Source organism: Hesperophylax consimilis, chromosome 9 (assembly GCF_061612785.1).
Source record: "Hesperophylax consimilis isolate HC1 chromosome 9, BYU_Hcon_1.0, whole genome shotgun sequence".
Lineage (NCBI taxonomy): Eukaryota > Metazoa > Arthropoda > Insecta > Trichoptera > Limnephilidae > Hesperophylax > Hesperophylax consimilis.
In genome coordinates this window covers 27,239,472-27,383,650 of record NC_142844.1, presented here as the reverse complement: position 1 = coordinate 27,383,650, position 144,179 = coordinate 27,239,472, and the positions used below count along the sequence as shown (strand labels likewise).

The window sequence follows — 144,179 nt, the reverse complement described above, 5'->3', positions numbered from 1 at the left end:
GTGATAATATGCTCTATCAAATAGACAAAATATTAGGCTTATAAGTTATTGTTGGAACGCGTAAATAGCCCCAACAAAGGCGGGCTTTGTACCCAAAAAAGTATAACAACTGACAAATTATTCTCACCTCAAATATTATGCTCAAAAATTGCGTAAACATCTAATAAAAAGTGCACCATCCTGTTGTAGATCCATAAATATTATTATAAACTAACCGAAACAAAAAAAAATTGTACTATGGTGCTTAACCAGTTATATAACTTTGTTCGATTTACATATTAATGATATAGATTGATAATAATTAATGACTGAATAAAGTAAAAATAAAAATACACGAATGTTTAAACACCAACATCTGCGATTGCCCTCCTCTAGAAAAAACAGAACAAATAAAGTATCTGGGAATCGTAATTGACAATAACCTTAGATGGGTACCTCACATCAAACAAATCACAAATAAACTTCTCAAAACTATACACCTTTTCCTAAACATATATAAAATAAAACAATTGAAAACAATATATTTTGCACTTTGCCAATCAATAATAGAATACGGAATTATTGCTTGGGGAGGAGCAACAAACTCGGCTATCAATTACATAGAAACCGCACAGAAAACTATCTTAAAGGTAATACTAAATAAACATAGACTGACTGATACAGACCAAATATTTAACAGCTGTGACGTACTAGATATACGCCAATTATACGTTAAAACACTACTAAACTACATTTTTGACAAAAAAAATTTCACATACACAAAATAACACTATTAGACCAGTTAGACAAGCGTACAAAGAAAACATAAAAACTCCAACAGTAAATTCAAGCTTTGGACAAAGATACTACCAATACCATGCTATAAAAGCTTTCAACAGTGTAAAACTTGAAATTAAAATTGAGGAAAGTAAAAATAAATTCACATACAAAATTACAAAATGGATTAAAGAACAAAAAAGACAATATTACCAAAATGTCATAGCATAAAATAAAAACAAAACCTACACGTAACACACAAAACCAATATAAACACACATCACTCACAAACACACAAGATTATTTTCAATGTATTATTTTTTAATTTTAAATATATTATTATGTATTATGTATTTTTAATTTTCAATGTATTATTTTCTCTTTAAATGTATTATGTCGATTATATTTTCATATTATAAAATGAAGGCCTCAGCACGGGCAAGCCACCCAGTGAGGCCTACATTACTGGAAAACTTAAAATGTAAAAAATATTATACCAAATAAAAAAATAATAATAAAATGTTTAGGCTGAAAATGCGCGTATCAGGGCAAAACCAGTCCAGTTTAATTTCAAGCTAAAACGAAACGATTCGAATAAATTGCGATATATCAAACGAGCAATATAATCCAAACATTTTATTTTTATCATACCTACCTACATGAGAATAAACCATACAATTTTTATTTTAAATGAGCTCAAACCAGTGGAAAATCACGGGATAGTCATCGAAGCGTTATACCATACTAATGTCTCGTAGAAACGTGTTATATTGTCACCACATGATCCGGTAGTTTCTGGTCGTTCGGAGGTGGAATATTTCGCTTCGTGCATCATCTAAATATGATACATCAATGGACACATTCCAATTTTGAAAATTTCAAATAAAATAATTTTCCTAAAAATATTACGTAAAAGCTATGAATTTATCGCTCGTCTAAGTTCTTCAAACAAAACTTACAATTTTAAAAATGAAACTAAAATTCGAAACCAAAGTTCTAGAGTTCATTTAAGCGGAGTTACTGACAGAGTCACATCTGAAATGACCTCCCTACCCGGAGCACCCCTACATAGTAGTTATTAGTGTTAACCCGCGACCTCTGGGTCCAGAAACGTGGAGGTCGTCAACTAATTACTAATTAGTACTTTTAAACTCTTATTAATTAACTGAGATCCAACCTATTTCCCTAACTCCGTTACTTTGCTAAGCGACCCATATATTTTTTCCACTTTAGTGGCCTTTTATTAAATTAAATATTCTTTAGAAATAGAAGTTTTGCCGCTAGAAAAATTTCCGACTCCTTTTTCTCATAATGCTTCCTTAACCCGCGAAAGTTTTCCAGAAAATGCAGATTTTTTATTTCTAAATTGCATTAAGGAAATGCATTCGCTCTATCGATAAACTTCCGATGAACTGCATAGATGGAGAGTTTCAAGTTTTTTTTTCAATTTCTTTTATCTCGCAACAAGAACGTGTTTCGAGCGGAAATTTTTCACAAAATATCAATTCTTTCTTTTTTATTAAATTAAACCCGTGTTCGATTTTGATTAAATGCGTTTATTTTTCTGAGAATCATTGTGTTTCGTATTTTCCCTTCAACAAAGGGATAGTGGCAAATCTTGTAGGTAGAATGGTTTATTTTATTTTTTTATAATGTTGTAATTTTTATACTCGTGCCCTCATGCCCCCATTGTTGCAGTGTTTATTGTTATGTTTGTGTATCTTACGTATATTATATAGGTTAGATTGTGTAATAAGATAATTTCATGAAATATATGAGAAATCGTTGATTTTTAAAAGATCTGTTATTTTTATTATTTAGAAGGTTTCCCTTCTACCGAGTTATAACAACTTTCTCGTTGACTCTTTAAGTTTTTAAGTTTCATAAAAAATATACGCTATTTTTTAAGATAATATCTATACAATTGTTATGCCGAAACGTTAATTATATGAAATTCTCTCGATAGAAAAAAATCGCAAAGTAAGCCCGAAAATTATTAAATACACGTTTTATTCTATTATTTAATATGTTATGTTTATAATATAATAGGCATGAAAAAAATCACAGTGTATCTTTAATGCAAAGAAAAGCATTGGTCGAGAGATCTTTGCTGTATTTCAAACGAGTGGTGTTTTATTAAATATTTTCACCCTTTTCGCTTAATTATTATCGTTTTTCTTATATTAGCGCATTCGTTTTTACATATCTCCCTTTTAAACCATCTTTGAACGCTTACTACGGGGCCTTAAGAGATTGCTGAAAATTGTTTAACGTACGGGTTTTAAATAGTTCTTACCTTCTTGTGTCGCGAAATGTATATAACTTCTATCGTTTAGCCGGAATTCGCAATTGTCATAATATTTTAAACCGAAAAAATTTGGAAAGTGAAGCTAATGATCAAAGACTCTCAATGCAGCCGGAGATTGTATACACAGACCCTCAAGTGTCGCGTAGTGTCATTAGTTCGGGATTTATGGGACTCTTCAACCAAGCTGCGCTTGAAGTATATAAAATAAAAAATAAAAAAATAAAACAGATAAGACATATTTTGTTTAATATTTATGTTTTTGTTTAAGGTGACACGAATATAAAAAGAATATAGAGAATTCATTTTGTTTGTTGGTTGAAGATTTTTAGCTTTATTTGGTGACCAGATCTGAAAAGCCAGGTACTCCCCCACCTTCCTGGTATTTCACTATCCTCTTGATAGTTTATCCATAGGATAACGTATGTTAATTGATAAAAAAATAAATATTCGCAATAGATAGAACACTCAACGAACTTATCCGACAAATAGCCAATATTACACCGAATAGTAAACGCGGACTTTATAAATAAATAAATCGTAAATCTGAAACATACATTATACTCATTAAGTTATTCTAAAAGAAAATATTCGTCTTAGACTTGCAGAAAAGGTCAATAGATGTCGCACATTAAAATTAAAATAAAATGTATTTATCTATGACACTATCTAGATGCATTTAGTTCGGGTTAAATCTTGTGATCACACATAAGAAATTTAATATCTAGGCGTTATTATAGACTCAAAGCCGAACTATTCAAATAATGCAGACATTACAATTAAAAAAATTTCATTGCTGGGCTGAATACGAAACAAATTAAATAAAGAAACATGTCAGATAATATGTAATACAATTATATCACCACATTGTAATTACTGTTCAAGTATTATTTTTCTCTAAAACGAAGAGAAAATGAAAAAAATGCAAATACTGCAAAATAAAGCAATGCGAATAATACTCAATCGCAATAAGAGGATAAGAGACATTTTAAATGAGCTAATGTTTATGACGGTAAAACAAACTATATATTTTAAAGTACTTGAATAGAATAGAAAAATAACTGAATAGAAAAATAAATTACAACCACGAGATACACGGACGCGGGAAGAGGTAATGAAGGAAAATCAGATTGCCAACAAGAAAAAAATCAAGGACCCAGAAATCTCTCATGTACCAGGCCGTTCAATTGTACCTATAACAAAATCCTGAAGAAAGTTACTGAGATTGAGAAGATGGTTAAGTTTAAAGAGGAATTGAGAAAACATATTTTCTTCAAATATTGATTTTTTTGTGACGTATAATATGTGCTTACAATTAAATATTTAAAGATCCATTGTTTTCCAATTACTGTAATTTTTTTATGTTTCTAAAACTATTAGTATATAACTATACTATAACTTAAGATTAATAAATAAATAAAGATAAAAGCCAATAAATAAAAAGTGTGACAAAAAGACAATGTTGGTAGTTCTTATTCGAAGTATAAAACAGTTAAATACGACCGAAGGAGATAGGGGCCATCAGCTCAGTTGGTAGAGCGTTGTCCCGGCAAAGCAAGGTCTTAGGTTCGAGTCCTAGATGTGACCGTGTCTTTTTCTGGTTTTTCTGTTTCAGATTTTCGTTTAAGAATCGCTAATATTGTCTTCAATAATTAAATATACATTATCCTTTGGATAAGCTTACAAGAAGATTGTGAAATAAACTCTAATTGTGTTTTTTGCATGTTTTATAATAAAAAAAGTTGAATCAAGACACAATCTTTATTTTTATTAAAAGTATTAAGGAAAGCAATGTGCATGATTGTCCAGTCTCTCTTCGTGATCACCTGTCATCCTAAGTAATAATACACTGTGTTAATTACAGCCTTTTGAATATTATTTCGATCCCAATATACAGTAAAATCTTAAATATATAAGACCATCATACAAAAGTACAAATATACTACATTTAATAATAATAATATATTATTATTGCAGTTCGGGCTTCCTCAATCAAAGTCAGTTGAGTTCGTTTACATCTCGAGAGCAGGATCAGTACACTTGATCTTTCCACATCCTCAAGTTCTTAGACAAATTAGTTGATCAAGTTGTCTGAGGGAAATGCCCGGCCGTGGGCTATTTCCTGAAGTACAAACAGACTTGCGAGGATTGTTTGACTGGATACTGGCTGACTGGCTGAACCAGCGGGTAAAGAAAAGATGGAGGTCTAGCTGTGTCAATACTTGGAAAATAAATACTATTCCGTAATAAATGCATTGCTTGTAAAGTTATAATAAATATCAATGGATATATAAGGTCGTACCGGATGAAACTACAATTTCTTGAGCTTATTTGGAGTAAAAAATGAAATAGATGGCATTTTAATTTCTGTCACTCCGGCATAGAACTACGTGGTTTTCCAATAAGAGGTGTTATTTTGAATAGCCCGCTATTTTGGTAGATGTTACTTTTGAAGCTGTCATTTTTTGACATTTGACAAGTAGAAACTACGTCATTAATAAAAATGGAACGATACACGCTTCAACAACGCATTGAAATTATTAAAATTCACTTGAGTGAATCAAATGCAAATCATCTTGAGTGATGAGGCCCATTTCCACCTCGGTGGCTTCGTCAACAAGCAAAATTGTCGCATCTGGGGTCGGAAAACCCAAATATAATTTACTTGCGCACGCCGGGATTTGATCCCGCGACCTCTGTCTTTCTTGTTAAGAGACTTACTTACCTTAATTACTACATTTTACTGTCTAGCTGTACGTTTCCGAGTCATTTCATTTTACAATATTCCTATCAAAAATTCCGACAAAATTCATAACTGTGCTGTTTCCTTTGAGGTTGTTTAGTCTAAGAGCCAAACCAATCAAAAGAATAGTCGTCCCGTCCAGACAGCTTTGCGTCTATTCATAAAATGAAGGGCCAGTGGAAGAATTTATAAGAATTTGATTAAAAAAAATAAAAAATAAAAATCAACTTCTAACTCGATTTACTCGATAACGAAAGCTCAAATCAAAAAAATATATAATACAAAATCGACTCCAAATGTGATGTAGATTCACCAATTTCCCGCTTGTACTACGAGTTTCCGGACACCCTGTATATTTACTAATATTTGACAATAATGACAGGAAACTAATAAATGTCTTAACGCGTAAACTACGTGATATGCACTGCCCCACAGCAGCGTGATATGATAAGTGTTTGCTTTCGTTTGTAGATACGATGATAAAGAAGGATGTGGCGCAACATAGAGTAAAACCTCAAAAATAAATCACTTTAATAATGGAATAAAAATCTCAAATAACAAATGTTCTTTGATTATATATATCATCAAAGCAAATGTTAAAATTGAGGTATTCTGTTTTTCGTCAAAACATAACCTCACATGCGCATGAACTATAATTTGTTCCAAAATCGGTCTTACTCGGTGTTGCCAGAATATTGAAAATGTTGAAAACTAACTTTTTTTATTTTAAATTAGTAATTTGTGAAAACACAAATTATTCAAATATAATTTACTTGCGCACGCCGGGATTTGATCCCGCGACCTCTGTCTTTGTTGTTAAGAGACTTACTTACTTTAATTTCTACATTTTATTGTCAAGCCGTACGTGTCCGAGTCATTTCATTTTACAATATTCCCTGTCAAAAATTCCGTCAAAATTCATAACTGTGCTGTTTCCTTTGAGGTTGTTTAGTCTAAGAGCCAAACCAATCAAAAGAATAGTCGTCCCGTCCAGACAGCTTTGCGTCTATTCATAAAATGAAGGGCCAATGGAAGGATCCCACAACGGAACATAAATGATGGCCCTCATTATTTAAATTTATTGGCTTTTAAATAAATGGCATTCCTGTTTGCGGTGATTCGGGAATTTAAATTCGGGTCATGAAACCTGGACAGAATTATAAAATGAGTCAGAAATGCTTCGTGAAGTTTTGTTCCGATGTCTCAATTTTCCTGCATTACCATTAGTAGGGGTTGGGAATGTGTCTGCAAGAGAAATAAAAATGTTTAATCAAAATATCATTATTTTAAATATTTGTTATTAGGAAGAAATATTTGCAAAAACAGTACCTATGCAGTACCCGCAATGTTTCCTATAAAGCAGGAGTGTATTTTTTGAACAGTACACACAAAGTTCCAATTTCCAAAAATGATGAATTATCATTTTGATGAGTTATCCGGTCACCGTGGCCTTCACGGCAGGTACCTACCTACCTACAAAGTACCAGCGTAGTTTCTGCCCAGTACCTACCTTCAAAGTGTATTAAGTTTACTACACGGTTACGCCTAACCAGAGCGAAACATTTAATGAATTTGAATAAAGCCACAGAGGTTTTTTCTTTTATTTGAATTAAACATCACTAAAATAGTACCTAACCACACCACATATCAGTACAAGGCCAAATAAAACTACGCCGAACAAAGGTGGCTAATTTGGAATAGAAAAAACACTAACGACCACCGAGCGGTCCCCACAGATTGCGGCATTGGAATTCTAATGGTTTTAATTAACAAGATTACACATTAAAAAGTTTAAAGAAATTTTCCTTAAAACGTCTTGTTTGGAGTAAAATAAGTAGACTCCTATTTCTGGATGCCTTTACAATATCCGGAAAGCCGAATTCGGAAAGACTAATTTCTGAAAAACGAAAATCCCAAAAGACTAGAATCTAGAAAAATATTTTTTTATTTTTTTATATATACAATAATATTATTTTTGTTGTTTGTTTTTGGGGTGTTATGCCGTGTTGCGCTAACTCCTTCTTTAGCCGACGTTTCGGACATCGTTGCAGTGTCCATCATCAGGGCAGATCCGGTAGATCCGAAGATGTGTATGCAGATGCAGATGACACTGCAACGCTGTCCGAAACGTCGGCTAAAGAAGGAGTTAGCGCAACACGGCATAACACCCCAAAACAAACAACAAAAATGCTTTTGGCCGTGAGAATCTAAAAACTTAAATAATATTATTATTGGGTTTATAAAAACAGTTTATTTTTAAACAAGTTCTGCTGTGTAATTATTATTACGCGTGACAGCTGTTTCGCCCTCTAAAGGCATTATCAAACTGTGAGAGGAAAGGCATTATCAAACGCATTATGAAAGGCATTATCAAACGCGATTATCAAACTGTTTAGAGGGCGAAACAGCTGTCACGCGTAATAATAATTACACAGCAGAACTTGTTTAAAAATAAACTGTTTTTATAAACCCAATAATAATATTATTGTATATATAAAAAAATAAAAAAATAAAATGGAGTTCTACAAATTAAACTTAATAACAATAAATATCTAGAAAAATATTAAATAATTTTGTATTTTATTTACTTATTAACGCCCTGAAGACTTTTTACATTTTTTTGGGAAATCGACAGTTTACATTTAATCAGTTTGTGCAAAAGTATTATATAGCCAAAATAACACCAATTATGGATTTCCTCCTTGTGACTTTACCTCTACTGAGACAGCATAATATGGAATAAGTAAATTATATTTGTAAGAAAGGAATATGACTTTAAAAATTTATACAAAACAAAAGATTACATAAAACGAAAAATTACATTGTTATAGATAAGTTGTTTAGGAGTACAGTAATAAATGTATAGTACATATCATCATAAAATGAGTATTAACCCACACCCACTTTAAACGCAGCCACAACGAATTTAAAAATACAAAGTACTTGATTTTAAGAAAATATTACGGGGTTGAATGTTTTAATTTTAAGAAAGTTCATTTCATAACACTTCCCCGAAAACACAACGAAAAAACTGCCGTGGGAATGAAAGTTTTTTTGACTCTAAATCGCTTAAAACCCCTTTGACAAAAGCTACAAAGGAGTCATCCACATAGAGATTCAGCATTAAAAACCTACGCCCAAAAGTTACATATTTTACATGGTGAAATTTGTGCACAACATTTCAAATTATTATTTATATATATATATTTTTTTGTAATACGGTGCACATAATCGTAAGAGCAACAGCAGCAAGTGAGGGTATCAATCGTTAGAGCAACAGCAGCAAGTGATGGCATCGGCTCTCTCTGCAAAGGGCCGCGAGCAGTAGCGTAAACTCGTTCGTCATGGCGTAGATGTCTCGATCCCGGCGGGAACGATTCAAGGAGAAGCGTTAACATGAAAGCGAAACATAAGAAAATATTAAAAAAAATGCAAATAAGCAGTGGGCAATGAACGAAAAAAATCGAGTTCACATAAGGAGTGAGAAACTAATATTGAATAGTAAATCTATTTGCACAGGGGAGCAGTATATAGGCAGAACTTCCCATTGTATATCGTGACGCACACACATATATGTTTATATTTTATACATAAGGCGAAAAACATACTAAAATCATTAATTAGCACTAAATAATCAATATATGCTGAAAAACACACACGAGAATCAGTATCCACCTTTTAATGGTTTGGATATGCTTCCGTATGGTCATTGCTGAAAATAAATAAAACAAAATGAACAATATACATTGAAAAACACACACGAGAATCAATATCCACCTTTTAATGGTACGGATTTGTTTCGGTGCAATCGGCGTCTACCTTTTGGTGTTTTTTTTTTTTTTTTAATCAGCATATCTACATTTTAATGGTCCAGATAGCTGTTTGAAGAATAGCTGAAAAGAATTAACACAAAACAAACAATATACGCTGAAAAACAAACACGAAAATCAATATCCACCTTTTAATGGTACGGATTTGTTTCGGTGCAATCGGCTTCGACGTTTTAGTTTTTTTTTTTTAATCAGCATATCTACCTTTTAATGGTCCAGATAGCTGTTTGAAGAATAGCTGAAAAGAAATAACACAAAATAAACAATATAAGCTGAAAAACACACACGAAAATCAATATCCACCTTTTAATGGTACGGATTTGTTTCGGTGCAATCGGCTTCAACGTTTTAGTTTTTTTTATTTAAGCAACGGGAAAAATATGCAACGGGGTGTTCGCCATCGGAAAAATTTTGCCTAAGTACTCCCCCAATGCCTACATTTGAAGCGTCTGTGTGTACACAGAAATCGAGATTGAAATCCGGACAGTTTAGCACCGGTGCTGATACTAAGGCGCCTTTGAGAGTTACAAAGGCCCGCTCGGCTTCATCGGACCACTTAAAGTTGCTTATGCCTTTTCTACAACCGGTGGGTTTAGTCAGTGGTTCGGCTATGTCAGAGAAACCTTTTATGAAGCGCCGGTAATATCCAGCCAACCCAATGAATGATTTGATTTGCTTGGAATTTACAGGACGGGGAAAATTCTCTATTGCTTCTACTTTGGCTGGGTCGGTGCGGAGCCCTGCGTTGTCTATGACAAACCCTAAGTAGCAGAAGCGAGACTTACAAAATTCAGATTTTTCGTAATTTATCGTTAATCCGGCCGACTTTAATCGTTCCTGCACCAAGTGGAGAGTGGCTATATGCTTTTCAAAGGTATCGCTCACTATTATAAGGTCGTCCAAGTAGCAAAAAAGTTGCTCGTCTAACTCGGGTCCAAAAAGTTTGTCGGCTAATCTTTGAAGCTCGGCCGGCGCGTTACGCAACCCGAAGGGAAGGCGGGTAAATTCAAACATTCCGCGGTTTGGTATCACGAACGCTGTCTTTTCGCACGAGGCTTTAGCCAACGGTATCTGCCAAAAAGCCTTACTTAAATCTACTGAGGAGATGTACCGCGATTTCTCAATCTAATAATCTCATTTTATACCGATTTCTCAATCGGTATAAAATGCGGTGAATGAATGGCAGAGGATAAGCGTCGGCCTTGGTCACCGAGTTGGCTTGCGGCTGTCGAGGCAAAAGCAGGCCGAGCCGTTATTTTTGGTCACAATCAGAGTAGGGTTCGTCCAGGGGCTACGAATCGGACGCACGACGCCTAGTGCTAAAATTTCGTCTAGTTCTCGCTCCAATTGCTGCTGCCTGATCGGTGAAAGAGGATAGTACCTTTGTTTGATTGGCGGTCCCGTGGTTTCGATGCTATGTTCGACAAGGTGAGTCAGCCCGAGGCCGCATTTTTCAAAGGAGATATCTTGAAATTTATTCGTGATCTTTTGTAAGCTATCGGCCTGCGAGGCAGTAAGATTTTCAACTGGGATAAGGGTTCTGATCTCGTCTATTTTCGGAGGTGATAAAAGAACTCTATTCGCCGTTGGAGTGATGATCTTCGGGGCCACGTTGAAGGATCTCCAAAAATCGGTACCAAGGATAAATTTAGGTGATAATGACGGTATGACTAAAAAATCTATAGTAGCGGTGTATCCACTGCAGGTGACGGGCAGAGATAACACACCTAACACGGTTTGGTGACTTGCATCAGCCGTGATCACCGGAGACCTATACGGTTTCATTGGTACTTCCATACTAATGAATGACGCGTATGAATTTCCTCCTAGGCAACTAACATTTGCCCCCGAGTCTAATAATCCCGTAAAGGGCACATTATTTATAGTAAACTGCGCGTAAGGGCGACCGTCTACGGCTTCAATGCATTCAATTTCCATAAGATGTGCCGTTTCTTCTAAGAATTTTTGGTCATCTAGCCACTCAATACATCCACGGCCAGCGTCACCTTGCCGTGGAAGGGGGTTATTTGAGTGGCTGGAAATTAGTTTTTTGAATTCGGTATTCTGGGCGGTGGTCGGGTTAAATCTATTCCCGCGGGGAGAAAACTTGACTGGGGTGACGGATGGGAGGATATGTTATTACGTTTATTTTCGTAACGGCGGCCACCGCCCGCCCTCATATATTTATATTGTTCGCGAGTATTGCGAAAACCGCTGTCTGAGCTATTTTTCCCGGGGTCTGTCGGTGGAGCTGCAGGGCTCGATGAAGCCACGCTATTGAGGTAACTATTTCCTCCCGATCTCACTTCACGGGGCGGGCGCGATGCTTGTTTCTGGTAGCTCTCGAATATTGTGCACGCGATTTCTAAATCTTCGCTAGAGCTACTGCTATGGATGGTCAACATACTAGCGTATTGGGGGAGGAGGCCACGTTTGAGAGTTTCCACTAGCTCCTCTTCCGACATAAGCGATTCTAACATGTGGTTTTTATGACGCGTTTCAATAAAAAAAATCTCTAGCCGTCTTCCCGTGCGCTTGTTTGGATACGTAAACTTCGAGTTTACGTTCCCATTTAGAATTGGGCAGTTCAAATTTACTGAGAAGCAGCTTTTTAAGATCGGAGCAGGATAAACTCTCTCTCGGTAAGGAGAGAAACCATAGCAGCGCCATTCCCGTTAAAAGTTCGTTGAAACATTTAGAAACTTCCTCGGAATTAACACCCCGGGATATGGTTAACAACTCCACCCGGCTTACGAATTCCCTGACATCGGTCGTTCCGTTAAATTTAAGATTCCATGAAGCGAAATTCATCACCTTTGTTTCCTTCAAAATATACCTAATCTCTACTGGCCGTTCCAGGACTTCCGTATCAGCGCACGGAATAAGATCAACCTTGTCGTCTGCGGGTTTTATACGCCGAACGAAAGCCTTGTTAAACTGGCGGGCTTGTTTTTGCAAAGCTGGCAAATCTTTACTCCCGACAATACCACGTTTTCTCAATGCCCTTTTTAGTTGCGGAACGCTTGAAGAATCAACGTGGACGATAATGCCTTCATTAAAGCGAATGAAGGCGTCCATTTTATTAATTTTATTTAAATTAGCCGACTTGATTTCTTAAAATTACTTGTGTACTATTGAGACAAAACTAAGTAGTGAATAGATTCCAGGTACGCGCTTTCCCTTTATTACTGTCCGCGGTTTTTCCAGTTATCATAAAAGGCTGCCGGCTCAAGACGTATTTCTGGGAAGTAATTAATGCGTGCCAAACACGTGTGGGCTAAACGAAACGGCGCGAACTTTTACAAAATGGTGACTGCCATCCACATGTGGGCTTGAAATACTACCGGGACCCCAAAATGGTGGCGATTGAGAAACACGCGTTGAATTTAAACAACAATTCGCGAACGTTTATAAAATGGCAGTAATTACGGAACACACGTGGCCTTTAAACACACTGACGCTATGAGTAAAAAAAATGGCGAAGAATGCAAAACACGCGTCGAATTTAAACACCAGTTCACGAACGTTTATTAAATGGCGGTAATTACAGAACACACGTGATCTTTAAACACACTGAAGCTATGAGTATAAAATAGCGAAGAATGCAAAACACGCGTTGAATTTAAACACCAGTTTGCGAACGTTTATTAAATGGCGATAATTACGGAACACACGTGGCCTTTAAACAAAGGGGTACCTAGATGTAGAAAAACAATTATTTACACACATATATTCACATCACGACAACAATAAAAAGTTACAACAGGAAAGCGATTCTCTCAAATAAATCTTTCTGGGTTCCAGTGTTAGATAATGCGTTTCCATGGAATCGAACCGCGTAAAGAAATGTAATATATATTCAAGAATACCTGGCTAGCTCAAGCAGGTACCGTGTTTTTAGTTCGTTTGAGTTAAGAGAGATCATACGCCTTCTAGGAGGGGACAAAACAAAGGGATTTCTGGAAATAAAACACTATTATTGTGGTGCTTTTAAATGCTTTCAATAAGACCTATATTACAGCACTTTAATCTACGCGTAGGAAAAGCTTAAATCTCTTTGTGGATGGTTAAAAGAATGAAAAAATGATGTTAAATTAATAAGAAGAAAGCAGAGCCAGAAATTAATAAAATAAAGCATGGAACGATACCGCAGGTAGTTTTGTAGACGTCCAGGGGGCAGGCAGTAGAAAAAATGAATCGAAATATATTAGTAATTAATTGACAAACACTGTTTAGCAAAGCAAGTCTCGAATTCAAAGCGGAGCACGTAACACCCTCTCGCAACCAGAGCTAGAATCCAAGAGACCTCTACCCGCCTGGACTTTTGGGGACCCGCAGCTTCACCCCGCCCCCCCCCGGAAATGGTCACACCCACTTTAAACGCAGCCACAAAGAATTTAAAAATACAAAGTACTTGATTTTAAGAAAATATTAAGGGGTTGAATGTTTTAATTTTAAGGAAGTTCATTTCATAACACTAGGTACAATATAGAAAGTTCTGTTGTACAAAAGAGTTCAATATTTGTATATAATAACAAGAGTACAAAATAAGTACTTAAGGTATCATAAAAGTAATTACAGAGCAATGTAAGTTTTTTTGATATTTATTCCTATGTACTCGTAAATAAAAACGTTTGTTTGTTCAAATCTTAAATCTCCGAAAGTTCTTCGCTGAATTTTTGACACAACGTTGCATTCGAATACGCGTATACCTATATTTTATAGATAAACATTCTTTTTTAAAGAAAAAAAATATCCCCATCTGTTAGACAAACGTGCTTTTTTCTGTTAGACGTGAAAGCAACACGCGCTATTGTTACTCTATCTGCACAGACGGACTGAGCCACAGTAACGCGTGGCGGGGTACAGTTAGTAAAAACACTAAAAATGAACAGTTTGTTGTAAAGCAAGTTTGTATTTAGCAAATAATAATTATAATTATTATAAGTTGTCTTTGACTGTAATCTAGAATAAATTGCTAGTTGTCCCTGTATATTTTGGATTTCGGCATTCGGGAACTTGGTTTTGGAGAAATTAGTCATTCGGGATGTTGGCATTCGGGATCATGACCCTTATCCACGCGTATATCGATGAGTCAAAATAATATTAATTTTGTATTGTACTGGTGAGTTCGCAAAGCTTCTGATTTCGAAAATGACATAAGTTTTCTAAAGTAGGCATATTCGAAATCGTACCTATAGAAGAGGTAAGACATGTATTTTTTTTTTCTTAATTTAGTTTATCTATGGTAGATGTCAGGTCTGGATATTATTGCATAGATTGAAAATTTTGAACTTATTAAAATGACTTATCTGTCACGAGGAACACTGAAAAATAATCCAGCTTCATTTGGAAAAGCTAAAATCTACCTTCCTTTTTGGCTTAAATGAAAACAAGAATCATCTTTAAACGGAATATATTCTCCGTTTGGATAAGTGATGGAAATCGGACATAGTGAACGATATGGACTTTATTTCCCACGTTGATCACGTGATTACGGGCTTAGATAAGTAGGTACCAACCAAAACTCCAGTACCTAACTAACCCACGGAAGACTTTTTTTTATTCAATACTATCTTACGTGTAACCGGAGTTACTGGGGATTATCCTTAAAAGATAGACAAATACCATTGCGAACTTTTCTGTAGAACTTTTCAAGATATACAATTCCGTAGAACATTATATTGATTATCTCATAAGGTTTAACCAGTGTTAGCAATGAAGCTCCAGAAAATATTTGTTTACGACTTGATTACAAAACATCGGCTTTTCTCTACTTTATATAAATAAAATATGCATGTATTATAAATATATAAACCTTCCGGAAGAAATTCTCTAAATGATAATGAAAATTTTATCAAAATTCGGTACATAGTTTTGAAGAACTAAGCGCACAAACAGACGAACGGTTAATAATTAATAACAATAAAGACTAGCACCGTTCACTGCTGTATACCACAATGTTACTGTTAAAAAAATTATATTTCATCGACTTCAATAGGGAATTCTCTTCACACCAAAAAATCACTTATTATTAATTATTCACACGTAGAAACACTTCAGACACAAGAATACATAGTTTTTATAATTTTCAAAAATCATTTATTAAAGTTATAATGACTTTAAAAACAGGCGCGAACGAAATATTTCAATGCAGCTAAAAACGCCCGGTGATTGATCACGCGTTCAAGGGCGAACGATGACGTCACTGTTGACCGGCCTGAGTAGATCCTGCAAACCGATGGCGGCGGCAGCGGCAAAGGTGTGACGTAGCACTTGTGACGTAGCGGTCAAAATGGCGCATGACCGTTTTCAGAGCCGAAATATCACGCAATTTTTAAAACAACTACAAAAAATTGAAAATGCATTTAAAAAAAAAGAAAAAAAAGAGGCACATAATAAAATAATTATCTTCATTGAAATAAATTATTTACAAAATGCACGAGAATTCCCTATCCGACTCGGTTTTATATTACGGTGCAGAGATATTCCATTAAGTATCCCTCGGGCGTCCCCGACTTCTCTTACCATTCAAACTCTCTAAACACACTTAGCACTAATAAGAACAAAATTTGAAATTTTGAGCGATATCGGTGAAGAACTTTTGGAGATTTAAGATTTTGAACGAACTAACATTTACAGTTTTATTTATATATATAGATATAATATGTTCAAAATTCTATGGCAGCCTACAAATAATAAAGATGAAAGATATTTCCTGATAATACAGCACGTTACGTGATTTAGCAAATTCCCTATATATTATGACACTGTTATGAAAATCATTGGATCATCTTGGATCAGAATCCCTTGTTTCCCTCGGGGGATTTGCATATTTTTCCCTTCGGATTAGCTAATCTGCTGCCGGGGAAAATGACGAAAAGCTTTGCATTATTCAGTGAACTAACAATATTTATTTGAAATAGTATTGGGAAAGATTGATCCATTTGCATACGGCGTACTGAGAAAGTGCTACTAATATTTATTTGAAATATTATTGGGAAAGATTGATCCATTTGCATACGGCGTACTGGGAAAGTGCTACTAATATTTATTTGAAATAGTATCGGGAAAGATTGATCCATTTGCATACGGCGTACTGAGAAAGTGCTACTAATATTTATTTGAAATAGTATTGGGAAAGATTGATCCACTTGCATACGGCGTACTGACAAAGTGCTACTAATATTTATTTGAAATATTATTGGGAAAGATTGATCCATTTGCATACGGCGTACTGAGAAAGTGCTACTAATATTTATTTGAAATAGTATTGGGAAAGATTGATCCACTTACATACGGCATACTGAGAAAGTGATACTAATATTTGTTTTGAAATAGTATTGGGAAAGATTGATCCACTTACATACGGCATACTGAGAAAGTGATATTAATATTTGTTTTGAAATAGTATTGGGAAAGATTGATCCACTTGAATACGGCGTACTGAGAAAGTGCTACTAATATTTATTTGAAATAGTATTGGGAAAGATTGATCTACTTGCATACGGCATACTAGGAAAGAGCTACTAATTGACCAGTGGTATGCATTGCTCTAGTAGCCATAGGATAGCCAAAGGTATGCTGTATGTAGTTTTTCAAAATACGATAAAAATAATTTATTGTGCATTTGAATATTTGAAAATCACCATTTTATTATCTTCTTATAATTCTGTACCTGAGAACCATCTTGACTCAATTCCAAAATGACCACCGTTTTGTGAAATACTTGTGTTTTAGAAATCAATGGATTTAAGTGTTTTTGGCTCTAATAATGTTGCTTACTGATATGGAGGTATGGCAGTTGGGCTCTAAGGATAAAGTTTTTTTTTTTGAGTCTTCGTCAGACTTTTAATTTTCCACTCTCATAACTTACTCTAGTTGGGGATGCCATAGTTCCACAGGTAATATATCTGCAGGTTATTAGCTACACATAAAAAAAAATATTATCCTTCTTTCTTTTTTAGTGACTTTCACTTTTTATATATACACATTAAAAAAAACCCTTCCGTTTAATTGTTTATGATCTTTCCAAATGCAAAAGAATATTTTAACGCATAAATTGTGTAATACACAAATTCAAAATGATAAACTTCTAAATGTTCATTTATTCTCAAATCACGATTCTTGCATGAACCCCTTAAACAAAATTATTGTTAAATCTTGTGGTTTGTGGTTTTCTTGTAGGTTTACAGCTTTCAAGGGTGGCCCCCAAACTCAATATGCTCAATGGTCCTTTCACAGCTTCAGACGGCTCTGTTCAGAACCCCGAGCAACGCTAGGTACACGTCAGTTTGTATGTAAATATTTCTAGTGTATTCCGACTACTTCGTTGTTCCTTCCCTATAATCTCTATTAAAAAATAAAGCTGCCCCCCCCCCCTACTTTGTAAGCTGGTGACGCCCCTGTATAGGTACCTGTAAGCTACACCCTTTGTGCTTTATATTTGATTTGTGCAATAAAGATTTTATTGAATTTGTATTCAAGCTTCAAGTGTCAAAGGAAGGATGACAGTGTAATCAAAGCAAGGATCGATTTAAAATGATATTGCTGTAACTAAGGACGGTTTGTTTCGGAGAATTTGAACAATTCATCAAATTTCAATGTTCATTTTCAAGTTCTGTGAAAGATTTTTTCAAGCTCTGCCTTTATTTCAGTTCTGTCAAGCAACTAGCCTATAATGATAATAACAAAACTTGAATAGTACTTTCATAGAACCCGAAAATGAACTTTGAAATTTGATGAATGGTTCAAATTCTCCGAAATAACCCGTCCTAAGTATTTTTTTATGAAAATAAGAAACCAATACTTATCACTTATCATGGATACATTGCGAGGAGCGACAAATAACAGACAATTAAGAGAGTGACAGATTACGCTGTAAGTTCAAAGCGTTTTATCTAACTCCATATTGCTCACCATACAATCCCATACAGACCTATCACACTTAAAAAGATGATGGGTTATAAGTTATAAGTCTGGTCGTGGCACTCTCTCCTACATAGCAGGAGAAGGGGTCAGAACAATTTAGGGAGCGTCGTAATTACGTGGCTATCATCTGTGAAAGCGACAGATCCCATACAAAGAAATGATATTCCGCGGCAGTTCCTTAATTGATCTGACCCCCTCTCCTGCATAATATTATAGCTTAGTGTGTCACCCCAACATGCCACGTCCAAATTATGCGCGCATAATATAGCGTAATGTGTCTGAGGATTTACTCTACCAACCTTGGATAATAATATGTATAGAGAGACCCAACTTATGCAAATTGAAGAAATTTCTCTCTCCAAGAAATGCCCGCAATATTCTGTAAGAGCGAAAGAGATAACAGCAAGTTTTAAATAACCTCCCGAGGAACCAAGGTATGATGGCAGTTTTCAAATTCGAAACTAACTTCATGTAGGGCGTTACCGTCAACTGTGAAATTGTCAACATAATTCACTGCTATATCTCAGGCTCAGGTTTGGAAGCATTTGCAGAGATATTATATTTTTTAAATCATTTACAATACATTTGGTTGATCAACATCGCAAAATAAGACGAATTAAATGCACTGTTTATCCAAATTAATGTTCCCATTTTCTCCAAGCTACCAATTGATAATAAAAAGCATAGCCGGCCTTGAGCCAAACAGCGCCTGGCGCTAATAAAAACCTCAAGGATGCTATATTATAGTGGGTTCAGACGTTTCAATGTTAGTTGATCAACCTGCACTTGAAATTGCTATTGACAAGTGTAAACCTTCTTTCAACAAAGTTGACCAAGTTTTTGGTTAGATATCTTGTCGTTCAATAAAAGTTGATCAACAAAAATTGAAACATCTGAACCCGCTATAAGGCGTTAGGAATTATCAGCGCTATGACTACTTGACTCCATAGCGCCTTGGCAACTGCTCCAATTGCGCCTGCACAGGGACAGCCCTGATGAAAAGAACCCTGGTGGAAAGGGTAATTTTAATGATGTTTATAATATGTGTGTTCAAATAAAAGGAAGATTACAACAGGCGAAACAATATTATGTTTGACGTGCGTAGCATAAAAAAATGGGGTCAGCATAAAACACATTACAAGGGAAAGAATTATTCACGGGTACTGAGATTCTCCTTGTGTAAAATGTGGGTAATTCTTGAGATGCAGCGGACAATACCTAGTCCTGTCACGTCCTCGGAACTGATAAAACCTGGCCTCCACAATTGGCTAAGAGCTTGGCCGTCAGAAATTTACGGGCGTGTGTTTAGCCCATAAATGTTGTTTAACCTTCCTTTTATTTCACTTCTATTGGGTTAGTTTACTTATTTATCGATCGGGAACCTTTCGACGGGATTATGGCACCAATAAGGGAGAATATTAGATTTTATCGGCCGGGGAATGATGAACTCGTAACTCGAATGATCCGGGAATAAAATGCCTCGCCGGAAAGTTTGGTAAGCTCGATCAAACAAAAAGCATTGTATAATAAAGCGTGATGTTTTATTAATACGCGCGTACCGCTTATTCATTTTTGTTACAGGGTTGAATAAGTTAAATAGGTAGTTTTCTTTATATTTCTTACCGACTAAGTATGGGCATGAAGGGGAATTACTTTGAGGGTAAATTACATAAGTTTTTCCTTTCATTTCAAGGGGAGCTTTTTTATGGAAACTAATTTTATATTGACGATGCAAATTAAGTAAGTACCTAGTATGGTACCTACCTAATAGCATCTTAGTTGCTTTTCTGAAAATGGCAGATGTAGCTTTTATTGATATGAAATTGGGGAAACGAGAATAAAATCAAAACATCATTTTTAAAGTTATAAAAAATAACAATCCGATAATTAAATTACCTATATTATATAGGCGCGGTATATACGCAAGTGGCGAGTGGCGGATACGTGGCGCAGACGCATGTCTCCTTCATAGACTTTGTATGGCGTAAATTATAAACAGACGATGCACTATGATTCGCCTCATACACGCTAGAAGGTATATACTCGTAAATCACTTTGTAATTTTAGAACGATGAAGTAGTACCTACATATATAGGGGGAGTACGGATATTATCGGACAACGTATATTATCGTCCAAGTGTTATTTCTCTTCCTGGAGAATAGATAGGGCGATGCAAGTTAGTTCATAATATTGCTGCACTAATTCCTCGTGTCCAGTGTTTGCATGGCTCTCGCCAAGACCGGTTGTGTCGTTTTGTGCCCAGAAAACGAACTTTGACTCCCGGATATTGTGTCCTCAGCTTTATTCGAAGACAAATAAAAGGTACGATATTAATTTAATTACTTTTGTGTATATAAGGCGGTACACTACATTTCAGTGGCAATCAAATGACGATCTATTGTTTTAAAATTTGTGTCCCATACCAGGTAGACGGTTATTTTTTTAACTCCATGTCGTATGGATAATATCGGACATGGCTGTTACGGATGATATCGGACACACGAATTAATTCTTATTTTTTATTTATTTATTTAAATTAATATACCAACACCAAATGAAGTGTTTCACATATATATTATGAAAGTATGTTGTACCATGAAAACTATGTACAAAGGGTTTGCTATTGTTGATTTTGAAAAAATATTTTCAAAAATTCATTCTGTTTTTCTTCCATTTCTCCAGATAATGCCGAGATTCAAAAAAAAAGTTGGAGCAGGGGCTCGGTGTGAATGGAAGGATTCCAATATGAAATCGGCAGTGGAATATGTTCACGAAAAGAAGATGACGATTCGAGAAGCTGCCTTATTTTTTGATGTCCCTAAAAGTACACTTAATGACAGGTTGTTGAAATTGAAGAATGGATTCCCAATTGAGCTGCACGTCGGTGTGGGTGGTTATATACCCACATTTTCAAAAGTTTTTGAAGACTGTTTAGTCGATCATGTAAAAGATTTGGATAACCGCTTGATTCCGTTAACAAAAGATGAGTTCTTAGAACTTGTATTTAAATTGGCTGAATCCCAGAAAATTCCTCATCGGTTCAATATGGAAAAGAAAAAGGCTGGCAATGAATTCTACGATTCATTTCTGAAGAGACATCCAGAATTGTCGTTACGCACCCCAGAATCTACCAGTATTGCGAGGGCCGTTGGATTTAATAAGCCGCTCATAAATACAATGCTGATGAGACGGGAATAAGTTGCGTGCATAAGAACACATTTAAAGTTCTAAGCACGAAGGGTAAAAGGCAAATGACTTCCGCAGAAAGAGGCAAGACGATAACACTTCTTTTCTGCATCAACGCGGCTGGTGACCATTTCATCCCTCCACACTTCATTTTTCCCCGCGTGAAGATTGCTGAACGTTTGAAAATGGGTGCACCGGCAGGAAGCACGTTCCATAAGCAACCCAGTGGATGGATGAATGGGGGTATATTTTTGAGTTGGTTCAAAGCATTCGTGCAAATAGTGAAACCAACAGCACAAGATCCAGTGCTATTGATAATAGACGGTCACGGAAGTCATAGGGAATATGACGTTATAATTTTTGCCCGTGAAAACCATGTTCATATGCTAAACATTCCAAATCACACGTCAAATAGGTTACAACCACTAGACCGCACCTTCATGAAGCCTTTCAAAAACATGTTTGATGTGGCTTGTACTAATATCTGAATATGACATAGCTTCTCTAGTCAACTTTGCATTCGCCAAAACATGTCGAATGGAAATATCGATAAATGGTTTCGCAGCTTCGGGTATTGAACCATTTAATCCTGATATTTTTACAGACATAGACTATCTGCCATCGGAAGGTTTAGATATTTCTGACGTTGATTATGAAACAAATCAGTTACAGAAGAGTTTTTCACAGAATTAAATAAATCAGCTACAGAAGATGTGGTCATGGTGGCGAGGAAGAAGCGCTGGTCAAAGACGCTGGAACCAGGGCGCTTGTAATCCGAGTAGCGCTTGCCAGGGACGGCGATCTTGGCAAATTGATTACTGACTGACTGACTCGCTGCGTCGGGCTTATTTATACTACACGGCCGATGGCAACAGAAGGTAGTTAAATGGCAACTAAATCGAGGCCACTCGCTCCATCTGGACCTTTCGCGAACTTTCGGCGTCGCGGCAATTATGCCTAGGCGGTAGACTCGAACCTCCTGGCGAGTTCTCGTAATGTGAAAGACGGATTTGCGATAGTATTGTCGCCAATAGACAAGTAGGTGCTTGAAGTACGTAGGTTGCTCTGTTTTGACTTCGACTGCGAGTACGTACCTAAGTAGCAAGTAGCAAGTACGTACCTAAGTAGCGTCGAGCTGCTTATTATTAATGAATTAATCTGGATTCTTCTGCTACAAATTCCAGAAAAAGGCGTTACACAAATTCAGAAATTTTGACATCGAGCCCCTATAAAAGGGATCTTGAAAATAAACGCGATGAATCTAAGGCGAAGGAATTAGCCAAAGAGCGAAAAATGGAAGAACGGAAAAAGAAGAGCGATGCCAAAAAACTCAGATTAGACTTAAGTATAAAAGTAGGGCAGGAGAAAAAAACTGGAGATAAAACCAAAATAAAAAGAAGTTCCGTAAAACCGTTGAATTTAAGTGCATTTCCAAAGAATTCCAAAATTGTAAAGAATGAAGCGAAAATACAAGTACCGGGTCTCCCCATCAAAACAATACAAGAAAAGCTATCAGGAAACAGTAAACGCCAAAACGATTTTCAAATCAGTAAATCAAAAAAGAATCCGCCCAAACACAACAAAGAAAATAATGTTAACAGCATCAATTTTAAGAAAGCAGATAAACTAAAACTACATAAGGATTACAACAAAAATGAAGTTTGCATAATCTGTGGAGAAAGCTTCGAAGAGGACTGGATTCAATGCCAAGTTGTCACGGATGGGCCCATGAAAATTGTACAGGTCTTGAATCTTACCAGCATTTTTGCAAATGTGAATTGTGCCAGAAATAATAATTATTTTCAGTATATCATAACGTGTTGTGAAAATTTTTAACACGGTTTTACCACTTTTTTAAAATCCTTTTTTTAATTAAAAAAATAATATTTTTTGTTTACTTTCGTGTCCGATACCACCTTTGATGTCCGATAATAGACAATTCTTTCAAATACTTTGTTACCCTTTTTCTTGTATTTCTCTTAATTGTATTTTTTTTAAATAAAGATATTGTGTTGATATATGTGAAGTCTTTTAAATGTAATGTTTAGAAACCGTTTTATTATAAAATAAAATAAAATACAGTGTTAAACCAGGGAGCTAGTTTGTCCGATAACACCCGTCGAATTCCGATAATAAACGAAAATTTCGTAATTTTAAAATCTATATTTTGGGGAACAATGACGGTTATTGATTTTTAAAATTAGCATATCATGTAGATCTGTCCTTTCCACTAATGATTGATTCATAAATCGTGTATATTGAAGCAATAACAACTAAATACAAATGAAAAACACTATGCGTCCGATAATATCCGTACTCCCCCTATATACCTATATATATGTAACTATAGACCTCTGTTTTAAATAGTATAAAACATAGTCTCGGTAACGGTAATAAGTGTATCGGCATATTTTGAGATCTATCTAAGGCCTTCGATACAATTGATCACACATATCTTATAGACAAGCTCAAAAGATTGGAATCTTAGGACGTGAACTGAATCTTTTCAAAAGTTATATATCAGAGAGATCACAATTATTCAGGATTCAAAATGTAACAAGTCAACCAATACAAATCCATTAACGTATTCCACAAGGAACTTCTTAGGTCCGATTTTATTCCTGATATATATTAATGAACTATGTAACCTAAACTGTATCGGCTCAGTAATTAGTTTCGCAGATGACACAGTGCTTCTCTTCCGTGGAAATTCGTGGGAGACTGTATTCGAAAAAGCTGAAGTAGGGATGAATAGGCTAAAACAATGGCTTGATTCAAATTCACTAACCTTAAATGACACAAAAACAGAATATATTAAATTTAAAATCCATAATAAACAGACAGATAACTCCAATACAAATCTTAACATAAAAATTGCTTAAACGTGAACCAAGAAGATCCTTGCAAATGTCCAAAATTGAATGAAATACAAATGATAAAGTACCTAGGAATAATTTTTGATCAAAATCTAAATTTGAACTCAGAAGTTGAAAATATAAGCAACAAATTAAAAAACTAACCTATTTTTTCAAATAAGAAACAAATAAAAAAACAGCAAGAAACATTTTAGATAAAGAACAACAAATGAAAATTTATTACGCCTTAGGCCAATCTCATCTACAATATGGTCTTATCGGATGGGGAAGTTCATGCGATTCCATTCCAAAACCAATCCTCACAGCACAAAATGCAATTTTGAAAATTATACTTATGAGTCTCCATCAGAACCCCTACAGACTATGTTTTCTGAATGTAATGTCTCTGAAACAATTACATTCAAAAGATGTTTTAATTTATGCATTCAAAAACCAAAACCAGGATAACTTTGCACACACAATCACGAGTCGATTCACAAGATCCTCATTACAACATACATTTCACCAACCTACAACTAAAACGACTTTTGGGCAAAGAAATTTGCAGTGTTTCTCTACGAAACTATTTAATATCCTTCCTGTTGCAATAAAAACCATTAAAAGATGTATTAAGACATATATTATGGACACGGGAAGGAATAATATAGATAATGTTGCAAAATAATAATAAATAAAAAAAAGTGGGTGTGTCAAGCCTACGCAAGACAGAAGTGAAACTTCTTTTGTTAAACCGTATGAACCACAATCAATTACGTATTTCACTCGTATTACACTCACGACGCAGTATACTAACCAAGCAGCTGATGCTTGGCGTGGCGCAGTTCGCTGGTGTCTGAGAGAGAGGAAAGAAGAGAAGAGAGAGAACGTTCGTGAGCGGCTCCCCCACCTCAACAAGCGCATATGGTGAGAGAGGGACAGTGAACGGTGAGCGGTGGTGGGGGTACCCGCATTTTCGTGTCGATCCTGACTCGGTTTTACTCCGTCCATCGAAAATCCATTACGCGCCTAAAGAAGTTTCACTTCAATAAACAAAATATAATAAATTTTAGTGAAACGTCTGATTTTGTTTAGTGCATCAATGTTGATAACGATTGATGTCTTTGCTACATGCAAACACTTCTCCAAATGCTCTGTCTTTCCAAGTGATTTGTGTTATCATTTGAGATTGAATATGCTTCATTTGACTAAAAAGCTGTTCAAACGTATTTCCAAATAGCGAAATCATCGATAGAGCATGTTTGTAAGATGCAGGATAGTTCTCCTTGTCCAAATATGTTTTTAAAACTCTTCCAAACCAAGCCGATTGAATTTCTCCTTTAGGTTTTTCCCATTGCCGTTTGATTAAAGACGTGCCACTTCATTAATTCTTCTTCTGGGAATCTCATGTCCAAATGATCACACAGCAATTGAATAAACTTCAATATTGCCGTTGTGTTGATATCACCTTTTATTGACAGTACTTTTTTAACTTTTTTGCTCCAATACACTTATCTCACCTAAATATTGAGCCCTTAATTTACCTATTTAGCTTGTGCAGCTTCTATTGTTTTTTTTAATATTAATTCTTTGAAAATATTTGCACATTGATGAAAGTTCATTTCATTCATCGAAAATCATTGAAGACCGTGACTGCAACGTGAATTTGAGGATCTCTAAGCATTTTTAAACAATATTTGTTACTCGGGTCATTATATACTTCCACCTGTTCGTCACAATAATTTATTAATTTACTATAATTAATTACGCACAAAAGCACTAACCTCAAAATGGCCATCTTACTTTGTTGAGTGGAAGAAATGCCACGACGTCACTATCCGTTACTTTAGCTAAATCTTCGAAATGTCCTTTTTTAATAGATGACCTACTAAACATCATGTATGTTGTTCTCAAAAGAGTCTATTATTTTTCTCTTATTCCGCTTCACTCTTAATACGCAATATTTCACTTTCAAATAAATGGATTTAGCTTTATTAATTCAAAACATGATTTATTATGTCGGGGGAGACGGAAAAATACGCACTTTTAATTTTAATTTCGTTTATTAAGTCACTTACGCGATATGTCAATTAGTATGCGGCGCCGTTATAGTCGCAGCCGACGGCGACTATGTTCATATCAAGAGTTGGATTATATTCATAATATCGTATTAGAATTAAATCACAAACCAGTCTATACAAACCTAGCGTAGCCCACAAACTACTTGAAAACTGGGATATAACTCTAAAGGTGACGCGAGCAGGCGTTATTAAAGGTTCCCCAACATTTATAGTAACTTTTAGTAATAATATAACTAAATTCAAGTATTAATTCAAAGTAAACATTCCATATTTACCGTGAAGCGGAATTCGTAACTTTTACCAAGAGTCTTAGGACGGGTTGTTTCGGAGAACTTGAACCATTCTTCAAATTTCAAAGTTAATTTTCAAGTTCTGTGAAAGATATTTTTTAGTTCTGTTTTATTTCAGTTCTGTCAAGCAACTAGCCTATAATGTTATAATAACAGAATTTGAATAGGACTTTCACAGAACCCGTAAATGAACGTTGAAATTTGATGAATTGTTCAAATTCTCCGAAACAACCCGTCCTTAATATCTTTCATAATGAAAACTTGTCTCCAGACATCGTCAATCTCAGGTCCTCTCTGCAGGCAACGCAATGCTCTTCCACCAAGTGCCTTATCTCACGTTTCAACATTGCTGCAACTCCATTCTTTTTCCAAGCATAACAGAAGCTCCATCCGATGTAAACATAACCATTTTTTTTTAAGTCTATTATATTTTCACAATAAAATTTCTGTTGTGCTGTAAAAATGGATTTGCTATCAGAAGAGGTCAATTTTATTATTCTGGCAAAAATAGTCTTGTAATTTTCCTCTAAATCACACCAAAATTGTACTTTCGTCTACAATCAATGTAACTCAACAAATTCAAATGCATAATTTTTGCTACGCCAGCTCTCAGGAATCGCTATGTATTTCGATACATGATCATAAATTTCTTCTACAGAAAGCGTACAAGCCTTAATTTGATAGCCAAAATACATTATCAATCAATACTTTTATTTGATTTTACTAGATTTTTTTCACTCGCCAATCTCAATCTTTTTCTTTCGATCTTCGGGGGTTACCATCATCATTTTCAAAATTCCACCTGTACTCAAATTTATTAATTTTGTATCAGTGTTCTGATGTACTTTTTGATTTAAATGTCTCTTTAAATATCGCTTCCACTTCGTTTCGGCATTCTCACGGAGAGAATTTTACTAAAAAAATATATAAATTCAGATTGCACTGTATACAGGGTGTCCGGAAACTCGTAGTACAAGCGGGAAACTGGTGAATCTACATCACATTTGGAGTCGATTTTGTAGTATATTTTTTTGATTTGAGCTTTCGTTATCGAGTAAATCGAGTTTGAAGTTGATTTTTTTTTAATCAAATTCTTATAAATTAATACTGAAGATCAAAGTACCCAACTAATTAAAACTATTTGAAAGTAAAACAAATGAAGAAACTCGGATTTGAAGCATTATTTTGAAATCACCCTTCATTTAACCCGGTGTAATCATAAAATATTTCTGCTCTGCAAGGTTAAAACATCTGTTGTTTAACCCTAAACACCAGAAAAAACTTTAACCCTAAAATAGCCGAAAAATATTTTTTTTTGTGAAAATGCTCAAATGTTTTTTTGGGTTCCCCATGTGGTGTAGATTCTCCAGTTTCCCGCTTGTACTACGAGTTTCCGGACACCGTGTATAGAAAAGTTAAGTAGGTACTATTTTATACACTGGATAATGTTCACACACTTTTAAAGGATGGTGAAAAGATGCGTAGTCAAAACTGTTTTTTTAATTATTTAATTTCAAATATGCATAAATGATTTTTAGCAAATATGTACACTAGGGTGGTTACAAAAAATCAATTTTGGAATTTTGTTGTGCTGACCCCCCTAAATGCTGCCAATTGGCTAAAAAATGAGATTGGTGAAGTTTCAGCTCAATTGGATTAGGTTAACCCGTGCCTCATCAAGGTTGAAGTTTAACTTTCTATAAAAAAAAATTTTTTTTATAAAATACCTAACATTGCAAAATTTAATTACATGTTATGTCCAGATTTTGCTTTATTCATTTTCTCAATTGGTACATAAAAAGGGTGTAGTTAAAACTGTTTTCAAAGTAAATACAGCACAATCCAAATTGAAAATGATGGATTTACGAGAAAAGAAATGCAAAAAGGTATAAAAAACAAAGAAGAAATAATGTTCAAAGTTTTATTATTTAAAATATACAAAAGAAAGCATTACGAAAGAAAGAAGTTATTATTATTATTATGTATTTACATTTACAATTAATTATCAGAATAAGGTGGTAATGGCTTAGATAACGTGGCTTTTGAAGAGTCAGGCAAAAAATTTCGACATTCCGATACAACATGTAACAGAAACTGTCGTTGTTCTTCGTCTTATGTCAAACAGGAATTGAATTCTTGGATTAATTTTACCCCTCTTTCAGTTGTGTCATTGACAACCTTGAAACCGTTCACAATTTTTTTTTGCTTTTAAATAATGTGCATTTTCACACCATATATCAGGATCCGTATTTAAAAATTCTGTATCAATATCAAATCTTTTGAAAAAATTTAGAGTTTGATTTTTCATCGAAGAAAGAAAATGCGACTTGCTCAGAATTGAGGTACCACAGATGATTTATCATTTTAGACAGTGCCTTGTCTGCAAGTTCTTTATCGATTTCTCTATATTTTACAAGAGATTTTAAAAATTGTAGTTCTTGGTTGGGGGCGAAAGTGGGTTTGGGGGCGTTAAACCACGCTTTTACATAAATGTTTATTAAAAATAAACAAATGTCAGTGATAGCTTTTTTTCTACATTTGTTAACGTAAATTGATCCCTGAAAAGATATACTTTGATACAATAAATGGCCTTTGCCATCCATATAGCGTGATGAATGTCACCAGGAACTTTGAAAAAAAGTATCTTTTGGGGGAGTACGTCCTAACACAACTAACGAAAGTTGAATTAATTCATTGTAATCATCCTTTGGCTGTTGGTTTTTTAATTGTTGAATTCCCTATTTTATGTCTAATATTTTTATCTTCAATAGCAGTTTTGTATTTTGTCTTGTCTAGCTTCGACCATCTAGTCTGAAAGTTTTTAAAAATATTTGAGTGGGGTCCAGTAGTTGTGCCCATTTTTAAATCAAAAACTGATTTGAGAATAATTTCTAAAATATGGTGGCGACATGCTAAATAAAGAAAAATTTTCTCTAATAATTGCTCCAATAAAAAGCAGGTTCCGTTGAAGCGACCAGTATTTACCGCAGTGGTATCAAAACAAATTGCACGTTGATAAAAAATGTTTGTTTTATGTTTTATTATATTATTTTATTAAATGTGATGTTTTTTATTTTATTGTTTAATAATGTATAATGTTCAAAAGAAACAAAATTTGATCAAAATTGATTAAATTAAGTTTTTTTTTTGCAAAAAATCGATTTTTCATATTTAATCTCGATGAGGCATGGGTTAAAATTATCCAATTGAGCTAAAATTTTACAAATCTTATTTTCTAGACAAATGGCAAATATTAGGGGGGTCAGGCCGGCATTAGGACGAAAATATTTTTTCACCTTATACCTTGTAACCACCCTAATGTACACACATAAACTGAGTAACGAAAGTTGTTTGCACAATAAGACTAACATAAGTTCTTGAAATCATGTATCGCCCTTGGAAGAACAATATAGAGCATTGTTTCTCAGTTGCACGATAATGAAACCATACATACATATCTTTAGTGTGTATTGTGCATCCGTATAAGCTTCTGGTGGGAATGACCCTGCGAAACGTGACGGATAATCCACTATTTGTCTTTCTTACGCAAACTTATTTTTTGAAGCAAAGAAGGGACAAGTATAAACAATGTTTGTATTAGATTATTTAGAACGTGGTTACAGCATGTTCTCATATTCCATTAGTTTGACCAGTGCTAAAAACAAAAATCTGGTGACACGTTCCTTTCTTTGAGATGTGTGCGGAAGACAGAAACATGTGTGCGGGCAATTTTTAACAGTTGCGCGGCTGCATATCTTAGAGGGTAGCTGCGAGTATACTATATATTATTTTAAATTAATATATTGTGATACAGCACAGTCAACTAATAACATTTACTTGCCCACGGCACGATTAGAATAAATGTACCTCGACCAATAAATGTAGGCAACTCCTTTTTATTTTATTTCTTGCCAAGATAATGTTGGTTTGAACATCTGTGATTACAATAATTCAAAAATAAAACATCAAAATAATAGTATTATTTAATACAATACCCTTATATGTTATACATATCGATTAGCATTAATATTGTGAAATATTGATATCAGTGCTACGCAAAATAAATTTGGGATAGTAAAAACATAATATTGCTCTCTGAAACATTAAAAAAAAAAAAAACACTATTCTGTAAAAAAAGTATTAAGTTTATTCATTGTTTTACAAACAATCCTAAAACCTAAATTAATCAATAATATCTTGCAAACAGTATGAAAGCACTTATATTTTTTGAGCCACTCATAATGTAATAAAATTAGGTTGGGTTGTTTCGGAGAATTTGAACAATTCATAAAATTTCAACGTTCATTTTCAAGTTATGTGAAAGATTTTTTCAAGTTCTGTTTTTATTTCAGTTCTGTCAAGCAACTAGCCTATAATGATATAGTAACAGAACTTGAATAGGACTTTCACAGAAACTGAAAACGAACGTTGAAATTTGACGAATTGTTCAAATTCTCCTAAACAACCCGTCCTTAGTAACACATTTCGTAGACTTCAGAGCGTATTCTTTATCACACGAGAATTAATACATAATACAATAGGAAATGGAAACTCATGTTTCCAAAAATATGCTTCATGAAAGTTTAACTCATAGACATACATTTAAATTAATAGACTTGCCCTGACATAAAATTTAGGTGTCATTTTGACAAGCTGGAGGCAAAGCACGTGACACATATTTTTGGCACAAGAAGTATCTGAGAGTGCTTTGAATAAACTTTGATATCAGTCATAAATTGATAGTTGACCACCGGACATTTTTCAGTAAAATGCTGCTTTTTCTCGGCGTATTAGTGGATTGGCTGTGTTCAGCAGAATGCAACATAGGGGCCGTTCAAGTATTATGTAAGCACCATAGGGGGGCAGGGGGGTCTTTGCTTTGATTATTTTTGATGACATGGGTGGTGGGGGGGTCGAGATAGTGATTACGTCAGCACTGCTCAGCAGTAGTTATTTTTTTTTACACATTGGCAACCCACACATTGTCTATGTTTGAAAACCGAATACATACATATTCGGGGATTCCCACAAACAATTAATACGTCTAGGTACTCGCTTAGAAGCGAATGGGGGAATTACCGTGCGCTACTCACTTTTATAAGTGCTGCTTATGAATCAATAAAAAAACAGAATACATTAACAGAAAAATGCCAATAGGTACCAATTTTTACGTAAGCATGGGAGGGGGGGTAAGAGCTTTGCTTACTTTTGGTGACAAGGGGGAAGAGGGGGTAAATAATTGTTATAAATCTGCTTACGTAATACTTGAACGGCCCCATAACACGATTTGCATTAAACAGAAAGAAGCTAGGAACAACATTTTCTTTTTAACTTCTTTTGAAGGTTATACCCATTAATGTAATATATCATTGAAGAAGAAGATAATACTAATAAATCTAAAGTAAACATGAACCAGAACAAGACACAGAAAAATAAAAGATAACGGTCACAACTAGGAATCAAGCCCAGGATCTCTTGTCCTGCCGGGACAGGTGTCTTAAACTCCTTAACCATTGGGACCTATTTATTAAGCGTCATATTTATCAATCTCATATTCCAAATTCATAATGAACAATATAATAGCTGCGTTTAGATTTATTAGTATTATGACCTTTTTCATACAAAACGTAAATTTGGATTTGGGGCCAAAAAACTTGACCAAACTGAATAATCCTTTTTTCACCAAAGGGTTATAGCTAATATCTAGTACAGATGTGTGCTATTTTATTTATTTGTGCTTCAAATTATAAAATATAAGCCAATAACCTGTTGAAGACCGGAGCATAAAATAGAAAAATTATTTTTAAGCCTTCAGAGAGATTCATTAAAATGAAAAGTGGAATCTGATATTGTTTTTCATACATTTTTCCAAGCGTTCAAATTAAATTCTAAAAGGAAAAATATTAGAATGCTTGCATGTTCTCTAGAGACTGATCGGCATTCCACTGGTTAAAGAATTAAAAATTTTCATGATTTTAGAAGCAACTTCAATGTAAGTTAACCACTCAGAACATTAGAACGTCAAAAGACGTAAAATGATAATAGCGGTCAAGACATTAGAACGTCTTTTCACGTAAACGCGCGAGATTTTACAAAAATCGATTTATTTCCATCACTAGTATACGGATTGCCATGATTTAAAAAACAGAGTATCGATAATGAATAACGCTACGCGTCTGTATTCAATAATATCTATGGAACGTAGAGTTGCATTATCTAAGCCGATTGAATCTGTCATCTTGTTCGTTCATAATTTATTGCGTTTCTAAATAATTTATTAAAAATATTTTAGTTTGAACGGTTAATATTTTGAGGTGACTAATAGTTTCTAATTATATTTCTTCAATATATAAAGTGTTATTTCTTTATGATACTCAGAAAAAAGTACATTTTTCAAAGCTTTGAAATAATTGTAAGCGATTTTTACATTTTTTTGACGTTTTCATAAAATGTATATTTAGAAACGCAAATATTTACGTATTACAACACAATGCGATAGTTGATTTCATAATTTTTCCAAAACATTTTTTAGAATGAGGCTACGTTTCCCAAAACGTGAGTTATGAAGCTTTTAGCAAAACTCGTAAATAACACAAAAATTATCACGTTTTGACAGTTCTCAAAGGAACACATAGTAGATAAAAGTCTTTGTCTGAGAGGTTAAGGGTAATTATTAAAAAAAAATCTGGCCCTACTTTTTCTTTACCTTAATATTTACTGTCAACATTTTGTTGAACTTATAAACATGCATATTTTTTAAATTTTCATGTTTTTACAAATTGCATATTTTGGCCATTTATAGTGCATTATAATCCAAAGTCTGCAAATTAATGTTATTGTTGGAAATAAGGCGAAACACTGTTGTATTGTATCAAATGATAAATTTCACTGACTAGATAAAAATTCCAAATAATCCAATCTTCCCACAGTCCGTTAAGTGACATTTCCCAATAGGGAAGATAACACGATATGTCAAGCGGATACAATATAATACGTCTGCTGCTGCCTTGTACTATGAAAAATAGATCGTAGACAACTTTTAAAAACTTTATACGCATTAGTGAACTTAGTTACAGATTAATAAAGTAAGTATATACATTTTGTGTCGAGGATAAAAATCCTATAAATTACAGTTAGTACATGGGCAGAGGAAACCCAAGACAGAAAACGCAACTCCCACGGGCGTGACAAAAAGCACACAGCAAGGGTGGCAAATGGAGAAGCTTACTTATCTAACCTAATCAGAATTATTATTTGTCATTCAAAGGACAGCCGTCGGTTTGGAGTATAAGGCAACAGGCGAGTACAAGCCTGGCCAACCGGGAACAAGTTTCGGTGTGCCGAATGAGATAATAAATGTAGAATACGAGAATGACACCATCACTGCATACTCTCTCAGCAACAATGCAATATTTTAAAAATCTATTCGTCGAGAGTGAGTTTTAATCTTTTTGGTCTCTTCCTTGAAATACTAGCTGTAACCTGAAAACAAAAAAAAAGCATGAATCGGAGTGATATTTTTGATTGTGAAATTATAAAAACAATAATATTCAATAAATAATAAAATGGCCAAAAATTATTATTAAAATTTTTCTTTTGTCGTAGAATTGAAGGTTAAGGAACAAACTCCATCAAAACACAAGCAATATTTCAACTTAGTGTGATGGTATTACGAGATTTTCAAATATTGTCATGTTATTTGTAACCCGGGAATGTTTCTCGTTCTTTTCAAAGTAAAGACAAAAAGGAAAATACAGTTAACTGAATAGCTAAAATCTTCATTACATGAAAACTCCAGACAGAAAAATTGTGCAAATTTCAAAGCTGATTTTTCGTTTCATAGTAGGTATATGATATAAAAGTATTTTCTTAAAATTAATAGGGAAAAAAACTAAAATGGCAATGCATGCAATAAATATCTGACAAATAATAATAAAAATATTACTTTTTTATCATTTTCGCTATCGTCTTCGATGATTTCAATATTGTCTAAATTTTTGCTCTCCCGGTGTACTTGAGCCACCACCATCATCTTAGAGGAGGAACCATCGGGAGAAAAGGTAGCCCAAGTAACTGCATCACTCTGGCTGGGTCCCTCTTCGGATGACTTGTAATCTACATTCATCTTCTCTGATAAGCTTGAAACTTGCTTAGGCGAAGGTTTGGCTTCCATGCGCTTTCTTTCAACATCAATCAACAAGTCGAACTTGGTCTGGCTTAGTATAGGTGTATCATTAAAAAGACTGGATTTAGCGATAATTTCCTCATTCGTTAATTTACGCATTTTCTTGCGGTTTCTTCTAGAAACCCACGTCTCCGTATCGGAGTCATCATCGTCGACGTAATGAGGGGTGGCTTTAACAGTGCGACCACTTCTGGTGTGAATAACTCCCGGCTTGAACTCTGATGGTAGTCTTTGCTTGGAAATCGGAATTGTAAAGACGCAATTCCATTCTGAAAAGATGGATGCGGTCTTGGCTCTGCGGTATCGGCAAATGCTCAACTGTTCTTTATACGTCGCCATCACGTGAACCCTCTGCTCCATAGTGAGCTGTTCCGGAACAGGGAACAGATTCCAGGGTAGTCTTCGATCTGGAGCGTTAATGTACCTTCTTTCCAACCCTAATATTATTGGTTTGACAGGCTAAAATAAAATGTAGATTAGAGTCAGTCAAAATATCATAAAGTACATAGGTACCTATTAAATAATCATTTAAGAAGATATTATCAACAGCTCTCAATGAAAATATGTATTGGATGGGACTCCCTGAGGGACTGAACCCTGATCCTCTAGACTTACCGGGACTGGCGTCTCTACCAAGTGAGCTTTTGCGACCTTAATAAATTCTGTCATTTTTTCATCTCATATTTCAATTTAAGAATTACAAACATTATCCACAATGAATTCCCTTCTAATTTTCTACTAGCTGTACCCCGCCAAGCGTTGCTGTGGCTCAGTTTGTCTGTGCAGATAGAGACACAATAGCGCATATTGCTTTTAAGTCCAACATACAGCGCACTTTAAAAAAACAAACATGTTTTTACGTGTCACAGGTGAAATCTACATAATATGGGTATATAAAAACACAAGCATATTTGAATGCAACGTTGTGTCAAAATGTCAAAGCAACAGGTGAAGATCTTTCTTCGAAAGAATATTTACTACAGTCAAACTTGGTTATAACGATCACGGAAATAGCGAGGTCATGGTTATAATGAGCAATTATAAAATGATATTTTAATTCATGCTTGTTTTCATACAATCGTTTGCTCTTATAACGAGGTTTAATAATTGATGTAACGTCCAAATATTTTTGTGAACACGATTTCTAAATAGGTAAATACATATTTGCGTTTGAAAAAAAAAAACCGATTCTCGAAACCAATCATAAACAAGACAAAAGGATGCCGCCCGGCGGCTCGGACTTCCCTTAAAATACCATTAGGGACGGATTATCCCAAGCTTTTATGACATTTAGCCTGAGTTGCCGCTCTACGAAACATTTCTATTCGGTAGGTACTATCGCGAACTATGTAAAAAGGGTCATATAAAACCTAAGTCATACGAATATTGGGGCTTCCAATTTGGTTCCCTTTTTACAAATTCTTTCGTTTTGCTACTCGTGTTAAATTTGTATCCGGTTTTCCCAATTTCGTTCGAAAATCAATAAATTTAATGTTATGTAGGCTGATATGAGTAGGTACCTACGTACACAGTGTAAGTTTATTAAAATCATATCTTTAGTGATTAGTCAGTCAGGGAAAATAAGAAACATTAAAGTGAAAACATTAAAACAATCCTCGATAGTGAATTTTTTTAGTACAAATGATTTAGAGTAAAATAAAAACATTTGTTTAATGTTAAGTGTTTGTACAATTTATTACATATAATAATTAGTGTAGTTGTAAGTTTAATCGTTGTATATTAGGGTAAGTACTTGTATTACATACATTTAAAAAAAATTAACGTGTTTGATTTATAATGCATATGTATGTTTTGTGAGAGCTTTATACTATGTAGGTTTATGTATATAAATTCTTATAAACCTATTTTGGATATAACGAGTAATGGCTATAAGGAGCAAATTTAGTCGGTCCCCTCGTGCTCGTTATAACCAAGTTTGACTGTATTTTATTTATATAGATGTCAGAATCCTTTTCATATTATCATTGAGTTTAAAAGCTTCAATAAGTTACCCTAAATAAACTGACTATCTAATAATTATGTGAATGCATAATAATTCAAGTGTTCAATGGTTAATTTGTCTACGCAGGGCCAGTCCTGTGCGGGCGCAATTGGAACAGTCCGCTCCGAACGCTGACTCACCAAGGAAACAAAGCGCTGATAATAATGTAATATATTACAGAGCGCCCTTGAGGTTTTTACTAGCCCCAGTTGCAGTTCGGCTCAGGATCACCTCTTTGTCTAAGAATTAAGATATACAGTCATAGTTACCGGGGGAGGAATCTTTTTCGATTCTCTTTCAAGTTCCTCCTGCTCAGCTGAATCACAAGAGTTACGTATGACAGCCATCAAGTCTGCCATGTCCTTAGCATCCATTCCTGCTTCGTACAGTCCTAATTCTGTAACAAACAAACAGAATAGATTTCAATCTTTTCGAGAACCTTAAAAAATTATATTATTGTGATAATATTATATTGTTGCTGTTCTGACTCAAACTAGAATCGACAAAAACATGGTTTTCTCAGGAGCTGTAAATAACCTTTTTTTTTTCTTATTTTTAATCGATTTTTTTTTTATTTATTCACTAAAGAAGTACTAGAAATGCTGTAAAATAAAAATGGTATCCCAAGTCATCTATTCTATGATCTATTAGAATCTATGAAATAGATCGGTGAGAACAGGCTTTCTATGTGCTAGAAACCCAAAGTTGAATCGACTTTCGTTCTATGAAATAGACCATAGGATAAGGAGGGAACCCAGCACAAGGAAAAAGGCAGTATTTTCGTCTCATCTTTCTGTTTGTTATGTTTTTGTAAATAAGAGATAGAACCAAAGCAGCAATGATATTCAATTAAATTATTTTACCTGTTAATTTCTCCTTCAGTTTGTCGGGGTCCAGACATGCTGTGGCCATTTTGAAAACCTATTATCAGCAGGCCTTTATTTACTAAAATAAAAGAAAATGTAATTATTTTCCTAACCGCTGCACTGTTAGTCACAGATGATTTCACTTTATACTATGTACATGCACAAAATAAGTTATTTTTTGGGTTGATTAAGTAATTTATGCATATTTAGATCGAAACGAGACTGAAACTTGTCGAAAATGGTGGCAAAGGGATCGTAATTAAGAATTACTTTGATTGAATAAAAATGGAATTATAATGCATCTTTTACCATCTATCCCGACGTAAATCTTTGCTTCTTGTAGTAATTAAGTTCAAACAAAGTATAATTTCCACAATTTTTAAAAGTGTGGCGGTTAGGGAAATATTTACCAAAGATAAAATTAAAAATCAAATTTAATTTTCTAATGCAAAAAAAAACAAATATATAATTTTATTATTAAGAGGTTTTAAAGCCTCACAACTATGTAAGCAGGCACAAATGTTTAACAAGATTATCACGTCACTTAATTTAGTAGCCTATTAATCGAGATAACAATAAAAATGCAATATTTGAAACAAAAGTTGATCGGAACATGCACATGTTTGTCATTATTTTTGATTTTTGGACAACATTTTGTGTTAAAATCAGTTATTCCGTGCTTCACTCGTGAAACCATTCATATTTATCAATTATAAACATAATGCATCGAACTGCATCAATTACGACAGAAATGGAGTTTTTACCCGAATATTTTCAACTTTTATCCACCTGTCAAAACGCCGACCGGAGAAGAAAATAAACATCAGTTAAACTATTTTTGTCTATGTTTTTTAAACTCTGTGTTACCACTTTACCAGTGTTGTGAGTTACCAGTAAAATATATTATTTTTTCACGAAAAAAATTGCGCTAAGGTCTGTGAGAAAAGTGAAAAAAAAGTGAAAAGAAATTTATTGAAAAGTGGAAAAATATCGTTTTTGACGAAATTTCAGTATTTTTTGAAAATAAATTATATTTCAATAGAAAAAAATTAAGAATATTTTATTACGTCTTAAAATTTCATATAGTATATGAAGTAAAATAAAAATGATACTATTTTTGGTTTAATTTTTGAATCTTTGGGTGGTATTGATAACAAAATATACAGTATCATTCCTACTGAGAAATACTACAGTGAAGACTGTATTCTAGGAACCTTGATTGAAGACTACCCGAATATAATTTAATTGTCTTTTTTTTCCAAACAATGTTTTTACCTACGAAACAGAAATAAAATATTAAAAATATTAATACCCATTTTTTGTCCTGTTGTTTTCTTTAACTTTTATTTCCACATTATTTTGACTAGCTCTTGGCTTCCAGCTTGGTTTACTGTTATATATTGTTAAGTAGTAATGTTTAATGTTCATTCCTTGTGTTACATTTTACGCGCATTCTTCATTTACAAGTCGGTGACGTCTGTTTTGAAGAGCACTACGCATAGCACTACGCGTTGTGACATTGTTAGATAATATTTAGCTTACACCTATAAATAAGCGCCTCGATTTATAATTCACGTTCAACCTATTTTAAGAAAATCGGATCTTTCTCGTCACATAAATTGTGGTACCTTCACAGTCAGGTTAAAATTAGGATCTACCGGATATTTGACCTAAAATTTGTTCTCACTGGCAATTATTTTATTTACCTACCGAAATGTTTGTTCTCATTTGTACAATTTGTACTTTTTTGACGGCGCGAGGGTCGGTGACCCACCCTTTGTGATAAATAATTTGTCTAGCAACTAGATTTATCACTTTATAATACTCTTGCAAGTTTAAAATCATTTTGGTCAAGTACCGACTGACTTTATATCGGCATTCGGCCGCCCAATCCTTTGCTTTATAACTTTTTGTGAAGGTGTTTTTGTTTATCGAAACATTCAAGGTTTGGCCGAATTACGGACATGGCCGATTTTGAAAGTAGTGTTACGAGTGATCTAATTAAAGAATAGTGTACCATACAGTTCATAAAATGGAGGAAGAGCTGCGTTGTTTGGCTTGTAAACACTTATTTGAGAAGCCTGTGCTATTACCATGTAGCCACGCGCTCTGCCTGACATGTGCCCTAGGGCTTCAGCAGCCAGTAGCGGGAAGCGAGGCTGAGAGTGTGGCCTCCTCCAGCTCGGGAGACTACCAGGAAGCCGACAAGGTCTCTATTCTCAGCGAGACAGACAGCGGCGTCGTCTGCAGCTCCCGCCCCAGCAGTTACGTTGGATCTTCGATCAACGGCGTGATCTTCCCTCCAACCGCACTGTTCCTCACATGCCCCACCTGTCAAAAGCCGGTATACTTCGACGAGAACGGAGCCAACAATCTTCCTAAATATCGTGTTATGCAGAGGATAATAGAAAAGTTTGGAGATGGAACTGCGAAAAGTGAATCTGTGCAAAACTGTCAAATGTGCGAGGAAGACCCGCCCAAGGCCGCGTCTGTCCATTGCGAGCAGTGTTCTGTGTTGTACTGCGAGGGGTGCAGAGAGTCTTGCCACCCGTCCCGGGGGCCCCTGTCCAGACACACGCTTGTAGCGGCAGGGGGGCGGCGGGACGAGGGCGGCTGTCTGGAGCACGGGGGCGCTCCACTGGTGGCGCACTGCACGCCCTGCCGCCAGCCCGCCTGCTCCCGCTGCCTGCAAGAGCGTCACGTTGCCCACGATGTGCAGCAGTTAGGTGTTGCATGCAAAACACAAAAGGTTTGTCAAATCATTTATGCATTCCATGTAACTACTCACTAACTGCCTCTTCAACATCATTTCTGTACCTTTATTTTGTTTTTATCTTTCTCTAGGTAATGTGAATCATGTTTATGTAATTGTTATCTGATTACATCAATGTATTGAATTAATTATGTATTATTAATAGTAAATAGTGAAGGATTGGTATCTCAGAATTTGTACACAATAATTTCCTTATAAAAATTCAACCTATATGTGCTATGATTTTAAGATACTCAAAGAAAAGTTAATAGTTTGTCTATGCTGTGATTTGTGACTTTTTAGATATTGAGCCGTGTAGCACTGCCTAATCCTCCTTAATAAAACTTTTCTTACAGATTTAAAGTGTCCTTTATCATGACAGAGAATACAATATTACATTGTCGCTGCCCGGAAGAACCATTTGTAAAAAACTTTAGGGATACATGCACTCTTTCTTGCTTGTTTACTGGGGATGGTTCATTCGCAGTATTGAATGTAACTAAATACAAGCAGACTAGTGGTCAATTTAAAAATTTGAGAACATCAATCAATGCGGCTTATGCTGTTCAACGGAAAGGCCTATAAAACTTATTTGAAATTATTGGTTCATATGCGGTATTGAACTTTACATCGACAATACATGTACAGACGGAGCACTCCGCTCCGATTTGCCAAGGCGAGAAGATACTGATAATAACATAACACCTTGCACAGCGCCTTTGAAGTTTTTACTAGCACCAGACGCCGCTTGAGTCAGGACTGGCCACGACGATACATGATTATGTTTGAATAATATTAATTTTGATTTGTAATTTATCATGCATTTTTTTTCTGGCAATTTCATGATAATCTCTAGTGGACGAAAATAATAAATTGAGTTATATCAAATTGAATAATTTGGGTTTTGTAAAAACCATTGAAAATTCCTTTAATGTTTAATCGTTAATGAATCTTCTGCATTTTGTTTATTCCAGACTGAGTTATCACAAAACCTTCAACTGTTATCGGAAAAGGCCCTTGCAATGACTGAATATATACAAAGGGTTAAAACATTAGCGGAAAAAGTCAATGTAAGTTTTATTAACAATAATAATTAATTCTTCACCTGCTCTCAACACAGGATTTCCTAGTGAGATAGGCACAGTACATCTACAATAATTTAAAGTTGAATAAATAAAAAGTATGCAACATATGCGTTACTACATTCTGAGGCCGACATATACAATAGTATTACGCACGCAACGCATATTTGAATCGTAATATCGCGATGTTCAATTTATTTTACGTTATAAATTACTTTACCTACTAAAAATCCATTAGTTATTTATCTCCCATTTTAACAAAACGAGCAATAAATGTCTGTAAATGCCAAACGCTACAACAAACATAACCTTAAACTTTTGAACGCTAGTGTATCCTCGTTGGAAGGCCTTCCACCATCTTTCTTTCACACGTTCCACACAGATCTGGACATAGCAGATCCGTGTTGCGTTTGGGGCCTAGGATTGTGTTTCGTGTAGTTTTAAAGAAAATGTATGGATTGTAAATTGTCTTCAGGGGGCCATAACTCCGATCGAAAATTGGAACCGCAATATTGTGACGTCATATGATTGCCTAACTATATCCACCAATGAAAAACTCTGAAAGTCCATGGAATAAACTTTCAGAGTTTTTCATTGGTGTATAGTATAATAAGTAGGCTCCGAATGAGAATTTTACTGTCTATGCATTGGCATATCTATGGTTTTTTTAGGACCAATTGGTTTCATACAAAAAGCCAGAAGATATCGATCTAGTGAATGGTTTTTTTATGGTTGTCTTGATGCGTTGTGTAGATTGCGTTTGTGGGCCCCGTGTGTCCTTACCTTAAGTGTGTTTGTATGTACTACAATGCATACACATAAATAGCTTTGCCCAACATCAAAATGTTGTAAAAAATGTAACTATTCAACATTGTCTTTTTATCTGAAGCTAACTCAAAATATTAAACATTATATTATTAGATTACTTTTCACAGGTTTGCCCATTTGTATCGCTTTATATCATAAATTCAAAAACAATAAAAGGTCAATTTGAAGAAACCCAACTGAAAATATTTTGACAGCTGAATAACAAAAAACGTGTTGTCGTTATTACAAAGTTATCAGTACCAAGCTGTAACATCTATTCACAAAAATTTCATGGTTTCTCAATGATTTATGTGTTTTATCATTTCAATCTTTTTTTTATAGGAATCCTATACGGATTTTGAGAACATAGTCACAGTTCAGTGCGAGGCTCTGGTGGAAGCGATAAGATCTCGCAGGGAAGCTTTACTGGAGTCCATCAGAAGCGATAGAGATGTAAGGGTTAGAGACATGAAGGATCAGGCGGCCATGTGCACGAGGCGACTGCAAAGTGCAACTGGGCTTTTGCAATTCTGCATAGAGGCGCTTAAAGAGACGGAGAGTGCTGCATTTCTACAGGTAAATTCGTTTTGCATTATTTAACACTATCTGCATATTTTGTTATTATATTTCTTTATGTATTTTTTTAACCCGGGAGAAGTGGCATTTCAACGACCTGAGCCGTTATTAGCATATATAGTTTTCTCTCATGCTTCTTTAATTGGACACAATTTTATTACAATTGCTTATTGTAGAATTATTTTCTTACGTATGATAAATGATACACTCCTCCGTCTTAAATCATTAACATTTATTAGCAAACCTGGAAGAAAATTATACAATAATGCATTTTTAAAAATGAAAGAATTTTTTTTTCATAAAAAATTTTTTTTTTCAAATTTTAAAAATATGTATAAATACTCGTTGAGTTTTTCGAGAGTGTGAACTTCGAAACATGTCAAGTTCATATACTTGACATGTTTATTGCACATCAGTTGCATGTAGTGTTATAAAAAGATACTTGTCGTTAATGGCCCAATGAGGGTACCCTTCACAGTGTGCATACAGCTCTTCGTAGTACGTTCGCTTGGGTACTAAACGTGTCCCTTCTAGTCGCATTAACATATAAGAAGGTACAGAGGGGTGTAAGCAACATTATCAGGGGATCTTTACACGCCATGTTTAATATTTTTAATGAAGGGTACCCTCACTACGCCACTGCTCCCGGATTGAAAGACAAATATTCCCTGGTTACGAAAAACCTGACAATATTTTAATTCCTTTTATTTCCATCATTATAAATATAAAATACTGCTTGTACAGTGATGGAAGACTTGGCTAGCAGACGATTGAGCCCACAACGCCAACAATGCATTGTCACAAATTAATTACTTTTCATAGAACAAAGCTTTAATTATTTTCTGCGAATGAATTAATACAATAAATTACTTTTTTTATAATAACTAATTTAACACACTTTTTTATCTCAAAAGTGTCACTGAAAAGTTTTAAAATGTGTACCTGTATCTTTTTGGCTTCATTACAAAACGGTAACAGAAATACTGGAGACTGGAAGACGCTCTGAGTATCACCGTGGTGAATGACCACCATTCAGAATCTGATCAGCCAACTTCCCAACCCCATCTCCTTTCTTTCTACACTCCCTTCAGCCCCACTACATACCTTCGGCTGGTAACAGTTTGGACTCTTGTTCGATAAAAAGGTATACCTGCAAAAATAAGTTTCATATCATCGGGGGTATGACTCAAGAAGATTATTGAATGTGTTTTCCTCCTTCCCAGGTGGGGTCACTGCTAGCCGGCAGGGCTGCAGGGGTGGGGGTGGAGTGTGCCCGCACCCTGCAAGGGGCCCCACGCCCCCCGCCGCCCCGACCCGACCTAACCCTCGATGACCGTTCGCTGCTAATGGCCATTAACCACCTTAACTTTATACAGATGAAACGTAAGCTGATTTTCTTTATTAAAAAAAATTTAAGTATTCACAGTTCACATATTTGTCACATATGATTGGGTTGTTTCTTGAATTCAACAGCTCGACTGTGGAAAGATTATCCGACTTCTTTGTTTTATCCCTCCTACAACATGGGTCTTGAAGAGACATTCCTCTACAAGTTCACTTCTTCCTCTCCTCAAAAAGACTCTCCACACAGCTTCCCTAACAATGACATAGGCCCTGAGGGAAATTATTTTCCTCAGGGCCTCTTGTGTGCATTACTTAAAATGGTTTTTTTCCTAAATTTTCCTAGTATTATATTTTTCCACCTTGCATGGTGGAATGTCTAGTTTCCACTTTATTTCGTTTTGACATTGTTTTTGTTTAAGAGTTTGTGTTTTATTATGTCTTAAATTTTCTTTTATTTTTTGATTTTTCTTTGATTTTGTTTTTTTTTTTTTTTTGTCTATTTAGATGTTCTTTGTAAAAAAATAACATGTAAAAGCCCAGCCAGGCGTGAATTTATAAATAAATTCACAAAGATTATTACCGAATGCAATCAACTGTAAATTTATTGAATTGATGCAGCAATTTAAATATAGTCATAAAAGAAAATGTATGTTTCATTTATCATACTACTTTATACTGTTCTGCCGCTGTAAGCAAAAAAGCAGCTAGGAATTAGCAAAATTCATATTCTGATATACGAGAATTCTGAATAAAAAGTACAACAGAATGTAACTTTTGCAAATTTCTAGCTGCCATTTTGCTTATGACAACAGTATTGATCACTTAATTTTTTAGTATTTACTTTACCATGTAGTTAACCCCTCTAGACTAATTTGTTCGCTTTTGGGAACAGCTCACCCGTATCTCCCTTGGTGAGAAATATGATCTAAACGGTATTAGAAATAGAAAAACTCATGTTTTATATTCAAATTTAGAAGTTAACCATTGAATAATTTAAATGTACACCCAGGGCCGGCCTTGAGCCAAACAGCGCCCGGGGCGAGTAAAATTTTGTCACCCTTTGTCAAAAATGTAGACGCCTACGTTGGTGATCACTGTAATCAATAATATTTGGATGTTTTGTATTTTTGTGTATCGCCGTTTTTATGGAAAATAATCTCAACGGCGATGTGTTAGGACTGTGGACGTTAGGTATTGTAAACCTGGAGCGGACTGCTCCAATAAGGAAGTTGAGTGAAAAATATTTTGACTTATAAAAAATATGTTCATGTAGATCAAAAAATATCGATTCTAAATATATAAATATATTATTATTCTTAGAATTAGTTAAACGTTCTTGAAAAAGCATTCAATAGCAATAGACTGTATACGCTCCACGATTGGTCGAAAGAATTCTGTCGTCACATGTGTCGTGACTTGTACGTACAACGGAACACCTATGGTGCATCTCTTTCTATTACATGAGAGATGGTCGGTTTAGATGAGAGAGGTGTATAGGCCAAAGGTTTATTTGGGTTTGTCAAATATATGTACGTATTTGTTATTATTATTATATGAAATGGATTTCTAAAGATACATATTCGTATAGTGCTTTATAATCATATGTTGTTTATTGCATAACTTAGATGTTTTTATTATTATACATGTCACATAGCATGTGATACACTTCAGGCCGCCGGCCGCTCAGAAAAGTCTCACAGTGAACTGGGCTGTAAACCGTTATTTTACTTTTGGTCTCTACTTTTCTGCGCGGTGGTCCTGAATTCGCGCGGGGAACGTCAACAAGTAGCGACGGCAATACCGTACAAGTATCGTACCGGGCGTGAAAAGCAAATATTCTAACTTAAAATATTAATTTAACTATGAAATCTTAATCAATTTTCTTTTTTTTTTAATAACATCAATTATAATAGACGGTTAACATTGGTAAAAAAATTACTGGAATTCCTTGTTAAGAATTAAAAAATTTTCCATACATAATGCTTAAGCGACGTGGTTTTCACAGTTCTAATGACGTCACACTACACCCCGCCTGTTACCGCTCGGATTCCGCTCGTTTTGGCGGGCTTAATAAAATTTAAACTTTGAGAATTAATTTAACTATGAAAACAAACTTTAAAAAAAAAAAAAATACCAGTATTTAAGTTTGAATGCGAACATTGATAAAAAAAAAATAAAAAAAATGGACTCAACTTCCTTATTGCGCCCACATAGGGCCGGCCCTATGTACACCTCAATAAAACCAAACTTTCCAACCGCAATTTGAAAAAAAATTATCAATCTTTGCCAATTTTTTTATTAATTATTTTTATATGAAATGGCAAAAAATTTATGATCAAATGTGAGTTTTTTTTCCATACCAATAATTCTAGTTTAAAAAAATTATGTTTGCATTCAAAATTTGGATATTTCAAAAATTATATATTTTTTTCTAATAATAAATTTTGAAAGTGTATTTTATCATCTTTCAAAAACTGTTTTTAATTTTTGAATACCTTCAGAAATATTCCATTTATTTGGATTTCATTGCAAAGCGGAAATATTCCGATCTTCTGACAGAAAATGCCAGAGGCCTGAGGGGTTAATATGTATCCTTATAATATTATGATTAACATTGGTTGAATGAAGTCTTATTGTGAATATTGTTGTTCGCAAGCCGCTGTAAACGGGGAAGATAGACAACCTGCAGGTATTGTGAACTTTCCTAATCGAGCACTATTGCAAATCTTATTTATATCTAATTGTTTTATGTTTACGACAATCATTATATTGTGACTAAGTTAACACAAAACCATGCCTTTATTACCTCACCCATGTATGCCACAACATGTATTATATCGCGTTTGGATCGCCAAGAGATTTAAGATGAGACTTTCTTTTTGATAAATATTTTCTTAAACCAATATTTTTGGGTTCAGTATTATTTTAAGGTTCACACGCCCTATCTAGATAATACTTAGTTCACGGTCGGTCACAATCTTATATATTTGTGGCATACATGAGGATATACTCGTATATGTATGCCACATACACATATTTTATGTTTGTAGCATACCTGGCCGAGAAAATAAAGATACCATTTTGTACATAACTCGAAAAAGCAAGTGTTAATCTGTAATATACGTAGACCGTTTATATTTATTAGCAAAGTTATTATGATGTTTGGTCTTGCCTCTGAGAATTCCGTTGTAGAGCTCCTCTCTTTCTGTTACATACATCATTTATGAGAAAGACTGAGTAGGTTTCAACAGAGCTATCAGCTGTATGCCTTAAATCATATTTTATTATTAACTACATTTTCCATGCTTTTTCAAATATTTTTTTCCCACCCATAGCTCCCGGTTCTCCAGGTCTGGCCCCGGAACTATGTGCCGCAGAGAACAACTCGGTAACAGTCGCCTGGACTCCTCCAATCCATAGTCATGTTGAAGGTTACGTTCTGGAACTAGATGACGGACATGGCGGTGATTTCAGGGTAAATATTTTTTAATAAAAGTCTTAAAATATATTGTAGTTAATACTATCTGTATTAACCCGTCATATCCCGGGACCGCATATGTGAGTGCGGCACATTATCTACGAATTAAAAAAAAAAAAAAAAAATGATGTGCGATTTTGACCCTTATGTATAAGGAATTTGTATGAAGAACAAGGTCACAATCGCTTGGGCTATTCTCGTTCTTTAAGCAGCAAATACCGGAATGCCTTCTAGCTTTTCAGATTTTTTACAAAGAATTTTTCTGTGGAATGCCAATGAAATATTTGCCGCGTTTTTAGTGTCAAAGCGTCTTCTTTCATTATTTTTGATATAAATTGATTGTGGAAATAATAGATTTGAGGTATCATCAGAAAGATAGTTTTATCTACATTATTTTGATGTAATTTTTATAATATTTCACCCAAGAAAAGTGATGAAAATTAACTTCGTAAGAAATGTCAAAATTTTTACGTCATAATGAATAATTATATTTTTAGCATTATTTATTTACAGGTTTATTGTACAAAATAATATTATTAGTAACAACAGTTGTATAAACTACCGAAATCTGGAAGAATTGTTATCATATACTTATAAAATGCGACACAAAAAAAATTTAAGTGGACACTTGACGTTTGATTTTGGAATTTGAGCCTTTGGAAATTGAGCTTGGAATTTCCTGGGACACCACAGGTTAACTACAATATATTTTATAAATTTAATGCAGTCCTCCTTTTTACTGACTGGGTGAAGATTTCTTCTTTTTACCGTGCTACTGCACTCTGGTGGTAGAACTGCAAACCAAACATTCTCGGAAGTTTCCTTTTTATCAATATTTTGGCTAAACATATGTTTATTTAGAGTGACTTTTGTTATTATTCTCTCCGTAAGTTAAACTCCAGTAGTTTGTGGTTCTGTATAGTGTCAAATATACCATAACAAGGTAAAACTTTGCCAAGTCATCGAAACCACAAGTAATATAAATGACTGCGGTTTGAAGCGTGGGAAATGTATCTTAAAAGACAGTTGCGTAAACTTAATTTAGTATCAAATTTCAGCTTCAGAATTAGAATATTTATACAGATCAATTCTCAATCAACACATGCACATACAATATGAAATTGAGGATGGGTTGTTTAACAGAATTTGAACAATTCATCAAATTTCAATGTTCATTTTCGGGTTCTGTGAAAGTCCTGTTATAATGATATTATAACAGCACTCGAAAAAGGCTTTCACAGAACTCGAAAATGAACGTTGATATTCAATGAATTTTTCAAATTCTCCCGAAACAACCCGTCCTAAGTGTTTGACAAAGTCACATCGTAATAAAACATTTTTATATTGAAGAAAATGTTCTAATGGGACAGTGTTCTGATACTCTTCTAAATACACCTTGTTTTCAAAAAACCAGCAAATGAAAATATTTAAAAATTTCCTCCAAGCAAACAAACAGAACACATTGTTTTTTTTTTTTTTATGTTACACCTCATAAGAGCGCCCCTGTCTGCATAGTGAAAAGACAGTGGAACTATATCTCCACTCGGTTGGGCAACGGTGTGAGTAGGTCAAGAGGCATAAAGAGGCCCAGATTATATTTGTGTTATTTCACAATTTACTTATTCAAAAAAATATATAGCATTTAGACTCTGGAACATTTACGGCATGTTCCAGAGTCGAAGAGTCAGCTTGTGTTTGTCGAGTTTCACGTACGTGCACCCAGGATGCGCACAGGGGATCAATGCTGCTAGCTTCTTCTGTTCTCCATTGAAATACCTGTAGAACTCAATGCCTACACTGTTTCTGTGCATTAGAGATAGTAATCGGTCTGTTAACAACTGATTGCCAATTTGACGAACCACCCACCTTTTGTGTGCGGCTGTATTAATTGTATCTGTTTTTAGGAGGTGTATTGCGGCCGGGAGACAATGTGCACTGTGGATGGATTACATTTCAACTCCTTGTATAATGCCAGAGTAAAAGCTTTTAATGCCACTGGCGAAGGAGTATACAGTGAACTTATCGGCTTACAAACTGCACCAGGTATGTTATTGCGTTTACTGCACTATTATTTCATTTGTGTTTTAACCCTTTGAATGACAAGCTAAAATGCTGAGCGGCTCGCCGTGCGCTGGCTGACACTATTTTCGTAATAACTTACAAATTTTTGCAAAATTATGTTTTCTAAATTGTACCTACTGTCTTATATACAGGTTTTCCAATAAGAGGTGTTATTTTGAATAGCCCGCTATTACGGTAGATGTTACTTTTGAAGCTGTCATTTTTTGACATTTGACAAGTAACTAAACTACGCCATTAATAAAAATGGAACGATACATGCTTAACAACGCATTGAAATTATTAAAATTCACTTGAGTGAATCAAATGCAAATCATCTTGAGTGATGAGGCCCATTTCCACCTCGGTGGCTTCCTCAACAACCAAAATTGTCGCATCTGGAGCTCGGAAAACCCAATAGTTATTGTTGAAAAGCCTCTCTATCCTCAACGTGTGACTGTTTGGTGCGGTTTATGGTCCGGCGGAGTCATTGGACCTTACTTTTTCGAAAATGAGGCTGGAGCAACAGTTACGGTGAATGGATTGCGCTATCGAGAGATGATTAATGATTTTAATGGGCGGAATTGGATGGTATTGATCTGGACAACGTTTACTTTCAACAAGACGGCGCTACGTGCCACACAAGCAACGAAACCATTGATCTTTTACGATTGAATATCAAAATAACACCTCTTATTGGAAAACCCTTTACAAGTATATATTTATACTCTATTCTTAGCACGCTTGAGGTAATTTTTTACAAAAACTGCGCTGCACAAATTATCCAATTATTATCCTATGTAGTTTCCAAATTAGGAAAACTTTTTTATATTCTGAGATTTTTTTCTTTCTAATCTTATAAAAAAATATTATAAGTGAATCAACTTTTTTTTAGTGTGTAGGAGCATTTTGGTTCAAAAAACCAAAATTCGAGGCAAACACCGTGAGTTTCTAATAAATCCGCTACAGATATGCTGGCATTCTAAGGGTTAACACTGGTTAGACATGGTTAGTGATGTTCACATGTGTGATGTGAATGGCAATATTCCCCTGCCCAATATAAATTCCCCAAAGGAATTTTTTTTTTTTTACTAAAATTCTGAACGGGGTTGTCTTTTTTTGATGAAAATGTATCAACGATAATAAAATTATTTTTTTGATAACTTCACACGAGACACCATTCAGTACAATTCGTAATTCGATTGACAGTACTGCTGTGCCAGTCATTGTGTGTACCGTGACATCACACGCCTATCGGCCGTCCTCAAATATTACCATTTTGATTGCTTTTATTTTTGGTACTATTTGGTATTTTTAAAACATTTTATGAGTTCTGTCTCTCAGAATGCTCAATTTAATATGATACATTTGTATAGTACATGAAATTTCCTTGTAAGATTCGTCATGGGGTTTTCACCATTGAGATGAAAATTCTTGTAATATTCCCCAAAAGTAAATTGACGGGAATTTACCATTCACTAGACACGGGTGACGTCAAGCATCACCACAACTCAAATAAACCATTAATTATTTGTATTTAATTCCAGTGGCCTGGTTCAGCTGGGAGGGGGGTGGACGTCCGGACGGGCTAAGCCTGTACGGCGCGGGGCTGGGAGCACGCGTGGCCGGCTGGGAACACCGCGTGGCACTGGCGGGCGTGGGGCTGTCGCGGGGCGTGCACTACTGGCGCCTCACTGTGGACCGGTATGATGCTGACACGGACCCCGCATTTGGCATCGCAAGGGCCGATGTCAGCAGAGATAAGATGCTCGGTGAGTTTTATAAAACACCTTTGGGGATACTGTGCGGCAGGCGCGGTCTGTCCATACATGCTATGGATGCTCCGCATCCCTTGCATTTTAGAGTAAAAAGATTCAGACTTCTAGCCATAAACAGCAATACTGCAATTTAAATATTACTACAGCGACTTAAATGTGATTTTTTTTACAAAAATGGCGCTGTAAAAAATCATTCAAATATTATTAGACATCGTGCATATTATCGTCCCGTTTCTGTGTACGCACAACGAACGACACAATACAAACAGCGCCAGCGAGTCTAAATACACATACATTCTCAAATACTGTAAAACGCGTAAAACATATACAAGCAATAAAACCGTGGTGTGGAAGCGATCTGTAAACCGTATCAAAAATGCTAGAACATACGTTCTTTCTGCTTTCAAGAAGCAGTCCTTTGTCATGAGATCAATGTCAATGTATGTATATTGGAGCTCCAGACTAGACGTGGCTACCACTTATTGTAACTAATGAGTGCTGCTTCACCGTCCAAAAACATAATGGACTTGTGGCTTGTTTCTAAATAAAAATTACTGCTGCCAATTGATTATGTTTCGTTGTATTAAAAACATCAACATTTTAAAACGAAAAATTATTAAACCCTATATATCCTACTCTAGCATGATATATGACATTTACAAATGTTAACTGAAAAATTCTTATATTGTTTGTATTTAACCATGCCACAAAGCACAAAGAGCATAAATACTACATGATGGCATTTTTTCGTTCTGACCTAACAATATACATCAGTGAGACAAAATCAGTTCCGACAATTAAGACCCACGGCGATTAAATATTCGGTTTTTATTTGAATTTCTATCTCATAGAATAGATGAGGTGGGAACACGCCATTATATAGGACTAGCGCAGACCCGTTAAAAATCATGGGATATTATAATTGTAGGATTTGTAAAGCTGAAAAAAAATAAAAAAAATTGGCTCACGATCATTGCCTTTCAAAAAAGACTATCAGAAATTTACCTTTTGAATGAACACAGTTAGTAAACTTGAAAAAAGACGACATCAATTTGTCAACAATTGAAACAAAAGAAATATGCATTTCAAATTCAAAATTATTAATTAATTAAAATAAAATAATTTTTCGGTACATATTTTGTCCCTTGTGTGAATCATTCCCACAATCAATTCATATTTTGAAAATCAAAGCAGATCTCTGTTCTAGAGTTCATTTAACCCGAGTTACACATAGTCACAAAGACACCAACGAATTTATTATTTTTAATACTTAATCCCATCACGCGGCACTTCTTGACACAATGTTTTAGTTTTAGTGAAACATCTTGCATAGATCAGATTCATTTCTAACCAAATTATCTATTTAATGGTTAAGAGCTTCAAGAAGTTGTTAAAATACCTGACCTAATAATGAATATACTCTTTTATTCTCTTAATCTAGGGAAAGACAATAGCGGCTGGGCCATGTACATTGATGGCTCCCGCTCCTGGTTCCAGCACGGTGGAGCCCACCACAACCGCCAGGAGGGGGGCATCTGTGCCGGCTCCGAGGTCGGAGTACTACTCGACCTGGACTCCCACACGCTGCGCTTCACCGTGGATGGACAGTCCCAGGTAAAAATTTTTTTTTTTTAATCAACCGAAAAGGAAAAACCTACCTCCTGCGCAATGCAAGACTTAATTTCAAAGAAATGTATATTGCAACCATGTTTCTTGTTTATTAAATATCAACATGTTACACCGTGAACCTCTCTTCCTCTGCGAGAGTATGGCTGTACCTAGATAAGTACGCTATGTTTGTAGAAATCCTCCTATTACAGTAGAACCTCGTTAATTCGAAATCCACCGGACATCAAAAATCAAATTTCGAATTAACGAATTCCCACGTAATTCGAAATTTTATGAAGAAAAAAAAAAAAAAAACGCCGAAAATCGATTTTCTCGGCCGCCTCTTCAAATCCAGGTGGAATTTTAGTTGTAAATTCGTATTAATACCAATTATTTCTTTATTTTCGCGGCCGATTACCGTAGCGGCGGGCCCTTTAAATTCAGATATTCGCAATAAATTCGTAGAAATACGATATATTTCCGCGTAAATTGAAATTTCGCGTCCGATTTCCGTCGCGGCGGGTCCTTTAAAATTCAGATATTCGAATAAATTCGTAAAAATACGATATATTTACGCGTAAATCGAGATTTCGCGGCCGATTTCCGTCGCAGCGGGCTATTTAAATTCAAATATTCGAAATAAATTCGTAAATATACGATACATTTACGCGTAAATCGAAATTTCGCGGCCGAGTTTCGTCGCAGCCGACCCTTTAAATTCAGATATTTGGTGTAAACTCGTAAAACTACGACATGTTTCCGCGTAAAACGTATTTTCTCGGCCCTTCAAACTCGGATATTCAAAATAAATTTGAAAAAGTATGACATTCCAGTGTAAATCGATTCATATTTACAAGATAATAATACTAATTAGGACGATGTATAACCACGTAAAAATACATTTTTCGGCGTTTTACCGCCACGGCCACAGATTTACGAAATATTATGATTTATTTTCGCAAAAATCAAATTTTTTCGAATTACACGAACAAATTTTCGTGCGCGGACAAAAATAAATTTCTAATTACGAATTAACGAATTTCGAATTAAAAAAATTTTTGTATGAAAAAATTTTTCTGCGGAAATTTTTTTGGCGAAAATTTCGAATTACGCGTTTTTTCGAATTATCGGGGTTCGAATTAACGGGGTTCTACTGTAATAATAATTTTAAATATTTTTTTAAAATTATTAATAGAACTGATTAATTCGGTTATTTTGATATTATATTAATGTTATATTAATAATGTGAATACAATTTTTAAAAATGATAATTTTGGAGGTAAAAACTCTTATAAAATACACTTTCTTAAAGATTAATAGTTTTTCAAGGAACCAAAACCATGTTTGAGGGTTTTACTGTAAAGAAGAATTCTGTTAATTTGAAATCCACAGTACTTAAAAAATCTAATTTCGAATTAAGCATTTTCATTTTAAAAAATCGCCGAAAATTAGTTCCTCGACCGCCCCTTCGGATTCAGAAAGTATCTTCGGAGTAAATTCGTATATTACGTCTTATAAATCGAAATTTCACCACCATTTTCCGTCGCAGCCAGCCCTTTAAACTTTGATATTCTAAGTAAATCCGTAAAAATATTTCATGTTTCCCGGTAAACGAAATTTCGCGAATTTTCGCGGCCTCGAAACTCAGATAATTGAAGTAAATCATTTCATATTTACAAAGTAATAATACGAATTAGGACTATGTATAACCACGTAAAAAGACACTTTTCAGTGTTTTACTGCCACGGCTGTCTGTCAGTTTCAGATTCACGAAATTAAATAATTTATTTAACAAAAATCAGGTTTTTCTAAAAATTACACGAAAAAAAATTCACGTGAATACAAAAATAACATATGAAAAAGGATTTTTCTTTTGTGAAAATTTAGAATTATGCATTTTTCGAGTTATCGGGGTTCGATAGTATTCACTTTATTTAAAGTTTTCGTTCAAACTATTCGCAACTTACAAGGAAAGAATTCAAAGCAAATTTTTATATAGATATACAGTAGAACCACGTTAATTCGAACCCCGATAATTCGAAAAAACGCGTAATTCGCAATTTTCACTAAAAAAATATCCCTAAAAAAAAATTTCATACAAAATTGTTTTTTTAATTCGAAATTCGTTAATTCGTAATTCGAAATTTGTTAATTCGAAATTGGTTTTTGTCCATGCAGGAAAATTTGTTGGCGTAATTCGGTTTTTCCGAAAATAAATCATGAAATTTCGTTAATCTGAATCTAAAAGACAGCCGTGGCGGTAAAACGCCGAAAAGTGTATTTTTACGTGGTTATACATCGTCCTAATTAGTATTATTATTTTGTAAATATGAATCGATTTATAGTGGAATGTCATATTTTTTCGAATATCCGTGTTTGAAGGGCTGAGAAAATTAATTTTAAGCGGAAATATGTCCTTTTTTTACGAATTTACACCAAATATCTGACTTTAAAGGGCCGGCCGCGAAGGAAAATGACTGCGAAATTTCAATTTACGCGTAAATAAATTGCATTTTTACGAATTTATTTTGAATATCTGAATTGAAAGGTTAGGCCGCGACCGAAATTGGCCGCGAAATTTCGAGTTATGCGTAAATGTATTGTATTTTTACGAATTTACTTTGAATAACTGAACTTGAAGGGCCGACCGCGGCGGTAATCGGCTGCGAAAATTCGATTTACACAGGAATAATTCGTATTATTACCAATTTACTCCAAAGATACTACCCAAATTTTAAGGGGCGGCCGAGGTACTCGATTTTCAGCGTCCTAAATTTTATTTTTTTTTAAATTTCGAATTATGTGAGAATTTGTTAATTCGAAATTTGATTTTTGATGTCCTGTGGATTTCTAATTAACGAGGTTCCACTGTATATGTATATCCGATCTCTCTAGCAGCAAACTTTTATCCTGCTTTCCACACTACATATTAGTAAAGAAATGTTTGCTACCATTTATGATTAACAAAGATAATTTTGTACCAACTCCTGGATGGGCTTCTTCCACTCCTCTCGGCCTTTATCCTTTGGTGTCATGTCTACCACTTAATTTTTTGTCAGTTGAAACATTTACATAAAACAATATTTTTTGTTGCAGGGCGGGATTGCCTTCACCGACCTTTACGGAGTGTTTTACCCGGCCGTTTCACTGAACCGTGGCGTTGCGGTCACCCTGTGCCCCGCGATTGAGCCACCTAGTGATTTAGACGAGCCATAGCAGAGGGTTAGCCTATTACAACAGTAATTCAAATGTTTTTCTACCGTGAGGATAAATTACACGACGATGCATTATACCCTAAGTACAGATTGTTCGATTGGGATTTTATAACAAGTGACTGTGGGAACTTGTGATAAGTGTAAAAGAGAATTACAACCACAGATATGCAATATAAGGTGTGTGCTAAGCTAAATTTCTGCACAGTTGAAAAAAAGGACGATTTTCATCTTCATAAACTGCTCTGCATCAGCCACCGATCTTCATCATTTTGTGTTTCATCTTGTAACATTTCCACAGATGACGTAATATTAATCTGTTAAAATTCTTGCCTTCCCAACTTGCTTCCCTCTATATGTGTACTGAAAGAGAAAATTGCTGCCACTGCGGAAATATCCGTTCAATCCAAGTGGTTTTTTAATGTAGATAATAATTGTACACCCATAGACATTTTAATTGATAGACTATTATGTTTGGCACCAGAGGGCTCGAGAGTTCTTTGAATGAACTACGACATCAGTCTTAAATTGACCGCCGAAGAGCGAACATTGAAATAACCAGACCCAGTGCAGATAAATAATTTGCTAAAGTAACGCAATGATTTGCAGCGCAGTCCATTGTAGGACTTTTCTGCGCAGGATCTCAATCACCTAGCATAGCGACGCTAAAAATGAGCGAGGTGGGTAAATGTGCCTAACTAAATAGTATAACAAAATATATCAAATTTTGGAAACAAGCCTGAAATTTTCTTCACCCGATTCGGGGTTTATATTTAAGTTTTTAAACCCAACCAGCAATTTGCGCGCCATTAAAAGGACTAGAAATTCGTAAGCAGATTTTATTTTCGTAGACTAAATAGTGATTATTACAACGCGAGTTGCCTGTATACTGTCAGATTCATTTATTAACAAATCACGGAAAGGGAGACAGTCGTGCCACCTTCCCGTTCTACGCACTTGGTTTGTTCCCCTTTCCCTGATTGGCTGTTCTATCAATTTAAATGTCTATGCTTGTACCAGACAGTTGTTTCATTATTGGCATCAGGCACATATATATGATATTGTGCAAAACTTACTATGTACCCACAGACTGATTTTGGCATCTAGTAATTTTACCATATTGTTGCAAATTCATTTCATGTTTTCTAAACTATATAGATCACTGATAATTATGTACATGTACTAACTGATATTCCCTTTTCTATTCAAATATTCCCAGTGTATTGGATCTGTAAGGTTCTTAGGTTAAGTTAAGGTTAATTTAATAAGCATGTTGTAAGTTTGCACAACAAAGTTTGTATAATAGTAATATTTGAATGATTTGTACAGCGCCGTTTTCGCAAAAAATCACCTCTAGGGCGCCTATATCACGTAATCTAAATTGCATGCAAACCTTCAAACACTGCATTAAGGCCCGTATTTAAAATACTGAAATTGTTATTTTTTGCATTTTCAATTAATTTATGAGTATCGTTTTAGTTACGATCAGACATAAAAAAGATCACAATATCATTGCTACAAATCCATTAGCCATTTGACAACGGCAGTATACCTACATTGCTACAAATAAAAAGTATGGGAACAGGTGTATCGCCTTGTCGGAAAACTGTGATTGCATCAATAAATCATTGCAGTGATAAATTAAGATTGTTTTCCTTTGTTCAACTTTGCTGCGTGTCTTTTATTTCGCAGTTTCGACGCAAGGTGTACATTATATAATAAGCCTAAACTGGGTTGGAATAATGGATGTGCGTCAATGGTTATGCGGTCACCGAGAGCTTGCGTGCGATGAAATCATGAACTACAGGTTTGTAAATTCTTGATATCTCGAGTGCCTACCCCCCAATGGCCTCCATGTTCGAGGGATTACGCTCTCGACTAGCAAGTCAGAGGTCGCGGGTTCAAATCCCGGCGTGCGCAAGTAAATTTTACTTGATTAATTTGTGTTATTTCACAATTTACTTATGATTGGAAGATACCCGCAGTAAAACCACCATTCAGAATTGAAACGTAGATTGAAATGGCTTTGGCCGTGTTTGGTGACCAGATTCGAATTAGCCAGGTACTTTCCCACCTTCCTCTTCACATCTCCTCCCCCTCCCCATTACCTTCAGCCTCACAACATACCCCAATTGGGGATGCCATAGTCCCACTGGCTTCAGACGGTTGTGAGCAGTTGGGACTCTTGTGCGGTTTCACGCAAAAGAAAAGTGTGTACTATTTTAATGTAATATTAAAATAAGCTATTTATTATAATAATATAATATATTCTGTCATATTGTCAGCTGAGTTTAATAAAATAAACTTAATGCTACATCGTCCAATTACAATCATTTCCATGTTATTTGTTTCTAGAATAAGAATATTAATTATATTTCTGTTTCAGTGTGTTTTATTAGCATTATGTAGTGATATATTTATTGTATTGATGTGTCCATCCATTTTACTATTATTTATACATTCATATTCCACTCGAAAGCTAAACCAACTAGCGGATTGAATGTCGCTGTGATTTTTAATTTGCGTTTTATTTTATTTATTTACACAATGTGTCTTTACAAATAATAACGAATTTTACATGAATTACTAAAATTATTATTGTAACTTTTAAGATAAACTTAAGAATACATTGAGAAATTCATTATATCCATTAGAGATGAATACACAATATTGGCTAGTGCTGCAGTCAAACTATTCTACTGTACATCAGTCGCTTGTTGAAAACTATTTGATTCCGTCATCAAGCTATAAATCGGCATCAGACTTTTGTCGTAAAGATGATAAAAATTAAGTTTTCAGATTTATAGAAGGCATCATTTTTCTGATTGTAGAAGTTTGTGTATTTTTTACCGAATTGTAGAAAGATATACAAAATAATGTTTTGTGTATGTTAATCTTGCCGTAAAATATGTTGATTTATTTTACAATAAGTTTACGAGCATGTGATATTTAAAACAACCGAACCTTATTCGTGCTATGATTTATAATATTACACTATGTATTGGCATCTGCGTAAAAGTTTTGTTGTGATTATTTTTATCCTAGCTTTCAAAGACTTTTTCTTTATATATTATATTTTTGTTGTTGTGAACCAACAGTTTGAATTATTATAAACGTAAGATTATTTGAGTTATTTTCAAAAACACTTACCAGAGGTGTGAATATCGATGAAATCAGTGAAAAAATTGATTTTGTCATTTCAAAACTTGTTAAATGAAGGAACCCTTGCCTTAGAATACCTTCTTCGAATTAAGTGATCTCCAGTGCGAGTAATTTGAGGCTATAATATATTAAAATCAAAATTATTTACATGTGCTAAGTCAGAGCATAAAAGGTTCACCTTACACCATAGTAAGACATATGTTCATAGGGTTGACCAGATAACTCATCAAAATTACAATTAACACATTTAAAAAGTCATGAAAAGTGATGAAACAAAAACTATGTTGAATAATTTAAGTTTATTGTCATTGTGTTGAGTTATCATGGAACCGTTTATAGGTGCCTTGAACATATTTCATGTTGATAATTGTGCACATTTAGCATAAGAAATAGTAAGAGTGTTTAGTTGTACATAAGAGTTTGAAGCTTTTACCCACCGATTGCGGACTGAATTGAATAAGGGTACTAAATTAATGTAACTTACATACGTAAAGTTAGTATGTTTTAAAGTGCATAAAATAATTGGCTATCACTAGTTAAATTTTGTAATAACATTTGGACCTTTGAAAACCTAATTACGTATTATGATTGACATGAAAAAAATTTAGTTCTTTTTTTTAATAATTGTGAATTCTAGTTTATCGTTGCTACGTAGACTATTGATACTGAACTCGGTCCAACTTTGAAAGTCAGGGTTTGTATGCATAACTTATAAGTAATGTGTTAGTAATGAATGAAATAACTTGTAGCATTTTATAAATTTGCCTAATTACATGTGATGTGCTTAAAACTCAATTTAAATTGTATTGTAGTTATTTATTATTGTTGGAATATCGAAAAAGTTGTTTATCTTTTTTACTTGTACCATGTAGAATCACCCCCCCCCCCCCCCCCCACCGAAGTTAGCGCACTTTAGCCCGGACACCCTGTAGAATGTTGTATGAAAAGATTTCAGTGTATGTTTATGATTTCTCGTGAATATTTTTCACCTTTATCAAACAGTATCTCGCTCATATGCAAGTTGTGGAGTTGCAAAACCCGCTCAATTTTTCTTACTTCTGGAGTCAGGAAAAACTGTTTGGAACAACTTGAATATACATATAAAGAATATACCCTTTATGCTAAATATCAAATTAATTAGGCATTATTTTTTTGTTTAGTTAAAAATATTAATATTATATTTATTTTCAATTTACTTTAATACTTTTTGTGAATGTACCAAAACTAGCATGGGTTTCCAGAACTGTTTTGCATCTCCATCAATCATTTGCAAAAATATTTTTTATTTCCACAGGAATTCGGAGCAATACACGTGCCCAAATAAATTTGAGCAAAATGTAACCTCTCACTTGTGAAGGCTCTAAAAATTTATTTTTTTTACATTATGGTATATCATCTTAAAATGTACTTAATTGGCAGCTAAAGCTGCGTACTCATCTGCGAGCTTTAACTGTAACCAGTCTTTAGTGTGTATGTGATGTCCACACCTCTGCGAGGCCACACGGCAAAAATCGACCATCTAAATTGTTGATTCAGCAAGCCACAGTTGACCGAAAACGCAAGCGCCAAAGACTAGCTTTAGACTGTTGCCGTGAGGAAACGGATCAAATGCGGCGGGTAAAAAAATCGTCAAGCTACAGCAGATCACTCACCACATAAACATGTTGAACATGAAGAATTTTACGTTTCTTTATTCTACAAGCAATTCTTGAATTACAAATTATTTCGACACTAGCATGTAGTGCGTCTGGAATAAAGTAAGTAATGCTGCTTCAGAATTTATGACTTTCTGACAATCTTTTGCCTGCGTTATACGTACAATCGTCATAATCTACAATCCTACCTTATCAAATTAACCAATCAATGAAAAAAACATTTAAACGAAATGGAACTAGTCGCATCGATAATAATCGACTGTGAAAATGGAGTGGCTGTGCGCGGCAAGTCACTACGAGGCAAGAATCGATATTGTAAATCCCCGATAACCATAACACACTATGATTTTTGGCAACAGGTACAGTTTGCAAATGAGTACATGCATGGCTTAAGACGTAACTCCCAAATTTTACAAAACAAATTTTTCTTTATTATCAATACTACTTTGGAAAATTCAGTACTATCCAATTAATGTTAATGCTTTTTAATTTAAACTACCTATAGTTTTATGAAACTATTTTGTGCTATTTTGTTTGATGATTAAAATAAAATTACCATTTATGATTGCATACAGATATAAATGAGTGAAAACACGTACTTATTGATCTCTGATCAAATTCTACTGCCATTATTTTAAAAGTTTTATTTATACATTGATAATAATTAGTAGGATTTTTTTACTGGTTGACTTTTGAAAGACGTAATCAAAATTGACTGAAAATGGTAACTGTAGATACATTTAAGATAAAATTTAGGGATACAATTCCACCTTCAAACAATCTGCTTATTATTTATAAAATTTGAATTTTTTTATTTTTCTGTAAACCAGTACAATGTTTAATGTAAATTGTTTACATTTAAAAATAAATTGTACCCTCTGATATAAGTGTGTAAAATGAATTACTGTAATGAATACACCATCATAAAAGCCATGATTTTTTTCTATTTAAAGACTGCACTCACTTTATATCATATTATTTGTAACTAGATTACATATTTTAATTTAAATATCAGTTAATAAACCGAATAAATTTATCTCGTTTTTCATTTGTATTCCAGATAATTTAATAAAAAGTATTTTTAACCTTTTGAATGCCAGTAGGTAGAAGTGTAGATGTGCACAGCAGGCCGTGAATTTTTAATCGAAATAAATCATTTTTAAATCTTATTTTTATAAATTAACAACATTACACCTTGAAAGGATATTTAAATGACTTACCAAATTTATTCAATATTCAAGAAAAAAAAAAAAAAAAAAAAAACGGGACATTATGTATGATACAGAGGCTCAAAGAAGAGCGAGTAAACTCGCTATTTTTCTATGGCTGGCCTGCTGGGCACGTCCAAGAATGCGAGTAAACTCGCTCTTGGCACAGAAGCGGTTAAATGATTTATTTATACAAATAGTTTTTTTATAATATATATTTTTTAACTGCATGATCGAAGGAATGATTTTTCCACTTTGCTATCTTTTACCAAGACAATAAATGACGGAGTTCCAGCTCTTAATTCAAAATAGTCTTCCTTCATGATGTCCAGAAGGGTTTTATTGATGTCCACTTTAAACAGGGTGAACTTCTTGGTTCCTTCGTAATACAGGTTCAAGTCCTCCAACTTGTAAGTTCGTTCTTTGTCCCATTCCGGAGGAGTTACGAACATCTGAACCAGGTGATCCTTCAGGACTGAGGACTCTGCACAGTGCTGTATGAATTCCGTGATCTTGTATTCCGGGTAGAGCAGTAAGACCGGCCACACAAGCTCATCTGCTCCGGAGGGATCTTGGTGGACGCGGGAATCCGCCACACCGGGGAATGTTGGCTCCAAGTCTGACAGACTCATGGTGTCCGATGTTGCATTGTTTTCCATCTTGATACCTATTGAAGAATAGATGCATAAATATTAAGGTAACACTGCCATGGTTTGCAATCCTGCGGGATTTCTGTCATATTTGAACCGGTGGATTTGTAGGATTTTTCGGTGCGGGATTTACGGGATTGCAAAAAGAAATATTAAAAAAAAACCTGATGTTTTGTTACTCATGGTTGAGAATTGCAAATCATTATGGCATAGAAAACGCCAATGTCTTGTAAGATGGCATGACGTCAACGCCGCCGAATTCACAAATAAAAATGAACATGTCATTTTGGTGGCATATCATTTTATAGAAAATTTATTTATTAACATAAAAATACCTTTATTATCGTAATTTTTTAGAGTAAAAAATACAGTGAAAATACCCTACTCCGGTTGTGATAAAGTAAATAATGCTGCTTCAGAATTTAAGACTTTCTGACAATTTTTCGCCAGTACATACAATCATAATCTACAATCCTACTTTATGAAATCAATCAGTCAACGAAAAATACAGCTGGAAATGGAAACTGCTCTATCCAATCAATTGTAATGTTAATTTATTCTATGAGTTTGAAGTAGAAAATATTATTGTGGTCATACCTCTTGCTGCAATTGCTTTAAATATCTCTTCTTCATAAGCCGACTTCTTCTTTTCAACAAATTCCTTCTTCCTCTTATCCCTCTCTGAAAGCGTCTTCTTCTTCTCAGCTTCCCGCTTGATCCTCACTGCAGTGTTATTATCAAAATTGCGCTTCAGAATCTCATCGCAGTATTTGAAGCAAGCATCGAAGTCAGATATTTTCAGGGCAGATTCTGCAGCCCTGACCATGCATTTTTGATACTCTGGCTTGAAGGAGAGAGCCTTTTCACAATCGTAGAAACAGGACCGGTAGTTTCCCAGGAAGAAGTGGCTGGCGGAACGGTTATTGTACAAACTTGCATTGACTTCATTGTCGTCGCATCTCTGTTTTATGCCTTCAGTATAGCTACAAGTATTTAAAAACAAATCAACAAAGCAGAAAATTTTAAATAATTTTTTTGTAAATATTTGAAATCTATTATTGTTATTGATTAATTAACGGTTAATAAATAAAAATATGAGAAGTTTGCCTGCTTAGTTATTAGTAGAAAAGGAAAAAATGTACCCAATAATTGAAAGTCTATAATTCTTGTGTTTGAAATTAAAATTTCCATCTTCTTTGTAGTTCCTTGCCAGCTCTACGGCTGTGTTCTCATCAGGGTCATATTTCAGTCGCTGCAATCCCTCGGCTAATGGAGAGAGGACATCTGTTGAATTGGGGGCTTGTTTCATGAAGAAAGGATGCTTGTCCATTTCCTCCTGCAACACGAAAATACATTGTTTTAATATTATTCTTTATTTAAAAAAAAAATAGAAAACATACTAAAAATCATCACAAAATTAGCTATTGATCGTGAATACCACTGATGAATGTGGTTACAGCGGAATTTTCAACAGCAGGATTGAGACATTATTTTGATTTTAGCTTCATATAAGCAGGGCCAGCTCTGTGCAGACGCAATTGGAGCAGTCTGCTCCGGGTTCGACTTGCCAAGGAGCCTAATACCTAACACAGCGCTCTTGAGGTATTTACTAGCGCCAGGCGTCGTTTTGCTCAGAGCCGGCCCTGCATATAAGTGTAGACCTAACTAACAACATTTTCCTTGTACTTATTTATATTGTTATTTCAGCCCCCAGAAACTAATCAATATAAATGAAGGTAAATATTTACCTACGACTACCGTTTTTACTACTACAAAAAATTGCCCCTTTAATAACGCCTGCTCGCGTCCCCTTTAGAGTTATATCCCAGTTTTCAAGTAGTTTGTGGGCTACGCTAGGTTTGTATAGACTGGTTTGTGATTTAATTCTACCTAATCCAACCTAACCTAACATGTACGGAATATTTTCTCAAACGGTAGTCGTAGGTAAATAATTACCTAAATGAAATACTAAATAATGTGATAGCATCCTAATATTCGATACATTTTAAATATGGCTCATAAAATCGTCCACACCTAACCTCCCAACGGTCCTCCGGCCAGCCATCGGTATATCTTTTCTTCTCCAAACCTTCAATGAAGTCATCCAACTCTTTGTCCAATTTGGCTGCGAGAGCCAACCTCTCCTCGTCTGACATATTGGGAGTAGGAGCAGCAGGAGTAGCCATCATAAGTTGTGCAGATCGATATTATAAAACCAATAACACTATAACAAGTGATACCAAGCGCCGATATGAAATGTCAAAGTCAAATCGCGATGTAAGGGAAAACATGTGCTACGCGAAATGCGATATTCCATAAATAATAGTAATTGCCGTATGCCCAAAAACAAAACATGAAGGCTACGAAATTTTTTAGATTTATTCATAAAACTGCACGAAATCAATAACTATAAATGAATTTAAAAAACTTTAGTTTAGTTTCCACCATGTTTCCACTTTTGAATGGTTTTTATTAGGGATGGGGAGAGCAGGGTCCGGCTAGATCGATAATCGATACATTATCCCGGGAGCCTCCCGGGATAAAATATTACAATAATTATTTTAAAATAAATCATTTTTTCAATATCTAAATAACTCAGGTAAATCGTTTTAAAGAGAGGCCTTGCTTTTGTATGCTGAATGGATATAAAAATAATTTAAATTAATAATTATTTACTATTTGTTAGAATGCCGAAGAATGAAACAAATGACTTGCGAATATATATTTAAAAGGAGTTAATTGATTAAGCCCGCTACGCTTCTAGCATATTTGGGCATTTGTGGGGGAAAATGGACGGGCGGGTGTTCGAAACTAGTTCGAAAAACTATTTTGAAACTTTCGATACTATCGGTGTACATTAATATATTCAAACGTGTTTCTTTGAAATGAAAAACTTTTTGCCGTAATCATATTTTTCAAAACACACCAACTCTGATAATAGTACGGATATTTACATTAATATTACACCGATGTATTTCACATCTTATTTTTATTCTTTGTAGTTTCAATCCACAAAAAAAATATGAACGCCGCCTAATTTACTTTTTTGTAAGCAAGTACTCGAAAACATTTTTGAATATACTGTCCATGCGGTTTCATTCGAGTTCGCAAGAGTAACCCATCTTCGCCGTGAATACAACTGATTTATCTATGGTTCTAGTGTATGCAATGGCGTGGGGCCTATTGTAGCCTTAATGTTTATTTCGTTAATTGTGTTAACTTCGATCTAAACTAAGTGAAAAACACTGTGAATCGTGTTCGTTAATTATATTTGAACTAAATATATCTGTTCGGCCGCGTTATAGCGTGTAATTCAGTGCCAGTGATAAACTTTAACACAAGCGTCATCTGACTGGATCCATTGTTGTTTCCCGCCATTGTGGGTGCTGGCCCTTATGTGAATTTCATGTCGAGACTCTGTGGCGATTCATTTGACTGTCGTTTGTGTAAAAATTACGACTACTGAAAAGCAAATACATCGTAGTTATGTCATTACTCGGTAATGGCATCGAATTCTTAGAGATTGACGACTACAACGACAGCGAGGGCGGCGGTGTGGATCATAGGATTTCCAGGTACGTTTTCCCGGCGGTCTACCGCTCTCGTGTCTTTCTGCCATAACATGCACCTGTTCAAATGTTCGCAAAAGCCCTTCCAAAAGTTAAGTTACACTAATAGGACGTTTGTATGCACCAGAATGATGGATTTGACGCCCTGGCAATGCGTTTAATTACCGGTCTGTTGGTCAGCTGTTGGGCCGCCATGTTTAGACATCGGCTTTTGCCGTATTTGTAGTGAGCGTAGGTCATTCATAAACATGTGCGCTATGGCTGTGTTTCATAATCTGATGAATTCCTGTAATTGCGCGAATTTTTGTAGAATTACTCCAATAAAGGCTAATCGCCGTGTGTTTACATAGCGAGCGTAGTATAACGCCCATTTCTTGAATGAATTTAGCCGTAGTACGTACACGCAAATACCTATCTCGGGTACACGTAGGATTCGCGCGCCCGGCCTCCGGTACTATTTGGCGCCAACCGCCTGTCGGCTGTTGGAGTCGAGTCATCGTGCCTGCGCCCCGTGTTGCTATTGCATGTAGCTGTACTGTACTCGGCACTGCTGACTCGAGGCCGGAATTACACCAGCTGAGACAATGCCCGAGTGCATACGGTCGGGTGCCCGGCTAATGTATTGTGATTACTACTTACTACAGTTAGTACTCGGCCTAGTGTTTCGGGCGAAACAGTGAAAATAATCATGCCTAAACCTCTCGGCCGAGTAGCGAAGCGAATGACTCGGCCCAGCACTCAGCAGGTGCACATTGCACTAGTTATGCCGGTTCTGCTTCTCTGTCCTAGTACCCGCTAGTAGCTAGTAGCCGAGTGCGACAATGAGACCCGCATCCTTTGCCATGTGCTTTGCGGTGTTATCAAATACTGCATTCTTTCCCTTGTATTTGTATTGTTCGCCGCACTCGCACTACTCGCTACAAATACTATTATTACTAATTCCGAGATTATTCCGTTTTATCTAATAGGCAATACTATTATTATTTTGGTTGTAGTATTTTTTTTACTAGTATTATATTATTTACGATTCACAAACGAAAAAAAATAATTTTTGTTCAAATTAATGTAGTGTAATAGTATTTTAATTTAATAATTATTGAGGTAATTTTTGATAATCACAGTTTCTCTACTTCTGCTTTTTTATGTAGAAATTTTACAATAACATTTCGTATTAGATTGGTCGTGATTTTGGCAGATGTCCTCCTTTCCTGATGACGGACACTGTAACGCTGTCCGAAACGTTAAAAAGGAGGAAGCGCAACACGGCATAGTAACCCAAAAATGAATTACGAAAATACTTTTGGAAATCTCAAATCACATGCATAGGTATATAATTTATTTTTAAAAGCAAGATAACTAATATTTTAAACAAGAGATTCTCTAAGAAAACCAGTACTGAGATTTCCCCCACAGTTAAAAGCAAAGCAATCAGAGAAATAAGATCAATCTAAGGACGGGTTGTTTCGGAGAATCTGAACAATTCATCAAATTTCAACGTTCATTTTCAAGTTCTGTGAAAGATTTTTTCAAGTTCTGTTTTTATTTCAGTTTTGTCAAGCAACTAGCCTACAATGATATAAAAACAGAACTTGAATAAGTCTTTCACAGAACCCGAAAATGAACGTTGAAATTTGATGAATTATTCAAATTCTCCGAAACAACCCGTCCTTAATAAATGCATAATTCAAATCAGGTGTGCGGCGCATTCATAGAATAACACAAGAAATGCGGGTGTGGGCGTGTTTCATTATCCAAAAGTCTGATCATTCTTTGCTTAAATTTCAAATACAGAGCTGTGTTTTATCATCATTTTGAAATTTAAATGGGATTGTGATATACGATGTCAGGCAAGTGTAGGGAGACAGAGCGCGTGATAAATTGGCTAGAACCAAAACGCACTAAATCAGGGGCGACATCGGTTTTCATTCAAGTCTTCGTGGAAGGCATTATTTCTAGTATGCATTATCTATTCAGTGGGCGCAGTCAATGAAGTCCTTTTGGCGCCAGATTGCGTCATCGGAATTCTAACAACTTGGATTGAGCGCAAGAATGTCTAAAAGTAGTTACAAACGAGGGATATAATATAATGTACATTATAATACGCCTTCCGAGAAGTTCAATAATATGTAATAACCTCATAATACCATAATAATTAATACTTTATCTGATTTATTTCAATCGGTTTGGTTTCCTCCAATCAATACGGAAAGTTAAACATTCTAACACAAATATAAACGTAGTGTAAAAACGTAATTGGGCCATTCCCCCCAATCAGGTCAAATTGTGTTAGCGCGATTTTCATGTTAAATATTTACTATATTATTGGCATAAGTGGCTTTAAATTGTGACATTACTAAAGAACTAACTACGGTTAAAGTTTCATTTGAAAATCTTTCAGAAATAATCAATATGTTGTGGTCCAAAAATCACTTCTGTGGGACTGATTACAAAAATCACTCCTGTGGATCACAAAATATAGATTATTTCGGAAAAAGTAAATATCTTCAAATCACTATATTATTATCATTACACTCTGACAAAGACACGGTTCTCCCGATACCGATAGACAATTATAATTTGTTGAAATATTTACTGCAAACTAGATTCATTTGTTTTTATCAAATCACCGCTTATATTCATTCATATTCTGAATTTCATTTCGTAACATTGGGAGCGATTCGAATCTCCGTTTTCGGCAGAATTCAAAACAATAACAAACCACTTTGTTCCAAATCAATTTTTCCCGCTCCAGTTTCCGTCGAGAATGCAGCGGCAGTAAACAAAATTGCAAGCCTATTACTAATACTACTTTAACAACTACTACAGATACATCGTGTTGTATTCAAACATTCCGGGTGTATTGTATACCTACCTAAGACCTTACGTTTAGTTTATTCATATCATGTTGTATGAATAAGAATAATATTATTATTATTTAGGTACTTTGTTCTGTCCTCGTTCGTGAGAGTTTGGCGCTTGAAAATAGTGGTATCTCTCGGCTTTATAATGATGGTATCATTATTATTATAATCCACACGTAAACAGTCAACAGCTGTGTAGCAATGATTATCTTCGACGGTGTTGGTATCGGTCGATAACGCAACGTGTTATTGTTATTCGCATTTTTATCGCAAATTACTGAAATACGCGATGAGTGCGTGATGAGCCTCTTGCGTTCATTTATAATTATTAATTAGCTTCAATTGGATTTAATTAAAAAAATTAAAATTAGTATTTAACCCCTAAATACTGAGAACTATTAGAATGTAGATTTTCGTATTACATTCGATTTTAGATAAATTCGCTGTTTTTGAACGCATTTCAAAATAAAATACAGTTCTTGAAATCAGATGAAGATTATTATAAAAAAATTTACACGATAAAAACCGAAGATTTTTACCGTGTAAATTGTAATAACTACTTTACACGAAACTAAAAACATATTTAATTAGACGAAAAATGTTATTGTCACTTCACTCTTTATCGTTTGATGTAAAAAAAAATTAACAATAAATTTAAAAGATATTTAATGACAAATATTTTTCAATTTCTAAATGTTGTTTCACAGAATTTAATTTGTCGGGAGCGTTTACGTTTACTGTACTTTTTAAAGCAATCTGAAAGCGCGGTATCCTATCTTTTTGTTTTGATAATTTTGTAGAAATCCATATTTTAAATTCATCAACTCAGTTTAATTTCCTTGATGTCTAACTCTGGGTTCAAATAACTAACACTCAGATTTGCTTTGAATTTATGTGTCAACATTTTTTTAAATTGTAAGTAATTTTTTTGGGAATTCCGACAAGCGATAATGTTCCACCTACCTATAAATGGATATATTATTTTTTAAAGAAAATTATTTCAATTGCCATTTTTCAAAGTTACTACCTGTGATTTTTCGCGGGTCTGCGCTAGAAATATCATAATATTTTTATTTATTTATTTAGGAAACAAACAGTCATTTATATATTTAGCATAAACAGCAATTATTTACATTATTAGACCAATAATGTTCCATTAATTCTAGTCGTTGATTCAATATTTGCACCTGTACAATATATTTATAAATGACAAAGAAATATAAAGAATAAACATTATAAGTAATTACAAAATGTTATAAAAACAATTAAAGACAGTAAATATGTTTAATAGTTAACCGACCTGAGCCTCAACAAAAAAAAATATATATTTATTCTTTAATCGTCAAACAGAATATCTTGAACTATTATCTATACCAATCTAAGGGCCTATGTCATCTTTGGGGATGCTTTCTGAGGAAAGGAAGGAGTGAACCTGAGTCTTGAAGAGACCCATGTTGTAGGAGGGAGGAAACACAGAGGCCGGAAAATGAAATTGATTATCTGTTCAAGAACGAATTTCGGTATTTGAAAATATTTGATCGATTGAAGTTAAGATACATTGCGAAAGCTTTTTTTAAATTAAATAATCTGTTTTATATATGTATAGCAAGCATCTGGGATTCCGATGACTGCATTATAATTAATGATGGCGTTAAGTGCGCCGCGGATGATCACCGCGGTGATGGCGGTAGTGATTCTAGTATTATTTGGTCCGGGGCCGGGGGGCGGGCGGCAGAGGGCGGGCGGGTCGCGTGCGCCCGCGAACATCAGCTGATGCCGGCGAGTGACGTCACGCCCATGACGTGTTATTATATCGCCCGCCAGACTCGCACTCGCCCATCGTACGGACTACGGATGATACCACATTTTCCGCGAATCTCTGACCTATTTTAGACTCTAGTCTCTATCTAGTGTGCTGTATTGGAAAAATAATATGCCATCACGTGATGAAATGTTACTCCAACTACGAACGGGACATGGATTGAGAAATTAAATAAATTATGCATTTATGGGAATCAATTTTTTTTTCTTTCTAAAACGTGTGATTGATTTTACACCATTCTGTTCAAACACTACAAGCATTCTGTTTTTCATATTTTTTATGTAATCGAATATTCAACGCATACAGATAGATAGATAGATAGAAAATTTTCTTTATTTATTTTTGGGGTATTATGCCTTGTTGCACTTCTTCCTCCTTTAGCCCATGTTTCGAATAGCTTAATGCCGTCCGATACGTTGGCTGAAGAAGAAGAAGTATATGGCAAAATATCCCAAAAATAAATGTCGATAGTACTTTTGGCAGTGAAAATCTCCAATTATGAAAAAACCATTTTCTGTTTTTAAGTTATTGGATATAAACATAACCTTAAAAAAAAACACAATTTTTTCCTTTATCTATTCAATAATATTATTAATCAATTTTGACAGTTGATAATGCTTTCATAAGGCGAAACAGCTGTCAAGCGTAATAATAATTGCACATCGGAACTTGTTTATAAATAACTTTTTTTTTAAAAATTGAATAATAATATTATTCAACATACAAAAGAAAAATAATTTAAAAGTCATTCTTATTTTTAAACTTTATAATTGTACCCTATTTTTGATCACAATCACACATTTGACATCGTTCTTGAAGTAGCAAATAAAATTAGATGACATTGTGATGTGTTTTTGTGTTGTCTAGATTGGGGAGCAACGGAGAGGTGGTGCACACGATGGAGGCAGAGAAGAGAATACGGCGGGAGATCGCCAACAGCAATGAGAGGCGGCGGATGCAGAGCATCAACGCCGGCTTCCAGTCCCTCCGCACCCTCCTGCCCCGCCACGAGGGGGAGAAACTCAGCAAGGTAAAGCACCTTTTTATTAACAGACAGTAATCAATAAAACATTACTGGAGAATTATAACTGTTTCTCGCAGGAGCATGATAACAAAAGAAATTACTTAAAAATCACGTTACATAGAAAATAACTTTCTTTACTTACTAATTTTTTTCAACTGAATGTACATCTACCGCATGTGTCAAAGAAAATGATAGTGTTTGTAAAATAATTGGTTAACCTTAGCGTGTTGTCCAACTAATTTAATGGATTGTTGTTTTGGCAGGCCGCAATACTACAGCAGACCGCAGAATACATCTACGCCCTGGAACAAGAGAAAACAAGACTCCTCTCCCAAAACTGCCAGCTGAAAAGACTAATCAACCAGCATGACGCCGGCGACATTCCCATCAAGAAACGAAAAACAGAAGCCATTCTCGCAGAGATCCCCGAAGACCTCCCGGAAAATGTTACTACAGAATCAGTGGCCATCATATCTGTCGTGGAAAATTCCAACACTCTCCCCAGTTCCGAAATCACAGACCTTCGCCACCAGCTGGAACGGGAGCGACAATTGCGGATTGTGCTGGAAGACCAAGTGCGAACCTTTGAATCCCAAATGTACCCCGACAGCCTGCGAGACTTGTCTCACCAGATCACCCTCCAGTACGAAAACACCGAGGTCATGGATACAGAGGTAGAAGAGGAGGGTGAGGAACTGGCCGAGATGGTGACCCTCCTGCCCGAACCTCCCCTGGAGGAGGAGCTGTGTCCCTCGGAGGAGTGTCTGCTGGAGGAGAACGAGGGTGGGGCAGTGCGGCCGCTGAGTCCCGTCAACATGGTGATGGATGCGCCACGCTCGCCCACGCCACTGCCACTCCCCGCCCCCCTCATAGAGGCTGCCATCAAGGTGGAGCCCAAGGTCAAGGTGGAGGTGGTAGGCGAGGAAGCGGGCGCGGAGCCGTCGCGGCTATACCTGGCCAGCACGTCGCGCCAGAACCTGGAGACCATTGTGGAGGCCATTCGGCACCTGGAGGGTGACCAGCTGTTTGGAGAGGCGCAGCAGGAGCTGCCACTGGCACTCACCAACAAGCCCGACCAGCGCCTGTTGCGAGTGGAGATGAACGACTACCTCCAGTTCCGGCCGCAGAGCCGACCGGGGGTGATTGTGGTGAAACACTCGTGATGGCCGCCAGAGCCGGATGGCAGCGGCTGCTTGTTTGTCACTCCGTGAGATATTCCCACGGCCCGAGCCTCGCTCGTTCTCCTATTAATGTCGGCTTGTTGGTTTTGTATGAACTCGGAATGTGCGCTTTGGACACGATCGTTGATATTTATTTTGTGTTGACTTTAGTTTTCGCATATAATTCAGAATCATGACTATTTAAATTTATTATGATATATCTATTCATATTGGCCGCTCTGCGATAATAGCGCTTGTACCCTTTTACTATATACGTAGGTTAATTCCTGGCCTCGTGCCGCCCAATATCGGTTCTTACTACTTGTTTACGGTTGGTAAAGTAGTCTCGCCAGGAAATGCATTTGAGCTGTCAAGCGCGGCGGGTGTCAGGTTAAACTGACATATACATGGGGAGATTTGTTTAGGTGTTGTTTGAAGGAAAGGTAGGTAATTATAACAAAATATTGTGATATATCCCCTTGTTATTCTTTCTTTACTCTCTCAGGGACGGCCTTATGGTCACGTCTCGAGAAGCTAAACAGATTCTGTGGAAGAGAAGGAGTGTAGAGTGCAGAGTGCAGAGTGCAGAGTGCAGAGTGCTTATCCCAGTCGCTTACTACTATTTTATGGAAAGAAAATAATCTGTACATTTATTATTGATGTGTTTTATTTATGTGAAATTTTAAATTAAATATTTGTTCACCCATGTTAGTTGGTATCATATTACTCACTTGAAAGGTTAAGTAAATTGTGCGATTGGCGCTAGTCAAGTAAGCGAGTGGAATAGCTCAACTCTAGACCGAGAAGGTCTCACTCCCTGAAAGAGTCAAAGACAGAATATTCCATTTTTTTTATTTAATTTTATAAGTAATAAATAGTTTGATCACCCCCGCCCTGCCCCGACCCCACGTTGCGTTGATTGATGGGGGGTCGGGCCTTTGACAGAAGATTTGTTATTTTGTGCTAACACTTGGGGGTCACTACATTTGTGCTAGTGGCCCCCGATGTTCCGAGTATTTTACCAGCTACTTAAATTTACAAATTCATTTCATGGATTACTATGTAAATCACGATTTAGCTTTTAAAATTAAATTTTATAATTTGACTCAAGAATGTATGATATTGACTGCAGACTTAGTTTATGCTTATGACTGGTTTCATTAAAATATCTTAAAAGCCCATGACTTGTTTTATTGCAAATAATGTTTGTTAAAACCTTTTTACAAAATGCCAGCATTTTCTTGAACATTTCAGTTTATAAATTAAATTGTATACAAATTTTGTATTGAAGACTTAAAAATAAATGAAAATGGTATTAATAATTTTAAATCACGCAATAAATTTAATTTATTTTTACCATTGACAGTTTTCTGATAGTATTATAATTATTTGTTCCGAGGATACCATTGTTGTAATTGTAAACAAATTTTTCGCAAATAAATTTTTACGTGATCAATGGTAATTTTTTTTCTATAAATATAATTTTTAAAACAAAAAAGTTTCTACCTACACATATAAGAAATATCCTTAGAATATGTACACTATTTTTGGTATAGAATTCAAAGTTCACAGGCACATGTGAATGATATGTATTACGTATCGTAGAAATACGATGCGAGAGGATATCTTATGGCAAAAGCGAGAAGTGATCCCAGGACTTGAATACACAGCAAAACCACGGTAAGCTTTCTCTCGTGCGTCGGTCCAAGATGAATTAACACAAAGTTGATGATTGTTAAATTATTACATATAATAACATCTTCCTTTTCCTCGTAATCTGCCACCTTAAACGTTTTGATCACAAACACTGTCAATTTTCCCAAAATGTTCAAGTCTTGTTTGACAATCTTAAAGCGGCTTGCTTCTAATTTGTCGATCTTTGAGACGTAGTTTGGCATTCTGTGTCTCGGACATGGCACAAAGTGGAACAGTTGTGGCAATGAATAGAGGAAGTTAAAGATCTGGGGAATGAAGAACAGGATGGTCGTCTTACTGAAGTGTCCCAGTATGCCCACAACGGCAAAAGTCATTCCAGAAAGATAGCAAAATGTATCTCCTACAAACACCTGCGATGGATACCTGAAATTTTTTTTAATAGTAAGTAATAATACATTAGTGGTTATTAATAATGTAATTTTCCTTGCTATTCAGATTTTAACTTACCAATTGTGTTTTAAAAGTCCCAAAGACGTGGCCAAGTAAGGCAATATGATGTATAAAGAGAACTGGTGCGCTTTATGTGACTCTCCAAGCAATTCGAGGATATTAAAAGTTGCTATAGAGATAGCGATTATTACAGACTGGCCCACTTCTAAGCCATTTATTCCGGCAAGAATGTTTATAGCATTTGTGCAGAACACGGCCAGCATTCCCATATAGATGTAATAAAAAAATCCTAGAAGAGAAAGTAAATATTGTTATTATATACATAGACAGGGGTGTCGCCAGCTTCCAAGCTAGGGAGGGGGTCGGGCAGCTTAATTTTTTTTATAGAGCTTACAGGGAGGGAACTAGGAAGTAGTCAGAGTAAACTAGACATATTTACATTCATGCTGACGTGTACCCGGTGTTTCTCGGGGTTATGAAATGTTTATTTGCGTTTGGAAAGATCAAATAAAAAATTCTTTCATATAAAGAATTGCTCATAAAGATTCCTCTGTAATCTCGGAACCCTGTGGAACTATGACATCCCCAACTGGAGTAAGTGAGAAGAGCAAAGGGAGTGGAAAATTAGTTACAACTCTCTCAAAGAGATGGAAAAGCGCCGCAGGTGAAATTTTGGCCATAGTATCCCCTTGGGGTAGGTATGTGGTGTGGGTCAAGGGAGTGGAATATGAATAATTATATTCACAAACATGGGAAAAGTGTCGCAGACAAAATATTTTCTATGGTATTCCCAATTAGGGTAGGTGTGTGGAATATGAATTATCCCATTCACAGATAGGGGTAAAGCCAGAGGAAAAAAATTCTAGGTCAAAGTGCAAACCGACAAATGCTTTTGAATTTTTCGGAGAGTCAGTATCTCAATAGCATTTAGATGGAAATATTTTAGTATTGTTTAAAACGGAAACAGCTTAATAGGCTATGTGAAAATATGAAAAAAAAAATTCTGAGCCCTGTTATAAAAATAACTTCGCACTGCTACCAGTAAAATGATGGTAAAATAAAATTACTGTTAGTCTTAAGCCGCCTCTCCAGCAACAATATTACCGCAACATTTAACCAAATTTTTGTGCAAATATGAAACATTGGGGCAGGACCACAATGTTTTTGTTTTGCGTGACTGATGGAAAACAAAAAACGTTGTGACTCCGACACAATGCTTTTGTTTTTATTCAATGTTTTGAAAACATTTGGTCGCTGGAGACGCCGGCATATATATGTGTGTACAAACGAATCCTTACCTATGTTTACTGAATTTCCGAACAATTCTCTTAAAGGCAATGGGACGACGATAGTTGTGGAGTTTATATTCACATAGTAAACAACCAGCAGAGGAAGGGACGCAACGGTTGGAAGCAAGAGTTTGTGGCGCCATCGTAGGTCTAGGACGTCATCGGCAAACCCCAGCAATAACATGCAGCAAATTGACAACAGAGCCGCCAGTAATTCTGCAAACTAAAACATAGTATTGTTTATGTTTATCAGTGTGGTAGCAGGCTAGTAAACTATTTAGATTAAATGTCACTAAAATGTCCAAAAGATGTTATTTTAGATATTTTGATAAACTTGTTAAATTTCGATGCACGCTTAATACGCAAAAAATAATTAAATAGCACTTGGTTTCAACTTAATTACTACAAGAAATAACTATTTATGTCGTGGGTGACGGTGAAAGATTCAAAGTTCAATTTTTTTTTCAATCTAAGTTAATTTGAAGGTTAGGAAATACGCATAAATTATTAAAATAACCCAAACCAACACCCTAAAAACATATTTTGTTCATGTTTACTTAAAATCCAACCTAGTTGTCTATTAGTTATTATGTTGAAATCAAGTATTGTTTTTAGTAAGAGCCTTTTTACGTGCAGCGGAATTCGACAAGTTTACCGATTTTTTAACTGCTGTTCTAACCTATTATAACTGAAATTCAGTGAAGATTTATTCTTACCTCATGGTGTGGAAAGCTTTCTATGTTTAAAATATTCTTACTAAAAGGAATTGGTATGAACAGGAACACAGTTATTAGAAATACACATCCAGATACAACTCCTATAGCCTCTGGTCTGAAAACATTTTGAAAAACGTTATATCATATGTCAACAGTTATACATAATAATAAATGGATCACAAAGGAGGATTACTTACATTTTATCCTTATTCTTTTTGCACAAATCTATGCCGAAAAGGTCGGCTTTGAGGAACATAGGTTTTATTCTTGAAATCACATCGCACGTTACAAAATACGAAACAATTGACATAATAATAGATACCCCGATAGGAAATAATGAATCTGAATCCATCATTGCTCTGTTGTTAACGAAATGGATAAATTATATTCATCAGCTTATTTCTTTTGAACGTGTCACAACCTCCATAGTGTCAAAGTGTCAAAACTTGTTTACAAACGTCATGTTGAGCAAACCATTGTCATTGGTACAAAATTTGTTGCTGCGAGTCCTTCAGAAATTGTAATTTTGCACACGCAAAAATAGTCTTTATATTTAATATCTAAAGAGCCATTTTTCAAAAAATATTAATTCTAGTCCCAAATAATTATCGTATCGGGTGGTCACCATAAGTAGTTACAAAGCTTTGGTGGGTGGGTTTATTTATGCTTTGGTGTGTGCGTGTGTGGCGTGCAGTCGTGTGGAATGATATATCTATGGTCACGTGACGCGCGATGCGACGCGGCACGACGCGGGGTCGCGTCGGTTTATTTCAGTTTAGTTCGAACGGGATTGGTTCATTTATGGAGGCAAGGAAACCATTATTTGAAATAAACGGTCATTATAAATAAATCCCGAAAGAATGCAAGGATGATGAAAGCCTAATAGATAAAACTGTAAGGGAATCTTAGATGGTTTGGGCAAGTAGAGCGAATGATTATTAAGTGACCTACCAGGTAAATATGGTACTGTATAATATTATCTCCATATACCTATAGTTAATAATAACATGGATCATTGTGAAAATGTTTTATATATTTGTAAAACTAAAAACTTACATTTTTAAGTTGTCGTACCCTTAAATTAAATATACCATTCCTAAGAGAAAGTCCAGTTACATTCAATTTTCCAATTATGTCCTAAATCCTGTATCTAAATTTCGCTAATAAACAATTAGATAATATTAATTAAGTGTTAATCTCAAGTGGCCTATCAGGTAAGTATTGTACTGTATATAATCTCCATAAATAGTTATGTAATAACGTAGATCACTGTAGAAATGTATTATAAGTTTGTACAGCGCCCTTGAGGTGATTTTGCACAAAAACGGCGCTTTGCAAGTCATCCAATTATTATTATTATTTATTGTACAGAACCCTTGAGGTGATTTTGCACAAAAACGGCGCTATACAAATTATCCAAGCATTATTATTATTATGAACAAAGAATGGAGTGCGGAGAGAAAATATATGATTTGGAAGGTAGAAGTCGGAGAGGCCCGAGGAAGTCATGGCACGATCAAGTGAATCAAGTACTCGAGTCGGGCCATGTCAAGTGTCAGAATAACAGAAGAGTATTATGTATGAATGTGAATGATCGTTGACAAAGTTGTGTGGTGGTCTATCAACTCCTAATTTTGTACCAGGAGCACAAAATGGTGTAAGTTTTGTAAACTCACTTGGTAGATGTGAATTAGTACACAATATACAGGGAGCACATTATGACGAAGAGGTAAACCAAATCAAAATTATCTAAATAAATAAAAATGTTTGTTTGTTCAAAATCTTAAATCTCCAAAAGTTCTTCACCGATTGCTTTAAAGTTGTGACAGAACGTTGCATTCGAATTCGCATCTATACAATATACCTACCTATATTGTATAGATGCGACAGGTGATACCTTACTTTAAAGTTGTGACAGAACGTTGCATTCGAATTCGCATCTATACAATATACCTACCTATATTGTATAGATGCGACAGGTGATACCTTACTTTTAAGCATTGACATCTGTTGGACGTAAAAGCAACACGCTCTATTGTTTATCTATCCACACAGACAGACTCAGCCACAGCAACGCGTGGCGGGGTACAGGTAGTTATTAAATAATATCTAACCGTTTTCATAAATGAAAACACGGCCAATTTACCAGCAGCAGTGGTGATTTCGTAAAATTATTTCATGACAGCCGAAATTCATAGTATTTTTAACTAATGATATGATATCAAACATAAATACATTCATTTTATTGAAAGAGCATAGTGAAGTCCTGTTTTAACTGAACCATTTGGCATTTCTACTGCAAATTCGTTTGTACATTCGATTTCCGGTTTAGATCTGCTTTATTATTAGATTGCTAACTTTTACTATAGATTAAATGGCTAACTTTTTCTATAGATTAGATGGCTAACTTTTACTGAGCTTTTCAATATTATGGTACCTAACTGCTTAACCCCTTCAGTAATCATTTAAAAATTAAAAATGAAAGAAAACACCCTTTTTTATCAATGAATTTTATTTACTCAAAATATATATCCTCATATAAAAGCCATTTCGGGCCCAAAGTGGGACTGAATATTGATGTTGTGGTGCATACTGCATAGTGTGAAAAAATAATTAAAATTTTTCTTTAGTATGAATTCCGAATTCTGGCATATAAAGCTCGGTCCAGACATGTTCTTTTGTCCGTACCGTACCTCCGTTTCGTACCAGCGTCGCGATCAAGAACGCTAGTTTGGACGCCCGTTCGGTACGGTACGGTGGTACGGCATCTCGATACGGATAGAGGTACGCTCCGATCCATCGCGAGTCGGTTTTTCGGCCCGTTCAAAGGCGATACGGTACGGGTCTGCGCCAGTCTGGACGTGTTCGCGGCGTGCATTGGTCGTGTTCTCTGTCACTACCCGAATCAGCGTGAAAAATGCAGTGGGATAACTTTAATATTGTGAAGCTTATCGATGGATATAGGGCCAGGGAAGTTCTGTGGGATCCCGGAAACAGGAATTATTATAATAAAAATATAAAGCAAGATGCATGGGAGGAACTGTCTTTCGAAATGGAGTGCGGTGTCGACGATATGAAGAAGAAGATGGATGCTTTATTGGCTGGGTTGCGCCGGGAGAAAATGAAGATGAAAAAATCAGAAGGAACTGGCAAAGGTAAGCTTGTAATTAAAATAAATTGTACAAATGTTCATACATATTTAACTTATATTTAATATTATTTATAATTTTTTTTTTGTTTTCTTTCACTGTAATTTGTACTTCAACTGTAATTGTATTTCAATGTAATATTTTAGTGTTTATTTATTTATTTATTTATATTTTAAATGCAAATTTACAGAATAAAAAATTCCAATAACAAATAAACATTATACAAATACACAATCATAATTGCCTAATTAGCGATTTAAATTTATTAATGCTCAGGTGGAAAATGTCGATGTCAGTGGCTAGTGAGTTTAGAAGGACTATCATTCTTCCGAGAGTATTATAACTGTTGCATATAATAATTTAAGTAATGTTTCTCTCAACTGTTAAAATGTTAACCTCAATACAAGCTTTAGTCCTAGTGAGGTTAATTATTTGTGTAAAAAAAACAAAACATAAAAGTACGATGAGAAATTATAAATAAAATAAAATAAAAATAAAATTTATTATGTAGGTACTCACTATATTTAACTTGTAAGTACTATTATTTATTATGTAGGTACTTACTATATGTGTAGTACCAACTTAACTCTCTAAACCCATACATCTTAAATCTACATTTCAATCTTGTGGCCAGGGGGCAACTGATCTGTACTAATAAAATAATTTTTTATTCAAGGTTCTGCAGATGTTTATGTGTCGACCTGGTTTCCATTCAAGCATCTACTGTTTCTGTTGGACAGAAACAAACCACGGAAAAGGCTAAATACGGTAAGTTTTACATTAGTGATATTTACATTTATAAATTCAAGGCATACGATCTTGCCACGGCAACTTTCCAGTAGTACAGCAATAATCAGCGATTTCATTTCGTATAGCTTGTACTGATATGGATGATCTGCGAGGTATATTTGCAATCGGTAAAAAAGATGTTGTTTCCTCGTCGTTCCTCCACGTTCCTGGTATAAATAGGTCTTCATCATTTTCAGTATCAATACTACCTGGTGGAGTGTACATGTTTCTTGAATTTTCACTTTTCCTTAAAAAGTTATGCAAGTGGGCTACTGTTAACACAACCAATTGGGCTATTTTAGGTTCGAGTAACATAGGTTTTCTCAAAACTCTAAATACATTTGCGGATATCCCGAACGCATTCTCTACAACTCGTCGAGCTCTGGACAGTCGATAATTGAAGATTTTTTTTTGGGATCCTTTAGGGTGCACACCTGGATAGGGCTTCATAAGATGCATGCCTAGTGGAAATGCACTATCGCCTAAAAAGTAGTATGGTATAGTTTTTTGTCTGCCTCTTAAGGTGTTTGCGGCTGGCAAATTTAATGATTCTTCATCCATCTTTCTTTTAAGAACTGAATCATTAAATACACCTCCATCTGAAATCCTACCTTGACATCCTACATCGATAAAAATAAAGTTATAAGAGGAATCCACTAAAGCGAACATAACAATACTAAAGAAATTCTTATAATTATAGTATTCTGTTCCACTGTTGAAGGGTGCCTGCAGGACTACGTGTTTTCCATCCATAGCTCCCAAAACGTGAGGAAACTGCCAAAGTTCTTGAAACTCGTTTGCAATAGTGAACCATTCTTGAGGTGAAGTCGGCAACTGAAAAGAAACGGTTTTGATTATTTATTATTTTACAGGAAGAAATGCAGAGCGCTGATGAATCCTCAAACGCACAAGACACGGCTTCAACAAGTAAGGCCACAGAATCAGAGGATTCGACCTGTGTCTACCCGTCGTCCGAAAATACGCCACCTTTCAAATCTCCAGCGGCAAATTATAAGAAAAAGAAGGTTCTTAGTATGGACCAACAAAACCAGCACATGTTACAGTCAGCATTTGATGTGCTTAAAGCCAGTGCAGCGAAAGCAATCACTGCTTCTAGACCCGCTACTTCTGATGTATCCCTAGATGAAAGCCAGATGTTTGCAAATTACGTGGCTGTCAAATTAAAGACATATTCACAGCGAACCAAGAATGCCCTACAGCATCAAATAGCTAACTTGTTTTTTTTTGCTGATAACGGAGAATTCGAAAACATTCCACCAGCTACACGAGGGTATTTTACTCAGCCACCAACAGCTCTTCCTCCACGTATGTTCGAATCTCCACATCATTCGCCTTTGCAGACGGTTGCAACTACACAACCATGTACTCCGTCTCCAGTTTATGCTGAACAAGAATCTTCATATTCTCTCCAACAAGACTCTGAAGATTCGTTACAAGATTTACTAAACTGCTAAACGCATTTTAATTAAGATTAAAATTATTGTACTTACTTAATTATTTTATGTTAACTTTTAAGTAATAAAGAAAACTCACCTTTATCAGTCCTTTTAATTCGTCGACGATAGCTTGACAGGTTTCTCGAACTATGATGCTTATTGATTGTTTGGATACTCTGAATGTGTATTGCAAGCTGGTATAAGAATCTCCTGTAGCCAAATAACGCAAAGTTATGCTTAATCTATCTTGTATCGAAATAGATTTTCTAAATGTGGTATCCGCCTTTTTTATTTTTGGCCCAATTAAATTAATGAAGTACTCGAAGTCGCTTGGTGACATGCGAGTGAAGTTTTTGTATTTTCCACTTATGTTTTGAAATTTTAAATCTCTCATTAAAGCTCTTCCGCCACATCTTTCTCTGTTTTTGAACAATTCTAACTCCCACCAACGTCGCCTTTTTTGTTTTTTTTTCGTTATATTATTGTGAATAACAATGAAGGACGCGCAAGCAATCGTCAAATTCTCAAACACTTCCGCAGTCGACGACATGGTGGGAGGAAATGAACACGCGATGATCGCAGCGACGTTACGGAGATACGGGCTCTTGATCGCGACGCGGGTACGAAACGAAGGTACGGTACGGACAAAAGATGATGCGTCCAGAGTTTTTGGATCGCGACGCTGGTACGAAACGGAGGTACGGTACGGACAAAAGAACATGTCTGGACCCAGCTTAATAGCCGCCCGAGTATACTCGGGCGTGGTCCTTAAAGCTCGGTCCAGACATGTTCTTTTGTCCGTACCGTACCTCCGTTTCGTACCAGCGTCGCGATCAAGAACGCTAGTTTGGACGCCCGTTCGGTACGGTACGGTGGTACGGCATCTCGATACGGATAGAGGTACGCTCCGATCCATCGCGAGTCGGTTTTTCGGCCCGTTCAAAGGCGATACGGTACGGGTCTGCGCCAGTCTGGACGTGTTCGCGGCGTCTTACATCTTTCTCTGTTTTTGAACAATTCTAACTCCCACCAACGTCGCCTTTTTTGTTTTTTTTTCGTTATATTATTGTGAATAACAATGAAGGACGCGCAAGCAATCGTCAAATTCTCAAACACTTCCGCAGTCGACGACATGGTGGGAGGAAATGGACACGCGATGATCGCAGCGACGTTACGGAGATACGGGCTCTTGATCGCGACGCGGATACGAAACGGAGGTACGGTACGGACAAAAGATGATGCGTCCAGAGTTTTTGGATCGCGACGCTGGTACGAAACGGAGGTACGGTACGGACAAAAGAACATGTCTGGACCCAGCTTAAAGCTCGGTCCAGACATGTTCTTTTGTCCGTACCGTACCTCCGTTTCGTACCAGCGTCGCGATCAAGAACGCTAGTTTGGACGCCCGTTCGGTACGGTACGGTGGTACGGCATCTCGATACGGATAGAGGTACGCTCCGATCCATCGCGAGTCGGTTTTTCGGCCCGTTCAAAGGCGATACGGTACGGGTCTGCGCCAGTCTGGACGTGTTCGCGGCGTCTTACATCTTTCTCTGTTTTTGAACAATTCTAACTCCCACCAACGTCGCCTTTTTTGTTTTTTTTTTCGTTATATTATTGTGAATAACAATGAAGGACGCGCAAGCAATCGTCAAATTCTCAAACACTTCCGCAGTCGACGACATGGTGGGAGGAAATGGACACGCGATGATCGCAGCGACGTTACGGAGATACGGGCTCTTGATCGCGACGCGGATACGAAACGGAGGTACGGTACGGACAAAAGATGATGCGTCCAGAGTTTTTGGATCGCGACGCTGGTACGAAACGGAGGTACGGTACGGACAAAAGAACATGTCTGGACCCAGCTTAAGAGGTAGAGGTGAGGCGTATTTATCGTACCCAGTAAAAGTACCGGGTATTTCCATGCGATACTTTTTACTTGTGACAGATCTCTAAAGCTGGGTCCAGACATGTTCTTTTGTCCGTACCGTACCTCCGTTTCGTACCAGCGTCGCGATCCAAAAACTCTGGACGCATCATCTTTTGTCCGTACCGTACCTCCGTTTCGTATCCGCGTCGCGATCAAGAGCCCGTATCTCCGTAACGTCGCTGCGATCATCGCGTGTTCATTTCCTCCCACCATGTCGTCGACTGCGTAAAGCTGGGTCCAGACATGTTCTTTTGTCCGTACCGTACCTCCGTTTCGTACCAGCGTCGCGATCCAAAAACTCTGGACGCATCATCTTTTGTCCGTACCGTACCTCCGTTTCGTATCCGCGTCGCGATCAAGAGCCCGTATCTCCGTAACGTCGCTGCGATCATCGCGTGTTCATTTCCTCCCACCATGTCGTCGACTGCGGAAGTGTTTGAGAATTTGACGATTGCTTGCGCGTCCTTCATTGTTATTCACAATAATATAACGAAAAAAAAACAAAAAAGGCGACGTTGGTGGGAGTTAGAATTGTTCAAAAACAGAGAAAGATGTAAGACGCCGCGAACACGTCCAGACTGGCGCAGACCCGTACCGTATCGCCTTTGAACGGGCCGAAAAACCGACTCGCGATGGATCGGAGCGTACCTCTATCCGTATCGAGATGCCGTACCACCGTACCGTACCGAACGGGCGTCCAAACTAGCGTTCTTGATCGCGACGCTGGTACGAAACGGAGGTACGGTACGGACAAAAGAACATGTCTGGACCGAGCTCAAGTGTTTGAGAATTTGACGATTGCTTGCGCATCCTTCATTGTTATTCACAATAATATAACGAAAAAAAAACAAAAAAGGCGACGTTGGTGGGAGTTAGAATTGTTCAAAAACAGAGAAAGATGTAAGACGCCGCGAACACGTCCAGACTGGCGCAGACCCGTACCGTATCGCCTTTGAACGGGCCGAAAAACCGACTCGCGATGGATCGGAGCGTACCTCTATCCGTATCGAGATGCCGTACCACCGTACCGTACCGAACGGGCGTCCAAAGCTCGGTCCAGACATGTTCTTTTGTCCGTACCGTACCTCCGTTTCGTACCAGCGTCGCGATCAAGAACGCTAGTTTGGACGCCCGTTCGGTACGGTACGGTGGTACGGCATCTCGATACGGATAGAGGTACGCTCCGATCCATCGCGAGTCGGTTTTTCGGCCCGTTCAAAGGCGATACGGTACGGGTCTGCGCCAGTCTGGACGTGTTCGCGGCGTGCATTGGTCGTGTTCTCTGTCACTACCCGAATCAGCGTGAAAAATGCAGTGGGATAACTATAATATTGTGAAGCTTATCGATGGATATAGGGCCAGGGAAGTTCTGTGGGATCCCGGAAACAGGAATTATTACAATAAAAATATAAAGCAAGATGCATGGGAGGAAATGAACACGCGATGATCGCAGCGACGTTACGGAGATACGGGCTCTTGATCGCGACGCGGATACGGAACGGAGGTACGGTACGGACAAAAGATGATGCGTCCAGAGTTTTTGGATCGCGACGCTGGTACGAAACGGAGGTACGGTACGGACAAAAGAACATGTCTGGACCCAGCTTTAACTAGCGTTCTTGATCGCGACGCTGGTACGAAACGGAGGTACGGTACGGACAAAAGAACATGTCTGGACCGAGCTTAAAATACCTGGTTCCAAAATACTTATGAGTATTTTATACCGGGACTAAATATTTTTAATAGGTACTTTTACCAGGTATTTTTGACAAGTTTTTTTAGTAGGTATTTTTAGTAAAATTGCTGCAAACCAATCCCAGGATTGAAACCAGAGAGAAAGATTTTTAGTAGGTATTTGTGATGGGTATTTTTAGTAGGTATTTCCGATGGGTATTTTTAGTAGGTATTTTCGATGGGTATTTTTGATGAGTATTTTTGTTGGGTATTTTTAGTAGGTATTTTTATGATAGGGAATTTTTTTGACGGGCATATTTGACTGATATTTGATGAGATATTTACCGACGGGAAAAATGTGGGGAATTTTTTCGAAATGGAATTCCGTAGCTACCCCCCCCCCCCATGGTTTTAGAAAAATTATTGTGGGGAATCACATATGAATATTTTGCTTGTGCGGAATTTTTTTTCAATGAAGTTTCGTAACAACCCCCCCCCACGGATTTTAAAATTTGGTGGGGAGTATTCTTTTTGAAATTTTTGGGGAATGTTTTTCGGAAATTCTGTAACAACCCCCCCCCCCCCCCCCCCATGGAATCAAGCTCCCGTAGAATATTTGTGGGGAATATGTGGGCAGAATGTATGCGAGTTCATTATTAGAATGACTTATTCTGAATCAATCCTCAGGTCGGTATTAAATACTTTTGAGTATTTTGTCACCGGTATTTTTTTGTACCTGTACTCATTGTACCCAGTATCGAAAAGTAGGACCCACCTCTAAAAGAGGTTAAAGAAAGTTTGAAAAAAGATTTTTCATCGAGATAGTGATGTTTATTTGGACAAATTGTATAATTCCTAATTTGAATATTTTTTACACCGCTAAGTCAAAAGCTAACCTAAAGAAAAATGTTTGCAGGTAGGTTACAGTGTACATAGTAACAAATGGTGTCAAATGAACGCAAACTTCCAAGTCACTAGAACACACCTTTGTGGTGAAAAGCATAAGTGTGGAATTTTATAAAAAGAAATAAATAATAAAAAAAACATGGACTGGACACTTTTGTATAGTGAAATCACGAGCTAAAAAAAAATGATTTTTTGATTTTATTATTAAAATTTTCGAAATCTTAGTAGAAGATCTATCCACGCGATATTTTACAAGTCATTATAAAATGCATGCAAGTGGTCCATTGATGGAAACTTACGCTTCTGAAATGGGAATGAAGGATAGGAAAGTAATTGTCATTAAAAAAAAAAGTTATAATTTTTACAGACAATATTTTATAAATGAATCTTCAAAATATTATGAAAAATATATCTAAAGTAAAGCTTACAAAAATAGTACACATGAAAAAATATAAAATAATAGTAAAAATTATGAATGTTTCTTAAATTACTGGGCATTACTACTTGGTGAACAAGTTTTTGATTATTAAACTATTAATTCGAGATAATTTCACTCAGATCTTCACATAATATTCAAAATATAAACTAAATGATATTACAACACAGTACAGAATGATTTCCTTACATTTAATGTGGTATTTTAAACGGGGGTTATTATTCTAAATTCAGTTAGTTTTAGGAACAATCTGGTTAAGACTGAGGAAATTTTAAAATTAGAATATGATTAACGTGAAGAATACTGATGATCATTTTGGATTAATAATAATTAGATTAAGGCACAGTTTCTCATACTTATTATAACATTTTATTCTATGAACCGCACATCATACAGTCATCTTTGTTTTCCAGAGAACAGACAATGGAAGCCATTCTATTTTCCTCTTCTAGGTCCGCTGCGGCTTGAGCCTTTCCATTGGCCATCTGTTCCTTGGCTTTGACTTTATCAACCGTGAACTGTATAGCATTTACGGCAGGCTTCGTTCTCAGGTAATACATTCCAGTCTTCAATCCCATCTTCCAGCCATAGAAGTGTATAGAAGTAAGCTTTCCGTAGTTGGGCTCCGCCACGTGAATATTGAAAGACTGGCTTTGGTCAATAAACGCTCCACGGTCAGCTGCCATCTTGATCAGTATTTTGTTGGAAATTTCCCAAACTGTCTTGTAGAGATCTCTGATGTGTTTGGGTATTCTGTCCAGGTTTTGAATGGATCCGTTGTTGGCAATGATGAGATTTTTCATGTCATCGTCCCACAAGTCAGCTTCGGTCAAATCGCGCAGCAGATGGTGATTCACAACTTGGAATTCTCCAGACAATACTCTCCTGGTGTAGATGTTGGAAGTGAAGGGTTCAAAGGATTCATTGTTTCCTAAGATCTGGGCAGTGGAGGCGGTAGGCATGGGAGCGAGAAGCAAGGAGTTCCTGACTCCGTGTATTGCGATCTTAGCTTTCAAGGCAGCCCAGTTCCACAAATCCGTAGGCTGCTTGTCCCACATCTCATATTGAAGAATCCCTTTGCTGACGGGACAACCTGCATATGTCTCGTATGTACCCTCCTTCTCGGCCAGCTCACAACTTGCTTCCAGAGCACCGTAATACAATGTCTCAAATATCTGTTGATTCAGAAGCTGGGCCTTTTCACTCTCAAAAGGCAATCTCATCAAGACAAAAGCATCTGCCAGGCCTTGTATTCCAATACCAATGGGGCGATGGCGCATGTTCGATACTTTAGCTTCCGGCACAGGGTAAAAGTTAACGTCGATAATTTTATTCAAATTTTTAGTGACAGTCTTTGTTACGATCTTCAACTTTTCAAAGTCAAATGCCTTATTCTCTACAAACATATTGACAGCGATGGAGGCCAAATTACAAACGGCAACTTCGTCTTTGGAAGTGTATTCAACTATTTCTGTGCAGAGGTTACTGCACTTAATAGTTCCCAGATTTTGTTGGTTGCTCTTTCGGTTGCATGCGTCTTTGTACAGCATGTAGGGGGTTCCTGTTTCTACTTGAGATTCGATGATGGCCATCCACAAAGTCTGTGCCTTTATCTTCCTCTTAGAACGACCTTCAGCTTCGTAGCGTGTGTACAGGGCCTCAAATTCATCTCCCCAGCACTCGTGCAAACCGGGAGCATCGTGGGGGCACATGAGACTCCAATCCTCATTGTTCTCAACGCGCTTCATGAACAGATCGGGGATCCACAAGCCGTAGAATAAGTCACGGGCGCGAACTTCCTCCTTTCCGGTATTCTTTTTCAAGTCTAAGAATTCAAATATGTCCGCATGCCATGGCTCAACGTAAATAGCGAAAGCTCCAGGCCTCTTGTTTCCTCCCTGGTCTACATAGCGGGCCGTGTTATTGTACACACGTAGCATGGGAACCAACCCATTGGAGACTCCGTTAGTGCCCGCAATATAAGAGCCCTTGGCTCGGATGCAGTGTACGTGAAGGCCGATCCCTCCAGCAGACTTGGAGACCAGGGCGCACTGCTTTAGGGTGTCGTAGATACCGTCGATACTATCATCGCTCATGGCGAGGAGGAAGCAAGAAGACAGCTGTGGACGGGGCGTGGCTGCAGAGAATAGAGTAGGGCTAGCGTGAGTAAAATATTTCTCCGACAGAAGGTTGTAAGTTTCGATGGCTGAATCAATGTCTTCTCCGTGGATACCGACAGACACCCTCATCAGCATGTGTTGCGGTCTCTCTACAACTTTCCCTTCGATCTTCAGCAGATACGAGCGCTCCAAGGTTTTGAATCCAAAGTAGTTATAATTGAAATCTCTGTCATAGATGATGGAAGAGTCCAATCTTTCAGCATTTCTCATTATCACGCCGTGGTGGAAGTCGGAAATCATCGGAGATCTCAACTTGGTATGGGGGTTCACAATGTTGAAAAGATCATCCATCACCTCTGAAAAAATGGAACAAAAATATCAGATCTATGAATTTATAAAATTGAATACAAATTTACCATTATCAACAATGGTTAGATGCAAATAAAACAATGTTGGCAGGTAAGTACATTTTATTTCTCGTGGGCGGAAATTGCTTTTATAAAAACTGTCTAAAATTATGTGAATCGTAATTTTGATCACATGATTTTTGATGAAATAAAATATTCTAACATTACAGATTTAAAATTGTAATTCTAATCATATGATTGATTGAATAATCGTTATCCTCAAAATAATAATTGATCAGTATGCAGTAATTTCTTCAATCAATGCAACTGTGGTAAATTAACCATACCGGAGAACTGTTTCTTGGTTTCCTTGTGCAGGTTGGACACGGCCAGGCGGGCAGCCAGGAGTGCATAGTCAGCGTGGTCGGTAGTCATGGTGGCCGCCGTCTCCGCCGCCAGGTTATCCAGCTCAACGGTGGTCACACCGCCGTAGATGCCGTTAATCACCTTAAGCGTGATGCACACCTGAACAAAAATTACATTCACTTTAATTCAACGCTTATATGTATAATAATACCAAGTTTTTGCAATGTTCAAACTTTGCAGTAATATAGTATAAATATTCGAATATAATATTATTTATTTATATTATTTTATGGACAAATTGTCCAATAATAATGCAACATCACACAAAAAAAACACCAGAGATGACTTCGAAAGAGAATATATTGTCGTTGCACTTGCAAGACCAGCTAAGTGAGTTTTACAAATTTTACAGGGGAAATAAATAACTTCCCAGTTTTGCATTCAAATGCGTCAACCAACAACGTTTGAATGGGTATTGTGCATTAAACTTATGCACATAGCCAAAATTGGGCATGATTCCTTGATTTTTTGATGAAAACAAAGGTTTGCTGAAATCTGGGAAATTTTTGCAATGACGATGTACATGAATAGAGCAGTGACAAAAATGTACAGCAGGAAGATAATGTCATAGCCTGAAGAAAGCTTCGATAACGTACAAGAATTGAGTTTTATTAATAGAAAAAATCAGAACTATTTGCATAACAGATCAGGAATAAAAAAAAAAATAACAACTGATAAAGATCATTTAGGGCCAGTTATTTAACAGAATTCTAACAATTCATTGTCAGTTAGTTTTCAAGTCCTGTAAAAGTTCTATTCAAATAATATTATTATTGACCAGTTGTTTCAGATAAATGAAATAATAACCGAATTTCAATATAACTTTCACAGAATTTGAAAATTAACTTTGTAATTTGATGAATTGTTCAAATTCTGCGAAACAACTGGCCCATAGACTTTCACCAAAAAATTCATTGCTTTGACTTGAGTTGATAAGTCTCCACAATTTATTACTAGTGTTGATTTAGAAACAGCAATTATTTTGGAGTCTGCGGGAAGGGATATTGAAATATTGAACTAGATGAGTTGTAACAAAGAAGGTGAGTCAATAATACTGTTGATAAATTTGATTATGCAAATTAGGTGTCTTTTCTACAAGGTGTTTTATAAAGAAAAATACTCGCCCCTTTCAAGTCCTAAACTAAAAGCAATTCATCGCAAGAAACAGTACTGTACAGATTTGATATGATGAATGAGTAATAAATAAATAAATGCATGGGATATAGAATGTACAGAATTCAAAACTAGATATGAATCAGAAAAAAGGGAAAACTGATATTTTAGACAAAAGAATAGAACATCAAAGGCAAAGATAATATCTTATTGTTTAAAATACATTATTGTCTGACAAACACAATGCGGTACTACATATTAACCCTTTCGTCCCGGAAAGAAAAAAATCACATTGGATCCGAAGCGGGGTCACTCAGTCCCCCAATTTGTTTTGCTTATTAAAAGGTGTTAATGACATAATTCGATGAAATTTGTTTTGGTTATAATTAGAGGGAAGTATATATTACATATTTCAGTAGTCATTATCAAAATCGTTTCATAAATAAAGTCATAATTAATGTTCTAATGAATTTAGACCATAACGCATATGTTTTCAAAGAAAACAGAGAAGGCGGGTACGTAGCAAGCATCGCGCCTCGTTTCCGAATCTCGACTGCCGATTGGCGATTAAGCGTCGACGTGGGTGGCTAGTTTCTTGCATAGGATGGTCTGTAAATGATGAATATATTTTTTTATTATATATTTTTTAAACAAATCTACCACTACTAAACTGGTTACGGATGTTATTGCGAATATTATAGCATATTTAGATATTAATGAAGGTATTAAATTCTTTATTCTCCTAATTTATGATTTGATATATTATATTTACATTTAGGATCAAATCGTAGTGTTTACCTTACGATAAATGATGGGTTCGTTTGAAGGTATATTACGGGCGTAAAATTGATTATTAAAAAAATATATATATACATATTTATATATTCAGTTAAAAGTTTTTCATTTTAGGACACTTATATTTTTAACGGTGAACGGTTTTGAACCGCAGATGACATCAAATCAACGCGATCATCTGGGAACGCGTCCTTCTGTCAAGGTTCGAAATAAAACGGATTAAAACAGTGAAAAAACAAGGTATTTTAAAACTGTTATAGTTATATTTTATTGTAACCTCAGAAATACCTGTTTTTGATGTTTTTTGTGTGAATATCCCACAAGAGTCCCAACTGCTCCTAACCATGAATGTGATTTGTTCCGCGGCACACCAAATAAAAATGCCTTAAAAAAGTAAATGTACTTTATTGATATGAATAAAGGAAATCATAATCTGTATCTAATCATTTCATGAAATAAATATGAATCTCGAACCAAATTTACAACTTATGTAAAGATGCCATAATAAGCTGCGAAAATATGCAGTTAGATACCGAGATGGAAATTCCGACCCTTATTTCATTAATAAAATCAAACGACTAAATTGCAAAATTTAATATCTAACTAATCACGCCGTTTCCCCGCAGGGGTAGGCAGAGAGGACGGATCGCCAAAAAAACTCGGTCTTGGTACACACTTCTTGCCTCATTCACATTCATACATCGTCTCATACATACTCTTCTATTATTTTGACTCTTGACATGTCCCGACTCGAGTATCTGATTCACTTGATCATACCATGTCTTCCTCGAGCGTCCCCGACTTCTGGTACCATTCGCATTTGCATCATATATCCTCCTTACACTTCGATCTTCACTCATTCGCTCTACATGCCCAAACCATCTAAGCGTCCCTTTCTTAATCTTACTCATTACGCTTACATCAGCCTTGCACTCTTTACGGATCTCCACATTCCTCATTCAAATTTAATATCGTATAGAATAAATGTTTTACACCCCTTTAAGAGTATTTAAAAAACACCATTGCCAAAGTTTAAAATGTACTTACCAGTCTGAAGATGTAACAGAGAGAAACTGGTTCGGTCTCACAGATTATAATTATTTACGATAAAGTTAGGAATCATAAACTAAAACACAATTATTGCTAACACACGTTTGCGATAAACTTTTTAAAACCATACTGTACTTTTTTCAAACTCCTTGTTTACACTTTCCTTCAAAATTTGTATATAAAATAAATGTCTTTGTCTGGTCCATGTGTTTTTCATGTGAGAAATAGAGACAGATATAATTTTAATCTTGTTCATAAAATTTGTGACACACACCGGATGTATTCCAGACAGGCCGACATCTTGGCCCGGCAAAAGAACATCTTAGTATAGCAAAAGGACATACGAAATATGCAGTGTAAGCGACCGGAATTTAGCCCTTTCTGTATAACTTCGAAATTAGTAGCTACAGTTAGTATTGTCCATTTATGCCGACGCCCATATTTCAACTAGTGGTCAATCATTTAAGTAATGCAAAAAGGTAAAAAGTAATGGTAGGAAAGCAAACGTGACTCAAATATTACGACACCGCCCTTTCTATTAAAATGCAACTTTTACGGTCGAGTTCGTATCTCGCGGGATCTCGCCACCTGCATAGCTCGGCGAATATTTTTAATGGAAGGGATACGAGCGGGGCAACTACAGCAATGTTACTGAGCTGAAGTGAGACGGAAGGGGGAGTAAATTTCCAGAATTTGTTGTAAATTATTTAATATCTAAAGAAATATAAATGCGATATGTTTTTTTCAAATGTAGATCGATAACTGAATAGTTTTTCTAGGATTACCTAAATTAAAGAGTATGTGGTGTAAAAAACAACTGAGATAAAACATAAAACACTTTTTTGTGTACCAGTGTTACCCCTGTTCGGTGCGCGAGTGTTAACAAAATGTTAGAGGGTTTTGTACCACACTCAACTATGATGTTTACTGGCTGGAATTGGGGTTTACATACAGGGTGTATCGGCACGTACCCGACAAACTTTAACCAGCTATTCCTTAGCATATTTGGAGTAAAAAATCTTATGTGCACTTTGCTGTCCGGTAACGTTTTTTTTTAATAAAAAAATAATTATTCATATTTTCACCACATGTCACCACTGTTTTATCCTTTGTCAAAGTTTGAAAACCCATCTGGCAAATATTTTATTCGAATTCCGTTGAATAATGCACGTGTGTACCTATATTGGCGGACTTTTACAATCACAACGAAATGGCACGACACCATTCGTCTCATTTTTAACTATTATTATTTAGTGTGTGCGAAAGAGCGAAGACGCTTTTTGACATACTTGCTTATAACAGCTGTTGAACACGAAACGCAATGCCAATGACAGTGATGCAGTGTGGTAATTTAAAATTTTTTTGTTTTTAATTGAAAAAAAAATGCTACCGGACAGCAAAGTGCCCATAACATTTTTTACTCCAAATGTGCTAAGGAATAGCTGGTTAAAGTTTGTCGGGTTAGTGCCGATACACCCTGTATTGATCAGAAAGATGTTCCATTCTAAAAACTACTTGAAAAAAAATTATATCATTGAATAATTAATTAATTGTGTATGTGTATATGTACATTCCCCCCATGCTAGTGCAGATGTGTATTGTGAACATTACAATGAAATTGAAACATTTAAAATTAAACAAAGCTAAATTAATAGTTTAAAGGCATTTTAATCTCCCTAAACTGGGTCCAACCCGCTGATTCTACAAACCCCATTTATCATCGATAAAATCTACATTCTTAATCTAAAACAATTAAATTAAATCATATAGTATTATGTACATGCTGTGATATAGTTTTGAGTATGTAAATAACATAATATTATGTATAAATTTATACTTACAGGGTCTACAAAGTCCATGTTCAGGCCATAGCATAACTTCTGTATTCTAGAAGTTATTTTGTCTATGTGCACCTCCTCTTTTCTCCCCCCTAGATAAAGAAATCAACATTGTAACCTTAAATATAAACAATTTTACTGAGTACTTGCACGAGGAAATGCCCTGAAATAAACATATCACAATATCTCTATCCTTGGTAAACCCTCAATCAAATCTTACAAAAATACTTCAGAAAATTAACAGTATTATTTTCCTCGGGTTTTGTCACATGGTAGTATGTGTCCGCACCCGTCATTATTTTTTGGCTGCCTGCTTATTTACCCAGCATTAACTGCTGCACAATGCACATCAGGGCTTAGACTTACGCAAAAGTGTAAATATTTGGATCATAGAACTCTTTATGGTCTTAATCTACGCTAATAAAATGTATAAGAGCTTGATTGATCGCTGTTTGATGTGGGGAATTATTATTTGGTGGGGGTAGTCAAGTGAGAAAATAAATGAACAATGGAGTATACAGAATAAATTATTTTCGAAGACAAGTATATAATTAATCGCTATGTTAATTTATGCCGAATCGAAAACAACCTTTTTATTTGAACAATACTATAAGCCACCGATTACCATGCAGAAAATTATTTGTCAATTTAATTCATGACACCAAAATATGTGGGTAATTTAACATTACCATACAAATCATAATAAAAATAATAATCCTTACCAAATAAACGATCAATTACATACTAATATGATTAAAAACAATAAAAAAATCATAAAACTACGTATTGGTAAATAATACCACCCATGGGGGGAATCGCTTGAAAATACAGGAGATCAACCAAATTGGATGCAGAATACGATAACTTTTTACTATCATGCTATTTAAATAAATAAAATAATTCAATTAGCCGGTTAACTTACCGCGCTTTAAAACAAAGAGTTTGTTGGATTTTGGAGCGACCATTTTTATGTTTTAACGTGTCGATTCCAGGTTAAACCGGCCGGCAGGCACGATTCCCACTAATAATAAAATTAGCAAATGTGTTTAGGTATTCGTAACAAAGAAGTGGAATCCTTACAAAATTGTGCAATAAATCGTTAATAAAAGGAACAGACAGAATGTGATGTGAAGTAGAAAAAAACCTTGAAAGACAACCGAGAAACTGACAAAATGACAACTACGGTGGCTGCCCGAGAACTTCCCGCCTAAAATGTAATAAATGGCTGTTGGCATGTGTTGCCAGCTTGATTTTCATAATACAACCAGACAACGACCCGAAAGGGAGCTAAAAAAGAGCTAAACATTGTAAAGCCCATGTTGAGACCGAAAATTTACCATCCTGGGGGAAGGGGTGGCTGCTAGAGAAATTCTGAGGTATAAAAACAAGATTTCAACACAGAAATTCTGAGGTATAAGACCAAGATTTCAACACAAAAATAACCGGGTTCCTAAAGAAATCATTATTAAACTGTAATTTTTCGTTGATGAGTTTTGTATAAAAAAGGAGCTATATTATCTGAAAAAAAAGGAGTTACGAAGCTAAACCACCTTTTTCGGTGCATAAGCAGTTCCGTACGTTACATTCTTGAATAATTTGTTCCCATGGTTAACGCCATAAAATTGGCTGGTAGGGTGTATCCTCTAGTCGAACCAATATTTTACTGTACATTTTTCAGATATCTGCTGTAAAAACAATTTTGTTCGTTCTGAAATTCGATATTAACTTCACAATATCTTGTTGAAATTTATGCCTTATGAAAAGTATATCATTCAACGACTGGTTAGAGGTCGTTTTTGAACTTACGTCAAAAACAATTCAGTTTTATAATGGATCCAAGATTGAATATAGTTCATTTTTATATCAGAACTTTTGTGCGGTATTCACATTAAAAAAGAAGACCAAATGGCCAACGCAGAAAAACTGTATTTTATGTATTCTCGAAAAAAATTAGGGTAGTAAAGGTATCTTTATTTTATTTTTATGTTGACGAATACATTTTCTAACGATTTAAAATGTGTCATTTTCGATTTGCCGCCTAAACGACATTACCGTTTTGACGTTGGCGACGGCGTTCCCACATTGGCTAGTTGGCGCCAACGTGTACATTCGGCACTGGGCCAACGGGGACTGGGGGCGATCAGACGTTCAAATGTGAGGTTCAAAAGTTTAAATTTTATTGAACCGCAAGGTTTCTTTCTAAAAACTTGATCAACTTTGTTGAAAGAAGGTTCACACTTGTCAAATTGCTTTTTAGTATCTAGTGAAATCGAAGCGTCTGTATCACTATTAGTGTCAGAGTTGTAAATTAAATAGCGGTTTCGATTTATTAGTTGATCAACTAGGCGCTCGAAAGCATACTGATAATTGTGAACGTTATTTCAATAAAGTTGTTCAAGTTTTTAGTTAGAAATCCTGTCGTTTAATAAAAGTTGATCAACTAAAATTGAAACGTCTGAACATAATATATATGTCTAAGAATTAGCGATGAACACAACTAGTGATGCCGTTCTTGTGAAAAATCACCTCTATGGCGCTACATAAAGAATCTTAAAGTTGAATGTATTTTAAGCAGAGATGTGCAAAATGGGTACCCAAAACCATTTGAAATGCAAAATGGAAATGGGTCAAAATTTTTCCATTTGAAAATGCAAAATGGTTTTTACAAAAGCATTTCAAATGCAAAATGCAAAATACCTATTTTCAAAATGCATTGAAAATGCAAAATAGTTTCTCAGGTCAAACAATAAAATAATTATAGAATTTTTAAACAATTTTGTCATTTAATAATGGATATCAATGTAGAACAAACATATTAGATGATGGTAAATCCAAAAACACGACGACTACAGATTATGAAAATACAAAAGATTTGCGTGCGACTAATGTTGCCAACGTAAAAACATAGCAGTTAATAATACAGCGTCATGGCCCCATGTTCAGTATTTGAATCAGTATTTTTTGTAATGGTATCACTAAATTGGCAGGGCTCCTACCAGGGAGCAACTTGACAAATGTAAATTATCTCTCATAGCGAGGTTGAGGTCGACCGATATTTGGGGCTTATGAAAAAAAGATTATAATAATAATAATAATGATTGGATTATTAATATAGCGCTGTTTTCGTGAGAAAATCACCTCAAGGGCGCTTAACAACTTAATTTATGCATTGATGACTTAGACTTAATTACTTTTGGTTTATAACTAAGTTTCATAGATAGAGAGAGACTTATAACTAAGACTAATGTCGAGTGATTTACAACTAAGACTTTTAACTAATGAATTAAGCTATACATATTTTTATGACCAAGTAGGCATTTACACAATACCGCTATAATACGACTTACAACTACGGCTTAAACTAGAGATTTACGACTAATATACATATTTAATTTATATTTACAAATACCGATTGTTATGATTTGTGGAGATAGTAGGAAGAATATTGCAAAAAAGCATTTGAAATGGAAAATGCATTGAAAAAAGCATTTAAAATGCAAAATGCAAAATAGTTTTTAGAAAAGCATTTAAAATGCAAAATGAAAAATACCCATTTTGCATTTCCATTTGAAATGGATTTATTTTAAATAAAGCACATCTCTGATTTTAAGGTTATGTATGTATTTGTTGTGAAAGATGCGATCGGCCCGATAAAGAAATATTATATTCTACCTCTGTCCGCAGCTACTGCTCCTGCTGAACTCCGAATTAAATTTATTAATTATTATTCGATTATTTTGATGTTTTGATTAAAATATTTCGATCATGTTAATGTTTCGACCCTGTCCATCACTAATGAGCATGTCTTTCAACTGTAATCTAGATCAGATCGGTACGGTATATCTATGCATATCTATGAACGGATCTGTCAAATTGAGTGGTTTATTCAGGTTTATTTATGTTGACTTTGCGAAGGCTTTCTTTCTCGACATATGATACGAAGAACCAGCTATATAATTATCTCTCCCCTTAAATGAATTATTTTATTAAATAAATAAGTTTAAAACATATATTTTATATCATCATTGTACAAACAGAAACAGTTTAGAATATATTATATATTAGAATATAGTTTAGTCTCTTCGGCACTTGGTTTTCGATCTGCTTTGCTGTATCGGTTATTTGTGATAATTTAAAAATAACTTTTATTTTTGTCTTACGTGTTCAACCGAAGACATTTAGACATTCTTAATTAATAGAATAAAAAAGTGGGTGTGTCAAGCCTACGCAAGACAGAAGTGAAACTTCTAGTTTCAGCTGATGCTTGGCGTGGCGCAGTTCGCTGGTGTCTGAGAGAGAGGAAAGAAGAGAAGAGAGAGAACGTTCGTGAGCGGCTCCCCCACCTCAACAAGGTTTCACTTCAAAAATGCCACAGCCGAGAATCGAACCTCGCTTAACTGATTGAAAGCCAACCACGCTGAGCACCAACTGTAAGCAAAGCCGCATAAATTGATTATATTATGTAGGTTCTGAAAATATGAGAGCTTGTTATGTTTTATAATGTTACCTACATCACACCCAAAATATAATATATTTTTAAAAATAATGTACAATGTACAGAAATAGAATCCCACACAAGATCGCGTAGTGCGCTCTAGCGAACGGATATTTTATCAGAGGGAGATAGTTTTATTTTTTTTTTCTGTAAATTATTACATATTATCAAAATAAATAAATTAATTAAATAAATGTAATACAATTATCATAATATACGGATTAGATAATAATTTTAATCCAACACAATAACGCAAAGCGCGCTCTAGCGGAGTAATGTTTTATCACAGTGAGATAAGTGTTTTTATTATTTTGCAATATTATTTTCTTTTAAAAAATGTTCTGACCTACTAAAAAATAAGATATTGAATGAAAAAGGCGTTAAAAACAAAAAAATAATGTGCGATGGCCGAGAATCGAACTCGGATCAACTGCTTGGAAGGCAACTATGCTGACCATTACACCACCAACGCCAGTTGTCGGGATGAGCTAAGAAGCATTTATATGTTACTTCAAAACTTTGACTAGATCAAATGAACTTTAATCGGTGGTGGGGGTACCCGCATTTTCGTTTCGGTCATGAGTCGGTTTTACTCCGGTCCTCGAAATTGCATGACGCGCGTAAAGAAGTTTCACTTCAAAAAATGAATCCAAAAAGAGTTTCTGCGTTGTGGAACTACTTCAAAGTAGAATCAGAACAAAATAGAACTGCTATTTGTTCACTGTGTAGGCTCAAATTATCATTCAAATCAACAGTGTCGAATTTAAAAAAACACCTTCGAACACAGCACCGCGGAATTTTGCCTCCTAGTGCTTTAGTCACTAATTTGAAGAGAAAGCAACCCACGATATATGTAAAAACATTCACTGATAGTGACCCTTTATTTGTGAACGAACTTATTTCACCTGAATCAGTAAAATCTAATGTGCCGGCCAGGCGATCTTCGTTACGAGGGTAAGGATCAAGTAAACTTTGGAACTATTTCAAAGTAATAAACAATGATAAGCAGGCTGCCAGATGCACTATGTCTAAACTGTAACGTTATTTTAGGTTGAATAATTTGAAGTTAAGAAATCCTTTGGAAACCAGGCACCAAGAGGAAGCATTAGATACAACAGAAATCATTCAACCTGAACCTAAAATTAGAAGAGTTTTTCAACCCCGTTTTGCCTTGTCCTGGGACAGCTACCAAAACAGACTGTGCTCAAATTTGAATTCATTGCTCAAGGTAAGTTAGTAAAATAGTTTATTTTCTTTTTATCTCGAGATAGTTCACAGTGCAACGATTTCGGTCAGTTTGTTTTGTTAGTTTAAACATCAAAATTACATATTATTTATATCTTTTTTGATTATAATTTAAGGAGATGCATCTCGGCATATAACATTCGGAATCCGTCAAAATCACGCACTCCTTATGCAGATGCGATAAGGTTGAAATTCCCTTTAGATTTAAGACAAAAAATATTTCCAAATGCACATTCTATTTTATTTTGCGAAGTTTAAGCACAAAAATTGAAATTATTTTGATGTTTGGTAATAAGTTGGGTTTTCAAGCGATAGATGGCACCAGTCATAAAGCTTACTCCAGAGTTCGACAGATGTCGCTAGAGTGTAGCAATTGCCTGTGGGATATTATTGCCAGACAACAAACTTCTAGAAACAGAGAATTACCAACCCTCGGGTAATGAACAGTGTAGCTAAATCCAGACTTATTTATTGTAACGTAAATAAACGCAATTATAGTAAAAGAACCTTTTACTTTTCACAAGAGTTCCTAACACTAAATCTGCAAGTAAAGCAGAGATATAACACAATCATAATCAAGTGAGCTTAATTTGCCACAGTATAACATTAAACCATACCCATAAAAGGGTTTGTAAGTAGGAAATTTTGTACTGAAGTATTTTTTATAAGCCTGTTACTTTATGTTTTCTAATAAAAAAGGCTTGATTGAAGCAAAGGTCAAGATGTGTTCTATTCGCAGTATTTAATTAAAATATCTATAATACTTCTAAACAATCAATTTTTAAAACCAAAAATTTTTGATTTTGTTTTAATTTTTCAACAATATTTTAAAATATTATTTACTAGAAAATACGTGCTGGGCATGAAAACCTATTTACATGATTTTTTTTTATTCAGTAACGATTCAAAACCAACTTAAGACGAGACAATACAAATATAAAATAAAGCCAGAATCTTAACTACAGACTTCGCCCAATCAAATCTCTAAAATAAATCAATAACCTTAACGAAATAAGTGATGAAGTCGTGTAAAAACAATATTCGGCGCGCGGCCCGGCTTATGGTCGACTTTGCCCTAGCAGGCAAAAAATCGATCTTTCAGTGGGGTTTATTCTAATTATTTCTGATGAAGATGTTACTAAAATCTCAAAGGTTTCTAGAGGGATCCCTCGAGAAGTTACAAATTCATCGTCTAGAAAAATAAAATCTGGTGCTTACTGCTAATTTTATTGTAACGGACGTCATTCTGTAAATTCAATCTTTTTACAAAATTTAATAATTTTGATAAAATATTTCCACTCCACGCCACTTGCCACTGTCCAATTCTAAACGGATTCTATCCAGAATCCACTGAAATGTCTGACTCCGTAAAGCATGAATACCGCACCACCGACACACTACGCCTGTCTTGTTGAAATCATAATTATTCCTATGTTATTTTCTCTAAAAATGTAAGAAAATCAACTAAATCAATACTATCTCTTCTATATCTTGTACATCTCCCCAGCAGCAGTAAAATAAAACTATTTGTGATACACTGTCGATGGGGAGATAGTAAATTGTTTAAATCAATTAAAATACATGTTTAACATTTTTGCCTGTACAAAAATCCAGGAACCTCGTAGCGTAGTGAAATAAAAAGATTTTGGAGCGCTACCCTACAGGGAACCTCGGAAAAATAACACTTACACAGATTTCGTAAGTTTGATTTCAATTTGATTCAAATTTCATATTATTTTTTACAAATTTTCTTAAATGTTCTTATTTTCTTTATATCTAAAAATCTACTTATCAAGTCATACTTCTATGTATATCATATAATGTAATAAAACACTATATTATACAGATTAACCTGTAAAATTATTTTGTAAATCATTTTTAAACGACCGCTTTCGCGGATCACTTTGAAAAAATGACAAACTAACATTTCGGTGCCGCTTATAAAGTATGTTCCAGCGTGGATAGATTCCCCCACCCTCTTTCGGTGGAATGTCACTATCCCGTCAACCGTAATGAATAAAATCAACGATTTTTGTGAAAATAAATCAGTTCAACTTTAGCACTGAACAAGTTTTTTTACTTACCTACAAAGTAACTTCTGATCATCAGCTGCCTCTCATCGCCCCGTCTTTGCTTGGAACCTTCTGGTGCTTACCTCATTAAGAACCAGCCGGCCCTGTTTAGGCAACTACAAAGTGCCAGCAGCAAGCTGAGGCAAAGCACATCCACCATCTACTACTGAGTACTGGATGCGGGAGGCAGTCAACTATTATCATCATCAGCATCCTCAACCGGTTGAAGACACGGTCAGGACCGGTGCCCTAAATCTACAGTCTTCAACACAACACACATCTGGTACATTTATAGTTAAAACCCGAAAAGACTAACTTATTAGGGAAAATGTTTGCGGAAAACTCGACCCTCGATGACGGAGGTGCTGTTCCGCCGTCGGTTCCTCACTGCGGCTTCTTTAAGAAAAAGCTGAGGATCCGGCATCGGGATGTACTCCACGTTATATGGGGGCTCGATGTTAACAAAGCTAGTTGACCTGATGGAATACCTGCCCTGGTATTGCAGAGGTGTGCTACGGAAATAGTAAATACTCTTCAAAATGTCCCTGAAGTGTGGCACTGTGCCCTCTGGTTGGAAAAAAGCGGTCATTCACCCTATTCCCAAGAAAGGTGACCGCTCCAACCCGGCCAACTACCGCCCCATAGCGATCACATCAGTTCTGTCCAAAGTGATGGAACGTGTGATCAACGACAAACTGCTCACATTATTATTATTATGTAATGAGCAGGCAGCATTCTGCTGATGCGCTCATATCTGATTTCACAACGAGTTTGACAGTAATTGAGTTGTTTTAAGTTTGAATTAAGTCCTTTCTTCTCTCCAAATGTGAATCCAATAGAGCTTTGAATTGATTCATATTTGTTGCATCGATGACTTGTTGTGGGAGTTTGTTCCAAGCATCCACTACTCTATTTGCAAGGAAGTGTTTTCTAGGATTAGATGCAAAAGGCGTTTTGGTAATTTTTTTTGAGTGTCCACGGAGATTTATATTTTTATTAGTAGTGAAGATTTCTTGGATGCTAGGGCAACTGTAATGTCCAGATAAAATTTTGAAAGTCTCGATCAAGTCACCCCTTTCTCTTCTTTCTTGTAAGGTTGGTAATCTTAGTTCCTTGGGTCTATCTTCGTATCGTAGATCTAGAGATACCTCGAGATACCTCGAGAAGAACAAAATTATCAACGACCGTCAATACGGATTCCGGCGGAACCGCTCGTGCGGTGATCTTCTCGCGTATGTGTCGCATGTTTGGGGGCGGTGCCTGGAACGTCACGGTGAGACCCAAACGGTCGCACTAGACATATCCAAGGCCTTTGACCGGGTCTGGCACCGAGGACTTGTCAACAAATTGCCTTCTTACGGACTTCCCGCATCCCTGTGTACGTGGATTGCTGACTTTTTAAGGGATAGGTCGATTCAGGCAGTTGCTGACGGTTTCACCTCTTCCTCACACTCTATAAATGCTGGCGTCCCACAGGGATCGGTTCTGTCTCCGACTTTGTTTTTGTTGCACATCAATGACCTTTTGACATGTGCACCGATTCATTGTTACGCGGATGACAGTACAGTTCAAGATAGCTTTTGTTTGACAAGCCCACAAAGGGCACACAAACTCCAACGGCTCGGAGGGCTTTGAAGCAGAGAATGGACGGTTATCTCGAGAGTATTTCCTCCTGGGGTAAAAATAATCTCGTCGAATTTGATGTTTCAAAGACCCAATCCTGTCTGATTACGTATAAAAGGGATCTAAATGATAATCTAGTCTCCTTCAATGGAAGCAATCTTCCGAACAGGCCTTCCATTGATATGCTTAGTGTAACTATAAGTGACCAGCTCAGGTATGGGGGCTCCATCGAAGCCAGAGTAAAGCTGGGCGTACTGTACAGGGCCCGCAGATACTTTAATAGTACACAACTGCTGACCCTGTACAAATCGCAAGTGCGCCCTACTGTCGAATTTGGCAACCATCTCTGGTCCGGAGCCCCTAAATACCTGAAAAAAACCCTTGACTCTGTGCAAAAACGGGCGGTCCGTTTGATAGATACCCCAATCTTAACAAACGGACTGCAATCTTTAGAGCACAGGCGTCAGGTAGGTATGCTGTCCTTGTTCTATCGGTATTGCAATGGAAGATGCTCTGAGGAACTAGCGTCATTGATCCCTTCGGCACCGGTGCGTAGTCGGGATACACGCCAAACGCGCGTCTAACATTTGTACACGGTTGACATTTGTCACATGAGAACGGGTCGCTTCTATGATTCGTTCTTAAGTTCAACAGCTCGGCTGTGGAACGAACTGCCGGCCTCTGTGTTTCCTCCCTCCTACAACATGGGACTCTTCAAGACCCATGTTCACTCCTTCCTCTCCACAAAAAGACCCTCAACACAGCATCCCCAAAGATGACATAGGCGCTGAGAGAAATTATTTTCTTCATGGCCTCCTGTGTGGAGTTAATATAAAAAAAAATAAAAAGAAAAAACCCCCATTATAAAATTTTGAAACCATAAAATATTTGAATGGTAAGGTCCTGTTTTTATTAATCTAAAATATAAATAACATACATCCATCCGTAGGGATCCCTCTAGAAACATTTGAGATTTTAGTAATACGTTCATCAGAAATAATAAAAATGTGAGCGTCGAATAAACCCCCGTTATTAGAGTCTTATGTCGCCTTAAAAATTGAAATAAAAGCAACACATACCTAGGTCCTACCAGCATCTCCTCACTTGATTCAATGATTGTTCTCAGAATGAAGACTTTGTAGACCTGACCCTGGCTGCGGACGGGCACTTGGTGAGGGTGCACCAGCTTATCATGAGCATAGCCAGCCCCTACCTCAAGGAGATCATCCACTCATCCCCTGCCAGGCACCCCATTATCTTCCTCACCGTAAGCATTGGATACTTTTACATTATATTAAGACCCAGAGGTTTGATTTCTGATTGCGACACCAAGATTTACGGTAATCAACATTTTACAAAATACTGACAGATAAAGAATCGGTGTTCAATCTCAATGTCAAAATATGAAAATGTTGCTAATAACTGATTTTTTTTCAAATTTCATCTTGAATCCATTCTCAAACCTGAATATTTTAATTTTTATTGTTTATAAACCTGTACGAACCTGGCGTTGCATCTACTTACTACCTGATAATGTAATATTAGTATTATTAGTCTACTCAATCGAACAACCGCTCAATTGAACGGGAGCCATGAGCTCAGACCGTATGAGCAATGAGATTATTGTTCTCGCCCGATACGACTAGTCTCCCGCCTCACAGCTCCCCCGGTACGGCTCCCCCGATACGGCTCTCAGCTCCCTGCATATGAATGATCGTACAACTCCTGATAGCGGTACACCGCCTCGTGTTACGAGAAAAAAGAAGGTGCTAGGTAGTTAGTAGGTGTAGGTACATACGTCCAAGTAGAGATGTCGGACTGTCAGACGCCGTTCACGTCTCTTGAGTATTTAATAACAATTAATACTTGAATAATTTTAATGGCACTATTTTTATAAAATATCTCCAGGAAAAAAAGAGTAACCGTTCAATAGAGCCGTGGTACGGTTTACCGGGAGTCTTACAAATACGGCTCATCGAAAAATTGTGCGACTCGCTATTATGTATATCAGTGGTGTTAATATATCTATAGACGCGCTGTAGAAATTTCAATGTGGCAAGCAAAAAGTATGTCAATTGTAGTGTTTTCGATTTCATAGTTTTAGTGCTACACTGTCACTAGTCGCGTAAGATCATGTGCTACCTCCAAGTAAATTGGCTTAAAAAAGCAACAAAATACCTGTACTGGACACCTACGCCAGTGACATTGACTGTAAATGCCGGTTTCCTCTGGGGGTACCTTGGGTAAGGATTTGAATAGAAACACAAATTGCGAAAGTCGTCAGACAACTGACTGGTTGAGCCAGTTGTTGGCGTATTTATTGGGTTCAAATTGAATAATTTCTACACGTGTTAATGTGGAGCAATTATTCTTATATCTAAACATATGCTAAGGTCCCACGGTTTGTAGTGCGACTAAACAACAAAGGATTCTTCATCGTACAATGCGTTACATCAGACAAATATTCATTTTCTTGATTATTTAATAATTATTTAGGTATATCCATCTGCTGTTCGGTACAATACCCTTGTGCGCAATGAAAAAGTATTTTAATTATTCGGCAAACATTAGTAAAAGCCAAGGACTAACATTTAATTTTTAAATATACGCAAATGATTTATTATTATCGATTATTATAGAGAATATGCATGGCCCCACTAGATTACCGGTCTGGATGGGCAGCTGCCAAATCACTGCTGTTGCTAAAAAATATTTACTGGAAAACTTAAAATGTAAAAAATATTGTACCAAATAATAATAATAATAATCTTCACTGTTTAAAATAGTCAAATTAGTCTGTATATTTTTATTTTTATATTTTTAAAAGAAAGACAAACATCCGGGTTACGAATAACCTGACAATATTTGAAAATCTCCTACTACCACCACAGTAAGCGGAAAATGTTGCTTGTGTTGTGATGGACGACTTAGCCAGCCGAAGAATTGAACACACTACGCCTGGGTGGGACCCAAACGCAATATCAACTCAGCCACTTGTTATGGCACGGAACTGACTTGATCAATTGACACCACAAAATCCTTTAGGTGCCCAGGCCTGAACTCTAGTCAGCTTTGAGGTAGTATTCGACGCAACATTTGAATATGAAGACGCCGCCAGATCTTATTGTTTATTTCATTCGTACACATATATCTCTATCTTTATCATCCAGTACATGAACAACGTTTGAATTGAGAATTTCCTGGGAACATCAAAGTGTTTCTTACTTGCTACATTTAATGTACAACACAAATAACAAGTCTAGATGTATTGATGCATATACTTTCAGAATGTGTCCTATACGACCCTGAGGCACTTACTGCAGTATGTATACACTGGGCAAGTGGACATTACTGAGGAAGAACTGGAACCTTTCTTTGCAGCTGCCAAAGCCTTACAGATACAAGGAATTGATACGGTGAGATTTACTATTCTTTATTACATTGCATTAACCTTTTAACCATTTTTATGTCCTCCCAATTTCCATTTGTCAAAAAACTAATTTGTTTCTGTTTTTACTTTTAATAATGGAACACGGATTTAGTAATTATCTTTATTCTAATCAATATTTTTTTGATATAATTTTCGAAATTATACTTTATGACATTGGTGTTTTTAAATATGTACACACAATATTTATTCTGAGGGCTTTTATTTACATTAAAACTCATTAACCTTCGTCATGCCAAGATGCAAAGCAAAACTTTTACTGCCATGAGGGGTGACTCTGTGACCCCACACATTTTGTATTTTTATTGTTGTTTTTACCATTAATTCATACATTTTATTGCAAATTATTCTTATGGCTTACACATTTAATGTGTTATCATGAAATGATTATGATAACATAGTAGTTGATATAAAACCCCACTCATTCCATCAACGAATGCGGCGACAGATTAGGTTATATTGACTTAAAACTAGTCGGTATTTTGGTACCTGCTTCCAGTTAGCCCGTGGCACACAATATCCTTATCCTCTCACGCAGCTTTGGTAATAGCGCAAGCAAGTGAGATGGCATGCCTTACCCAAATGTTACTGTGCGAGTAAATTGATCCATAAATGAACTATTGTGCGAGTGAGATTGCGCATTATTTGACCTCATATTCTGCAGCGCAAATAGTTCCAGCGAGCGAGGAGTATTATTTCCGGCAAGGAATGATGCCTACATATTTACAAAATATTTTTTTCTGTTTTAATCTAGATTTTTATTTTATATTTTTAATTGGTAGATTATGTGTTAATAGGTTTTGTAGGAATACAAAAATACCACAACAGCCTTTTATTTGAAATTGTGTGTAGGATATTAGCATTAAAGATTTTGAGTACCCCTGTTTAAGGTTCTTGAAGGGACCGGGAAAAAGAAACTTCTATCGGAAAACCCAATCTTCAATTACTAAGCTAATTAGGTATTTGTAAAATTAAAATTTTTCCTTTTAATGAAAAACAAAACTTCTTGTGTGGGGAACCTCATAAGAATACATATAAATAATGTATTATTATGTTTTGTTTCCAGGAAATTGACACAAACATACTTAAATCGCAGGCAGTCGATCAGATTGGTGACTCAGCAAAGTTGCCACCAGATACAAATGAAACAGCAGTAGAAGAAGACAGCTCTGACTGTGATTATTTTGACAAATCACAAATCCTGAATATACCAACATCAGCCACGACCAGGATATCCGATTCATCGGAAACTCTTCACAAGAGAATTCTTCACAAGCGCCCTACACAAACGTAAGAAAAACTACAGCTAAGGGTTAATACCTGTAATTTATCTTTGTCATTTCTTCATAGTCGAGGAGATGGACGTATTAACAATTTTGATGAAAGTTATAGTTATGAGTAAAACACATTAAAAGTTTTTTTTATTTTCATGGTATTCACTTATTTATGTATTTATTCATTTTCGGGAAATCGACAGTTTACATTTATTCAGTTTGTACATAAGTATTATATAGTAAAATAAAACCAATTATGGATTTCCTCCTTGTGACTTTAACTGAGACAGCATAATATGGAATAAGTTATTTAAATAAATTATACAAAACAAAGATTATATAAAACGAAAAATTTACAAAACAATACATTTATAGCCATGGAAAGAGGTTGTAGGTATAAATCAAATCATAATGGAGATATAAACAATAGAGACATAAACATTATTCACAAACCATCAGAGAAATATTCTTTTATGGACCTCTTGTATTTGGTAAGTTCGGAACTGAAAATATCAACCTTGGATAATACGCTATTGTTATTATTACATAGTCTGTTCAGGCAAGAATTCTGCTTAGAGTTCGTTTTGCTTTGATCAACCCTGAACTAGTATTTATAACTAGAGTTAAAACTTTTGCATAGTATTCACTTGTAACTAGTGTTCAAACATTTGCATACTATTCACTTGTAATTAGTGTTCAAAATTTTGCATAGTATTCACTTGTAACTAGTGTTCAAAATTTTGCATAGTATTCACTTGTAACTAGTGTTCAAAATTTTGCATAGTATTCACTTGTAATTAGTGTTCAAAATTTTGCATATTATTCACTTGTAATTAGTGTTCAAAATTTTGCATAGTATTCACTTGTATCTAGTGTTCAAAATTTTGCATAGTATTCACTTGTAACTAGTGTTCAAAATTTTGCATAGTATTCACTTGTAACTAGTGTTCAAACTTTTGTGTATAGCTCCGTAAGTATAAACCATGCAAAAGTAATTTTTACACAGCACATAAAGAAGGGATGGGATCTAAACAGGTTGGGAACGTTTAAGTTGTTATTGCATGTAGCTCCTCAATTTAGCAGTTTAGAAATATTATTATGTTAACTTGTTTTTCCATTCCTCAGTCTGGCAGAAGAAACGGAGCCAGGAGACCTAGGGGATGTGATGATGGATGGAGACATGGTGATTGTGGCTTCTGAAGACTTCTCTGGTGGGATAGACCCTATAAAATTCTATGAAGTTTCTCGATCCGATGACCCCGACCCAGTGAAAAGTCCACCTCCTAAAAGTAAAGCTTTTTTTTCTTCTGGTGTATTCTCCTATTAGATAGAGGGTTATCTCACTCTACATTATTTAAAAAAATCATTGAAGGGGTTTGTGCAAGATTGTGCTATGCCACCTAATCGTGATTTTGAGATTTATGAGCATGTTTAAAATAATTGAAAAAGATTCCAAATACTGCTATTATCATTTTGAATTGTGTATTCCACAATTTACATATGAAAATATTCCTTTGCATTTGAACAGGTCAATAAAAATAAAATGTGTTTTTTTTTTAAATGTGTAAATATCTCCATACATATGAAAAATTCTATAAGGAATACAAATATTTTCATTTCCTCAAAAACCTCGGAGCCTGTGGAACTATGTCATCCCCCACTGGAGTAAGTATTATAAGTATTATGAGTAAGTGTCTAGAGCAAAGAGAGTGGAAAATTATTAGTTAACTCTGAGTGAAGAGAGTGGAATATGAATTATTGCTTTTTTTAATTTTTTTTTAAATAAATCAAATTTAATAATGTTTTAATAATTATTAAGTTCTGCAAGTATTTCTGTTATTTTTACAGTTTTTAATGTGACAGCTGTTTCGGCTTTTGAGGCCATTATCAAACTGTGGATATGTCCACACGGCGACGACTTATTTATATGATTTTATTTATCCCCACCCATTTAAATTTCTATAATGGTCAAAAATGATTCATTAAGAATTGGAAAAATATTTGGTAATCCAGCAGTGTTTGCACACCTGTCAAAATTAATGACCTAAGGGTTTTCTTAATTGTTGGTAAGTGGGTGATTATGCTAAGGAATTATATTGTTTGGGTTTTTTGAAAATATTAAGCAGGGGAGAATTGATCATTTTTGTTTGATTATTAATTAGGGTTATGTTTGGATCATTAGTTCTTTTATTTATCTCTAATTGTTCTAGTAAATTTAATCTAAAACCCTTTCTTTCTATGTGTAAAGGTTTAGGTTTAGTTAACCTTGTAATAATTTTATTACGGTCCTCCTATAGGTATTTGCTTATACCTGCTTTCTTTAAATACGCCCGACATCTCTCGCTCGCTTGCACATAGGAGTTGAGTGAGGAGTTTCACGGTCATAAAAACCCTCATTCCAGGAATTGAATTATTACAATAACAAATAATATACTATCCTTTTGTTGAAATACCGATGTAAACGAAAGGCACGAAGATAAATATAAAAATAAGACTTGGATTACGATTCGATAATTATGTACATATAGTTGGGACCTTTACAAACAGATTGGTATATAAAAACACTGAATAATTCTGTCTTTTCTGCCATTGAAATGAGGCCGGCGCAAAAGGTAGAACTACCCTTCCCGCCATTAAGCAATAATCTACCGAATGGGTAGAACTACCTTTCCCGGCCTAAGTGTTTTAATAGTTGTATTTTAAAGTATATAATTATTTTTTTTTGGTTTGGCTGAGGATTAAACCTTCCTCCCTAGGAACTGGAGCCAACCGCGCTAACTGGGCCAAATCCCAATTGGGTAGCACGGACATTTATTTTGTATATTAACTGCTGTAATGTCATCCAATTTCAGAGAAATGGGTATATGTCCGCATTTGTATGCGTGATCGCCACCAGTGAATGCATTGTCTTCAACAACGAGTCTAGATGTCGGGAAATGGGTTAATTTCCACTTCCAAGATTCGACTTCTTTCATTCAAGAAAACAAAATTGAAATTCAAATAAATTTATTTGAAAATAACAGATTTGTGGTTTTGGTGCCAGTTAGAAATGTCTTTTTTTTTTTTAAATTTTTTTTTAATCATCAATTCGTCTAGGGGGGGCAGCTGCCCCCTTCCCTGCCAACACGCACACATTCTACTAGAATAGAACTCATTGTCATGGTTCAACTACCCCTAATTACACAATGTCTTCCCCAGAACTGGTAATAATATTAATTGCATTAAATGTATTATCAGACGCAGACAGTGGTACAGTTCAGACTATGCTCCTAAGCCACTACAAGTATACCCTGGACAGAACCTTTGAGGGCGGAGTGAGGAAATGGCGGTGCATAGACCATCTGAAACACGGTTGTCAAGCCAGAACTGTCACCAGTGGCAGCACTGTTGTCGAAAGGTAATTACATCAAACTCTGATACTAGACATCCACTACTTCAGTTACTAAAATAAATATGAACGCCTCTCAGGGAAAATGAGTATTAAGGTAAGGAAACACTTTGCCCACGTATAATACTACGTTTCCAGGCTAACATACACACTTGTCCTACGCACGCAATGCAATTTGAATTGTAGAATCGTAATAATCAATGGATAAATCACTTTGTAATGTCTTACTAAATGTATTGTTCATCTCCCATTTTAACAACAACACGGAACAATAAATGTCAAAACAACTCGTTGGAAGGCCTTTTGCCTACGCCATCTTTCTTTCACATGACCCACACCGATCTGGACAGCACAGATCGGCGGTACATAAGGAGCGTAGGATTGAGTCGCATGTGGATTGTAAGTTGTACAGATGTTTTAAAGCGAAGCCCACATTGTGTACATGGATCCAGTGTGATCCTACCATTAGTTGTTTTCAAGAAATATGTGGTTGATAAAACAACAGTATAGAAAGGGGTTTTGGTAACGCAATAAGCGTGAGGTTCCCGGTTCCTTGGCGACTTTTGTGCTACAGTGCTGTGATTGAAAATACAACAAAAAAGACCTTTGTTGTAGCCTCTCTTTCTGTTACATTCATACGTACTTACTCTATGAGAGAGAGGGAGAGATAACAATAGAGTTGTCAGCAGTATACAAACTAATATAACACAAAAATATATTTATTCAACTTATTTATGTTTAAAACATAATATATGTACTTAGTTTTTACTTTTTCTTTACAGGTCCGAATCACACAATCACCCATTCCATGACCAAAAATAGATTACTTATTAGTTTTGTGTCCACCAAGTCCGGACCGTGTGTTCAAATAATGAACAGAAACTATCCTAGATGTACTAGTATGCATACTACTTTAGGGATCAGGTGAGAAGGCACGAAATGAAAGAAAGTTGTGAAGGTCACATGTGTTTATTGGTGAGTCAGTTGCCGTGACGAGGAGATGACGCTGGACAGAAGAATATACCGGATGCTGGCTGATGATGTGCTGGTCAAGCGCGGGTCAGTGAGTCGACGCCGGGCGCTGGTGACCGGGACTCGATAGAGGTCAGGCACTGGCGAAGAACGTAGGTCTTCAGGCACTCCAGTGCTGACGAGACGGCCGAAGGTGCGACGGACCTTGAAGGCGGTTGAGCTGGAACGGCGTGACCAGTGAGGATGCTGCGTGTCCTCGTGGTGGTCATGGTTGCGTGGAAGAAGCGCTGGTCAGAGACGCTGGAACCAGGGCGCTTGTAATCCGAGTAGTGCTTGCCAGGAACGGCGATCTGGACAAGGCACTAAAAATGATGTCCCGATAGAGTCCATGATGATATGGGTGAAGCCGGGTACGTGTTGTCCTTCGCGGGGGGCGCGGGGGCGCACCGTCACTCGTGAGATTAGTACATCGTTGGCGGCAGGTTGGTGAATGACTGACAGCTGATAGATAACTGACTGACTCGCTGCGTCGGGCTTATTTATACTACTCGGCCGACGGCGGCAGTAGGTAGGTGGATGGCAACTAAATTCTAGGCACTCGCACAGACTGTGTGTTTCGGGAACCTTCGATAGTGCGGCGATTATGCATAGGCCGTAGACTCGAACCTTCTGGCGAGTTGTCGTAGTATCCCAGACGAACTGCAGTATTATTGTCGCGAGTAGATACTTGAAACAGGTAGGTCTCGTAGTACGTAGATTACTTTGTTTACGATTTAACGATGCAAGTAGCAAGTACGTACCTAAGTAGCAAGTAGCAGTTTATTATTAATTATTTAATCTGGATAATTCGACGCCACAGACACCCCCTTCCCAGCAGCTCCGCTGAGGGCTGCAATAGAAGAAATAGCTCGGAAACGAACGTCTTTTAAATTGTGACACTTCATAAAAAAAAAAAAAAAATTTGCAAAACACATGTTCACAACACAGGCTAAAGATTCACTCAGATAACCATGGTGGCACTACTATCCGCGCTTGTGCGGAGATGGTCTGGTGCGTGATGCTCCGTGATGCCTTAACTGATCACCCATTTTAGACGGGGTTACCGGTGAGTTGAGGTAACACTATCACGTCAGGCTGCAGAATTACGTCAGGCTGCAGATCACGTCGGGGTCACCACTTTAGTTATCGTGGTGTATAAATGAAAAGATCTCTCACTCAGTATAGCGTTTATTGATAAATTGTCAGCTGTTTTTACAATCACAATATTTCACGTTTGTTACGTACAAAGGAATGCGCGCGAAACTAAGCCGTAGTAATTCGTAGGTAGGTGCAACCGTAGCGTACAACGATAGTAATTACTGAACACTGATAATATGCTCGCTGCGTCGGGCCTATTTATACTACTCGGCCGACGGCGGCAGTAGGTAAGTGGATGGCAACTAAATTCTAGGCACTCGCACAGACTGTGTGTTTCGGGAACCTTCGATAGTGCGGCGATTATGCATAGGCCGTAGACTCGAACCTTCTGGCGAGTTCTCGTAGTATCCCAGACGAACTGCAGTATTATTGTCGCGAGTAGATACTTGAAACAGGTAGGTCTCGTAGTACGTAGATTACTTTGTTTACGATTTAACGATGCAAGTAGCAAGTACGTACCTAAGTAGCAAGTAGCAGTTTATTATTAATTATTTAATCTGGATAATTCGACGCCACACTACAATGACATCATTGTACGATAATAACAACTTTCTGTTATGTTGAACAATTCTAATATGTAATGGCGCACCCAGGATTTTGTCTTGGGGTGGGGACTGGGGGGAGAGTTAAAAATTTAAATATGCTATGCGTAATTATTGTAAGTACTATACGAACAACACCAAACTTCACAGTCTTGTAGATCACAGTTACATGATGAGACAAAGAACAGAACAAAGAGTGATAGTACTAAAAATGAATACATCGTTTGGACAACGTTTTCATATATTCCTAGCGCCTAAGGTACATATATATAATGGATTCTAACAGCAACAGCAATAAAAAATCGACCTTCTTAATCTTTTCCCCGCGGCGGCTGACTTTAGTCATTTCTTCAAATCGTTCGCACCACGCGGCGGCTGACTTTAGTCATTTTCAAGTTTCGACTTCGTTTTCCAAGCACATGTATACCGTATTCGTTCGAAATTTATTTTAAAAATAAGAATATTCATTTGTGTTGCGACATCTCTGAGAATTTGTATATACTACTTCATTGTTTATCTTATAAAATTAATAAAACCGAGAGCCCGGCGATTGCCGTCAGTCACAGTTTTGAAACACGCTCGCAAAGAAGCTAGTGTCTCTGGCGTAAACCCCGTACCAATCGTAATAAGACTTGTGCGTCGATATCCACTTTGAATTTTTTTTATTTTGTTGTGTACATAATTATTTTAAAGTGACTAATTCGATTTAAATATATTTTGTTTTGTGTTCGTGTTTTGTATTACGTTCCTGTTGCGTATGAATTTAAAAAAACCTTTTTTTAACAACCCTCAAAATGTCGAAACGTGGCCTATCTGATATTGAAATATATGAAACAATGTAAGATGCGGATAGTGATTTTGAAATAAATGATGACGACACAGATATTGTTATTGATGAGCAATATGAAAGTGATACCTCAATGCCGTCAGTTCAGCCATCAACTTCTTCTGCTGAACCTTTGACTTTGCCATCTCACCCCAGTACTTCATCAGAACAGACATCAAATGTTATACCTGAAGAAATAGTTAACAATTGGAGTACAGGTCCTTTTATACCAATTGTTTATGAATTTGATGACTTCTTGTCTGGAGTTAATCCGTCTACATTACTTTCAGATAATTCAGAAGAAGTTGCATATTTTGAATATTTTTTAAATAATGAGATAATGGAGAAAATTGTTGAAGAGACTAATAAATTTTATCTGTCTGTTCTTGAAAAGGGACCACCATCCAAACATTCTCGCCTCAACAGATGGGTGGAGACATCGGTTAAAGAAATGTATATTTACTTTGCTTTGACTATGTTAATGACCAGAAATCGTCATCTGACGATAGAAGAGCATTGGTCTACCGATCCTTTGATGTCAAATAACATATTTGGAAAAACCATGCCAAGGGATCGGTACGAGATTTTACATAGAATGTTACACTTCTGTGATTCTAGAACACAAATCCCTGGTGAAAAATTGCATAAAATTAAAATTTTAGTTGATCACACCAGAAAAATCTTCAAAGAGACATTGGTACCCGAAGAAAACTTGTGCATCGACGAAAGCATGATTCTTTTTAAGGGTAGGTTAGCTTTTAAACAATATTTACCTTCTAAACGTCACCGTTTCGGAATAAAAATGTTTGTCATGTGCGATTGTAAGACTGGTTTTGTTTTAGACTTTATTATTTACGTTGGTGAAGGTACGGACATAACAGACAATCAGTGCCTTGGCGTTTCGGTAGCTGTCGTAACGACATTGCTCGAAAATTATTTAGGTAAAGGACATAATCTTTGGGTCGACAACTGGTATAGCAGCCCAAAACTATTTGATTTTCTTCATAGCAAGAAAACTAATGCTTGTGGAACAGTGCGCAAAAATAGAAAGACCATGCCAAGTTTCGAAAAATTAAAAAAGGGGGAAATAGAGGCAAAACACCGTGGACCACTGTTAGCTTTAAAATGGCAAGATAAGCGTGAAATTCATATGATCACAACTATACACGACAGCTCTTCATCTCCAATAGGAAGAGTTAACAGGGAAACAAATGAACCAATATTTAAACCAAAATGTATCTTGGATTACAATTTACATATGGGCGCAGTCGACAAAACCGACATGATGTTGAGCAGTTTGAAATGCATGAGGAAGTCAATAAAATGGTACAAAAAAGTGGTTTTCCATATAATAGATCTTTATTTATTAAATTCGCACACGCTCTTCAACAAGGTTACCGGAAAAAATACTACATTAGCAGATTTTCAATTGAAAGTTATAAGACAATTAATAGAAAAATACAGTGAAACATCTCAATTTACGTCACGTTTTTCTGATGATCCACTCCGTTTGTCAGCCAAAGGATTAGCAAAACACATGCCAGACATAATACCCTCAACGGCAAAACGTGCAAACCCATGTCGGCTGTGTCGTGTATGTACCAACTCCAAACTGAAAACTAAAGTAAAAAAATATTCAAGATATATGTGCTCAGAGTGTAATGTGACATTATGTGTTTACCCATGTTTCCGTATTTACCACGAAAAAAAAAACTACTAACCTTTTTAAAAATTATAAGTGTATTTTTGTATATATTTTTTACTATTGTCGTGAGTGTACCTTCATATTATTGCAAATTTATCGCAGTGAAAACAATATACAGGGTGTCCGGAAACTCGTAGTACAAGCGGGAAACTGGTGAATCTACATCACATTTGGAGTCGATTTTGTAGTATATATTTTTTTTATTTGAGCTTTCGTTATCGAGTAAATCGAGTTTGAAGTTGATTTTTTTTTTTTTTTTTTTTTTTTTTTTAATCAAATTCTTATAAATTATTACTGAAGATCAAAGTACCCAACTAATTAAAACTATTTGAAAGTAAAACAAATGAAGAAACTCGGATTTGAAGCATTATTTTGAAATCACCCTTCATTTAACCCGGTGTAATCATAAAATATTTCTGCTCTGCAGGGTTAAAACATCTGTTATTCAACCCTAAACACCAGAAAAAACTTTAACCCTAAAATAGCCGAAAAATATTTTTTTTTGGTTTTTTTTTTTTTTTGAAAATGCTCAAATCAAAAAACTTTATGTTTTTTTGGGTTCCCCATGTGGTGTAGATTCTCCAGTTTCCCGCTTGTACTACGAGTTTCCGGACACCGTGTATAATAATTTCACAGCATAAACGTCAATAAAATGTCAACTAAAGAAAAACTAAGTGAAGTCAGTGAAAAAAGAAATATAAACTAAAACCAGAGCGTCGGCGCAGTGGCCATCCTAAGGACTCATATTTCTCTACACAAGTAGGTAGGTACCTATATGTTACATCGTACGTCGCTACAGTCGGCCATCTGAGGGATTCTTTGTTTCGGTTGAAATCACTTAGGGCGTGAGCACACAGAGAGCGGTCAGAGTTCTGCGTTCTAGTGACCGTTGACCGCTCAAGAGTTCCAACGCACACAAGCGGCGTTCAAATTCTCGCGTTCTAGTTTCGTTTGGGTCTTTGCATATGCAACATGTCACTAGAAAGTTCATCATCCGTGAAAATATATTGCTCTTGTGGAGCTTAACAGCTTCTAAAAGGAAAAGAAAGTATTGGGTGCACCCAATCAACACAACGCGAGAAGAACAAGGCGAATTTACTAATAATAAAATTTACTTAAAATTTAAATTTACTAGTAGCAATTTCAAACCAAGCTTCGACTTTTTTTTCGCGTTTTTTATAATTTACATCACTTAAATCGTATAACAAACTCCTTTCCCTAACCAATTCAATTAATTTTTCTGTGTTTGTAACCTCAAACATCGCGGCGTTCTGGCGTTCTCTGCCTCGGCGGCAAAAGAACTCTTAGAACGCGGCGTTCCGTTTTGACCGCCGCGGTCTGACTGCCCGCTGTGTGCGTTGTTGTTATAGTATCAGTACATTCTAATGAGCGCCGAACGCGGAACTCGGAACTCCTGACCGCTCTCTGTGTGCTCACGCTCTTAGTGTGTTTATATTAACACAATTATGGCATTATCTTTATTTCAGTTTATCTCAAGTGAATGTTTATTGATACTTCGATGTTGGAGGAAGATTTTATGATAATTAATAATTCAGATTATGATTATGTTTACATAAAATGGTCGATATGAAAATAAATTTCGACAAAAAATTCATAAACAAAAAATGTGCCGCGTGGGGGCAACCGCTTAGGTATAATTTTTTAGCGGGTAAAAGGTTAAAAAGAGAATTACAGTAAGGCTGATAGAAATTGACAGAACAGAATCGGAAAACTTCCTGAATAAAATCATTATGAGACAGAATTGAAACTGGACTAGACTGATGACTGGATTGGACATGACTGGACTTGGGGACTGGAGTAGCAGCTCTGCTGTTATATGACATGATGTCTCCAGATTTGCCTATCAATGTTATTTTTGTTTTTTATTTGTTTTTTCCGACTGTATGTCCGGGTTAAATCTTCCTCACAGGAAAAGCTAAACCCTTCCACACACTTTTCCAGAAATGATCATCTAGTCAATCCACATTATGCAAGTGCATTATATAAGCATAATAAATACAAAATAATAAAAAAACAACACATCAAATCACCAGAGATCAAATGGGAAAATAATTCACCGACTCCAGATATTTTCATATCAGAGGGTTCGGCTCGGTAGAACTTCTAATTGGACCTATAAATCCTACTGATCCCTCACTATAAATATCCTACATAAATTTAAAATGACTGATTTTTGCATTTTTATGTATAAATTCTTTAATAGATCTAATACTCATTTTTATTTAAAAAATATATGTTATTATTAGTTTTACTACATATATGCACATCATTGCACTATTGATTACTATTGTTATGTGTTCTTATTTGTTTTATGTTACCACCATGATACAGGCATTTGCATTGTTTGGGGTATTTAAAAAAATATAATATTTTCAAATTGAATAAGTCATAAACATGAAACATAGGTTTTACAGGCGTTCTTACGCATATGTGTACAAGCCAATTTCAAAAAGTTACAATACATAATGTATTAGGGACTTGATTAGCGTTTTTTTTTTTACATAGAGCTCCATCTGTCATATTACCACTAACATTATTTGAATCATCTTTTTTCGGTTTTTTAACAAAAATCTCAGTGTATTATTTTTCAATTCAATTCAATTCAATTTGATGAAAAACATTAGCATACAAGAAAATTCTTTTATTCTCCCAAGGCGCAGTCCGTTTCTGTAATTTTCCTGCCGCGAGGCATAGAATCATGAATTACACAATAACTCCCATAATGCATAGTGCCTAACTGCCAGTTGGAGTAATTAAAAAAAAACTGCAAGCATTGCTAACATATTCGCTTCTTCTTCTTACAAAAACTTCTATATATATATTATTTGGGTGCACCACTGGTCTGCCGTATTTACGTCTTGTAATCCTGGCTCCACGCTCCCCGGAGAAGTAACTTACTGATACTGATGAAGTTAAGTTAGGCAGAAAAACCTTGTATACAATGAAGATGACTGCATACCATTGGCAAGTTCCAGGATAAACCAATATGCGCCATATTCATTACTTTTTTCTTAAATGTTCTATGGTAAAATACTTATTTAAATTTTTTTTTAGGATAGTTAACTGTCTCTAGGAAATTTGAACATTTCCACATAGCCTGTAGCAAATTTGTTTGAGTACATATTAAACAAGGTGTCCGTGGGTAAAGAGCAGTATCTTATACAGGGTAATTCTACATGATGATAGAAGTAAAAAAGATAAATTACTTTTTCGAAATTCCAACTTTTTATTTTTGACATTTTTCCATAGAAGAATATTTATTTTCCCATTCAAACAGATCAACTTCTTTTACCTAGAAACTACATTAAAATTTTGAAAAGTTATTTATCTTTTTTACTTGTACTATCATGTGAGTCTGTGAGTACGTACTGAAAGGAGTGTGAAAAAACGGATTTTTAAGCAGGAAAATGAAGGGCGACTTCCATGTATTTTTATTTATTGTGTACATTAATAATCATTGTTAATATAAATAAATTTTATTTAGAGGTCCAACTTCATTTTCCTGTATCGAAATTCGTTTTTCACTCTCCTGTAAATTTTTTTCTTCATGTTGTAGTATTTATGAGAGGCCCAGCGACGATATTAAACAAGGTGTCCATAGGTAAAAAGCAACTTGTGGAGGCGATTCTTAAAAAGACAAATAACTTTTTTTCGAAATTCCAACATTGTAAGGTACTTCCAGAGAAAAATGTTTAATTATTCGTATGAAAAAGAAATGTCTTTCTACAAAAAAATTTTATATAGAAAAAAAACAAAATATCTACAAAAGTTTTTTTGTTTGTACTAAATATTAGGTAGAATTACCCAAAGCTACACTGCACTCCCGGGATATCCTGTATAATATTATGTAAACTATATTTTTGTTTTTTCTTTGTAAAATTCATAATATTTTATATGTTTGTCATAGCCAAATGTATAAAATGTGTTATTATGTAAAAGAACCAAAGAGATGAATGAAAGAATAAATAAATCATGTTTGATCCCACTCTCATTTTATTTCTAGTGAAACCCTAAAGTAGGCAGAGAGGATGGAATGGTACACACCCTTTTGCTACATTCACATTTATACACTACAATTATCTAACCTATGTGGCCGACACAAGTGTAGTTCAGCTCGGTTTGTAATTTGTTCTGGGCTGGAGAAGATTGTAGTCTCAGAGAGAGGTCGTAAGTACGTCACTGATGAAAAATTTTCCTTCTCACACGTCTTGTATGAAAAAGACAGAAGAAACTAGAATGTCAAATGTCTTCCTCTACTTATAACTAACTATCCTCTCTTCTATCAAGCCTTATCTAAAATTGTCTCCCATCTGTCCAACATCTCATCTCTTCTAAGTCTGAATTCGACTCCAATCTTCCATATGATAATGAAATTTGCCCATTTAAATAAAATTAATACATACATTCGCCTTCCCTCTCTCCATAATTTGAAATAATGACCTAGAACACCCCTCGAAAGACGAAAGCCAGAAAAATTTAAAAAAAATATAAATCGTTGTGTTATATCATAAGGAACTGTAGTCCATTTTTTAAAAATCAATAATACCTTCTAACTTAAATATCTATATATTTTATAAATTGTTATAGTTAGTTTTAATAGTTCAAATTTCCAAAGTTTTAATTTTATGGGTCTCCTGTGACCAGTCTCAAAATTTTTTTTTTTCTTTCAACCCGTGCTGTATTTTAATGGGATTTGAAAGGTTTTTTATTCTTAAAATTACCCGCTTTTAAAATTGAACAACACTAGGTAAAATGTTAGCATCTCGTCACTAATTTTATTCATTTAAAAAGAATTATATCAAATGAACTGTATTGAAATTAAATGTAAGATAAAATACAGTAATGAAATTAAAATAATTTAGGTAGTTAAAACTAAGCAGTATGTATGTAATTATTAGTCCGGTTGTGTATGATATTGGAAAGGACCCCACCACTTTTCCCAACGATGTTATAAAGAAACATATGGTTTCCTCCTTCACCGCACACGTCAAGACTCCACCCCTCCTCTTTTTTACCAAATCTACATTTTTTTAACGACGCAAGTAGTATGCAAGTACTTACATAGTTAGTTTAATATTACAGACACCGCGAGCTGAAAATAGAAGAGTAAAAGAGATAAAGTAAAAGACAAAAAGGAGATCTAAAATCAAATATATAGGTATACAAGGTTATGAACTTGCATCATCACATACCCAAGACAGCTAAACTGCTTTCACCAGGCAGTCCCAATGAGACACGGATTCCGTGCCCCTTAGCCGGTTTCCCGATTGGCCCTCAACTGTAGTGAGAAAGAGGGGGAAGATGCCTGAAGACCCTGAGGAAAGAGTGAGCGTCGGGTCACCAGAGGCGGGGTGGAAGGGTACCGAGTTCGTGTGGTGGTACTTCAGGCCATTTCATAGCGATGGGGGAGGCGCAGGCGGGTTGCGGGACAGCTTCGGGGGATTGATCACCTGAGTTAATGCAGGGACGGGTCTATCCCACCCCCTAGATGGGACGATGAACAATGAAGAACATTTTGGAGTTCAGCTTAAGGACGGGTTGTTTCGGAGAATCTGAACAATTCATCAAATTTCAACGTTCATTTTCAAGTTCTGTGAAAGACTTATTCAAGTTCTGTTTTTATATCATTGTAGGCTAGTTGCTTGACAAAACTGAAATAAAAACAGAACTTGAAAAAATCTTTCACAGAACTTGAAAATGAACGTTGAAATTTGATGAATTGTTCAGATTCTCCGAAACAACCCGTCCTTAGCCTAACTAAAGGAAAAACAAAGTTAATTAAGCTTTGATCAATCTAAAATCAGTTGTCGTAAGCTCTCAAACTAAATACAAAATAAATAATAGCATAACAAAATTAATGCAGTCAAGGTTGTACAATTTATTAATTGTTCATCAACATACTAAAGAGTGCAAGACCTTTTGGAAACAAAAAAAATAAAATATTAATTCCAAAACAATATTTATTTATTTTATTTGTGTACAAAAAATTTTACAACATTACAGATATTTTATCTAACTAATTGTAAAAGTACCATTTTCACAGTGAGAATGTAGTGCCAAAAACCTTACAAACTCATTGAATTTTCCGAAGAATATGTTGAAATTTTTATCTAATATATTTAAATAGCGTATCGCTCTTCCCACGGGCGAATTCGGGTACAGATTTGTACGACTCAATCGTCAATATAATATGTTAATATAATATCTGCAAAACGATGTCATCAGCATCGCATTGAAGGTGAGTGTAATGTGGTAATATAATGATAAGCTAGAAAAACAATAGAGAAAGAATAAATAGAATGTATTGAGTTGTATCAGCGATGGATGTAGAAAGTGCGTGCCAATGCAGAAGTGAAAATGCGTGCCAATGCCAATGAAAAGTGTGAGAAATCGGGAATAACCATTAAGCAGCATAAGTAATTATTTTAACAATTCAAAGCGTATACATTAAGTAAACGAGTTATAGAAGAGATTCCGGGGAAGACAGGAGCAATACGTGCAGCACCTGAAACAAATATGAGTTCAGTCTAAATCAGCGACTTGTCTTGTTATTCCTCGCAAACCATCTAACATTTCCTGTCTTGCATCCTTCACTATCTCGAAGTGCCAAAGAATGTGCCTGGCGTCGTAGTTGTTATCACCACATGCGCAATTGCTCATGTGACTCACACGGGTGAGGAGAGAGGGTTAAGCTGTGAAGCCGCCCCCTGAATTCCCCATGTCCGAAAAGCACCTGCGTCATGTAGTGATCCAGTTTGATGTGTGCCCCTTCTATTTTTAGTTAAACTGAAGGGAAGAAGGAGAAGGTCCATCTGCCCTTCGTTGACCTGTCCCATCGCTCCTGCCAGCGTCCTTACGCGCATCGCTTTGAGCAAGTCAGGGAGGGCTACTGCTAATCCGGGTGTCAGCTCGACGACCAGGTGGACAGCAGCTCTTCCTCTGATGAGTTCCTTTTTTGATAATATTTCTCTTATTTCTAAATCAATTGGCAGAACCGGCAACGTATCTGAGGCCACATAAGCGCCCAAAAGCGCCAACAGGGAGACCTCTGACCCCGCTTCAGAGCCGAGTGTATCAAAACATTATACAAACGGTGTTTCCACATGGAGGCAGCAAATGTGTATGATAGGTATATACTATATCGGTAAATTTTATTTTAAGAGTAAGGTGTTATAATAAAAAATAAATATTCTTAAAAAAACGTATTAACCGTGGCCAGCGATCCCGAATATTAACTATCATTAATTTTTCTACAATTTCTAAACGTGGCCAAGATCGCGCGGTGAAAGCAGAAAAATAATAAAATCGTAGAAAAATATATTTTCTACGAACCTCTTGGCAATAAATAAACCACTTACCTCTTGGCCCTCTTGGCCATACTCTTTGCCATAAATAAACCACTCTCTCTTTGTTTGTGGTTTATTTTTGTGTTGTTTGTTGTCTATATCAATTGAGTGGTTTATATATGATTAATGATGTTTGAGAAAATAACTGTAAATGTTAATTTTCTTAGTCAGCTAAACATTGCCCTCAGGAAAAATTTCGGTATTTTTCTGCTTCGAGGACATTTTTATTTTAAAAATATTTTTTTGGGCGGAGTGTAGTTATTTGTCTATGGTCGCAACTTTTTTAAATGGCCTTGAGTTTCTCTACCTTGTCTATCATCACCGCTCTTTTGGCTATATCTGTGGTTAGGTATAATACAAACTTTTTTCCATACAAAAATCCCGAAGATATCGATCTAGTTAGTGGTTTATTTGTGATTAGAGGTGGGTCCTGTGAGTACTTTTCGTTACTGGGTACAGTGGGTACAGGTACAAAAAAATACCGGTTACAAAATACTCAAAAGTATTTTATATCGACCTGAGGATTAATTAATAATAGTCATTTTTAAACTGTGCACTCCCATAATTTCTGCCCACAACGAATCCCCACAAATTTTAAAATTGATTCCCCCAATAATTATTCGAATCAATAGGGAGGGGGGGGGATGTTAGAAAAATTCTGTGAAAGATAATTCACCACAAAAAGTTTTCAAATCCATGGGGGGGGGGGGGGGTTGTTAGAAAACTTCTGTGAAAAGTTGTTATCCACAAAAAAATATTTACAGTCATTTTTCAATTCCGTGTGGGGGGTGGTTAAGAAATTCCCCAGTATTTTCCTATAAAAAATACCTATTCAAATTACCTGTAAGTAATAAATATTTAGTCCAAGTATAAAATACTTGTGAGTATTTTGGAACCAGGTATTTTGGAAATTTGTCGCAAGTACAAAGTATCGCATGAAAATACCCGGTACTTTTACTGGGTTCGATAAATACGCCTCTCTATTTTGTGATGTCAAAACATAAATATACCACTCTCTAGATCGATATCTTCGGGCTTTTTGTATGTAACGGAATTATACAGTACTTAACCACAGATATACAAGCAGCATACAAGCAGTACCTACCGTGCGGAGCAGAGCAGTAGACAAGGTAGAGGAAACTCAAGGCCATTTTAAAAAAGATGCGACCATAGACAACATAATTGCTCTCAGCCTACTCTATTCATTCACTAGCCCAAAAAAACTATTATAAAAAGAAAAATGTCCTTGAAGCAGAAAAATGTCGAAATGTTTTCCAAGGGCAAGGTTCATCTGACTAAGAAAATAAACTTTTACAGTGCATTTCCTTGAGATGAAACTTGTTAATCTGAGAAGAAGAAACCCAAAATGACAAGAAATTTGCAAAAACACTGAAGAAAATTTCCAAAACATGATTGTCCGACAGTATGACGAAGAATTCCGACATTTTTCAGCCTCATGAACTCATGGTTACATATGTTTAAAAATCTTTAATTTCACCAAAACAATAAGAAAATACAGGATAACACTAATCAATAACATGAATAAGTTTATCGATATAATAAATAACATTTATACGTTGTGGAGGAAGACATATGCCAAGTATGAAGCATTGTTCAAAAAACCGAACGAATAACTGTCAATTCACTTTAAACTTGAACTTACGTAGGTAGGTTGAATATATGTTTGTAACTCGCTAACACTATACTGGCTTATATTGTATTTTTATCACGAACAACTTTAACACGCAATATTTTCGACGGAAATGATAGTATTTCGGCAGCAAATGACAACCCGCGTGTATAAATAAACCACACTCATTTTGTTTGAATGATTTGAAACTGTCAAACGGCAAAATTCCGTCATCTCTTTCTGTTACACGAGTCATTATGGTAGAGAGCGAGAGATCAAACCAATCCTTCTTTTCTCACCAATGAGACTGAGCTTTTAGCCATATTATTCGTTTTCTATAAGAATTTTGAGGTGGGCGTGGCGGTTTCAAATGAGTTTCAAGGCCAAAGCTTAGTTAAATGCCCCTGTGTCAAAATATACAAATACAAATGTCACTGGCGAAGCGAGCTGAGAGATAGATAAATTTGGCATAAAATAATCACAAATAATTAAACTGATCATTGTTAATATTGAAGAGGCTTTTTAAGCATATATACGAAGAACTATCCATAAAATAAATCTATCTCGTGGAATTTTATTTATTTAAATAAGTTGTAAACATACATTCTATATAATGTCTACGAAAGTTCGGAAAGAAAAGAGAAGTGTATTATGGAATTATTACAAACCAATAGGCGACACTTATTACGCCAAGTGCTCATTTTGCCAGATTGAGATATCCTACAGATCGACTTCTACCAATTTAAAAGCTCATTTGAAGAGAAAGCATCCCACGTTATACTTCAAAATATTCAAAGTGATTAAAGGTGAAGCCTTTACGAAAACCAAAAATATAAATGATAGTGACCCTTTATTCGTAAACGAACCTGATTTACCTAAACCGGTAAAATCTAATGAAAATAATGCGCAGGGGAGGTGTTCTTCTTTACGTGGGTAAGAGATGAAGTATATTTTGGAACTATTTCGTAGTAATAAACCTGAATTAAAAAGGAAGATAGGTTACTGAGACAACGCGCGATGTAGTACTGAACTGGGTCCAGTGGACAAGCTCACTGCACTGCATTTAATAAGCACATAAGCCCGCCAGTCAGACAAGCTGTCACCGGCTGCCACAAGCATGTTGCTCTAGGCTCTTTTTTGTGAAAAAAATGCCTTTCTGTGCTTTTGAGATGTGCACAAATCATTCTCGAGCAAAAACCAAATCTGCTGGGAGTTTCTTTCTTTTCGCATGCTCTCAAAAATCAGTATTTCAACAAATACAATTATTCATAATGCATTTCGAATAAAATAAAGTGAGACAGCAGACGCAGAAACACACAAGCGTATTAAGGACAACCTAGTGACAGTACGTACATCATATTCTACTACTCTGCTTGCTCATTTATTCGTCGAGAAGTAGGGAAATAGCGGCCCACTGATGAGCGAGCATGTCCGCGGCGAGCAGTCTGTCTATGTCACGCGATTTATCTGGCATACATTCATACAAAAATGCTCTTCGCTCGCCTGTCACATCAAGCTTGCCGCAGACATGCTCGCCCGTCAGTGAGCCCCAAGCGGTGTCATAATTATATAGCTGTTTCTCCCATACACATATTCTTTGGATGGCTATCTCTTTCTAATGCGTTCCGTTCCATTTAGATATGAAAGATGTTATTTGTAGCCATTTCATTCGTTGTGACTATTTTTTTCTTATGACGTGCCATATATTGTTGTTGGATTAGTGTGAACATAATGCATATTTGTATTTACGTCAATGGTGTCAAATGAAACTTTCTTTTAGGACGAGTAATACTGACTTAAGAAAACCTTTGGAAACCAGCCGACAAGAGGAAGTTGAAGCATTAGATACGACAGAAGCCGCTAAACCTAAAATAATTAGAAAGGTTGCTCAACCCCGTTTTGCCTTGTCCTGGGATAGCTACCAAAACAGACTGTGTTCAAATTTAAACGCTTTACTCAAGGTATTTTTATTATTATTTTAATTATTTAACGCCCATACGCTTTTAAAAACATAATACATGTCGAAAATTTACAAAACATACAGAAATATTATATCAGTACAATACATACTTGTCATTTTACAAACATAATACACGTCAAAAATCACATCAGTACAATAAATACTTGTCATTTTAAAAACATAATACAGACACATATCGGCTTTATTTTGCAAACATAATGCAGAAACATATCAGTTATATACACAATTAATTATGTTTGTTTTGATGTAGCATGGAGAGGTTTTAAATATATTGAACAGGCCTGTTTATGTATTGGCAGTTCAGGGAGGAGATAGTGGAGTCGAATTGATTTCACAGGGACATGAATATTAATAACACCTAACATTTGAGGACAGTCTATGTAGTTATTCAGTAATTTAAAAAGTAATAGAATATCATTAATAGTTCTCCGGTTAGAAAGTAGCAGTAGTTTTAGATTAGACGTTAATGTTTTGTAGCAGATATTAATCACAGGTTGTCTCAACTTGTATTGAACATATCTAAGAAACTTCTTTTTTGTGCAAGTTACAAGTATACATTGGAGACCACACCGGAGATGCTTATTCGAGCTGTGATCTCACAAGGGAGCAGAATAGTAGTTTCATTGACTCAACGTTATAAAAAGTCCTTGTGTTACGTATTACGAAACCTAAAATTTGTATACCTAAAGATATGTTGTAAAATATTTAATTAAATTTTTTGGTTCACAGTGAAATATATTGTTTGGTATAAGTTGCCAAATTCCGCCTCATGCACGAAATAAAAAAAAATATCACTTGATTTCAACTTAATTACTAATGGAAACAACTAGGTTGGGGGAGATGTTAACATGCACAAAATAGATTTTTAAGGTTAGTTTGGGTAATTTTAATAATTTATGCGTATTTCCTAACTTTCAAACTCAACTTTGATTGAGAAAAATGGAACTTTAATTCATCTTTTACCATCTAATCTGACATAAATACGAGAGCCATCCAGAAACATTTATGTAGGATCGAAAATTGCTTGTATTTAATTGAAATTCATAAATATATTTAACTATTTTTCAACGTAATCGCCATCAAGATCGAGACATTTCTGTAGTCGGGGTGCCAGCTTTTGTATGCCAGTTCATAGACCTCTGCCGCCAGTTCTTTCAGCCACTTCACAGCTTGCTCGACCTCCTGATCGTTGGAAAAATGTTTCCCACCCAAAAATTCCTTTAGTTTAGTGAAAAGGTGATAGTTGGAAGGCGCCAAGTCAGGTGAAAAGGGGGGTAAGCAGCTCCTGTGATACTCGCGCGGTGTGGGGCCTGGCGTTGTCATACAGAAGGCTGACTCCTCGGGTCAGCATTCCCCTTCTGCTGTTCTGAATGGCTCTTCTGAGTTTTTAGGGTATCGCAGTAAGCCTCTGCATTAATGGTAGTCCCTTTAGGCATAAAATCCAACATAAGGACCCCTTTACAGTCCAAAAAACCATGACTTGGGTCGTCTTGAATTTTTGGTGGCTGGGGAAGATGAATGACGCCACTGAAGTGATTGTCTTTTGGATGTCTTTGTCTTTGGGTGTAGTGACACACCCACATCTCATCCCTTGTTACGATAGTCCAGAAAAGTTTCTCCTTCCTGTGCAAAACGATCCACAAATTTACACACGGCGGTAAAGCGACGGTGCTCCAGTGTGAGCATTCTGGGCACCCTTCTCGCACACAACATCTTGTAACCAAATTTTTCCGACACAATATCACCTAGGAGAAATGTCAGGAAATTCTTCGTGAAGGTCGTCAAGCGTCACACGACCATCATTTCGCATTTGTTCTTCAATTTTTTTGCACAAGTTCGTGTATAATCACTGATAGTCTCCCACTCCTCGCCTGGTCGTGAGTATCAGTACGGCCTTCTCTGAACAACCTAACCCACTTCGTGACTTATTTTCGACTCATCACATCACTACCATAAACTTCCAATAGCTTCCGATGGATATTCGAGGTGGTATTGTTCTGCAACGTCAAAAAGATAGTATTTTCCACTCTGGAGCGTACACAAGTGTATCATATATTATTTTAAATGAATAAATTGTGAAATACCATAAATTCGTCAAATTAAATTTACTTGCGCACGCTGGGAATCGAACCCGCAATTTTCGCATTGCTAGTATAGAGCCTTACCCCTCAACTACTGGAGGCCATCTGAAAGTAGTTTCTTGTTGTAATTAAGTTGAAACCAATTGCCATTTTTTGCATATTAAGCGTGCGGCGGGATTCGAAAAGTTTACTGGATAAATTTTCTATAATGATTTAAAATGTGCCATTTTCGATTTGCCGCCAAAACTACATATTTGTTTTTATTTGTGAATTCGTTGGCGTCGATGTCACGGCGGGTAACGTTGGTAACAGCTGTCTAACCAACATTGGCATTTTTTATGCCATAATGACGTTGTAGCCAGTTGGAACCATTTCAGATTTTATGGTTTTAGATCGTTTTTGAAATCAATAATTATGAATGAAAATATTAAAATTTCATATTAATAATAATGAGAAAAATATACTTTCAATCATCTACACATTTTTAACGGTATTCATAGCTTGTGAAAATACACCATTCCTTATTTGAAATTAAAAAAGTTCATGAAATATAATATGGTTTACAATTAAGTATGTAGGTATTTAAGTACCTACTTACAAATCTTACAATTTCGGGGGAAATTTTGGTTTTTATTTATTAAATAAGATAAAATTAGAAACATACTTTTTTGTATGTTTATTTAGGTCTACTGCTCACAGAATATTATTAATAATAACTAGCTGACGTATACCCGCTGTTACTGGGGGTTATCCTTAGGAGATAGACATACACCATTGCGGACTTTTCTGTAGGCCTGTTCATGATATACAATATTACAAAACATCGATTTTTCTCTACTTTCTATAAGTATAATATGTATATAAACCTTCCAAAAGACATTCTCTGAATGGTAGTGAAAACCCTATCACAATCTGTTGCGTAGTTTATAAGAACTAAGCGCACAAACAGACAGACACGGATAGCGACTTTATTCTATACTATTCAGAGATTGTATAAATTGTATAGTGCCGTTTTTGTGAAAAATCACTCCAAGAATAGTAGGTCAAAACTAGTAAGTTATGAAGATTTTATTTACATGGCTGCTTGCAAGTTAAGTTCATCATGTGTGTTTCATTCAAATGTAAAATTGCCAACTTAGGCTTATAATATTATTCAATAGCATATCCATACTCTGCATAAATACCTATTTCATATGAATTTTTGAAAGCCCATAAAAAAATTATTCAAGAGACATATTTATTACAAATTGAAAAATTTAAAACATCGCATTTCTAGTAGGTACCTATAACCATCTTGTCTCTTTTCCTCACTTGAATGAAATGATTATCCTCAGAATGAAGACTTTGTAGACCTGACCCTGGCTGCGGACGGGCACTTGGTGAGGGTGCACCAGCTTATCATGAGCATAGCCAGCCCCTACCTCAAGGAGATCATCCACTCATCCCCCACCAGGCACCCCATTATCTTCCTCACCGTAAGCATTGGATACTTTTACATTATATTAAGACCCAGAGGTTTGATTTCTGATTGCGATACCAAGATTTACGGTAATCAACATTTTACAAAATACTGACAGATAAAGAATCGGTGTTCAATGTCAATGTCAAAAAATGAAAATGTCGCTAATAACTGATTTTTTTTCAAGTTTCATCTTGAAACCATTCCCAAACCTGAATATTTTAATTTTTATTGTTTATCAACCTGTACGAACCTGACGTTATGCATCTACTTACTACTTGATAATGTAATATTAGTATTATTAGTCTACTCAATTGAACAACAGCTCAATTGAACGGGAGCCATGAGCTCAGAGCGTATGAGCAATGAGATTATTGTTCTCGCCCGATACGACTAGTCTCCCGCCTCACAGCTCCCCCGGTACGGCTCCCCCGGTACGGCTCCCCCGATACGGCTCTCAGCTCCCTGCATATGAATGATTGTACAACTCCTGATAGCGATACATCGCCTCGTGTTACGAGAAAAAAGAAGGTGCTAGGTAGTTAGTAGGTGTAGGTACATACGTCCAAGTAGAGATGTCGGACTGTCAGACGCCGTTCACGTCTCTTGAGTATTTAATAACAATTAATACTTGGATAATTTTAATGGCACTATTTTTATAAAATATCTCCAGGAAAAAAAGAGTAACCGTTCAATAGAGCCGTGGTACGGTTTACCGGGAGTCGTACAAATACGGCTCATCGAAAAATTGTGCGACTCGTTATTATGTATATCAGTGGTGTTAATATATCTATAGACGCGCTGTAGAAATTTCAAAGTGGCAACCAAAAAGTATGTCAATTGTAGTGCTTTCGATTTTGTAGTTTTAGTACTTCACTGTCACTAGTCGCGTAAGGTCATGTGCTACCTCCAAGTAAATTGGCTTAAAGCAACAAAATACCCTTGTGCGCAACGAAAAAGTATTTTAATTACTCGGCAAACATTAGTAAAAGACAAGGACTAACATTTAATTTTTAAAAACACGCAAATGATTTATTATTATCGATTATTATAAATATTACAATTGTTTCCCGCCTGAAGATTTTATGCGTCGTTAGAGAATATGCAAGGCCGACTAGATTACCGGTCTGGATGCTCAGCAGCCAAATCACTGCTGTTGCTAAATAAACTTCACTGTTTAAAATATCCTAAATAGTCTGTTTATTTTATTTTTAAAAGAAAGACAAACATTCCCGGGTTACGAATAACCTGTCAATATTTGAAAATCTCCTACTACCACCACAGTAAGCGGAAAATGTTGCTTGTGTTGTGGTGGACGACTTAGCCAGCCAAAGAATTGAACACACTACGCCTGGGTGGGACCCAAACGCGATGTCAACTCAGCCACTTGTTATGGCACGGAACTGACTTGATCAATTGACACCACAAAATCCTTTAGGTGCCCAGGCCTGAACTCTAGTCGGCTTTGAGGTAGTATTCGACGCAACATTTGAATATGAAGACGCCGCCAGATCTTATTGTTTATTTCATTCATACACATATATCTCTATCTTTGTCATGCAGTACATGAACAATGTTTGAATTAAGGATTTACTGGGAACATAAAAGTGTTTCTTACTTGCTACATTTAATGTACAACACAAACAACAAGTCTAGATGTATTGATGCATATACTTTCAGAATGTGTCCTATACGACCCTGAGGCACTTACTGCAGTATGTATACACTGGGCAAGTGGACATTACTGAGGAAGAACTGGAACCTTTTTTTGCTGCTGCCAAAGCCTTACAGATACAAGGAATTGATACGGTGAGCTTTACTATTCTTTATTACATTGCATTAACCTTTTAACCATTTTTATGTCCTCCCAATTTCCATTTGTCGAACAACTAATTTGTTTCTGTTTTTACTTTTAATAATGGAACACGGATTTAGTAATTATCTTTATTCTAATCGATATTTTTTGATATAATTTTTTAAATTATACTTTATGACATTGGTGTTTTTAAATATGTACACACAATAATTATTCTGAGGGCTTTTATTTATATTAAAAGTCATTAACCTTCGTCATGCCAAGATGCAAAGCAAAACTTTTACTGCCATGAGGGGTGACTCTGTGACCCCACACATTTTGTATTTTTATTGTTGTTTTTACCATTAATTCATACATTTTATTGCAAATTATTCTTACGGCTTACACATTTAATGTGTTATCATGAAATGATTATGATAACATAGTAGTTGATATAAAACCCCACTCATTCCATCAACGAATGCGGCGACAGATTAGGTTATATTGACTCAAAACTAGTCGGTATTTTGGTACCTGCTTCCAGTTAGCCCGTGGCACACAATATCCTTATCCTCTCACGCAGCTTTGGTAATAGCGCAAGCAAGTGAGATGGCATGCCTTACCCAAATGTTACTGTGCGAGTAAATTGATCCATAAATGAACTATTGTGCGAGTGAGATGGCGCATTATTCGACCTCATATTCTGCAGCGCAAATAGTTCCAGCGAGCGAGGAGTATTATTTCCGGCAAGGAATGATGCCTACATATTTACAAAATATTTTTTTCTGTTTTAATCTAGATTTTTATTTTATATTTTTAATTGGTAGATTATGTGTTAATAGGTTTTGTAGGAATACAAAAATACCACAACAGCCTTCAATTGAAATTGTGTGTAGGATATTAAGATTAAAGATTTTGAGTACCCCTCTTGGCAACGGAAGGTTTAAGGTTCTTGAAGGGACCGAGAAAAAGAAACTTCTATCGGAAAACCCAATCTTCAATAACTTAGCTAATTAGGTATTTGTAAAATTAAAATTTTTCCTTTTAATGAAAAACAAAACTTCTTGTGTGGGGAAACTCATAAGAATACATATAAATAATGTATTATTATGTTTTGTTACCAGGAAATAGACACAAACATACTTAAATCGCAGGCAGTCGATCAGATTGGTGACTCAGCAAAGTTGCCACCAGATACAAATGAAACAGCAGTAGAAGAAGACAGCTCTGACTGTGAATATTTTGACAAATCACAAATCCTGAATATACCAACATCAGCCACGACCAGGACATCCGATTCATCGGACACTCAGAGAATTCTTCACAAGCGCCATCCTACACAAACGTAAGAAAAACTACAGCTAAGGGTTAATACCTGTAATTTATCTTTGTTATTTCTTCATAGTTGAGGAGATGGATGTATTAACAATTTTGATGAACGTTATAATTATGAGTAAAACACATTAAAAGTTTTTTTATTTGCATGGTATTCACTTGTAACTAGTGTTCAAACTTTTGCATAGTGTTCACTTGTAACTAGTGTTCAAACTTTTGCATAGTATTCACTTGTAACTAGTGTTCAAACTTTTGCATAGTATTCACTTGTAACTAGTGTTCAAACTTTTGCGTATATATCCGTATGTATAAAACCTGCAAAAGTAATTTTTACACAGCACATAAAGATAGGATGGGAACGTTTAAGTTGTTATTCCATGTAGTTCCTCAATTTAGCAGTTTAGAAATATTGTAGCAGTTTTGCTTTTGAGTACCTACCGTAGCGGCTGACAGCATTCTCAAGTTGCCGTCTTGATTTGCGAACTACTAGTCTGAAGAGCGCTGTGCATCGTTAGGAATTTGTTCCGTCAGTTAGGGCCAAGATACTCGGGGACACAGGACGTTTGTGAAGGCTTGCCGACCTTGGCGGACTCAGAATTATACGTAAGATGCCTTCCAAATTGAGATTGATACTTTATACTTTAGTATCTTAGGGATTACTCTGATAATTATAAATTTGTTCAGAATTATGTAATTCTGAGCTGGCGCCCATTAAATTCATTATAGCATCATTTTATCCATTCGTAAATTCAACTGTCATGACTTGCATTTTTGTCAACTATCGAGAATATCTAACTCGACACGCCTTGAGAATTAAACCTTTTATAATGGGTCTCTTGCTTAATATTAACTTCCTAGAGCAATATGTGTAGTAACAGAATTTTATATAATAAATGTTAAAGTTGTTAATAGAGTTTTTATTACTGGTGCACACAATTATTCTACCCACATGTAACATCGAGTTCCCTTTTAGGGAAGTATTAATATTGGTAAAGATATTTGCTACAATATTATTATGTTAACTTCTTTATCCATTCCGCAGTCTGGCAGAAGAAACGGAGCCAGGAGACCTAGGGGATGTGATGATGGATGAAGACATGGTGATTGTGGCTTCTGAAGACTTCTCTGGTGGGATAGACCCTATAAAATTCTATGAAGTTTCCCGATCCGATGACCCCGACCCAGTGAAAAGTCCTCCTCCTGAAAGTAAAACTTTTTTTTCTTCTGGTGTATTCTCCTATTAGATAGAGGGTTATCTCACCCTACATTATTAAAAAAAATCATTGAAGGGGTTTGTGCAAGACTATGCTATGCCACCTAATCGTGATTTTGAGATTTATGAGCATGTTTAAAATAATTGAAAAAGATTCCAAATACTGCTATTATCATTTTGAATTGTGTATTCCACAATTTACACATGAAAATATTCCTTTGCATTTGAACAGGTCAATAAAAATAAAATGTGTTTTTTTTTAAATGTGTAAATATCTCCATACATATGAAAAATACTTAATATAAAGAATACAAATATTTTCATTTCCTCAAAAACCTCGGAGCCTGTGGAACTATGTCATCCCCCACTGGAGTAAGTATTATGAGTAAGTGTCTAGAGCAAAGAGAGCGGAAAATTATTAGTCAACTCTGGGTGAAGAGAGTGGAATATGAATTATTGCGTTCACAAACATACGGAAAAAGCGCCGCAGACAAATTTTTGTCTAGGTTGAATGGCAAACCTACAAATGCTTTCGATTTCTATTTTTCGAAGAGTTTCTTAGCCTACCGAAGTTAGTGCACTTTACCCCTGGATACCCTGTATATATTTTGAGTATTATTTCATAATAATATTATTATTTTTATAATGCATCTATTTTTACTAAAACATTTCTGATTCATATTTTTCCATCCGGGCGAAAATAAAGGTCCCGCGTGAATTTCTTTTATTTGTTTTAAATGGCTATATCTTTGAAAATAATAAAAATATTTCAATAAAAATTTCTACATAGTAACTCAGCATACCGAAGCTATAAAAGCACTAAACGAATAAGTATCGAATATTATTTGAAATGCAACTCAATTAACCTTGTAATAATTTTATTATGGTCCGCCTATCGGTATATGCTTATACCTGCTTTCTTTAAATACGCCCGACATCTCTCACTCGCTTGCACATAGGAGTTGAGTGGGGCGAAACAGGGATAGGTCATTTCAAAATCGGGTTTCACGTTTAATTATTACAATAACAAACAATATAGTTGAAATACTGATGTAAACGAAAAGCACGAAGATAAATATAAAAGGAAGACTTGAATTACGATTCGATAATTATGTACATATAGTTGGGACGTTTACAAAGAGATTGTTATAAAATATTCATATAAAAACATTGAATAATTCTGTCTTTTCTGCCATTGAAATGAGGCCGGCGCAAAAGGTAGAACTACCCTTCCCGCCCATTAAGCAACAATCGACCGGACGGATAGAACTACCTTTCCCGGCCTAAGTGTTTTAATGATGTATTTAAAAGTATATAATATATATTTTATGGTTTGGCTGAGGATTAAACCTTCCTCCCTAGGAACTGGAGCTAACCGCGCTAACAACTGGGCCAAATCCCAATTGGGTAGCACGGACATTTATTTTGTATATTAAGTGCTGTAATGTCATCCAATTTCAGAGAAATGGGTATACGTCCGCATTTGTATGCGTGATCGCCTCCAGTGAATGCATTGTCTTCAACAACGATTCTATCTGCCGAGTTTCAGCTCGAACGGATGTCGGGAAATGGGTTAATTTCCACTTCCAAGATTCGACTTCTTTCATTCAAGAAAACAAAAGTGAAATTCAAATAAATGTATTTGAAAATAACAGATTTGTGGTTTTTGAAATGTCTTTTTTTTTTCTTTTAATTTTTTTTAATCGCCAATTTGTCTAGGGGGGGCAGCTGCCCCCTTCCCTGCCAACACGCACGCGTACTACTAGAATAGAACTCATTGTCATAGTTCAACTACCCCTAATTACACAATGTCTTCCCCAGTACTGGTAATCATATTAATTGCATTAAATGTATTTTTGTATCAGACGCAGACAGTGCTACAGTTCAGACTATGCTCCTAAGCCACTACAAGTATACCCTGGACAGAACCTTTGAGGGCGGAGTGAGGAAATGGCGGTGCATAGACCATCTGAAACACGGTTGTCAAGCCAGAACTGTCACCAGTGGCAGCACTGTTGTCGAAAGGTAATTACATGATACTAGACATGCACTACTTCAGTTACTAAAATAAATATGAACGCCTCTCAGGGAAAATAAGTATTAAGGTAAGGAAACACTGGGCCCACGTATAATACTACGTTTCCAGGCTAACATACACACTTGTCCTACGCACGCAATGCAATTTGAATTGTAGAATCGTAATAATCAATGGATAAATCACTTTGTAATGTCTTACTAAATGTATTGTTCATCTCCCATTTTAACAACAACACGGAACAATAAATGTCAAAACAACTCGTTGGAAGGCCTTTTGCCTATGCCATCTTTCTTTCACATGACCCACACCGATCTGGACAGCACAGATCGGCGGTGCATAAGGAGCGTAGGATTGAGTCGCATGTGGATTGTAAGTTGTACAGATGTTTTAAAGCGAAGCCCACATCGTATACTTGGTTCCAGTGTGTTCTTACCTTTAGTTCTTTTCAAGAAATATGTGGTTGATAAAACAACAGTATAGAAAGGGGTTTTGGTAACGCAATAAGCGTGAGGTTCCCGGTTCCTTGGCGACTTTTGTGCTACAGTGCTGTGATTGAAAATACAACAAAAAAGACCTTTGTTGTAGCCTCTCTTTCTGTTACATTCATACATACTTACTCTATGAGAAAGAGGGAGAGATAACAATAGAGTTGTCAGCGGTATACAAACTAATATAACACAAAAATATATTTATTCCACTTATTTATGTTTAAAACATAATATATGTACTTAGTTTTTACTTTTTCTTTACAGGTCCGAATCACACAATCACCCATTCCATGACCAAAAATAGATTACTTATTAGTTTTGTGTCCACCAAGTCCGGACCGTGCGTTCAAATAATGAACAGAAACTATACTAGATGTACTTGTATACATACTAAAATGACATCATTGTACGATAACAACAACTTTCTGTTATGTTGAATAATTCTAATAATAACTCTGGCGCACCCTGGATTTTGTCTTGGGGTGGGGAGTGGGGGGAGAGTTAAAAATTAAAACATGCTTTGCGTAATTATTGTAAGTACTATACGAACAACACCAAACTTCACAGTCTTGTAGATCACAGTTACACGACAAGACAAAGAACAGAACAAAGAGTGATACAGTAGAACCCCGTTAATTCGAACCCCGATAATTCGAAAAAACGCGTAATTCGAAATTTTCGCCAAAAAAATTTCCGCTGAAAAATTTTTTCATACAAAATTTTTTTTTAATTCGAAATTCGTTAATTCGTAATTCGAAATTTATTTTTGTCCGCGCACGAAAATTTGTTCGTGTAATTCGAAAAAATTTGATTTTTGCGAAAATAAATCATAATATTTCGTAAATCTGAATCTAAAAGTTAGCCGTGGCGGTAAAACGCCGAAAAATGTATTTTTACGTGGTTATACATCGTCCTAATTAGTATTATTATTTTGTAAATCTGAATAGATTTACACTGGAATGTCCTACTTTTTCAAATTTATTTCGAATATCCGAGTTTGAAGGGCCGAGAAAATACGTTTTACGCGGATATATGTCGTAGTTTTACGAGTTTACACCAAATATCTGAATTTAAAGGGTCGGCCGCGACGAAACTCGGCCGCGAAATTTCGATTGACGCGTAAATGTATCGTATATTTACGAATTTATTTCGAATATTTGAATTTAAATGGCCCGCTGTGACGGAAATCGGCCGCGAAATCTCGATTTACGCGTAAATATATCGTATTTTTACGAACTTATTTCGAATATCTGAATTTTAAAGGATCCGCCGCGACGGAAATCGGACACGAAATTTCAATTTACGCGGAAATATGTCGTATTTTTACTAACTTTACTTCGAATATCCGAGTTAAAAAATACGGCGCGACGGAAATCGGCCGAAAAATTTCGATTTACGCCGAAATATGACATATTTTTACGAATTTACTTCAAATATCTGAACTTAAAAGGCCGGCCGCGATGAAAAACTGCCGATAAAACGCGGAAATATTTCATATTTTTACGAATTTACATCAAATATCTGAATTTAAAGGGTCGGCCGCGACGGAAATCGGCCGCACATTCTCGATTTACACGGAAATATATCGTATTTTTGCGAATTTATTTCGAATATCTGAATTCAAAGAGCCGGCCGCGACGGAATACGGCCGCGAATTCTCGTTTTACGCGGAAATATATCGTATTTTTACGAATTTAAATTCAGATATTTGAAATAAAGGGCCGGCTGCGACGGAAAATTACCGCGAATTCTCGATTTACGCGGAAATATGTATATCGTATTTTTAAGATTATCTCAATTTAAAGGGTAGGCCGCGACCGAAATCGGCAGCGAAATCTCGATTTACGCGTAAATATATAGCATTTTTACGAATTTATTGCGAATATCTGAAATTAAAGGGCCCATCGCTATGGTAATCGGCCGCGAAAATAAAGAAATAATTGGTTTTAATACGAATTTACAACTAAAAGACCACCTGGATTTGAAGAGGCGGCCGAGAAAATCGATTTTCGGCGTATTTTTTTTTTTTTTTTTTCATAAAATTTCGAATTACGTGGGAATTCGTTAATTCGAAATTTGATTTTTGATGTCCCGTGGATTTCGAATTAACGAGGTTCTACTGTAGTACTAAAAATGAATACATCGTTTGGACAACGTTTTCATATATTCCTAGCGCCTAAGGTACATATATAATGGATTCTAACAGCAACAGAAATAAAAAAATCGACCTTCTTAAAAAGAGAATTACAGTAAGGCTGATAGAAATTGACAGAACAGAATCGGAAAGCTTCCTGAATAAAATCATTATGAGACTGAATTGAAAACTGGACTAGACTGTTGACTGGATTGGACATGACTGGACTTGGGGACTGGAGTAGCAGCTCTGCTGTTATACGACATGATGTCTCCAGATTTGCCTATCAATGTTATTTTTGTTTTTTATTTGTTTTTTCCGACTGTATGTCCGGGTTAAATCTTCCTCACAGGAAAAGCTAAACCCTTCCACACACTTTTCCAGAAATGATCATCTAGTCAATCCACATTATGCAAGTGCATTATATAAGCATAATAAATACAAAAACAACACATCAAATCACCAGAGATCAAATGGGAAAATAATTCACCGACTCCAGATATTTTCATATCAGAGGGTTCGGATCGGTAGAACTTCTAATTGGACCTATAAATCCTACTGATCCCTCACTATAAATATCCTACATAAATTTAAAATGACTGATTTTTGCATTTTTATGTATAAATTCTTTAATAGATCTAATACTTATTTTTATTTAAAAAATATATGTTATTATTAGTTTTACTACATATATGCACATCATTGCACTATTGATTACTATTGTTATGTGCTCTTATTTGTTTTATGTTACCACCATGATACGGGCATTTACACTGTTTGGGGTATTTAAAAAAATATAATATTTTCAAATTGAATAAGTCATAAACATGAAACATAGGTTTTACAGGCGTTCTTACGCATATGTGTACAAGCCAATTTCAAAAAGTTACAATACATAATGTATTAGGGACTTGATTAGCGTTTTTTTTTACGTAGAGCTCCATCTGTCATATTACCACTAACATTATTTGAATCATCTTTTTTCGGTTTTTTAACAAAAATCTCAGCGTATTATTTTTCAATTCAATTCAATTCAATTTGATGAAAAACATTAGCATACAAGAAAATTCTTTTATTCTCGCAAGGCGCAGTCCGTTTCTGTAATTTTCCTGCCGCGAGGCATAGAATCATGAATTACACAATAACTCCCATAATGCATAGTGCCTAACTGCCAGTTGGAGTAATTAAAAAAAAACTGCAAGCATTGCTAACATATTCGCTTCTTCTTCTTACAAAAACTTCTATATATATATTATTTGGGTGCACCACTGGCCTGGCGTATTTACGTCTTGAAATCCTGGCTCCACGCTCCCCGGAGAAGTAACTTACTGATACTGATGAAGTTAAGTTAGGCAGAAAAACCTTGTATACAATGAAGATGACTGTAACCATTGGCAAGTTCCAGGATAAACCAATATGCGCCATATTCATTACTTTTTTCTTAAATGTTCTATGGTAAAATACTTATTTAAATTTTTTTTTAGGATAGTTAACTGTCTCTAGGAAATTTGAACATTTCCACATAGCCTGTAGCAAATTTGTTTGAGTACATATTAAACAAGGTGTCCGTGGGTAAAGAGCAGTATCTTATACAGGGTGATTCTACATGATGATAGAAGTAAAAAAGATAAATAACTTTTTCGAAATTCCAACTTTTTATTTTTGACATTTTTCCATAGAAGAATATTTATTTTCCCATTCAAACAGATCAACTTCTTTTACCTAGAAACTACATTAAAACTTTAAAATTTTGAAAAGTTATTTATCTATTTTACTTGTGCTATCATGTGAGTCTGTGAGTACGTACTCAAAGGAGTGTGAAAAAACGGATTTTTAAGCAGGAAAATGAAGGGCGACTTCCATGTATGTATTTTTATTTATTGTGTACATTAA

At 35.8% G+C, this 144,179-nt stretch overlaps 9 protein-coding genes across 14 annotated transcripts; 5 read left to right on the top strand and 4 right to left on the bottom strand.

The window, feature by feature from the left end:
- Positions 1-31,882: 31,882 nt before the first annotated feature.
- Positions 31,883-38,834, bottom strand: LOC149421180 (uncharacterized). The gene is made up of 5 exons (XM_089635394.1): positions 38,793-38,834; positions 38,026-38,107; positions 37,432-37,559; positions 34,921-35,619; positions 31,883-34,457 (listed from the first exon to the last, which is right to left on the bottom strand). Exons 2-5 carry the CDS (start codon positions 38,072-38,074, stop codon positions 34,398-34,400), a joined length of 936 nt encoding a protein of 311 aa, XP_089491520.1. The 5' UTR covers positions 38,075-38,107; positions 38,793-38,834; the 3' UTR covers positions 31,883-34,397.
- Positions 38,835-39,783: 949 nt separating this feature from the next.
- Trim9 (E3 ubiquitin-protein ligase Trim9) lies at positions 39,784-62,616 on the top strand. Its single transcript, XM_089635876.1, has 9 exons — positions 39,784-40,777; positions 41,755-41,850; positions 43,012-43,245; positions 44,469-44,628; positions 47,925-48,064; positions 49,972-50,110; positions 51,673-51,897; positions 53,345-53,517; positions 56,608-62,616. Exons 1-9 carry the CDS (start codon positions 40,061-40,063, stop codon positions 56,725-56,727), a joined length of 2,004 nt encoding a protein of 667 aa, XP_089492002.1. The 5' UTR covers positions 39,784-40,060; the 3' UTR covers positions 56,728-62,616.
- Positions 62,617-62,921: 305 nt separating this feature from the next.
- Dpit47 (DNA polymerase interacting tpr containing protein of 47kD) lies at positions 62,922-65,862 on the bottom strand. Of its 2 annotated transcripts, none has more exons than XM_089635879.1 (4): positions 65,433-65,569; positions 64,541-64,734; positions 63,996-64,381; positions 62,922-63,415 (listed from the first exon to the last, which is right to left on the bottom strand). In XM_089635879.1, the coding sequence occupies exons 2-4, from the start codon at positions 64,726-64,728 to the stop codon at positions 62,970-62,972; spliced, it is 1,020 nt and encodes a 339-aa protein (XP_089492005.1). In that variant the 5' UTR covers positions 64,729-64,734; positions 65,433-65,569; the 3' UTR covers positions 62,922-62,969. The 2 variants fall into 2 exon arrangements, with proteins under 2 accessions (XP_089492005.1, XP_089492004.1); XM_089635878.1 differs by having other exon boundaries at positions 62,924-63,415; positions 65,438-65,862.
- A 690-nt stretch (positions 65,863-66,552) lies between these two features.
- Positions 66,553-73,853, top strand: crp (transcription factor cropped). The gene is made up of 3 exons (XM_089635880.1): positions 66,553-66,973; positions 72,518-72,680; positions 72,938-73,853. Exons 1-3 carry the CDS (start codon positions 66,885-66,887, stop codon positions 73,835-73,837), a joined length of 1,152 nt encoding a protein of 383 aa, XP_089492006.1. The 5' UTR covers positions 66,553-66,884; the 3' UTR covers positions 73,838-73,853.
- Positions 73,854-75,409: 1,556 nt separating this feature from the next.
- On the bottom strand, positions 75,410-78,408 carry Alg7 (Alg7 dolichyl-phosphate N-acetylglucosaminephosphotransferase). Its single transcript, XM_089635877.1, has 5 exons — positions 78,143-78,408; positions 77,946-78,060; positions 77,239-77,452; positions 75,998-76,229; positions 75,410-75,913 (listed from the first exon to the last, which is right to left on the bottom strand). The coding sequence occupies exons 1-5, from the start codon at positions 78,298-78,300 to the stop codon at positions 75,427-75,429; spliced, it is 1,206 nt and encodes a 401-aa protein (XP_089492003.1). The 5' UTR covers positions 78,301-78,408; the 3' UTR covers positions 75,410-75,426.
- A 2,585-nt stretch (positions 78,409-80,993) lies between these two features.
- On the top strand, positions 80,994-83,358 carry LOC149421175 (uncharacterized). The gene is made up of 3 exons (XM_089635170.1): positions 80,994-81,100; positions 81,771-81,862; positions 82,756-83,358. The coding sequence occupies exons 1-3, from the start codon at positions 80,998-81,000 to the stop codon at positions 83,356-83,358; spliced, it is 798 nt and encodes a 265-aa protein (XP_089491296.1). The 5' UTR covers positions 80,994-80,997.
- Positions 83,359-88,260: 4,902 nt separating this feature from the next.
- RnrL (Ribonucleoside diphosphate reductase large subunit) lies at positions 88,261-97,180 on the bottom strand. 2 transcript variants are annotated; one of them, XM_089635392.1, is made up of 4 exons: positions 96,901-97,180; positions 95,982-96,070; positions 91,104-91,281; positions 88,261-90,765 (listed from the first exon to the last, which is right to left on the bottom strand). In XM_089635392.1, exons 1-4 carry the CDS (start codon positions 96,941-96,943, stop codon positions 88,664-88,666), a joined length of 2,412 nt encoding a protein of 803 aa, XP_089491518.1. In that variant the 5' UTR covers positions 96,944-97,180; the 3' UTR covers positions 88,261-88,663. The 2 variants fall into 2 exon arrangements, with proteins under 2 accessions (XP_089491518.1, XP_089491519.1); XM_089635393.1 differs by lacking the exon at positions 95,982-96,070.
- Positions 97,181-101,396: 4,216 nt separating this feature from the next.
- LOC149421173 (uncharacterized) lies at positions 101,397-111,462 on the top strand. Its single transcript, XM_089635169.1, has 6 exons — positions 101,397-101,438; positions 101,540-101,701; positions 106,540-106,680; positions 108,701-108,829; positions 109,928-110,151; positions 111,261-111,462. Exons 1-6 carry the CDS (start codon positions 101,397-101,399, stop codon positions 111,460-111,462), a joined length of 900 nt encoding a protein of 299 aa, XP_089491295.1.
- Positions 111,176-140,765, top strand: LOC149421172 (uncharacterized). Of its 4 annotated transcripts, none has more exons than XM_089635872.1 (8): positions 111,176-111,424; positions 113,373-113,532; positions 133,159-133,299; positions 134,964-135,092; positions 136,203-136,423; positions 137,456-137,619; positions 139,492-139,651; positions 140,417-140,765. In XM_089635872.1, the coding sequence occupies exons 2-8, from the start codon at positions 113,458-113,460 to the stop codon at positions 140,454-140,456; spliced, it is 930 nt and encodes a 309-aa protein (XP_089491998.1). In that variant the 5' UTR covers positions 111,176-111,424; positions 113,373-113,457; the 3' UTR covers positions 140,457-140,765. The 4 variants fall into 4 exon arrangements, with proteins under 4 accessions (XP_089491998.1, XP_089491997.1, XP_089491999.1 ...); XM_089635871.1 differs by lacking the exons at positions 111,176-111,424; positions 113,373-113,532 and adding exons at positions 128,232-128,695; positions 129,543-129,723; XM_089635873.1 differs by lacking the exons at positions 111,176-111,424; positions 113,373-113,532 and adding exons at positions 128,575-129,107; positions 129,543-129,723.
- The last annotated feature ends 3,414 nt before the right edge of the window (positions 140,766-144,179 follow it).

What these genes read in the sequence shown, in the direction of transcription:
- LOC149421180 (XM_089635394.1), bottom strand. Translation starts at nt 38,074, where the DNA reads ATGGCCACAGCATGTCTGGACCCCGACAAACTGAAGGAGAAATTAACA. An exon ending in ACTGAAGGAGAAATTAACAG is followed by an intron (nt 37,560 to 38,025) that starts GTAAAATAATTT and finishes TGTTTGTTACAG; the next exon opens with AATTAGGACTGTACGAAGCA. An exon ending in CGAAAAAGATTCCTCCCCCG is followed by an intron (nt 35,620 to 37,431) that starts GTAACTATGACT and finishes ATTTTATTTTAG; the next exon opens with CCTGTCAAACCAATAATATT.
- Trim9 (XM_089635876.1), top strand. Translation starts at nt 40,061, where the DNA reads ATGGAGGAAGAGCTGCGTTGTTTGGCTTGTAAACACTTATTTGAGAAG. An exon ending in TTGCATGCAAAACACAAAAG is followed by an intron (nt 40,778 to 41,754) that starts GTTTGTCAAATC and finishes TGTTTATTCCAG; the next exon opens with ACTGAGTTATCACAAAACCT. An exon ending in AGAGTGCTGCATTTCTACAG is followed by an intron (nt 43,246 to 44,468) that starts GTAAATTCGTTT and finishes CCTCCTTCCCAG; the next exon opens with GTGGGGTCACTGCTAGCCGG.
- Dpit47 (XM_089635878.1), bottom strand. Translation starts at nt 65,587, where the DNA reads ATGATGGCTACTCCTGCTGCTCCTACTCCCAATATGTCAGACGAGGAG. An exon ending in TATAGACTTTCAATTATTGG is followed by an intron (nt 64,382 to 64,540) that starts GTACATTTTTTC and finishes AAATACTTGTAG; the next exon opens with CTATACTGAAGGCATAAAAC. An exon ending in TAAAGCAATTGCAGCAAGAG is followed by an intron (nt 63,416 to 63,995) that starts GTATGACCACAA and finishes ATTCTTCAATAG; the next exon opens with GTATCAAGATGGAAAACAAT.
- crp (XM_089635880.1), top strand. Translation starts at nt 66,885, where the DNA reads ATGTCATTACTCGGTAATGGCATCGAATTCTTAGAGATTGACGACTAC. An exon ending in GTGGATCATAGGATTTCCAG is followed by an intron (nt 66,974 to 72,517) that starts GTACGTTTTCCC and finishes TGTGTTGTCTAG; the next exon opens with ATTGGGGAGCAACGGAGAGG. An exon ending in AGGGGGAGAAACTCAGCAAG is followed by an intron (nt 72,681 to 72,937) that starts GTAAAGCACCTT and finishes TTGTTTTGGCAG; the next exon opens with GCCGCAATACTACAGCAGAC.
- Alg7 (XM_089635877.1), bottom strand. Translation starts at nt 78,300, where the DNA reads ATGATGGATTCAGATTCATTATTTCCTATCGGGGTATCTATTATTATG. An exon ending in CGGAAATTCAGTAAACATAG is followed by an intron (nt 76,230 to 77,238) that starts GTAAGGATTCGT and finishes TTTCTCTTCTAG; the next exon opens with GATTTTTTTATTACATCTAT. An exon ending in GGACTTTTAAAACACAATTG is followed by an intron (nt 75,914 to 75,997) that starts GTAAGTTAAAAT and finishes AAAAAATTTCAG; the next exon opens with GTATCCATCGCAGGTGTTTG.
- LOC149421175 (XM_089635170.1), top strand. Translation starts at nt 80,998, where the DNA reads ATGGAGTGCGGTGTCGACGATATGAAGAAGAAGATGGATGCTTTATTG. An exon ending in ATCAGAAGGAACTGGCAAAG is followed by an intron (nt 81,101 to 81,770) that starts GTAAGCTTGTAA and finishes TTTTTATTCAAG; the next exon opens with GTTCTGCAGATGTTTATGTG. An exon ending in CACGGAAAAGGCTAAATACG is followed by an intron (nt 81,863 to 82,755) that starts GTAAGTTTTACA and finishes ATTATTTTACAG; the next exon opens with GAAGAAATGCAGAGCGCTGA.
- RnrL (XM_089635392.1), bottom strand. Translation starts at nt 96,943, where the DNA reads ATGGTCGCTCCAAAATCCAACAAACTCTTTGTTTTAAAGCGCG. An exon ending in ACTCTTTGTTTTAAAGCGCG is followed by an intron (nt 96,071 to 96,900) that starts GTAAGTTAACCG and finishes TTCTTTATCTAG; the next exon opens with GGGGGAGAAAAGAGGAGGTG. An exon ending in ACATGGACTTTGTAGACCCT is followed by an intron (nt 91,282 to 95,981) that starts GTAAGTATAAAT and finishes ATTTTTGTTCAG; the next exon opens with GTGTGCATCACGCTTAAGGT.
- LOC149421173 (XM_089635169.1), top strand. Translation starts at nt 101,397, where the DNA reads ATGTGCCGGCCAGGCGATCTTCGTTACGAGGGTAAGGATCAA. An exon ending in ATTTGAATTCATTGCTCAAG is followed by an intron (nt 101,702 to 106,539) that starts GTAAGTTAGTAA and finishes GATTGTTCTCAG; the next exon opens with AATGAAGACTTTGTAGACCT. An exon ending in AGATACAAGGAATTGATACG is followed by an intron (nt 108,830 to 109,927) that starts GTGAGATTTACT and finishes TTTTGTTTCCAG; the next exon opens with GAAATTGACACAAACATACT.
- LOC149421172 (XM_089635871.1), top strand. Translation starts at nt 128,376, where the DNA reads ATGTCTACGAAAGTTCGGAAAGAAAAGAGAAGTGTATTATGGAATTAT. An exon ending in AGGTGTTCTTCTTTACGTGG is followed by an intron (nt 128,696 to 129,542) that starts GTAAGAGATGAA and finishes ACTTTCTTTTAG; the next exon opens with GACGAGTAATACTGACTTAA. An exon ending in GGCAGCACTGTTGTCGAAAG is followed by an intron (nt 139,652 to 140,416) that starts GTAATTACATGA and finishes TTTTCTTTACAG; the next exon opens with GTCCGAATCACACAATCACC.